This window comes from Physcomitrium patens, chromosome 3, assembly GCF_059467195.1.
Source record: "Physcomitrium patens ecotype Gransden chromosome 3, ASM5946719v1, whole genome shotgun sequence".
Classification (NCBI taxonomy): domain Eukaryota; kingdom Viridiplantae; phylum Streptophyta; class Bryopsida; order Funariales; family Funariaceae; genus Physcomitrium; species Physcomitrium patens.
This window is the reverse complement of record NC_143412.1, coordinates 10,788,136-10,927,931: the sequence shown is the minus strand read 5'-3', so window position 1 is coordinate 10,927,931 and position 139,796 is coordinate 10,788,136. Positions and strand designations below refer to the sequence as shown.

General features: G+C 34.2%; 9 protein-coding genes, 1 long non-coding RNA gene and 2 other non-coding genes across 31 annotated transcripts; 7 read left to right on the top strand and 5 right to left on the bottom strand.

The window, feature by feature from the left end:
* Positions 1-13,377: 13,377 nt before the first annotated feature.
* LOC112280003 (putative gamma-glutamylcyclotransferase At3g02910) lies at positions 13,378-15,039 on the top strand. The gene is made up of 2 exons (XM_024514889.3): positions 13,378-14,041; positions 14,169-15,039. The coding sequence occupies exons 1-2, from the start codon at positions 13,679-13,681 to the stop codon at positions 14,487-14,489; spliced, it is 684 nt and encodes a 227-aa protein (XP_024370657.1). The 5' UTR covers positions 13,378-13,678; the 3' UTR covers positions 14,490-15,039.
* Positions 15,040-40,275: 25,236 nt separating this feature from the next.
* On the bottom strand, positions 40,276-45,183 carry LOC112279480 (uncharacterized). Of its 4 annotated transcripts, none has more exons than XM_024513959.3 (4): positions 43,561-45,183; positions 43,176-43,341; positions 41,934-43,075; positions 40,276-41,804 (listed from the first exon to the last, which is right to left on the bottom strand). In XM_024513959.3, exons 3-4 carry the CDS (start codon positions 42,934-42,936, stop codon positions 40,801-40,803), a joined length of 2,007 nt encoding a protein of 668 aa, XP_024369727.1. In that variant the 5' UTR covers positions 42,937-43,075; positions 43,176-43,341; positions 43,561-45,183; the 3' UTR covers positions 40,276-40,800. The 4 variants fall into 4 exon arrangements, with proteins under 4 accessions (XP_024369727.1, XP_090104859.1, XP_090104860.1 ...); XM_090248733.1 differs by having other exon boundaries at positions 43,226-43,341; XM_090248734.1 differs by having other exon boundaries at positions 43,226-43,334.
* Positions 45,184-54,859: 9,676 nt separating this feature from the next.
* LOC112280265 (uncharacterized) lies at positions 54,860-60,285 on the top strand. Of its 4 annotated transcripts, none has more exons than XM_024515568.3 (14): positions 54,860-55,001; positions 55,379-55,645; positions 56,012-56,148; positions 56,635-56,742; positions 57,003-57,054; positions 57,367-57,429; positions 57,637-57,690; positions 57,819-57,917; positions 58,066-58,134; positions 58,286-58,401; positions 58,587-58,647; positions 58,941-59,095; positions 59,483-59,564; positions 59,984-60,285. In XM_024515568.3, the coding sequence occupies exons 1-14, from the start codon at positions 54,936-54,938 to the stop codon at positions 60,086-60,088; spliced, it is 1,434 nt and encodes a 477-aa protein (XP_024371336.1). In that variant the 5' UTR covers positions 54,860-54,935; the 3' UTR covers positions 60,089-60,285. The 4 variants fall into 4 exon arrangements, with proteins under 4 accessions (XP_024371336.1, XP_090104861.1, XP_024371335.1 ...); XM_090248735.1 differs by having other exon boundaries at positions 59,483-59,589; XM_024515567.2 differs by having other exon boundaries at positions 54,984-55,159.
* A 988-nt stretch (positions 60,286-61,273) lies between these two features.
* LOC112280266 (uncharacterized) lies at positions 61,274-63,243 on the bottom strand. Of its 2 annotated transcripts, none has more exons than XM_024515571.3 (2): positions 62,865-63,243; positions 61,274-62,698 (listed from the first exon to the last, which is right to left on the bottom strand). In XM_024515571.3, exon 2 carries the CDS (start codon positions 62,691-62,693, stop codon positions 61,977-61,979), a length of 717 nt encoding a protein of 238 aa, XP_024371339.1. In that variant the 5' UTR covers positions 62,694-62,698; positions 62,865-63,243; the 3' UTR covers positions 61,274-61,976. The 2 variants fall into 2 exon arrangements, with proteins under 2 accessions (XP_024371339.1, XP_024371338.1); XM_024515570.3 differs by having other exon boundaries at positions 63,015-63,242.
* Positions 63,244-81,892: 18,649 nt separating this feature from the next.
* LOC112280375 (uncharacterized) lies at positions 81,893-87,171 on the top strand. Of its 4 annotated transcripts, none has more exons than XM_024515814.3 (10): positions 81,893-83,116; positions 83,973-84,281; positions 84,478-84,545; positions 84,671-84,782; positions 84,958-85,184; positions 85,324-85,365; positions 85,541-85,699; positions 85,913-86,050; positions 86,269-86,391; positions 86,665-87,171. In XM_024515814.3, the coding sequence occupies exons 1-7, from the start codon at positions 82,898-82,900 to the stop codon at positions 85,653-85,655; spliced, it is 1,092 nt and encodes a 363-aa protein (XP_024371582.1). In that variant the 5' UTR covers positions 81,893-82,897; the 3' UTR covers positions 85,656-85,699; positions 85,913-86,050; positions 86,269-86,391; positions 86,665-87,171. The 4 variants fall into 4 exon arrangements, with proteins under 4 accessions (XP_024371582.1, XP_024371583.1, XP_024371580.1 ...); XM_024515815.3 differs by having other exon boundaries at positions 81,894-83,116; positions 85,541-85,668; XM_024515812.3 differs by having other exon boundaries at positions 81,894-83,116; positions 85,828-86,050.
* Positions 87,172-87,584: 413 nt separating this feature from the next.
* Positions 87,585-89,149, bottom strand: LOC112280377 (uncharacterized). Of its 2 annotated transcripts, XR_012217156.1 has the most exons (3): positions 89,135-89,149; positions 88,236-88,956; positions 87,585-88,037 (listed from the first exon to the last, which is right to left on the bottom strand). It is a non-coding gene; the product is annotated as an uncharacterized LOC112280377 (long non-coding RNA). The 2 variants fall into 2 exon arrangements; XR_002969294.3 differs by lacking the exon at positions 89,135-89,149 and having other exon boundaries at positions 88,236-88,504.
* Positions 89,150-89,244: 95 nt separating this feature from the next.
* Positions 89,245-93,815, top strand: LOC112280376 (uncharacterized). Of its 4 annotated transcripts, none has more exons than XM_024515818.3 (3): positions 89,245-89,523; positions 89,707-91,042; positions 91,335-91,703. In XM_024515818.3, exons 1-2 carry the CDS (start codon positions 89,267-89,269, stop codon positions 89,882-89,884), a joined length of 435 nt encoding a protein of 144 aa, XP_024371586.1. In that variant the 5' UTR covers positions 89,245-89,266; the 3' UTR covers positions 89,885-91,042; positions 91,335-91,703. The 4 variants fall into 4 exon arrangements, with proteins under 4 accessions (XP_024371586.1, XP_024371585.1, XP_090104857.1 ...); XM_024515817.3 differs by having other exon boundaries at positions 89,245-89,535; XM_090248731.1 differs by lacking the exon at positions 89,245-89,523 and adding an exon at positions 93,319-93,815 and having other exon boundaries at positions 90,893-91,042; positions 91,335-93,182.
* Positions 93,816-95,744: 1,929 nt separating this feature from the next.
* On the top strand, positions 95,745-95,825 carry TRNAL-AAG (transfer RNA leucine (anticodon AAG)). The gene has a single exon. It is a non-coding gene; the product is annotated as a tRNA-Leu (tRNA).
* A 43-nt stretch (positions 95,826-95,868) lies between these two features.
* TRNAY-GUA (transfer RNA tyrosine (anticodon GUA)) lies at positions 95,869-95,951 on the top strand. The gene is given in 2 exon segments: positions 95,869-95,905; positions 95,916-95,951. It is a non-coding gene; the product is annotated as a tRNA-Tyr (tRNA).
* A 1,789-nt stretch (positions 95,952-97,740) lies between these two features.
* LOC112280671 (actin-related protein 9) lies at positions 97,741-104,624 on the bottom strand. Of its 4 annotated transcripts, none has more exons than XR_016502079.1 (20): positions 104,332-104,591; positions 103,739-103,811; positions 103,474-103,610; positions 102,926-102,985; positions 102,727-102,771; positions 102,231-102,378; positions 101,768-101,937; positions 101,397-101,517; positions 101,077-101,141; positions 100,820-100,909; positions 100,494-100,544; positions 100,157-100,288; positions 99,925-100,014; positions 99,689-99,759; positions 99,273-99,490; positions 99,046-99,113; positions 98,838-98,887; positions 98,624-98,669; positions 98,432-98,482; positions 97,741-98,315 (listed from the first exon to the last, which is right to left on the bottom strand). XR_016502079.1 is itself a non-coding variant. In XM_024516433.3 (20 exons), the coding sequence occupies exons 1-20, from the start codon at positions 104,392-104,394 to the stop codon at positions 98,166-98,168; spliced, it is 1,875 nt and encodes a 624-aa protein (XP_024372201.1). In that variant the 5' UTR covers positions 104,395-104,624; the 3' UTR covers positions 97,741-98,165. The 4 variants fall into 4 exon arrangements, 2 of the variants coding, with proteins under 2 accessions (XP_024372201.1, XP_024372200.1); XR_002969369.3 differs by having other exon boundaries at positions 102,231-102,384; positions 104,332-104,589; XM_024516433.3 differs by having other exon boundaries at positions 99,070-99,113; positions 104,332-104,624.
* Positions 104,625-106,454: 1,830 nt separating this feature from the next.
* Positions 106,455-109,871, top strand: LOC112279695 (uncharacterized). Of its 3 annotated transcripts, none has more exons than XM_073532589.2 (3): positions 106,455-107,716; positions 108,531-108,852; positions 108,973-109,871. In XM_073532589.2, the coding sequence occupies exons 1-3, from the start codon at positions 107,153-107,155 to the stop codon at positions 109,380-109,382; spliced, it is 1,296 nt and encodes a 431-aa protein (XP_073388690.1). In that variant the 5' UTR covers positions 106,455-107,152; the 3' UTR covers positions 109,383-109,871. The 3 variants fall into 3 exon arrangements, with proteins under 3 accessions (XP_073388690.1, XP_024370140.1, XP_024370139.1); XM_024514372.3 differs by having other exon boundaries at positions 106,459-107,722; positions 108,976-109,871; XM_024514371.3 differs by having other exon boundaries at positions 106,460-107,722.
* Positions 109,872-127,835: 17,964 nt separating this feature from the next.
* LOC112279382 (uncharacterized) lies at positions 127,836-133,260 on the bottom strand. The gene is made up of 9 exons (XM_024513771.3): positions 131,959-133,260; positions 131,450-131,762; positions 130,835-131,326; positions 130,430-130,708; positions 130,062-130,311; positions 129,636-129,885; positions 129,061-129,442; positions 128,686-128,865; positions 127,836-128,519 (listed from the first exon to the last, which is right to left on the bottom strand). Exons 1-9 carry the CDS (start codon positions 132,486-132,488, stop codon positions 128,313-128,315), a joined length of 2,883 nt encoding a protein of 960 aa, XP_024369539.1. The 5' UTR covers positions 132,489-133,260; the 3' UTR covers positions 127,836-128,312.
* Between the last annotated feature and the right edge of the window lie 6,536 nt (positions 133,261-139,796).

Sequence of the window (139,796 nt, the reverse complement as noted above, 5' to 3'; positions counted from 1 at the left end):
GTTAGCTATCCTCCTTTTTAAAATTAAATGTTGATCTTTCAATACTAATTTCTCTTTATAGAATCATTTAATTGCTCAAAAAATTGGATTTTGTGTAGATATTCAAGTCTTAATTGCTCTTTTCAAATTTTTCTTTAATCTAATTAGCAAGTATTGTTAGATCTTAGAATCACTTACTAATCCTAAATCTCAAATTTTTGAGACCATAAGCTAAAAAAATCCTCATATACTTCAATTTAGTTGCTCAATTGGCCTCAAATTTTTCACACACATTTACAACAAGTATAACAACAAACTGCTTAATTTTCACCTATATATATATACTAAAAAACTTACAAAATACTTAAATTTATAAACCTATTTTTATTTTAAAAAATCTAAATCTACCAAATATATTATTAACTTTGAAATCTTTCAAATTTTTAATATTAATCCAAATGATATAAAACTAATATCAAAAAATATTTCTTTAAGTTTTTTTTTTTAAAATTCTATTCTTTGATTTACCAAAGAGCTATGGAATTACCATAGGTACTCAATTTTATGCCTTGAGGTCTGATTTCAACTTTGGTTAATAACTAATCCTCTATGAATATCAATGCTTATCTTCTTGAGGTAGTTTTAACTAAAATTAATACTTAATTTTTTATATATGTCTATATTTTTTATTTTTTTAATCTACTTTATTTTATTTTATTTATGGCTCTAAAAAATAAATAGAACCTATTTTTATAAAAGATAGTTTTGATATTAATAGATTTTACTACCTAATTATCATTTATCTATATTTTTTTACCATATATTTTTAATTAGGCTCTTTCATAATAAAACACTTTCTTTTTTCTTTTATCTTATAGTCGTGTTATTATACAACATAAATCTCCCTTGAACTTGTGCATCCTCCAACATGTACCAATGATTCTTCAATATGTTGATGTAAAATGCTCTTCATCTTGGTCAAATTTTTAGTCTTCAATTTGTTCCTCCACTCCCATTTTAATATCACTTAATAGATTTTATTCTTCACCAAAATATATGCATATACATCTTTATCTGAATAATTTAACTTGCTTCTTTGCTATAGGCATCTTTAAGTTCATTCCATTAAATTTTCCTAATATGTATGTACCATTGTCATAGAATTCTATCACAACATATGGTCTAAATTAATGCTTTCTAATCTTTCATAATATATTATGTTGGTTATTCAAACTATTATCATAGATTAAGATCCAATTACCTTCTTCAATTGATTTAAGATGTAATTGATGTGTTTTATTAAATCTTTCTTTATTCTTTTTTCTTACTTTTTAAATTTTTTTTATTTCTATTTTAATATTTTTAGATATTCTTTGTAACTATTGAATCCATAATGCTAAAAGCTCTTTTCTATTAAGATCATCCTTCTAAAGCAACATTTTTTATGTATGCATTATTTTTTCTATTGGCACAACTGACTTTTGTTTATATATTAACTTAAAAGATATATAACTAGTTACTGTACTATAAGTGGTGTAATTTATCCATAATGCAAATGATAGTAGCTTAAACCACTGATGTACTTTCCTACTACATGCTTTTACTAATGCCTTGATAATAGGTCAATGTCCTCATTCATTCTTCCCATTACCTTTTAAATTATATGTCGTTGTCAAAGAAATTTTAATTGCCATGCTACTAAAGAATTTTCTTGCTTCTTTTACATCCAATTCACCTTTATTTGTAATGATTTTATAATGCAACCATAACAACAAACAATGTCTTCTAAGAAAAATTGACATACACTTTTAGTACTTTTGTTTTTAATGCTCGTCCTTCATCCATATTTGATAAATCTTTATTTGTAAGTATCAAATACTTCATTTGTTCAAATTCCATAGATATTTCTACTAAATCTACTTTCCACTTATAATATAGTGCTAAAAGATAAGTTGGATGTAATCCATCTCAATGCTGAATGTTAGAATAAACTTGCCAAATTTCACATAATCTTATAAAAATTGCCACATCTTTGTACATGCCTTACGACAAACATTTTTCCTTCAATTTAGTAAAATTTATCCAAATTCCTCTATGTCCTATCCATAAATTTTCATAAAGTTCCTTAATAATCTTTTGTTGAATTACTAAACTATATATCACTTGTTGTAGTACTTCTCTTTTCTTCTTTAATTGCTTTTATAAATATCCATTGTGTAAAAAATATCTGTAGGCTTTTTTACAAATTTTCTTAAGTTTTAGATTTATCTAACCTTCTTGTCACTTTAATGTGCTTAAATACTTTCTAACATTTTTTTATTCACCTTCATATAAATCTCTTAAAAATGTTTCTAATGGTGTATTTAAATATAGATCTTCTTTCTTTTATAATGCATTAGTTTTAAATTTTATACCCACATCATCTTCTAAATCAATCATATCTTTTTTATTATAATACTTTAGACTTGATAACATATCTATGATTTTTTTTTTATGTATTATTATTATTTTTTTGAAATGTGCTTAAATTTGGATTCATAGATTTGATGTATATTATCTACTTTTATATAGCAATATTAAGAGTTGAATAACTTATAATCATGTCCAATAAATGTAGATAATTTGTTTTTACGGCTATCAATGCACCAATTAAGTATCTTTTTTTATTTTTCATAGCTATTTCTATGTCCCATATTCTATTATTTGAAAAATAATATAATTTAGTATAGATATTGAAGCAAGTTTAAGAATATCTATATCTTCACTTCTTATCAATCTTCTTATTTTTTATAGTGATAAATTAAATTAATGTATTATAAGCATTAATTCTCTCATTTTCTATTATATTTATATCATTGTACTTTTTATTTTAATAAGATTTTCTATAATAATAGAATAAAAAAATTTCTAATATTATTCAAGATAAGTAGAAAAAAGAACTGAAGAATAAAGAAAATTCTAAAAACTATACTAGTTTAGAAGTAGGTAATTTACAATCTCTAATATGCATATGTTTTATTAAGTAAAAAAGATGATTTACTTTTAATCAAGAAAAGAAAAATCTTTGATATTATAAGTTTAGTCTTGTCAAATTATCAAAGGCAAGAATTTAAAAAATATAAATAAATAAGTAATGTATTTTTCAAAGTAAGATAAAATAAATAAATAAAGATATATTTTCAAAAAACTACTAGAATGTCTATTGTTAAAGACTAAAAAATCAAAAACTAGATAAAAAACAAGAAAGAAATTAACAAGAGAAGAAGACATCACTCTTGTTTCTATACATATTATCTAATTATAAGCTACATGTCCAACTTCTATTAAAAAATCTCAAAAAATATTAAACATCTATTATTATTCTTAAAAACTTCCAATCAATAAAAAATTGAACTTTCTTAGGATCCATCATAAGACCATCATTTGCAATGATGTATTGTAATAAGTCAACTTGAGTTGTATGAAATACACACTTTTTAATTTTGGCATATAGTTTTGTATCTCTAAGATTTTTTAATATATGACAAATATTCAATTTGTATTCTTTTGTGTATTTTTATATGCCACATTGTCTACAATTAATTCTAGCACCACTCCATAATTAAAGTTACATATGTGCAGCAAAGTGGGCTTTTACACATAGGCTTGTTTAAAAATTTATATAGTATATCACTATTAATTTCCAAACATTAACTTTTGATTATATTTTCATCTTATTTTTGTAAATTTTTTTGCATAGCCCTTCAAGCCTTGAAATAGAATTTTTCCTATATTAATCACAGATGTATTCTCAAAGTAAAGATACTTCATATTTTTGTTGTCTATTTCCAATTTTTTGGTGAAATTTTTTAAATTGTGTAGTATTTATAGTAACTATATAAGGTAGTTGTTGAATGAATAAGCTTCATTGGTGATGAGTTTTATTAAAGGTTTAAATAGGATAAATGAAGAAAGTGGTGCTAAGTGCTATCCTTTGTTATGTAGTAAATTGTCATGGAAGTGTAGCATATTGTCATGGACATAGGCATGTAAGCTAGTAATTACATGTATAAATAGGTAGAAGTAAGTAAAAGTAAGTAAAAGTAAGTTAATTCTATAATATTTGCTATGGAAGCTTCTTAGAAGCTTTATAGATGCCACTTTGACTTTATAGGTGTCTTTAATTGACTTTTTGGATTAGAAACGTCGTCAACAAATTGGCCATGTACCACACATGTTGTTAGCTTGAAGACCAAGCTAATTATCTCGCCCACACGTAGAAAAACTTGCCTTGTAAGTCAAAGCATGTGTCCTACAAAGTCAACACATATTGGAGGTCCTATAAAACATTGCCACGTAGCCCCTAGTTAGATAGTATATATAGAGACAAGAATAAAACCTTCTTCACTCTTGTCAACTCTTTTCTTGCTTCCAATTTAGTTTCAAGGGTCTTTAGTTTTCTTGAAATTTGGCAATAGCCATTCCAATTTCTTTCTTAATATACATATTAAGTTATTTCTATTTTGTCATCTTTCTTTGAAAAAAATCTTACTTATTTATTTGTTTTTATCATATTCTTGTCCTTGACAGATTGATAAGAGTACACTTACAATATTAGAGCTTTATCTAATCTTGATTAAGAGTGGATTACCCCTTTTTCTTGATAAGACATAAGCATATTAGAAGTTACGGATTACCCTCTTTTAAACTGATATTGTCCTTAGTATTTTTTTTGTTCTCAAGTCCTCTCTTTTATTTGTCTTGAGCGATATTAGACATCTTTTCTTTTTTGAGTGTTATTATAACAGAACGTACTGAAATGAAGAGTACAATGGTACAAATGTAAGAGTAATTAATGGAGTTAATGCTTCTAATGTTAGAGAACCAAGAATTGCCTTACCCGAGAAGTTTGATGGTACTAGATCAAAGTTTAGAGAATTTATCAATCAAGTACAACTTGTGATTGAACTTCAACCCCAAAGCTATCCAACTCCAAGATTGTAAGTTAGATTTATTGATACGCTTCTTTCAGGTTCAACATTATCATGATTTTCATCTTTTCTTGAACGACAAGATCCAATATTGGATAATCTAGAGGCTTTTTTGGTGGAGTTTCGATCCATGTATGGAGAACATAATACAATTTGTGTTGCAACCAATAAGATCCGTATTTTACGACAAGGCAATCGATGAGTAATATTGTATGCTTCACAATTTTAACAACTTGCAATTAATATCAAGTGAGATGATGCTGCACTTATTAGCCAATTTCTCTATGGATTAAAATACAAGGTAAAAAAAAATTAATACTCAACTTACTTAATCCTCAAACATTGAATCAAGCAATTGACTTTTCTGTGAAGTGCGACAATCATCTTTTTGAATTTCGATCTGAGAACCGTACAAGTGGACCTCAATATTACTATAATTCAATGGCAACACCAACATCTCTTCAATACATAAATTCAAAAGTAGAGGATATGCAAATTGATGCAGTACATTTCAAACCTCTTACTGAGCAAGAAAAGTCTCGTCATTGTTAAGAAGGATTGTACTTATATTGTAGAGAACCTAAGCACACTGCTCAACATTACCCAAAGAAGCGACGCAACTATAAAATGAAGACTACGATAATCAAAGAAAATAGCATGTTGGAAAACAAATTTGTCCAGCTACAATAGAGACCGTGCAGTTGGAACCTTATACAATGCCTAGTGAAGGTCCTATCCTCTCTTCAGAATCCTCTCTATAATTTACGATAAATGTTATTTTAGGACCTAAAAAATACAAAGCCTCTGCCTTGCTAGATTCAAGAGTCTCAACATGTTTCTTAGATGAAGAACTTGCTAAAAGACATAGCATATTTTTAGTAAAGAAAACTAAACTTGTTCATGTAGAAGTCATAGATGGTCGTTCCTTGTCTTCAAAAGATGTTACTCATGAAACCCTTCATATAGAAATAGCAACTAATGGTCATAGTAGCTTTGTAATATTTAATATCATTAGATCTCCTTCTAATCCAATCATTTTAGGTTTATCATGGGTAAAAAAATATAACCCTAAAATAGAATTGGACTTTTCGTAGTCTTGACTTTTTTGAAAGTATAATGAAGAGCATAGTTAATGAAGTAGAAAGTCATAAGTCCAGTATAATTAAACCTATATTTGTAGATAGAAGAGCTTTCTTGCATGCTGCAAAAGAAGGATTACTTTGTGTCATTTATGCCACATTTGTTTCTACTAGTGGAAAGACTTCAAGTGACATTCCAAGCCAATATCAAGATTTTCAAGATGTATTTGAGAAAAAGAATGTAGATACTCTTCCAAAATATTATTCCTATGATTGCTCAATTGACCTTCAAGAAGGAGCACAACTTCTATTTGGACCAATCTATAATTTATCTCAAAATGAGTTGGCTGAACTCAAGGAGTATATTGAAGAAAATCTAACCAAGAACTTCATACACCATTCCAAATCTCTAGTAGGAGCTCCAATTTTATTTATGAAGAAAAAAGATGGATCATTGCAGATGTATGTTGATTATTGAGGACTCAACAAAATCACCATCAAGAAAAAGTACCCGCTATCTTTGATATCTAAACTCCTTGATCAATTGAATCAAGCTAAGATCTATACAAAAATAGATCTATGAGGAGCATACAATCTGATACGTATCAAAGAAGGAGATGAATGGAAGACTGCGTTTTGAACAAGATATGGATATTTTGAATACAACGTCATGCCTTTTGGACTTAAAAATGCACCAACAACATTTGAACATCTAATGAATGATGTCTTTTGGGAGTTTTTAGATGATTTTGTTGTCTGTTACCTAGACAACATCTTAATCTATTCTAAGAATATAGAAGAACATGAACTTCATGTTCATCATGTATTACAAAAACTAAGAGATGGAGGACTTTATGCCAAGCTAAAAAAGTGTATATTTCATACTACTCAAGTTCACTTCTTAGAATATATCATTTCAAATGATGGACTTATGATGGATCCTAAGAAAGTTCAAACTATTATGGATTGAAAGATCCCAAAAACGGTAAGAGATGTCCAATACTTTTTGAGATTTGCCAACTACTATTGGATCTTCATCAAAGACTTCTCTCAATTTGCAACTCTACTTACATGTTTGACTTGTAAAGACAAACTTCAATAGAATTAAGAAGCAGAAGTAGCATTTGAAGTTTTAAAGACAGCCTTTGTTTCTGCACCAATCTTGTATCTCGTTGATTTTTCTAAGCCATTTTTTATGGAAACAGACGCATTAGACTTTGCTTTGGGTGCTTTATTGTGACAAATGGGAATAGATGATAAACTTCATCCAATAGCTTTTCATTCCAAAAAATTTTCAGCAGCCAAGATCAAATATAAAATCCACAACAAAGAACTTCTTGCAATTGTGGATCCATTTCAAAAATGGCGCCATTATCTAGAAGGTGCTTTTAATGCAATCATAGTATATACATATCACAAGAATCTTGAATATTTTATGTCAACATGTGTTTTGAATAGTTGTGAAGTCTGTTGGAGTATGTCTTTGTCAAGATTCGAATTTAAGATCACTTATCGACTAGAAAAATAATAAGATTTATCAAATACACTCTCTAGACGATCTTACATTGTACCAAAGGAAGAAAATACTGCTTTCAATCAACAATGGACAATTCTCATGAAGCAAGAGTATCTTCATTTTTGAGCAATGAAATCAATACTAATTATTGATTCAACTTTCATTAAGCAAGTTCAATCAAGTATGTCTTTTGATCCTCTTATTCATGATATTAAAGAAAATCCTTTAAAGTCTCTTGATACTTTCAAGTTTGAATTCAAGAAGAATGTACTATATTTTGAGAGACACCTATATGTTCCAGAAGGTGAAGCTCAATTACATGTTCTTCAAGCTTGTCATGATTTTTTAGCAGCGGGACATTTTGGATACAATAAAAATTTGGAACTAATATCCAAGGATTTTTGGTGGCCCCAAATGTGGAAAGCAGTCAAAGATTTTGTACAATCTTATGATGTTTGCTCGAGATCAAAAACTCCTCGTCATCGACCTTTTGGACTTCTTCAGCCATTATCAATTCCAGAACAACCATGGTCTTCTGTTTCTATGGATTTCATCACAGATCCTCTAATCTTAGGTTTTTATGACTTTATATTCATGATAGTAGATCTTTTTTCTAAGATAGTTTATTGTGTACCATGTACAAAATCTATCACAGGTGAAGAAACAACTAAGCTCTTTCTTGACAATATCTATCGCTATCATGGATTATCCAAGGATATTATATCAGATAGGGGAACTCAATTTGTATCAAGATTTTGGCAGATTCATTTCAAGATTCTAAAAGTGGATATAAGACTATCTTCGATATTTCATCCTCAAAATGATGGACAAACGGAGCGTATTAATCAAGTTTTAGAGCAATATTTAAGATGTACCATTAATTATCAACAAGATGATTGGACAATTCTTTTGCCATTGGTAGAGTTTGCTTACAATAACACGGTACATTCTTCTACAAAATAAACATCTTTCTTTGCCAATTATGGTTATCATCTACAACTTGATACTTTTGACTTTTCAAAAGTTGATAAGCATGCTACAAAAGATTTGATAATTCATTTGTCAGAGCTACATGCAATGATGAAGGCGCAGTTAAAAGAAGCTCAAGAACAACAAAAGATCAATATAGATGTCTATCGAAAGGAACAACCACCATTCGATATGGGTGATAAAGTATAGTTACTTCGTTGCAATATCAAGACTACTCCTCTTTGTGACAATTTGGACTATCAAAGGCTTGGACCATTTTCTATTTCTGCACAAATCAATCCAGTTGCATATTATTTATACCAACCAGAGTCAATGAAAATCCATCCAATATTCCACATATCTCTTCTTGAACCATACAAGACAGTGGACATATCAAAAAGAAGACAAGCTCCACCTCCTTCCATAGAAGTGGACAATAATGAAGAGTTTGAAGTGTAAGAAGTCTTAGATTCAAGGCGGCGCCAAAATAAATTGGAATATTTTGTCCATTGGCATGGATATGATATTAGTGAACACACATAGAAGCCAGTAAAGAATCTTGTAAATGCAGCAAAGGCGATGGAGGCTTTTCATCGACGACATCCATCAATAATAAGTTAAAAATCTTCCTTATAAAAGAAACAAGTTCTAAGCAAGATAACATTCTACTTTTAATTCTTGTTTGTAGCTTCTTTGTAGTCGTGACATTGAGGAGATAGAGAACCAACAACCAGCAGATTTGACTCAAGAGCCTTCATTTGTTGACCTATCGGATGAGACATTATGATTGTCACAACCTTTAAGACAATGTAATAGAGATGAAGATCTTCAAGAATGACATGTTCTTCTTCAAATAGATGGCGAGATATAACGCATTTGATATCACAACCTTTGAAGGGACTCCCAATATTTGGTGATTTTACTAGAGGTAGGAACAACTCCTGATGGTCTTTCAAATATTTTATTCGAAGGAAGTTATGAAAGCCTCAACAACGATCAAATAACTGGGTGGTCTTCCTGCCCTGGTATGGGACACTATTGATTGTTGAGAGGCCCTATCAATCATCTTTGAAGAGAACAAAGATCAGAGTATGCGGTGAATACAATTCATTGCATCATAGATTTCCTCAATATATGATGACCACTCCTCATGGAACTTGTCCCTAGAAGAGGGAGTAATGTCATGGACATACGCATGTTAGCTAGTAATTACATGTATAAATAAGTAGAAGTAAGTAAAAGTAGGTAAAAATAAGTTAATTCTATAATATTTGCTATAAAAGCTTCTTAGAAGCTCTATAGATGCCACTTTGACTTTATAGGTGTCTTTAACTGACTTTTTGGATTAAAAACGTGGTCAACAAATTGGCCATGTGCCACACATGTTGTTAGCTTGAAGACCAAGCTAATTTATTGGCCCACACATAGAAAAACTTGCCTTATAAGTCAAAGCATGTGTCCTACAAAGTCAACACATATTGGAGGTCCTATAGAACATTGCCACATAGCTCCTAGTTAGATAGTATATATAGAGACAAGAGTAAAGCCTTCTTCACTCTTGTCAACTCTTTTCTTGCTTCCAGTCTAGTTTCAAGGGTCTTTAGTTTTCTTGGAATTTGGCAATAGTCATTCCAATTTCTTTCTTAATATACATATTAAGTTATTTCTATTTTTTCATCTTTTTTTGAGAGAAGTCTCACTTGTTTATTTATTTTTATCATGTTCTTATCCTTGACACATACCTTTCTAAAAGAAATATAAAATTGAATTTGGCTTACAAATCACATACCTTGATATAAATAGTCATGTCAACTTTGTATAATGTTTGTTTTGTATTTACTTGAAGTAGATTAGCAACAATAATAAGACAGTACGCAAGTACATGTGCACAAAAAAAGTTATGATTTTGTTTCTTCTATTTCAAACTAATTCATATAGAAAGTATCACAAATGATAGTATTATGTTATTTGGAAGAAATACCAACTATTTTTATATGTTGAAAAGAAGTATTTTTTTAATAATAAGAAGAATTCTTTATTTCATGATAAGAAATAGTCATCTTTAGATTTATTTTTGCACTCACATTGTGATAAGATATACTTTGTCATTGATGCTTTGATAATCGACCTTTTTATCACTAACTTATTTTATTACTTCAAAGACGAGATTATAGATGGCCATCTAAAGCCTCGCTTGTTAGCCAATGCCTTGAAGTTGTTCAAACTTGATGACCTTGGTTCAAAGTATAATGTGACATTTAAAAAATCTACTTATTTTTAATTGGCAATAAATCTTACTTCATTTGGCTTGTTATTTTTTCAAACGACTAAAATCATTAAGAAAAATTAAAATATATAAAGAATACTAAGCTAATTGAATTAAATAATTATATAATTAGATAATTTATTTATATTATACTTATCATTAATCTTCAACTAATTTCTAATATTCTATCAAGTTTATAAATCTAGGAATTTTCTTTGGCTAATGATGGCACCTATGTTTGTATTTGCATTAATATTAAAAGCTCACTTCACAATATTCATTTAATTATTGTTTTATTTTTTAATTGCCACAGTGCAATTAATATTACAAATTTTATTTACAAGATTTTGGATATTTTGCTTAGTGCATGATGCAACAAATTATTTTCTATGAATTTGATTACAAGAACACAATGACTAAATGACATAACCGCATTATTACATTACTTAAAAATAATACAAAAAAATATATTTTACATATATGGTGTATTCCTTATTTAATAGACTTGATTATCAAATTGGTCACAAATGAATTATTAGATATTACATTCTATCATATGACACATGTCTTTTTTGTTCTCTTACATATTTAGCAAAAATCAATCATTGTAATGAATATAAAGTGCATAAAAGATACAACATATTGGGCATAATTTGGTACTATGATTAGGTGGATGTTAATGCATTGTTACATGTTGCTTGATTACATTACACAAAAGGTGCCAACATTGGCTCTCTTGACTTTAAAGTAGATTATTATTATAGCTATTGCTCCACTCTTTGATATGTATAATATCACAATTACAATCCTTCAATCAAAAGACTTAATATTGTCACAACAAAGTAAGGAGCTAGAAAATCTTGTTGCAAATGTATTTAGGATTGATATTCTTTATGAAATAAAAGATCACTCACACATCAACTTAGAACTAATTAAATTTTTTTTTAACAAAAACACATTTTTAACTCAATTATGATTCAATTGTTGAGCACATCCATAATAAAGGCTCATGATCTTGTAATCTCCTTGTTGCTTTGCCAACTCTTCATCAATCTATGGTATTGTTTGGTGTTATTCAATTTATAATATATATGTTTAATAGAATATTGTAGTTCACATCGAGTATAATAGCAATAAAAAGGATACTAACAAAGTCTTACTTGTAATGTCAAAATAATTTATGGTGCTTCAAACAAACTAATTCATTATTCATGTACTTAATCCACAATGTGCACATCTTATACATTTTTGGATATTAGATGATGTTGAGCAAGTCGAAGACCATTGTCATGGTTACATATTGTTGTACACATACACAGATAAACCTACCTTAATATGCACCATTAATGTATATAATTACATAGTGATATTCAATGATGTATGGAGTTGTTTGAAGGATCAATTCCATCATCTTTGTTGATTCTTTAGAGGGTTGGCATCTACCTTAACAAATACTATAAGATTTGAGTCCAATTCTTTTATCTTAAAATAAGAAAAGAATGATAATTGCCAATCTTTGAGCAATCTTTTATGAGAGGGGATCTTCCAAACCAAATAACACACCTACGTAGCTTTGATTTAAGGGAGATCTTAGGAATTGAAACAAGGGATTTGAAAAAGAGCATTAAGATTACAAATTACATGTTTTGAACAAAGTTCAAATTCAAAATTTTCTTCCATGGGTGTTGCTCCTTGATCTTAGCCACCAATTGGTCAATAAGACCAATACAAAGGGGCGTTGCACCCCCCCCCCTCCTCCCCCAACATCTGTCATCATTGCGTGTGTCTCGTCTATCTACAAATAAATGGGCAACACTCCACAATTAATCTCATTGCAGTATATGTACCATGTTCCACATATTAGGAGGCCAGCCCTATCCACAAACTGTCTTTCAAAAATTTACATGTAATAGAATATTTTTACCTCAATTAAATTTTATGAACCAAGAAAGAATTCTGAATTCAAAACCATTTTTAAAAAATAAAATTAGTGTTGATTGATGTTAGAGAACAAGGGACAGCCGTCACGGAGCGAGCAGCAACGCCAAATTGAACAAGAACAGCCCAGGGGCAGATTTCGACGAAAATCTTTGTTATTTTCCAGGCTGTCCCGAAAGTGATAAGATCCTCCGTCGCTTTTCCGCCACATGCATCCACGACTAGCATGACTCAGCAGAGGCTGCCGCTAGACGCTGCCACTAGACGCTGCGATCAACCACGGCTTGCCGCGCGGCGGCCGCTGAATGGCGGATCAGACTGCTCGCCATCCTGGCCACAACAGGACGATCAGATCGCTCTCTCAACTCCGCATCGAATTATCTATTCTTCGAATTCCGAGTCCTGCTAGATTCAATCGGACCCACAGCTTATCGTGATCCGATGCCCCACTCCCTCTGCCCCACTTTCCGAGCCTTGTGTTTTTTGTTTTTATTCCCGGTCAGATCCGTCGTGCCAGTAATCGGGAGCCAATCGACTCTCCCGATCGACGGCACCGATTCGTGATTCGTGCGTGGCTGCCGCTGCAATATTCCACACGGCATCTTCAAGCCCACATCTTCTTAAAGGTTGAATCGCAAGATCTCTCTGCACACCAATTGTGTCGACGTGAGGTGAGAAGCTTGTTTGCTCGGAGTTGGGGTAGGGGAATAGGATCGCAATTGATGCCACCGTAGTACTATTTGTACTACGTGTGTGTGGTTGCTGATTGATCTTCCCGTTTTCTCCCATCTCCGACAACGTTCTCGCTTCTTGTTCTCACCGATCGGTTGTCGACAATAATCTGTGTATTGTCTGTTGTTGCGATTTTTCTCTCGAAGAGCCTAGTGTGTGCTTCTGTCAATTGATTGATCAGTTGGTGGATTTGCGTCTCGTTTGAGTGTTGGGTATTGAGTGTTGAGCGATGACGGCTTGTCGGGTTATGGCCGCAGCACTTGGCGCTGCAGGTGTGCCTTCCATGCCCTTGCCATCCTTGGCGAAGCCGTCCCCGGCTTCTCATGTCGAGATTGGAGGTCGCCCCGGCGGCGCTATGATGCCTATGCACCTCGCCAATCCGCCTTGCTCTTTGGCGTTCGTTTATGGTACCCTAAAGCAGGGGTTCTCCAATCACTGGTTAATCAAGGATGCAGTTGGGGAGGGTCATGCCCAGTTCATCGGTGTTGCGAAGACGAAACAGCAGTATCCACTTGTCTGCGGTCCGTTTCAAGTCCCGTTCCTGCTTAATATCCCTTCGTCAGGACTTCAAGTGAAGGGTGAGCTGTATGCGGTAAGCAATTCTGGAATCGCTGCATCTCGTTTTTGTAATGCCGCAATTTGAGATACTTGATGCTAATTTCGTACGATTGCGGTTCGCTCTGCCGTCTGTCTCATAGAACTTGTTGGTGACTTTTCAGGTTGATCAAACTGCTCTGGAGTTGCTGGATGAGCTAGAAGGTGTGTCGAAGGGGCATTATGAACGCCGACCTCTTGTCTTGACGAATTTACAATCTCTAGAATATGATTGTAAACCGAATTCTGAAATTTTGGCGGAAGCATACTTTGCCCATCCATCACTGCAACGTGGTCTGTCTAGTGCGCCTCATATCGAGGCATACACAAAGAGGGAAACGGCTACCTACGTTTATAGAAAGGACCGGCCTAAGAATCGCACGTTCTTGGAGCACGTCAATAATTGGATTGACTCTCATGGGCCTCTGTCTTACATTCGCGTGTGAGCACAGTGTATCCGTAGCTTTGATTACGATCGAGACTCAATTTCGAACGTAGTTGATCCGATCCTATTTTGGTCAGTTCAGAGAAAATCCAACAGTGCATATCTCTAAGACTGCTGTTCTATATATATTAAGTTCTTACATTGCCAAACTTACAGCCCAAAGTGTGGAAGCAACAGATTCACTGCGCAACCTCCTGCTGTAGTTTCCGAAGGTAAAGACATTGCCTAATAACAGGTGAAACTAGGACGAGTCGTGTTGGTTCTGAGCCGGTCTGGTGAATCCTTTTCGAACTGGAGCTGCTCGTCTAAAGTTGGTCAAATTTGAAGGTCGAGCAGGAGATAATTCTCAATGGCATAAGTAGGACTGTTGAGATAGCAGGACAGAGAAGAGCATCCATCGGCATAGATTTTGACCAGAGTGAAGGGAACTGGGAGGTTGCAGTGTTCGCTACATTTGCTACTCGGAAGTTCAGAGAATGTACATCTTTTTGTATTATGCCGCATGATACTAACCTGTGACAAACAATGAGAGCCTGAAATCTTTCAAGAAATCATTTGCCACTGTGATGTGCAGTTAATTCAGGGCGTCGTTCCATTTTAATGTTTCTTCACTGCTGTAACTGGCAATATTGACTTTGCACCAAAATGTTAAATTCGAATTCGATGTAGGTTGGACACTTATCTACAGCGGAGGATTGGGTGGGAGCTCTGTAGGTTCTATCCCAGACCAATTCAGCCAAAAAAACAGCCCATTGTCCTGAATCTCTTGATGGTCTCATGATTTAACGACCGCAACCATAGAAGACCAGCCCTCCTTCCCGAGGTGCTGGTACCTGGAAGATCTGCACACCGCTATCTCAAGCCCTTATCTGTAATCATCCTCCTTTGCATTAAGGTGGTTAATCTCCAAAATGGCAATGTAGTCCATGTGTCGTGTATGTTTGGTATCTCAGACAAGTTAGTCGTGTTTCTTCCATTACTCGAAAACTCATGTGAGTTGAAATTATACCAATACCGTTATCTCCCAACCACATGCAGCATATTAGTGTGTGCATTCTATGGGCCGTAAGATCGAAGAATGTAATGTAGGGCATAAAATTATGGCACTACAATTGCCATTTAACGTCGTCTCGGTATAACTTACTGGTGAAATGTTTAGAAGATGGAATGAAGCGAGTAGTACTAGTATGCTTGCAGGCCCCAGGGATCTCACCACTCAATCTTTGAACTGTCGGCACCAACTTGCTGATCATACCCTAACTTCACTGCCCATTCAACTCCACTCTCCAGAAATACCGATTCAAAACTTAGGTTTAAATTGAACCCCATCTCTGTCAGATATTACAAGTTGCTGATTACGATTCACGTCAGAACCGTCATCGACACTGTTAGTATCGTCACCTCAATTGCTTGGAATCTTCAGGAAGGTGAGCCATATGTGAACTCTCCATTAAACAAAATTCACCCCAGAGATTCAACGACTACGTCAGTTGGGCATTATTGATCTCCTGAGGTTGAAAATGGAACTTTTTTTAGTTACACTTTATATTGTTCTTTGATAAGTTTTAAGTTAAAATGAAGGAATTATTAGAAGTTGAAGTAAGCATTTGGAATCTAAGGGCAATAAGTGATTCAATTTATTAGTGGTTGTATTTTGACCTATATCTCAAGCAATTTGATAAGATTTTGGCTCAATTTTTTAAAAAATGTGTATTATTATGCTATTATGCTATATACAAATTTTTGGTTTGTTTGAGATTTGGATTTTTGTAATATGAAGAAAATAGTACTTGGGTGCTTATAAATTGGAATTTAGAGTACTTGCTAGGATTTCTAAGATATCAAATGATTAGCAATAAATTCATGGTTCATTATTTTTGTAGTAAAGCTCAAGAATAAATGCTGAATTATTTAGAAATTTGAATAAAATTGATAAAATGGATCAAAAAATATGAAATTCTAAAGTTTAAAAAAAAATCTTTTGTAGAAAAAAAATATTTTGAAGGGATTTTGCTACAATTTGAGCATTTTATGCAAAGTAAAGGGATTTTTGGAAGCAAAGACTATATATTTTAAAGATAGATATATAAAGCTATGGTAAAATTTTGATATAAAAATGAGTTTTGAAGGAGATTATAGATTTTCTTTGAAATTATTAAAAATCTAACTTATCAGCAAATAATTAGTCATGATTTGATATAGCAAAAGATGTTAGGAAATTTCTAGATGCTCTAAAAAGCTTTATGTATAAAGCTTTTTAAATATAAAATATTTTATTAGTAGAATATCTTTAGATATTATTACATTTACTTATCTTTTATATTAAAAATAAATCACTAATTAGAGCTTGGCTAATAAATTAAAGCTAAACTTTCTATAGCTAAGTATCCAATATATTCTCAAATTGTAAACCACGCTATACAACACTGTGTATATGGATCACAAGAACCTTAAGTATTTCATGTCAATATGCATATTGAATTGTCACCAAGCTTATTTGAGTAGGTCATTATTAAGATTTGATTTTAAGATGAAATAGCAACCTAAAAAATAAAAAGATTTGTCAAACGCACTTTTTAGACATTCTTGTCTTGTACCAAAAAAAAAGACATGTAGCTCTTGATCAATAAAGAACGATTGCCTTGAAACTCAAGCAATTTCATCTTTAAGCAATAAAATCAACATTAACTATTGATTCAACTTTTTTCAAGCAAATTCAACTAAGTATATCCTTTGATTATCTTGTTCATAATATTAAGAATATTTTTTATAAGATTCATGATACTTTGAAGTTTGAATTTGAGAATAATCTATTCTATTTCAAAAGTTGCTTGTATATTCTAGAAGAAGAAGAAGCACATTTATGTATTCTTCAAGCTTGTCATGATTTTTTAATGATATGCTATTTTGGAACCAACAAGATTTTGGAGCTTATATCTAAAGATTTTTTGTAGTTGCAAATATAGAAGGCTGTGAAAGATTTTGTATAGTCATGTGATCTTTGTTCAAGGTCAAAAATCTTTGTTATCAACCTTATGGACTTCTCCAACTATTGTTTATATCAAAACAACTATTGTCTTCTATTTCTATCGATTTTAATATAAATCTTTAAGTTCGAATTTATAGGATTCTATATTTGTGATTGTAGATTATTTCATCAAAATGGCACATTTTGTACTATATATAAAATCTATTTTAAGTGAAGAAACTACTAAAATTTTTCTTGACAAAACCTATGACTATTATAGCTTATTAAATGATATTATATTACATAAAATAATACAATTTATATCAAGATTTTTGAAAATCCATTTTAAGATATTGAAAGTAGATATAAAATTGACTCTAGTCTTTTATCTTTAAGCTAATGGATAAATGAAAGGAGTGAATCAAACTCTAGAGTAGTATTTGAGGTATACCATTAATTGTTAAGAACTGTATACAAGATAAGGATTAAGACCAAGAAATAGAGTTAGCTCGACATTAGAATAATAACTAGATACAAGGTAAGAAGGTGTTGGCTAAACCACAAGAAGTGAGTTATTAAGACTCAGGATTCTCTCAACCTTGACTCCTATATATACTAGGTCCTACAAAACTTCTTTAGAAGTTTTTATGAGGCTTGGAAACAAAGCAAGCCTAAGATCCTTTTTTGACAACTTCTGAAATCATCTAAAGCCTCCTAAAACCTTCTAGAATTTCCTATGACCTTCTAAATCTTTCTTAGAATCTATTAGAACCTTTTGAAACCTTCTTAGAACCTATTGGAAGCTTCTAGAATCTTCTAGAATCAATAAGAACCTTCTTAAAACCTTCTAGAACCTTCTCAAACCTTCTTCAATTGTATGTCCATGACATCACTTCTTCCTTTAGCTTCGAGGTATCTGAGAAGCAAAGTTATTGCAAGTGAGTATCTGTGCAAGAAATTGAAGATGTATCACATGGTGTCCACTATATATTCTAATTTTTTTTTTACAAGGCAAATAGTTTATAGGCCCCTGTAGCCTTCGATAGTACCCCAAGCCTTCTACTTATGACCAAGTATGAACTTCGGTATCTTTATTATGGAATTGTCTTGCAAACACTCCTTTTGGATGTCCTTCATAGGTAAGTTCTACCTCAAACACAATTACTAGCAACCTATTATTGGATATCTTTCGATGTCTTCGTGGTTCAGGCAGCTCTTCATCTCGAGATCGTCTCCACAAGCTACTTGGTTGAGATGGTATGATTGGCAAGGTATCTATCTCTTGACTATCTATGTCACATAAAGTATACAAGATCAAAAGAATATAAATAGACTATGATTTTGAACTTGAACTAGTCACTTATTTTGTTCTAAATATTTGAAAAACTGTCTCTTCAGAGGTTGTCTCCTCTTCTTCTTTATAAGACCAAGAATTAAGAATCTTTATGGTGAAGCCATCTTACTAAGCTACTGTTCTTCATTTTGCCACTTTTGATTTAGATGGATGTCATTGATAGTACTTTTGAACCTTCATTTGTGTATTTATAAGGTTGTCAGCTGGTTTCCACATACGATCATTGATATCATGTCTATACCAATAGATCAGATATTCAAGCCTTCCATCTCTTATCCTTGAATGTAATACCTCTTCTACCTCAAATTCAACATGATTATTGATTACAACTATAAGAGGTGGTGGTTGTCTTAGACTTGATATGTTCAATTCTTTATACCTTTTCAAAGGTGAAATATAAAAGATTAGATGAAGCTTCATGGATGAAGGTAACTCCAAGCGATAAGTTAAGTTATTAATTTATTTTTGAATTACAAATAGTCCCAACCTTCAGTAGTCCAACTTATCATATAGCTTGTTGATTTTTGTATTTAGTTGAAGAAGCCACACTTTGTTATCATCTTAGAATGGAGGATGTTCCTTTCTTAATTCATCTGCCAATAGCTTATAATGTTGTTGAGGCCTTTCTAGGTAAGTCTTCATAGTTGCTTGAAGTTTGGCCATTTTCGTAGCAAACTTTTTTTCTATTGGATTTGACGACTTTGAAGGCTCTAACATATTCAACTTTGGATGATGACTATAGTTTGAATAGAATGGCATTTATTGCATAGATACATGGATTGTGTTATTATATGCAAACTCCACCAATAATAAGTAGGAAGTCCAATCGTCTTGTTAATAATTGATGGTATATCTCAAATATTGCTCAAGAATTTAGTTGATCCACTCCATTTGGTTATCAGTTTGAGGATAGAAGGCAAAAAAAAGGTTGATGTCAACCTTAAGAATCTTAAAGTGTACCTTCTAAAACCTTGATACAAATTGTGGCCCACGATCTTATACAATATTGTCTGACAATCCGTGGTAATAATAGACATTATCAATAAAGAGGCTTACCTTCTCTTCACCAGTAATTAACTTCTTACAACGTATAAAATATGCCATCTTGGTCAATTGATCAATAACTACAAAGATAGTGTCAAATAAGCTTGATGGTGGAAGATCTGTAATGAAATCTATGGAGATAGATGACCATTGTTGTCTTAGAATAAAAAGGGGTTGAAGAAGTCTATATGGCCTTGAACAAGTATTAGATGATAGTACAAATTCCTTAACATATGTCCATATTTTAGGCCACCAAAAGTCTCTAGACAGAAGTTCTAAGGTCTTATTGAATCCAAAATGTTTGGCTATAGGGAAGTCATGGCGTGTTTGAAGAACGTGCAAGCTTGTTGGTCCTTCAAGAATGAATAAACATTCTTCAAAGAACAAGAAGTTGTCTTCATACTTGAATTCAGAAGATTCTTCAAGAAGGTTGTAGCCAAGATGCTTGATATTAAGAACAAGAGGGTCCATATTTGACGCTTTATAAACCTGATAAAAAAATAATAAATCCACAAGTATTAATACATTGATTGCTTGAAGATGAAATTACTCAAGCTTTAATAAGATTTTTTGTTGTTGATCATATGCTCCCTTGCCTTCTTTAGGTTCAAAATAGGAATGTTTTGATGATACTTTTGATAATCTTTGTTGACTCTTAGATCAATATGTGATGCAAAAGTCAAATTGTGATAAAAATATACTCTAATGTACTTGGTGACGGTTCAAGACTTAAGTTGACATGAAATATTCAAGATTCTTGTGATTTGTATATACAATCATGTGATGAGAGGCGCCTTCAAGAAAGTGGTACCATTCTTAGAAAGAATCTACAATGGCAAGCAACTCTTTATCATGGATTTTGTAGTTGATTTTTGTTGCTAAGATTTTTTTAGAATGGCTAGTAATTAGATGAAGTTTGTTATCTTCTCCATATTGTGATAAGACTGTCTTCAATAAAAAGTCTGAGGTATCGGTCTCCACAAAATAAGGTTTATTAAAATTTGAATGTATCAAAATTGGAGCTATTGTGAAAGCATCTTTTAAGCTTTGAAAAGCTTCCTTTCCTTCGAGGCACCAGTTTAATTTATCCCTGCATATCAACCACATAAGTGGAGTAGCAATCTTGGAGTAATTCCTAACAAAAATCCTATAGAAGTTTACAAATCCAAGAAAGCATTAGATATCACATAAATTTTTTGAATTTTTCCAATCAATGATTGCTTATACCTTTTTTGGATCCATAAAAAGGTATTTTTTGGAAATAATATATTCAACAAATTCAACTTGACGTACATAAAATATATACTTCTTTAGTTTTGTATATAGCCTAACACTTCATAGCTTTTCCAACACATGGCAAACATGTTTTTTGTGGTCTTTCAGATTCTTAGAAAAGATTAGAATAACATCCAAATAAATCACAATAAAGTCATCAAGATGCTTGTGAAATTTGTCATTCATTAAGTATTGGAATATGGCTAGTGCATTGGTAAGTCCAAAAGACATAACATTATATTCAAAATGTCTATACTTGGTACAAAATATTGTCTTCCATTCATCTCCTTCCTTAATGTGTATCAAATTATATGCGCCTTGTAGATCAATCTTCATAAAGATCTTTGCTTGGTTAAGTTGGTGAAGAAGTTTGAATATCTAGAGCAATGGATATTAATTTTTTATCTTGATTTTATTAAGACTGCAATAATCAACACACATCCGTAAAGATCCATCTTTTTTCTTCACAAATATTATTGGAGCACCAACTAGTGACTTGGAATGTCAAATAAAATTCTTAGCCAAATTTTCTTCAATATACTCCTTTACAGTTATAAGCTCATTCTAGGATAAATTGTAGATGGATCTAAATGGTAGTTGAGCACCTTCTTGAAGGTCAATCCCACAATTATAAGGGCAATGCTTCAATAGGATGTCCACATTTTTTTTTTCAAATACATCTGTAAAATCCTTTTAAGTCTTTGGAATTATTGTTGTAGCAACCACAAGTTCTTATTATGGATTTGCATAGACAGCAAACGTAGAGCCTTATTTGATTGCCTTTACAAATGCTCTAGCTTCAATAAATAAATATTATTTAAGTTTTGGCTTATCAGATGTTAGAAACTTTTTCATAGATCTAGGAGTTATATGATCTACTAAAGAAAATTTTAACTTTCGAGATACCAAATCTATCTGTGGATTGTATTTTTCAAGCCATGAAAGTCTTAAAATGAATGGATTTGATGATGATCTAATGACGTTGAATACTACTTGGCTGCTATGGTTATCAAAGTTTATTTCTAATAGAATTGTTTCATGAGTGACGTCTCTAGAAGATAAAGGTCGACCATCTATTACTTCTATATGTATAGCTTTGGATTTTTTGACCATACAAATTTTGTGTGATCTAGAAAATTCTTTGCTAATAAAACATGTAGAGGCTCTCGAGTCTAGTAATGCATGATACTCTAGTTTTATGAGTCTTAAGTGTACATGTATAGTAAAAAAATGGGAAGGGCTTGCACAAAGTACAAGACCTTTTTTAATTTGTGATAATAAAGAATGTAGTCACTTAGTTCTTACTGTGGCTAGACGCCTTTATTTTTTTGCAAAGCTTTTGATAATGTGGCCTCATTCTTCATTTGATATGTATGATGGCATATCTTTGAACAATTATTTATCTTGTGGCTAGGTTTTTCATAATATAAGCATAGGCCAAGTTCTCTTTGATGCTTTTTTTCTTGCTTAGAAAGAAATTTGAAGGAAACTGCATCAACTTGTATAACTTTTGTTTCCAAATACTCATTAGAATTGGATGGTGAAGAAGCTACAAAATAATTAATGTATACATGTGAAGTAATTGAAGAATATTTATCTTATTGTCATTGAAATAAATGGTTATCACACTTCATAGCTTAACTAATGGCTTCATTGAGTGTTTGAGGATTTGGCATAGACAACAATAAGTCCTTGACATCATCTCTTAATCCCTAATAAAATTGGCTCATCAACACATCTTCTCTCTAATTTATATCACATGCTAATTGTTGAAAATCTAAAGCATACATTGATGTAGGATACATTCTTTGTCAAAGGCTTTGAATTTTAGTTGTTGAATAATGAACCTTATCATGTTCACCAAATGCTTCTCCAAATGCTGCCAAAAATGCTTCAAAATTATGTAATATAGGAAAATTCTTTTCGAATAATGAAACAAACCAAGATAAAGCTTGACCTGAGAGCAAGATTCCAACCACACCAACATGAGATGCTTCAATGGAATATTATTGAGATTGAAACAAGGTGATTAGTCATACTTGGTTTACAAAGCCATGAAATTTTGAGTGGATGCCATCAAATTTTAGTCATACATATTTCTTCATTTTGCTTCAACAATGTCTTTGTCTTGATACTCAATACTTCAAGAGCATTAATAATAGAATTCAACTTAATTTCTTTAGAATCTATCATATTGACTTTTCCATCTTTTATCATAGAAAATTAGAAGAATAGACACTTTGAAAGGAAAAAACCTGATCTATGGTTCAAAGAAAAAAACCAAAAGAATATTAAGAAAAGAATAATATTATTCTAGAGGAGGATAATCCGCAACCTCTAAAATGCTATAGTACTTCTAAAAAGAGGAGTAATGTACTCTCTGTTAAAAAAGACCAAGCTTCTAATATTGTCTTATGGTAGCTTCGACAAACTATTAGAGACTATATAGAAGATAAGGATTCAAGACCAAGAAATGGAATTAGCTTGATATTAGAACAATAATTGAATACAAGAAAAGAAGGTCTTAACTAGACTACAAGAAGTGAGTTGTCAAGACTAAAGATCCCTTCAGCCTCAACTCTATATATATACTAGGTCTTAAAAAACTTCTTCAGAAGTTTCTATGAGGCTTGGAAACAAAGCAAGCGTAAGATCCTTCTTTGGCAAATTCCTAAATCATCTAAAGCTTCCTAGAATCTTCTAGAATCTCCTGTGACCTTCTAGAATTTTTTTAGAATTTATTAGAATCTTTTAGAACCTTCTTAGAATATATTAGAATCTTTTAGAATCTACAAGAACCTTCTTAAAATCTTCTAAAACCTCTTAGAACCTCTTAGAACCTTTTCAACCCTTCTTTAGTTATATGTCTGTGACATTAATTATCAATTTTTTTTACCATTAGCATAGTTTATATACAGTAATATTGTATGTTCTTCTATTTAACAAACATCTTTTTTTGCCAATTATGATTACCATCCACAATAAGATACCTTTGACTTTTCAAAAGTTGATAAATTTATAGCAAAAGATTTGATAAATCATTTATCAAAGCTATATGCTACAATAAAGGTGCAATTAAAGTAAGTTCAAGAATAATAAATCATCAATGCACATGCCTATTGTAAGAAATAATCATAATTCAATGTGAATAAGAAAATATGGTTATCTTTTTACAAAATCAAGAGTATTTGTCTTTCTTACAAGTTGGATTATTGTAAGCTTAGACCTTTTCTTATTTGTGAATAAATCAATTTAATTCTTTATTTATTATATTTATTGAAGTCAATGAAGATCCATTTCATATTTCACATGTCTCTTTTTAAGCCATATAAGATAATAAATATCCCAAAAAAATAAATAAATACCATTGCCTCCTATAAAAGTGAATAATTATCAAAAATTTGAGATAGAAGAAATCTTAGATTAAAAGCTATACTAAAATAAGTTAAAATATCTTATTCATTGGCATAGTTATAATACTAGTGAATGTACATAGAAGCTAGCAAAGAATATTACAAATATAATAGAAAATATTTAAATTTTTTATCAATGACATTGATCAAAATTAAGATGAAGAATGAAACAATTCCTTGCTCTAAAAGAAAAGATGCTCAATAAAGATTGCATCCCATCTTCTATCTTTTATTGTGAATTCTTTATATTTTAACAATGCCAACAAGATGGAGAATCTACAACCAATAAATTCAATTCTATAGTCATTGTTAGTTGACTTATTAGACAAGATATTATAATTATCATAGCCTTTAAAATGACATTTTTGTGTTGTGGTTTGGCTACAATATAAAAATATTGTGTTTCTATGTTTAATATATGATTTACTAAGTAACATGGTAAGAACTACATTAGTAGATTTTAATTGATTGTAGAATAGAATTAGATTACTTTTCTAAAAGGAGATTATTTAAAAGGATTATTATTAGAATTTATAAAACTTTATTTTCTTTTGATAGTGACTTTGGAAGTTGATCTTATTAGTAGTAACTTTTGAACATTTAGAGTCACCCTTGTTAGACATTGGTGACCCTTAAAGTTTTATTTTGGTTCTTTTATTTGGTCTCTAGGTCATATATTATGTAAATCTTATTAAAAAAAAGGATTGGAGAGGGATCTTGGAAGCAAAAAGAGAAGTTAGGGCATCCATATGGATAAATGGAGATGGATGATGAAAATCTCCATTCCTACTAGCCAAAAATCATGCCCAATGGGCTTCAATGAGGCTGTCCGAAGCCTTATTAGGAATTAGGGTTATTCTTTTGGAGCCATTTGAGCTTTGGAGGTTAGTTTCAGCAAGTTTAGATTTTTGGCTATGGTTTTGGTGTAAATTTTGTATGATTTGGAGTTTATATGAAAGAGATATGGGTGTTCAAAGTTAAGGTGTTGATTTTGTACCTACTGTCACTCTTTTGGACATAACACGTGTGTACAGACAGCAATAAAGAATTGGCGACTAGGATTGGAGAGAATACTATCTTAGCTACACTTTTAACATATTATTTGATGGATTTTAAGTTGGAATAAAGAAGATATTGGAGGTTGAAATCAGCACTTGCAAATCTAAGGGTAGTAAGTATTCCGATTCACTAGTGGTTGTATTTTGAGCTATATCTTGAATAATTTGACAAGATTTTGGCTCAAAATTTTTTAGAATGTGTATATTTATTTTAATAGACTTTATACACAAATTTTGTGGCATTTAAGTTTTGGAATTTTGAGGTATAAAGAAAATAGTATTCAAGATCTTGTAAATTAGGATTTAAAGTATGTGCTACAATTTCTAAGATGCCAAAGATTAGTAGCATTTTTATAGTCAATTTTTTTTATAGTAAAGCTTAAGGATAATAGCTATGTTATATAAAAATTTGAGAGAAATTTAATTTTTGGATCAAAAGTTATAAATTTTTAAAATTTAGAAAGAAAAAATCCTTTGCCAAAAAAAAATATTTTGAGGAGTTTTGCTACAATTTTGGAATTTTATATAAAGTGAAGAGTTTTTAGGAGCCAAGACTTTGCATATAAGTTAAAGATAGAATAAATTATTATTGGATCTTAGCCAATAAGTTAAAACTAAATTTTCTATAGTTAGATATCCCGTCTATTCTCAAATTGTAAATCATGCCATATAAGAACATAATTGAGATGAAGATCATCAACAACAACATGTTATTTCTCAAATAGATGGCAAGATATAATGTATTTGGTAACACTATGTTGGAAGAAAATCTTCATGTTTGATGATTTTATTGGAGATAGAAACAACTCTTGATGATATAATTAATATTTTATTATGAAGGCTTCAACAATAATTAAGTAATAAGATAGTCTTCTTGTCTTAAAATAGAAAATTATCAATGGCTAAGATGACCTATCAAATATCTTTAAAAGAAACAAAGATCAAAATATGTTACAAATATAATTTGCTACATCTTAGACTTCTTTAATATATGATCATCGCTTCTTGTGGAATTCATTTCTAAAAAAAGATAATTTTATGGACATATTTATTTTAATAATTATCAAATTAATATGAATAATTAAAAGTAGATAATAATAGATTAATTTGATGATATCTTATAGAAAAGCTTCGTACGTATATTTTTTTTTAAACATATCTATAGGTGATTGGTATGTTAGAAATTTGGCCAATCAATTAGCCAAGTATTGTATTTTTTAGTAGTTAGTAGAGTAAGCTAACTATGTAGCACACATATAAGAAACTTATCTTATAAGTTAGATACTTGTCTTATAAATTGAACATGTATTAGAAGTTGTATAGAATGTTGCCACATAGTTCTTAGATAAGTATATATAAAAGCAAGAATGAAGCCTTCTTCACTTTTATCAATTTTTCTTTTGCTTCTAGTCTAATTTCAAAAGTCTCTAGCTTCTTAGTCTTTAGTAATAGAAGTTCTAGTTTCTTATTAAATATATTTATTTATTTATTTTTATTTTGTCATCTCTCTTTGAATTATTTTTTACTTATCTTCATTAAATTCTTATCCTTGATATAAGCATACTTAAGACTATAAAATATTATATCTTTTAAAATCTAACACAAATATTACAAGATTTATTGATAAACACTAAACAAATAATATGATTAATAAATAATTTATAATAAGCTTTATTTTTATATTAGGATAAAATTTTAATAATTGGCTTTCAAATAAGTAGTCTATAATGGCCATGAATTCCTCAAAAGTAAAGTACATGGAATTATCTATTACTTCAAAAGAAGCAACTTGGCTTATAAAGCTCACTAGCAATTTTGATAATACTCTAAAAGTCATGTCATGACTCTTTAAGTTCCATCACAATTCTAAGATTTCTATCATGGCCTTGAAAGTTCTATCGCAACTCTAAGCTTTTTGTGACAATCTTGACAGTTCTACCAAAATTCTATACGTCACGTCGCAAACTCGGCGTTAGTGCCACCAAGTTTTAAAGTAGTATTTCAACATCTTTATGTGATGCCTCTTTTGATTGTCACTTAAAATGGAATCACCTTAGAGACAATCTCTTATTCTCAAGTTGATTCTTCTTTTAAATAAAATCAATTCAAAGTCCAAATTTTTCTAAAAAAAGTGACTCTCGGATCTTTTTCAAAAGCATTTAGGATTTATACCGACTATTAACTTATTCTATATCCCATCTTGTGCTCCCCCACAAGATTTATCTTAAGGTGAAGAAGGTAGCCCTTTCAACCTCTGTTAATGCCATGATACCTTTAGTTCTTCCTAGGCAATAAGGACCCTTTGGCTCAAATCTTATTTTTTAAGAAGAAAGTAAAAGGTTGATTCTTTTTGATCCTTATATCCTCTTCTACTTTAAAAAGCCAATATCTCCATTGAAATTTTGAAAAATAAAACCTTTCTAAGACTTAGTTTTAGATAAATAACTTGTATTAAGCATCTCTTTTCACTCTAATTAGCTTAAAGGCTCTTTTCTACCTAAATTCACATTTAATTCTTTTGGATCTTTTCAAAAAGTGAGATTTTCTTATTAATTTCTTGAAATATAATGCTATTTTTTCTTACTTTTATTAGTGTAATATCTTACATTCAGATTTAATTTTTAAAATCCTCTCAATTCTATAAATTTTGAAAGTTCATATTTTTAGATATAAATTATAAAAAATTACATCTTTACTTAGACTTTGCCATGGCTATTAAATTCCTTAACTAAGACCTGCCCTACTTTAGTATCTTTTCCTATCCTATGGAAGTAACTTACAATCATTTAATAAAAAATTCATTTAGGAAAGGCCAATCAATTAGGCCTGATTGCTTAGAGTCTTATATCTGCCTCATACAAGCATTTTAAGGTTTTTCTCTATGATATCCTCTTGAATTGAAATCCTTCCAAATTCTTCATTTCTTGAGAAGCTTTGAAATAATAGTCTTTTAATACTTATGTCTTGAGATTCTTTCCAAGTTACATTTTCTTTCATCTTAATACATATCTATTTGGTGGTTTTTCTTTTAGGAATATTCTATAGTTTTGATTCTTTATTAATTCACTCATTAATCTTATATAAGATTCTTGTGATCCTATTCTACTGTGGAGTGAAGTTGTCCTCATCTTCTTTGTCACTTTTATCTTGATTTCCTTAGCTTTTATCAAAAAATCATCTCAGTGAATCTTCATGTACTTCTTTGTGGTTCTAGATCTTCTATAGACACCCTCTTAGTTATCCTTTTACATGTTTCAAGTTTCTTTCATTAATCCATTAAAATTCATGTGGAAGATAACCTTTGAAAGTATACAAGTATTGAATTCTTTTGACATCCATCTATTTTTTGTCAAGTATTGCTTCTATTTGACCTATGGTTTGATTTCAAACCTCCTCTTCAAATGGAACCTCTGCCTTTTCTTTGTGAAAATCTTTTACATCTTCTAAAAACTTTTTGAGGATACTTATATAGAATAGTAGATGTCATTTCAATCTTTTTAGTATATCAAACACATAGACATTCTTGTGTAACTCTATTTTGATTACATAAGGACTAACCCTTTTTTGGATCTATTTAAAAGTGAAGTATGTTAGGCAAGTGAAGTTGCTAATATTCAATCATACTTTTTCTTCTTTGTCATAATACACATCTCTCTTATATTTATCAATTTGCTTCTTATATCTACTTTAGACTAACTATAATCTAGCTTTGGTAATTTTTAATATCATTTTTCTTTTGGCCAACCACCTTACTCCTTCAATTGAATAAAAACTTATAGTGGTTTCATCAATTTGTATTATTCCTCTCAAATCAATTGACCTAAGTACATCAAAGCCATGAGCCACTTGAAAAGTTATATTTTTTAAGGATTCACTTTGACTAATATTATAATTAAACTTAGCTATAGACAACCACTTGATTCAATCTTTATAGTCACTTGTCACATAGTGCCTTATATATTGAAATAATTCTATTAATTCTTTTAATTTAACCATCTTCTTGTGGATGCAAAGCAATAACAAATATCATTTTTCAATCCAATTTCTTCATAATATGCTGCCAAAATTGAGTTTTGAATCTTATATTTCTATTACTTACAATCAAAGTTAGTATTCTATACAAAAAAATCCATCCATCAAAGAAGAGAACTATTGTCATTTTTAGAGTAGTTTCCAGCTCTTTTTTGAAATTCCTTGAAAATATTGTCATTGATATAAATCTTAGAATTTTACTAAATCTATCTATTATAACCAATATAGAGTTAGTTTTACCATATTTTAATAAGTTAGTTACAAAATCCATGGAAATCTCTTTATAAGATAGATTTTAAATTGATAATAGTTTGAAAAATCCAACTTTTGCTTCTATGGAATGCTTATTTTTTTGACATATCAAAAAACTTCTTACATATTATTTTATAACTTTTCTTATGGAAGGCCAATAATAAGACTTTTTTACATCTTTCAATATAGTCTTTACGCCTCTATGTCCCTCACATGGAAAATCATACACTTCACACATTATTTTTTTTTATTTGCCTTGCAGTATTTAAAGTCTAGTTTGCTTAAATCAAATAAGTCCATCTCTTATAGAGAAGACTTTCATAAGTCTTTTTAGCTTTTTTGTAGTCTTGATTTGAATAAATACTTTTTTATTTTAAATACATCATTATCTTGTTTATAGTCTCTTTTAATGCCTTTGATAAATAGAAAATCGTCACAATATACTATAGTCTTTAGTATCATTGTATCATAGAGCTTTTCTTTCATGAACTCTTTTCTATTTAGTGCATCTGATACCAAGTTATCTTTGCTCAGTTTGTAGATAAATTCAATGTACATTGAAACTATCTCATACTATCTCAACTCTTTAGAAGATACTTTTATCTTTAAAGTAAAATTACTTAAGAGAAATTTTATTAGTATATACTTTGGTTTTTTTACCTCGCAGATTGTGTCTCCAAGTCTTTAAATAATGTACTACTGCAAACAACTCTTTCTCAAGTATTAGCTATCTTTATTAGCATCTGCTTAGTTTTTTATTTTCAAAAGCTATAAGTCTTTTTTCTTACATTAAGAATCATCCTATTGCAAAATCACTTGTATCAATATAGATTTTGAATTCTTTTTCAAATTGAAGATAAAATAAGATTGTACTTGAGACCAAAGCATCTTTGATCTTTTGGAAAGACTTTTCACAATCCTTATCCTATTTTATAGCCTTATTTGTTTTTTTTAAGAGACTTATTATAGGACTAGCAATATTTGAAAAGTTCTTTATGAACTTTCTAAAATAATTTACTTGATCCAAAAACAATCTAATTCTTTTTTGAATTTTTGGTACTTTTTAAGTTTTAATTGCCTTAATTTTCTTAGGATTTAGTATAAATCTTTTTATATTAATAGCATTTCCTAAGAATTCCAAATCTTCTAAGAAGAAAACATTCTTCTCCTTATTAGTATAGAATTAGTTTTTTTTAAGTTTTTTTAAGATAATTTATAAATATAGTTTTTATTCTTTTTTAATTTTAGAAAAAAATAGAATGTCATTAATATAAACCACCATAAATTCATTAATTTTTTTTTATAAATTAATAGAATTTATCAAGATAGTGAAGATGGTTGGAGCATTACACAATTCAAAAGGCATAACTACAAATTCATATGAACCATACTTGATTCTACAAGTAATCTTTTTTATCTCTTCTTGAACAATCTTTATTTGATAGTAACTATTCTTAAGGTCAATCTTTTTAAAACACTTACTATCACTCAATCTATCTTATAAGATATCAACTCTTCAAAGTTGATAGTTGTTTTTGATAGTGATCTTATTTTAAGGCTCTATAATCAATGTTCATTTTTAGCTTACCATCTTTTTTGCTCTCAAAAGAACTAGGGCTCCAAATAGAATTTTTTTTTATCTAATATAGCTTTATTTCAATAATTCATTGAATTATTTCTTGAATTCTTTCAACTCTACTTAATTCAATCTATAAGGTGCTTTATTTGGAGGTTATATTCTTATAATTAAATAAATATTTTGATCTACCAACCTAATAAGTAGAAGTTTTTTTAGCAACTCATTTAATAAAACATCTTCAAACTCCAACATAAGATTTTTCATAAACTTTTTATAATATAGAGTGGTCTTTATCAATTCTTTTTTATTAAAAAAATCATCTATACAATCAAGATCAAAACTAAAATTATTACTTCTGAAGTGTAAGAGTAACTATTTTCCTTCTAACTTACTTTGAGATACTATAGGGATTCTAGGTTTGTATAATATGGAAACGTTTGTAAATGATAAGTATACTACTTTTTCATTCTCTCCAACCATGACTACTCTTAACTTAGGTTTTTATTGGAATTATATAGAAGTCTAAAAATATATTTTGTAATATTACATCTATTCAACTAAGGTTAAAAATTTAAAAGTCTTTTCAAAATCTATTGTTTCTTGACTTGAACTTTACATCTTTCACAACTAAGTTGATTGTCTTCATTCTTTGAGTAAAAGACACCTTCACTTCCTTAGTTGGTTCTTGAGCCAACTCCAATCTCTTGCCACAAATTGGACTCATGAATGATTTGGTTGCCTTTGTGTCAATCAAAGTTGAAACCTTAATATTCTTAATTTTAGAACTTAAATAGATGAGTTTCTTATGTAAACTTATTAAGATAAATTTTTCTTCAAAACCACCTTCTTTCATTGAGATCATCTTATTAAGACTCATGATTTAAAGTCTTTCAACTTCATGAGTTTCAACTAATAAAGAAGTGTTAAAAATTTTACTTACTTTCTTAGGTATTTCTTTATTTTTACAATCATTGGCATAATATTCCTTTTTTTAATACTTAAAATAAGTTACATTAAAGGAATTACCTTTAATCTTCTTAGAGGTACTTCTTTGGCTCTCTTTAGCCTTATATTTAGAGAATTAGGAACTTTTTTCTTCAAATCTCATCTTTGAAAAAAATGATTTCTTATTATTGTAGAAGGGCTTAACAAGTTATACTTCCCTCCTCGAATTTTGGTCATAGTGCTTAATTTACTATGGCCAATGCCTTATTTTTTCATTTCCAATTGAAAAGCCAAAACAAACACATCATTTATATTGGTAGAAATAGTTTTTTTTTTTTCCAATATACTTTTTTTATTACTACTTTCAATCTTTTATAGAAGAAAAATGAAAAACACTTCTCATAATCCAATTAAGTATAAGCAAGCTGATTCTAGAAATCTCTAACATATGTGAAGAATTTTGTCTTTCCAACTTCTTGTCTTGATTTGAAAAGCTACAAACCTTCATTAAAGTTTTGTCATTTACTTTAAAATCTCCTAATGAATCTATTACATACTTCCATCCAAGTAGATTCTTTGGTATAATTAAGATTGGATTTGATCTCACCATGAAACCAATCCAAAGTAATTCCTTTTAATAGAGTTGATAGGATTCTAATTTTATGAGCATCACTTTCAATGTCATTAGTCAAATGCCAATGTTCTACCTTCTTAAGAAATCTCCTTGTGGTTCTTTTCTACTCCGTATTTCTCTACTTTCTTTGTTGATCTATTTTGAATTTTTTGGCTTCCAAATAAGGTTTCTTTTTTCAATTCTTCTTCATTAAGAAGTTTATTAAAGGTTGATTTACTTCCAACTTCTTTTCAAATTCTTTATCATTTTCTTCCGTTAATTTCTTTTTAACTTCATTAATAAAAAAATATTTTATTTTTTTATTCTTAAATTTTTTATTGATTCTTTGAAAGGTTTAGAAGTACCTTGGCTTTGGAATCTTGGATTTCTTCATTCTTGATTACTTTCTTTCTCCTCACTTTAGAGAAGTTGAGTTTCTTTCAAACTTTCAAAAGACTTGTCTTATATCTCGTTTTACTCTTCTTGGATCTCTCCACTTCCTTCTTCTAAAAGCATTGGACAAGTTGAGTTTCTTATAAACTCTCAAGAGACTCTTTTTATACCTCGTTTTACTCTTCTTGGATCTCCTCACTTCCTTCTTCTAAAAGCATTGGACAAATTGAGGGTCTTTCAAAATTTCAAGAAGTTCTTCTTATACCTCTTCTTATTCTTCTTGGATTTCTCCACCTCCTTCTTCTAAAGGCATTGAGATCTCTTCTTCAAGCAAGATTTTATTTTTAACCAAATTCTTTCTTAGCTTAGTTCCTTAACTCACTTATACTTCTTGCAAATTTTCTTCAAAGACCTCTTCATCTTCCAATCATTATGTAAAAGGCTTTGTAGTTTTTACTATTTTTGATTAAACTTCTATTGACTTAGTCAAAAATTTATTAAAAAAATTTTCTTCAAAGCTTTCTATTCCAATTCTAATGTAGCAAGCTTTGATATCACTTCAAACACTTCTCTTTCTTCTAATTCATTTAGAACTTGAAACATTCACAAAAAAGGATATTATTCTACAAGAAAACACAAAACAAATAGTAAAAACAACCTACAGTAGCCCTTGGGATTCTTACTTAGCCAGATTCAAGAATTGTTCCATTCCAAGACTGACTCTAAGACCATCAATTGGCAACCAAAGATCTTGCTTTAATTAGTAGTTGTAGCATGATTTTAAAAATTCCATTGCAACTCTAGGATTTTTACAGCAATTCTATGAGTCATGGCCACCTTTTATGATAACAATGGCAACATTTCTATAGCAATAAATCTTAATATAAATTCGAAGATAAAATACATTAGTATTCATTATTATTTTATAAGATAAAAAATTCAAAGCAATAACATCATATTGAAATATATTCCTTTATTAGAACAAGTAGCTAAAATTTTTATAAAGTTATTGGAAAAAAAGAGTATTTGAAAAACATAGAGTAAATTAAAATTAACTCTAGATTCTAGTAAAGTAATACCTCTTCTATTCTCTCTATGCTTTGGATTCTTATACAAACTTTAAAATTTAAGGAAAACCTCATTAAAATCTTTTGATCTACTACAACAACTCAATCTAATACATAACAACAAGCTATCACAAATTTCCTCAATAAAACATCTAGAAGATTCTCTTAAATATATGATATTACAACTGCTATTGGTGTTTAGTTCCTCTACAATAAAAGATCTAATTATCAACCATAACCACATAGTCTAATATACTAAATCAAAGCATGAATACTTAATGTAGTCTAAGCAATATTGACTTAACATAAAAGGTAATAAAACAATCCAAAACTCATTAAATTCCATTTTTCTAAAAAAATATAGAAAGTACACTTTAATTTAGTCTTTATGCCTTCTTTTTCAATGTACTCAATATTTTAAGTAGAAGTGACCCTTTTCTACGAGACAAGATAGAAAAGGTTGCATCACAAGTGAAGCTTCCTCTTTTGCCACTCAATCATTAAGACAAGACAAAAATAAGCAAAAATACCATATATCTCTCAGCAAAGAGATATAAATATGACTGTGTCATTATTACTAAGAGCAAGTATTTTTTTTTTTCAAACTAATTAAAAACAACAATAAAAACAAATTATTATGTAATAGATTGCATGTCAAAAATATTTTTATGATCAACTTTGGTGGTGTAGGTATTAAAATAAGTAAATAAAAGTAAAAATAGAATAAATTACTTTATAAAAGATATTACCTTCAGTAAATTACTAATAGTTAAAAGATTGATTTTTGGTGGTTAAAAGGAGTATTCTATGGATATAGGATGAGGTTAAGAATCAAGAGTCAAAATCAAGAAGATAAAGTATGAACTAGGAAATATTCAAAGACTAGGTAAGAATAATTAGTATTTGACATAAGATATCTTTGTAATTAATAAGATACGAAAGGATTTTAGAACCATGTGTATAAAAGTCAAAGAGTGGAAGTTGTCTTCTAAAGTAGCAACCAGTACTTATAAATATTGAGTGTTGTAAGTAAGAGACATCTTACTCCATACTCTCTTTGTGTGCAACCTTGTTGATGTTACGAGTTGTGACTTCGTAGTACTTGTTCTTCAATAGGTTATGGGCCGACTCACCTTTTGTTGTGAATTTTGATGTTCTTTGAAGTCTTACTTATTGTGAAGAATAGATCTTTTAGTTGTTGCTGATGTTAAGATTTAGTATCATCTTATTTCATTGTTGCATCTAATTATTAATATAGCCTTGTTCTTAGTTGTTGTTAAGTGCATTGATAATATTGGAGGTTATTTGATACCTTAGAATGATATTTTATAATATTAGTATTTTATTTTTTTCCTGATTTACATCATTTGTGATCTAATATTATGGTTTTATGTGATAAACTTTTCTTGAGATCATCTTATAATGATAAGAAGTGTTTTGTAAGGTTAGAAATATTTCATGAGAGAAGAGAGATGATAAAGAAGTGGCAAAGCTTATACAAGAGGTTTAGATAGAATATAAGACTTATGAGGAGTATTATAAGTGAAGTTGAAAGTGATTAGAGAGTAATATTATTAATATACTCACAAAGAGGGCATTCTAGATTTCTAAGGTAGCAACACCTTCTTATTGATTTTGAGAATTCTTTCTTCTTTTTTTTTATTTTCTTTAATACATCCTTTTCTTAGATATGGCTTCAAGTAAAGGTGAGTATTTGAAAATGATTGAGAAATTTAAGGGTGATAACTTCTACTATTGAAAGAAAAAAATGGAGCTTTTGTTGGCTTCATTGGATCTTTGGGACATTATAGATGAAAGTAAAGAGCCTCCAAAAGATAATGCTAATGTTAAGGTGAAGAAGGAATACAAACATTGTAAAAGTAAGGCTTTTGGCATGATTACATAAAATTTGGATGATGCCAACTTTTCACATGTAATTGCTTACAATGGACCAATAGAAGTATCAAAGACTCTTTGTAACATCTATGAGGATAGAAACCTTATCAATATTCTATGGACAAGGCAAAAGTCCTTAATGGTAAAGAAGGAAGAATGAATTGATTTCATGGCTTATGTCAATAAGATAAAAGTACTTACAAACCAACTAGCAGTTGCTCACAAACTAATTGATGATAAGGACATTGTGTTGACATTGTTAATGAATCCTCTCAAGTCCTACAACTACTTCATTATGATATTGGAGTCTATCAACATGAAGGAGCTTACTATGAATTATGTCTTATCAAGGCTTGCCTATAAAGTAACCAAGAAGAAAGAAAAGAAGCTCTAAAGTGATGATTTATGGCTCTATTTTCAAGACAAGGTAAATGTAGTTATTTATACCAATGTAATCATTTAAAAAGAAACATGAGAAATTGCTACATTTGTGGAAAACCAAGTCACTTTGCTAGAAATTACTACAAAGTCAAGAAAGGATATAGAAAGAATATAAACAATGTTTGTTATAATTTTGATGGAAATGAATATGCTTATATAGCAAGTGAAGGAGCCTTCATAGTTACCATGTCTGAGTGGATTATAGATTTGGGTATTATTAAGTACATGATATCATACAAGTATTCATTTGATACTTATGAAGAAATTTCAACAACCAAAGTTTGGTTGTGAGACAATGGCATAGTATAAGCTATCAAAATTGGATCTATTATTGTGAAAATTATTCTTAAGGACCAAATCAAGAGAATTAAATTAATAAAAGTCTTATATATTCTAAATATAAAGAAGAACCTCCTTTCAATGAATAAACTTATATCACATGGTTGTAAGGTTCAATTTAATAAGAATAGATGTTTTGTGAAGACATTAGGTAGACAATATGTTTTCAAAGGCTTTAAAAATGACAATCTCTACTTTATCAATTATAAGAAAGTGAATAAAGTAGAAGAAGCAGTATTTACTAATTTTTCACAAGATCAAGAAAAGTTTAGAATTTGGCATCAATGACTTAGTCATTTGAATGCCAAAAGCATGAAAGAACTTCAATGCATGATAAGTAGCTTAAATCTTGATCAATTCAACTACAATGCCTTGATACTTGCTTGTGAAGGTTGTATACAAAGCAACCAACAAAAGGCTTCATTTCTTAGAAGAATTGTAACATGTCCTACCAAATTCTTGGAAATTATGCATCATAATGTTTGTGGACTAATGAAGATATCATTAATTGAAAGAACAAGGTACTTTGTCACATTTATTGATAATTTTTCAAAAAAAAATGTGATTTTACATCATTAAAGCTAAGAATGAATATTTCTTAAGATTTAAGGAATTTAAGGCTCTTGTAGAGAAACAATGTGAGTGCAAGCTTAAAGTATTGTACCAAGATAATGAAGGTAAATATATGTAAAAATATTTTGATGATTCAAGGTGTTGTAAGACAATCCTTTATTTTCTACACTCTACAACAAAATATAATTGCTGAAAGAGAAAATTACACTATTGTAGAAATGGCAAGGAATATGCTTCATACAAAAAACCTTAGATATAAATATTAAGCAGAAGCAATAGTAAATACAATCTATACAAGGAATAAGTGCCCAATAAGTATATTCACATCAATGTTTCTACAAGAAGTTTAGAGTCACAAGAAACATTATATTTCATATATAAAGATTTTTGGATGCATTGCCTATGCAGTGGTACTAAATTGTATGAAGTCCAAACTTAATGCAAAAGGTACAAAATGTACGTTTGTTGGATATTGTGAAGGTACCAAAGCATATAAGCTTATGTATTTAAAAAACAAGAAGATCATCAAGAGTTGTGTTGTAGAGCTTTTGGAGCATAAGAATGCTTATGAGCATTTGGAGATGTGTCCAAGTAGGAGTAATGGTGTATTTGTAGACACATCTTCAAATTCACCAAAAGAAGATATTGAAGATGATGATGATGAGAAACAGTAGTAATCTTTGAATATGAGGGAGTAAATTTTAAGAAAGAAAAAGCTTACAAAAAACCTTGAAGTGAAAGAAGGTCAAGCTTTATTGAGTGAAAGGAGATATCCTTTGACAGATAGAAAATAACTTGGTATATGGTGGAAGAATCACATCTTTTCTCAAATAAGTGAAAAACATGCAAATATTATACTCTTTGCTAATTCATTGAGTTTATGTAATGCAATAAAGTCCATGGATGCTATGAAGTAGAAGAATACAATAGAAGAAGTGTATAAATCACTTATGAATAATGGAACATGAGAATTGACTCAACTTCCATCAAATCAATCTTCAATTGGTTGTGAGTGGGTATTTAGAACCAAAAAGGATGTAATAGGTAATATTATTAGATACAAGTCTAGATTGGTTGTCAAAGGCTACTCATAAGTTATTGGTATTGATTTCAACAAGATATTTGCTTTCAAGGCCAAATTTACTACCATTAAAACTATTATTGTAATTAAGGCAACAATGGACTTAGAGATGCATCAAATGGATGTTGAGATGACTTTTTTGAATAAAAATTTAAAAGAAGACATCTACATGGATCAACCTCAAGGATTTGTAGAAAAAAACAAACATCTTATTTGTAAGTTGAAGAAAGCCTTGTATAGACTCAAACAATCTCCAAAGGCATGGTACCAATGTATGAATATATTCTTTGTGAATGAAAGATTTGGAAGAAGGGAATCTGATCATTCTTTATATGTAATGAAATCAAGTGAGCTCATAGTGATTATTATCTTCTATATTGATGACTTGATTATCTTTATCAATACCATGAAGATGATGGATTGATTGAAGGCAAAGTTAAAAAAAAGAATATGAGATAAGTGATTTAGAAGAGCTTCACTATTATTTAAGAATGGAGTCCTTTGGTCCTAGAACCATGTGTATAAAAGTCAAAGAGTGGAAGTTGTCTTCTAGGATAGAAACTACTACCTATAAGTATTGGCTATTAGAAATAAGACACATCTTATTTCATATTCTCTTTGTGCGCAACCTTATTGATGCTAAGAATTGTAACTTCATAGTGTTTGTTCTTCAATAATAAGTGGTGTCTGTAAAGGTAAATATATACATATATAGTTTTACTTCTACTAATCTCTACCAAGTTATGGCATCAGTTTGCATCCTATGGACAGAACTTCTGAGAAGTTATAACTGAATAGGGTTTAACTTAACATTATATAATCATGTTGATTCCATCTTTTTCTCATAATTTTACAAACATCATGACCTAATAAAGGTAATATTATATGTACATATATACACATTTATGTTTAAAGTTTGTATATAAAAATTAATTTAATTATTTTATGTGTTTGTATATATATATAGATATATATATATATATATATATATATATGTGTTGCTACAATTTGCAACCTATAATGTGCCATTAAAAGTTTATGAAGTTAAAGAGTTGGAATAGTAAATGTTATATATTTGGTATAATTTACAGACTAATTTATTAAAATGATGTGAAGTGGTACAGACTTTTGTCTATACTTTTACATTCTAACCAGGTCACGCAGGTTTGACGTGCAGATTGACTCGACGGTCGGAGGTGAACCAACAGAAATCAGGCGAACTGCAGGGGTCTAGCCTTGATGCAGCTACAGTTAATAAAACTTTACAATTGGCGAATGGTATGCCTAAATGATTACTTGCCAAAGCATTATCTTTCACGAAGTAGGTCTTTTCGGGACAGCCCTAGATTTGGAGCAAGGGTACAGTAGTGGTGTTCAGATTTGAGGATAATTTGGCGGAGAAGGGATATTTTGAAGGTTTTAATAGGTGGTTCTCATATCAAGCAGACTGCTTCAGTTGCTCGGTGTGTCGAATCATGGGTAGCGAACTTAGAAGGCTACTCAGTTAAGGATAAGAACTTCGACAGCAAGCGCATCCCGAAAACGAAACCTACCGTCTAGAGGAATCTGTACTGATCAGGTTGGTGCAAGTAATGGACAGAATTCGATAGACAAGCTATGGCAATCAGCCGCACCAGGAATCAGGATGTAGTGATGAACAAACTCTTGAGTTGAAACTAGAACTGCAGGTGAAAGATCCAGGAGGCTATTTTACTTCAACCCACCTTGAATCGAAGTTGCTGTCTAGACCTAATGTCTACAATGAGGTTTTCATTTTAAAAAATCTGAATCCTAAGCGATTGCCTAGAAATCTCCCGCTTCGCTACCATTACCTACATCAGACCGATGTACCACATTATTCTACAAGCCATGAGGCCACAATCATTCAACATCGAACAAAATTTTCGGGAGAGTTAAATGAATCTGTACAGGATCACGAAGACTAGAGAACTTATCGCAGACAGCCCTGGACACCGCCAGAGCATGAGACTATCTCTTGCCGGTGTGCTTTACAGCGCTCTTGGGGCCCTTTTTCGGCTTCAACACGGTGTACGCAGGACGTTGATGCCCAGACTTATCTCTCCCCACTTCCTCCATGTGGCCAAAGCAATCAATGCAGACAGACTTGAAGAAATCTTCAATGAGATCGATGTAGAACGGCGAATTAAGCTTCATGTAACCCGCAATGAACTGCTCAACGTCCATGTTGAGATTCGGCACGTCCACTCCTTCCAGCATCATGCGCGCCACCTCGTTCTGGAACGACGTCACAGCGTCATTGTTGGGGCAAATGATGCTCCGCAGTCTCTGCAGCTCATCCGCAGACAATTTCACCTCATTGTGAAACTCCCTTGTCCCGGGTGGCAGTCCAGCCACTCTGAGTCCCTTCCGGTTACCATATTTTCCCAAGAGGACGGCCACTTTGCCTGCCATCAAGGCCTGGTCAGAACCATCCATGAAGGTATGGAAGTATGACGACATGACATTGTCCTTGCGAGTCAACTTCTTTGTCGTCGGTTGTGGATAGCTTTCTGGATCAGGCTTCTTCTCCTTGCGCCCGCACCGTGAGCATGAAAACTCGACGCTCTTCGGTGTCTCAAGCGGACTCACCTGCTTCTCTGGTGGTTGGGCCTCTTCCAATGTAGCTTCATTGACGTCAGGTGTCTGGTTGGGAGGATCTTCACTTAGTGGAGAGTCTGTTATGTTCGCATCCGATAGTTGCTGGTGTGGTAGAGAGGGCGGGGTAAGATCGTGAGGTGGTGTGGCCTGTAGCTCAGGAAGGTGGAGGTCATGATGTGGCCGGGTGACGTTATGAGGGGGCGTTGTTTGAAGGACGGGAAGGTGGAGATGGTGATGGTTCTTGCTTCGGGTTCGGTGGTGACCTCTCAATCGGTCCAACACCGACGCCGTATCATCGGTTTCAGTGCACCACTCTTGCGAATCTGTGCTGACGCTGTAGTCTTGATCCAAGTCGGACTCTGATACCGTGTCATCTGTCCATCCGTAAAAGTGAGAACATGAGTTATATGTGCATTGGCAGGGAATCATGTATCTTAAACATGCACAAATTACTGGAACTTATAAGAAGTGGGAGGACGAATCAAATGCAGCCGTGCGAGTACCTTCAGGGTGCATGTGTAGTTCCAAATCGTCACATTGAGACGAAGAAATCGACACGGTGTCGTCGATGTCGGGACCTTCCCCACTCTCCTCCAACGACAAATAGCCGATGTCAAGCTCCCCAAACCTATCCGAAAGCCCACTCGCATCACTCTCCCAGTCCTGCACGAAGCTGGATTGCATGCTCGTTCGAGGCACAATGGCAAAGCTGCTCGCGTCGTCGTCGTATGTACTCGACTTGAGCGTGGACCCTCGGTAGGAAACATCAAACGGGGAGCAGAAACTGCCATTCATATTCATCATAGACATCATCGTCGTCTCGGAGACGTTCGTTTCTGTCACATTGAGGCTGATCTCGGAGACCGTATCTAAAGACGATTCGGCAGCCAGCACGGTTGCATTTGAGGGCGTGTCGACAACACTTCCTCGAACATGATGATCCTCATGGTTGAGATTATCTGTCACAGCTATGACATTCGTCCCGCGAGTTGTGAGATTGGAATCCCTGCAAATGGACTCCCGCTGCAAACCCTTCTCGACCTCTCCTTGTGAGGTGCCATAAGTGAGAAGCCTCAACCGCGTCAGCAAGCCTATTCGTTTCCTCCTCGGCTCCGCGGGCTCTTCGGCTGGTTCTGGCAACCCCTGCGGAACTTTTTGCGCTGGTGGTTGGTTTTCTTTCAAATGCAAAGACTCCACACTCAGAGGAGACTCCAACACAAGATAGATATCATCTAGGAGATTTGAGTTCAGCTCCTCAGAATGATCTGAAGTGGGAGTAGGTCGCACGGACGATCTGCGCATAGAAGCAATCGACGTGCGTTGGCTCTCACATAACGGGGAGCAGCACTGGTGAGTCAAGTTCTTGCACGACTTGAAGGGGTTTCGAAAGAGGTAGGATTTTCCCCCCGCCTGAGAAGAACCTGCTGCCTTGCTTGCGGCAGTGGACTCTACAACGGCTTGTTGCTGAAATACAAGCTGCGCTCTCTTCTCACACATGGGACACATCTTGCCGGCAGGGTGCAAATGGGACGTCTACTTCAAATCGACCCTCATCAGGGATCCCTGCTCACTTCCATCCTCCCCCCTAATCCCGAACTCCCCTTCCACATGCACTTCGGCCATGGCTTACCCATTGCAAATGTCCCTGAACATCCCGAAGCCACACGTGAGGCAGGACTTCAGTCAACGGCAATTTCCCTTCAAGCTTCCCATAGTTAACACCAATTGCATGTCCTCTTCATTACCTACGCATTTTAGGCCCATGTTCTCGCGGTCCGCAGGCGGCAGACCTTACCCCGATACCCACCACGGGAAGAAAAGTAGCCACTCGGCCCCGCGAAAAAGCTGAAGTATTACAAAGAGGGTTGCAGTCCGTCACGCTTCTAGCTCGCTGCAGACCACGTCTGTCAACTAATCATGCCGTAAAAATGCATTAAAGGTTGCTCTAAACTGAACCACATTGAAATGCTTGACATGCTAAAACAGTACCCAGGTCTTCAATTTGCTACGGGCTAGTGTCAAATTCACAACTGCGCAACAAAGTGAACATTCACAAACGAATATTTGCACTACCTCACAAGAGCGGAGTCAATCCTCAAGGAATGGCATAAAGTGATTACAGATACTTACCTCACAACGTGTAGACTAGACTCGGATCGCAGCTGGCATGGAACTACCTGGCAGTCACAATGCTACCCGACCATGTTGCGATAGATCCCTTCCCGACAAAGATTTCTCATCAGAGCAAGTCCATTCAACTGCTCCACCCCTTACTGTCATTCCTCTACACACCCAGATTCCAGGTAGCACTTAGCAAAAACATCAAAACTACTGCAGTGCCCTCCTATAGATTCAAGCTCCTGCAAATCAGCTAGATCTACTCCACCAAACGGCTCCAACCTCCCACGCTCCTGAGAATCAGGCTTTCCTTCGTCTCCTCCAGGATCTAACTTGAAAGCTCCCTATTCGATTCTGCATCGATCGGGGTCTGCACATCGAAGACTCATGTGTCCTGAGCAGCTCCACCAGGTCGAACAAACAGAAAACCGGTTTGAGCATGAGAGGGTGAAGGGATCAATAGAGTTGGAGAGCGGAGTGACGAGCGAGCACCGAGCTGACACGAGGAAGGCGGCGCAGCATGAGCGCCGAAGACCACATGTTAGCTTTGACACTCTGGCCCTTTTGCTCAGAGCCTGGAAAATGGCCAGAGATGTATCCTGGAATAAAATTAATACCAAAATTTCCAGCTCTAATGGGGATTTAAGGTTTTGACCTTATAGAATAAGGTATACTACCCTATAATGTAGCCTAGCAATCGCCCGTGTTGCATCGCTGTGTTCGTGGGGCGTTGAGAAAGAGTTGCAACAGGTTGGTTTCGAATCTGGTTGATTTCCTACTGTCTGGTTGTCTGTGCTGTTCGGTGATCACGGTAAGGACATCGTCTTTTCCTTTTGGTAAATTCCCTCACTATATTTAATACCGTAATCAATCTGGAAGCTTCGATGTCGTCGAGGCATTTTCCCGGTGATGGAATCCGAACAAACCCCTTTCGAAATTCAAACGTTCGTCCGTTTTCTTCTTTCCATATTCGGCACAACGAAAGCATCGGCCCAAATCATTTTCCACACGGCAGGAGAAACACATCCCTAGCTAGAGACGGTTGGGAGCGCACGGTGCAATCCGATGCATCGGGATGCGTGCAATACTCAGTAATGTCGCTCCCCCAACACCAATTATGCAAATCTGAGATCAGGATCTGTGCTTTTGCTATTTTTTTTCCACCAAGCAATGGATTGGGCTCATTCAAGTCTCCTGTAATAGGGTTTGAAATTCAAAAACCCAAGTCCATTAGATTCATAACGACAGCCTTTTACCTGGCTTCGGTTGGTGGCATTGCTCGCCTCAACAGGTACACAGCCACCGTAGCACCCGCATGGCTTGGCACCCACCTGGACAATAAGTGTGAGGAGAGTCCAAATGCGTGGGCTGTTGCACGAGCTGGCCTCTTAACACACACCTCCACTTATAAGATCATGCACAGCAGCACCCAGTTTCTCAGACTACAGGGGAAAGATTACACAAGCGCCACCACCACCACAGCCACCACCTGGCGGTACACAACCTCGACGCCGATACAACACAATGCAATACGTTAGCTGCAATGACAACTGCAAGCTTCAGAGTACGAGCGCCGTGGAAAAATATCAGCCTGGTTTTGTTAAGGACAGCAGCCTTAAAACATGAGCAGCATCCAAAGCTCCCCTCACTAATGATAGTATTGTACACGAAGTTGATGATGTGCGGGGCAGTTACAGTAGCAAGAGGAGGAGGAGAAGGACGAAGAAGAATACAGTCTTGGACGACGTCTGCAAGTGAAGAGTTTGTATAATTGTTGATGAAATGGTGAGAAATTAATGAGTGACTAAGTGAATGACTGAATAGGTGGGTAGATGGATGGTTTTAAGAGTTGTTTGGTGGCAAAAGTTATGTCCCCATCCAACACTTGCATGAGTTTGTTGTGTTATTGTTATTGTTTTTATTTCCTTTTGATCTTACTTTTGTTTTATTTTTTTGTTGTTGATTGTTTGTACTGTGGTTTGTGAGGTATATACTTGGAGTACATAAATTCCTTCTAGAGAATACATGTGGCATTATTTTGTTGCAAATGTCCTCCCTCAACCTTGGGCAACAATTTGGCTATTGCAATCCCCACAACATGGCTTCCCCAAGGTCCTGGATAAATGGACATCCCCTTTTACAAGAATTGCAGGGAATGACCTTCCAAATTGCCAAAGGATTGGACTTTCATTAATACTTTCTTTTTGACACCTCTGTAGTTTTCTTTCAAATTCTAAAGCCAAAAGTGGTCTACATGGAATAATTGTGGCAAATCATTTTGAGTGAGTTATGAACAGATGATTAAACAAATAAATAACTTTGTAGCATTCTTTGAAAATACATTTGAAATTATTCTCTTATTTGCACATCTCCAATGTAGTTTAATAATTGCACATATGACAGTGGTTTACAATCCTCCTTATCTAACCAACTTTCACTTTGGTTTATTAAAAACACAGTTTCACTACACTATGCACAGACTCTCTTTCCCTCCCTATCTATACCTTTCCCTAAATCACCCATACATGCACTTTCATTCCCACTCTTTTTCTCTCTCACACACAAATATATGTACATTTTACTATTCTTATTATTTTCTTAATTTTATTCATTTCTTTTGTCACTACCACTCCCAGTCTGTTCTCTCCCACACACATACACATTAATATTCTCTTCTTCATACACATATTATTCATTTTCCCATTTCTTTGCCCTTATTACAAATGGTGGTGTTGTTGTTGTTGTTGCTGCTGTTATTTATTCATTTATTAATTTACTTTTACACACATTTTATCATTCACAACAACAGACAATCTTTCTCACACATGCAATCTTTGTATTTCTTCTTTACATACTCTCTTTTCCCTTCTCTTCTATCTTCAGTTCCTGCAGTCTGTCTTCACCTGTACACACATGCTCATCCACTTCTATTTCTTTGCACTTACACCCTTGCACAATCCTTCACATTTATCTCCCCCCCCCCACACACACACACACTAACAATCACTCACCTGCAATAACAAAGCAAAGCAATAAACCATACATCACCATCAGCAAGCTCAACAATACAACCACTGCAATGTGTACAATTTCCATGGCTTGAAACCCCACACCACCAAATTAACATAAAAAGAAGAACAGAGCACCAGTTGATTGCCCTAATTAACACAAAAAATTACATTTTATTGTGACCAAGGACAGAATACCCACCTTTTCTCACTAGGCACACACACACTCAGCCTGCACTGTCAATGATGGAGATCACATCCCCATGGATTCAGACATTTCCTTGTTCCAGATCCTTCCATTGTACCAGCCCTGGCTTCAATGCATCCCCCACCCATCTCACTGATGCCAACTAACAGTCCTGGCAATAACAACAAAATACATTAAGCTGGGTCTTTGCTCTTTCAGGCATGCACACAATGATAAGTGCATCAGAGTGAATGGAAGTCAGGAATCTGGTTAGTGTTGCAATTTTGGATTGTAGAACAAAAGTGAACTGTTTCCAAAAGTTTGTAGGGGTTTTGGGTGTCTCTTTGTAAGGGAGGTTCATGTGAAGGTAAGAAGGAAAAAAAGGGGGGCTATGAGACCTTTCCACAGATGGGGCGCCTCAGCCAAGTGGAGGGCAGCTTTTATTTTTCTGCCATCCGCCAATGGGATGGCATCAGAAAGGGATTATTTTTGAGGAAATAGGGTTTTTTCAGAGAAGAGATGATGAGGCTAATTTCGTACAGAGGGGAGGCTTTGCAGAGCTGGACGTCCACGTGGATGTCCACCTGGACAGGCGACGTGGCCAGGTCGCGAAACTGTGGGGAAAGTAAAGGAGAATTCAAACTCAAACGGCCAGAGTCTTGTGATTGGAAATGGGCCCTGAAAGGGAGGCTGTTTCATTCCCTGGTTTGGGAAGGAGGAGGCATCATCCAAATAAAAGCTTGATGAATGTTTTGCATGATCATCCACCGAGGTGGCAGCATCTTGAAAGCTCTCTTGGCTTTTTGTCTTGTGTCTTGGTCCCATGTTCATAATATTCAGACTAAGAAATAGACTATTTGTTGATTTCAATGTGAGAATTAATGTAGTAGCACAAGTAATTAGCAAGATAGAGGGGTTTTTTATTTTTATTTTTAACTTGACTAGTGGTTATCCGAAAATGTATGAGAGACTCTGCTATGTAAGCATAATGACACAGATATTATTTCTCATTGATTGTCTCTATCAGATTAAGTTTTTTCCTTTGAAAAGGTTGAATACTACATTTTTGGGCTCATGTGAATATCTAGTTTTAAACTTTCATGTATATTATAGTGCTTGCAAACTTACATTTTTTTTAATATTTTTTTCAGTTTAGAATATTGTTGGAAGTTTGGGGTATTTTGGAGCAAAGATACTATAGTACATATTGTTAATTTTTGAATTTTTGTAGCTAAGTCATGAAATAACTCCAAAACATTATAAATGGGAAATTTTTAGAGATCATGAAATATCATAAAATGACTAATTTTTTTTGTTGAGACTCCACATCAATTTTAATGTACAACTACATTCCAACAACCATTTGATGACTATGTATGAATCTAACTTTGTCATTGCCAGAGTATATAGAATATTCAAATAAATATTCATGTTCATATTCAATGAAAGTTTGGTAGCATAGAAGAGTTCCAACCAAACTTGTCCATTGATTAACATCTCAAATAATCAAATAAATTGCTGTTGACGTAGTTCCCTAAGAACATTTAGTTGAACTACTACCACATGATCTACAGTACACAAAAACTGAACCAAATCTATTACATTCAGATAGTGAAAAAACCATAGGTCTAGAAAAAAAAATATTCAATCTTTCACCACAAGAAAGAAAGAACAATGTGAGGTTTCACAGTACGAGAAACAGTAGAGAAACCAATCAAATTTCCATCAGATATACCAACGTTCAAAATAAAATCAGAAAAATGCTTACAAAAATACTGTTGCATAAAAAATAAACATAATAAAAACCCTACTCAAATTTACTAAAATTATATTATTTGACCTCATGCCAAGTAAAAACATCAATAAATATTGATCATAATAAATATAAATGAACAATTAGGGTAGTCACCATGAGCTAATCACTATGTCGATGGACATATTTGTGTGCCAAAACATGATACACTATGTCGATGGACATATTTGTGTGCCAAAACATGATACACTATGTCGATGGACATATTTGTGTGCCAAAACATTGGCGCTTAAAATGCTTTCTAAAGAAAATTATGTGGATACATTTCGAAACCTGGGATGTACAAGTGTGGATGGGAAGAGAGCTCTGCACAGTTTTGTTCTATTTCTTGTTGCCGAATACCAGAGGAGGTTTAAGTTTGAGGTGAAATCAACTAGTTCCAGCATTCGGAGATCATGTCTCAATACAGTACTGTGTAACTGTAAGTCTTTTGTCACCTCACGAAATACTATTAAACAGCTGTGCAGGTGGGAACGGAAAAAGAAAAAGAAAATCAGGTCCTAATAATGCAAATTGACATGATAACTTTCAACTGTAATTGTTCTTCTTTTTGACTCAGCTACAAAGAAAGAAGCCTATGATGCTGTCATCGGCTCATGATGCGGAGAGTTATGTGTAAACTCCAAACTAGGATTGTGGCAACCCATGACAGATGGAACTGACTGGAAGCCATAACTGCTCCTCTCCCAAGTTTTTTGATGCTCTTCAAGGTATGTTGCTTTCCAATCCGAGTTGCTGTTTACAGCTTCGGCTTCAAAACGAAGACGTTCGGGTTTGTTTGGAATCAGTTGTCAGTTCGGAAGGCAACCTCCGTCCGATCACACTCGTCATTAAACACACTAATACCCCATTTGACGAGTAGAAGTATTGTGCTGAGCAGATGAACTTCAAAGCTAGAAGGTACTTCGCACAACCCAGTTCGCCAAAATGTGGTATGGGCATTCTCAACTAGTTCAGAAACACTTAAAATATCCTCAAGTTGCACACACACACACACACGTGTAAATGTACAAGTAAAGTTTCCTCTATACTCGCTGAAGATAAACAATCTCATTACAGAGGCGAATTCACAGGACAAACACAGAGAGAATGAGATTCTATGAGTTTGCACATAGAAAAGACTCTTTACACACATTTATGCTGAATAGTATACAGCAAGGTGAAATAGGAAACCATCGCTGACCAACGTTGATTGCTTACTCGTTCTGACTTTCTGCTTCCAACAGCTTCAAACTCTAGACCGCCACAGAAGTAGCAGCTGCGTGTATCTTACCGTCTGAGTGTTTGAACCTAAATCAAAACTGCCAAGTATGGTTTCGCATACACACATTCTTGTCCATCCTCACGATGCTCTAAGGACCCGGTCACATGATCTATTCAACCAACCACTTAGTTGGGTGGTGAGCGGCCACATCCACAATAGAGACCATTCTGACACGACCTCAACATAAAAGCTCTGACCAGTAATTTTTTTGTGGAACTGTCTAAGGATTCTAAAGCTTTTGCCACCAGCTTTCTCTTCGTACTTCAAGAGGGTATTTTGAGATTCACTTGGGGTCAGAGATGGCTGTCATCAAAGCTGTCAAAATAGCATCACCTTAGCAAATGAGTCAGATTGTCGGGTCCTTCAAGGTCTCTAGGTATCAAAGTGGAAGTCTCGGTCGCTGTCGCTAATCCAGCTGCAAAGCCCCCTGTTGCTGAGTATGGCTGTTGTTCCGCGGTGCAAAATCTAGTTGCAACGCTTCTTGACAACTCCACACTTCCCTTGAAATCAATGCAACTCCTGCTTGAGAATTCCATGCTGCTCCTATTGAAGAAATCAAACCGGCTCATGTGAACTGATCATATTCTGAATTTTGAGTCATCAAGTTTTTGTGTCCCCAGTGCCATGAAGCCTGTGGTGTCTGATAAAGACGCAAGTATTCTGTTAAGTTTCTTTAGTTTTCTTTAACTTGAGTTCCATTCTGCTTTGATGGTGCTATTTTCTCCAATTATGGGTGCCAATTTGTTGTATACCTTTTATTACTCTAGCAGCTTCGTGAGAGCATACATATTGCATGTTACATCTTTACAAAACCATGCCACCAAGTATCTTCCTTAACTGTGGCATAATTTATATCAAAATATCACTCTAATTATCGTCTATTTATTCTAAATTTGAAACAAAGTCTGTTAGTACTAAGTTTAATAAACCAATTTTAGTGTGACAAAGGGAAAAAAAGTGAAATTATGTTTTTTTATTTAATACTTTTGTTTCACAGATGAATATTAGCAGAGAGAATGATTTGTAGGTAGATTATCTATGAGATGGACAACCAAAACATTAGATTTGTATTTGGTGAAGTTCAATTGAATTACCAAAGATATATATAGCTTAAATATTGGCTGAACTATATGAACAATTGTATTTTCATATCTGGTGTATTTATCATATATTTAATAAATAAACATTCTCTATATGCCACCTGATTATATATATAATTCAAGTTGCAAGATTTAAAAAATTCCAACTCTGTAAAGAACTTATTCTTGTCTAATATTTAACACTTTCTTTAACCTAAATTTATTCTAATTTGATATCCTATTCTTTGTTTAAATAAATAAATAAAATCATAATACGGTATTCCTACTGCCACAACCTGCTATCTACCACAAGACACCCACATCCTTTGTTAATGCAAAATAAATAAATAAATAAATAAATATATATATATATATACATATACATACATAATTTAATACTTTTTAAATATCTATGTATAATTATTCTCAAAACCTTTATTATATATATATATATATATATATATATGAAGATTAATAAAAAATTAATTAAAAAATTAAAATTAAAGAAATATGGTGAGTTGTGGTGGTAGTAACAAAAATTGTGATAGCATTAGCAATACCCTTAAAATCCACTATATATATATATATATACTCAATTGACAAAATATAATTTTAATCTAAAATTACATCTATAATTTATTTCTATGAAGAATTAATGATATGAAATATTCTAATATATTATATTATTTATAGTATTTTCATATATTTATAATAAATTATATATATATATATTTATAATAAATTATATATATATATATTTATAATAAATTATATATATATATATATTTATATTTGTATTTTGTAATTTTGATACTTATTTTGCAAGCATAGTCGTCTTTAAGAAACTTCTACATAGTTTTTTACTAGATAGTATATGTATAGGCAAAATTGAGATAACTGTAAGATTTATTATTTCATTTCTTATAATTTAATTATAATTCACAACTCTTAAGATATTTTGTATTTAATAATAATTATCATAGCTTAATTATATATATATATATATATATATATATATATAGATAAGAAGTTCATAAAGCCTCACCTCAATATTGTTAAAGCTACATCTCCCCTTGCCATGTCATTATTGATTCCATCCATCTCCCATTTCCATCCTCCGTTCTCCATCCTAGTTCCTTAATCTAGCATATACAATTATTTGAGTAAAACAATCCAAAATTTAATTATATTACAATCAATTTCTTATAAGTTCACAATCAAATATAAAATTTAGAATGTACCAAAGTTAATCAATTATTATTTTACTTGTAAGATATTCTTATGAAATGTTTTGATAGAGAAAGAAGAAATTTACAAATATTTAACTTTAGCCACTTTTATAATTTTTTGTATTATTTTAAAAATCATATTTATTTAATTTTTATAAAATTTAAATAATATCACAATAAAAAATAATTCTTTATAAATCTCATAAAATAATTTAAAGTATTTGAAACTTGCATTTAAAATGTCAACGAGCCAAAAAAAAATCTATTATTGATCTTTTTAACTCTTACTTTGAGTGCAGTTTTTATTTTATTTAATTTATTTTTTTACCTTGCAAGTTCTATTGGTCTCATAAAAAATATAAACATTCTTTATTTTTTTGTTACATTATAAATAGAATCGATATGAATTATATATCTTTGTGAATAAATAAATATCTAAGATGATCTTTCTTAATCTCTATAAATTTGAAGTTTTATTTTCTAAAAAAAATAACCATTATATTTTTGAAATACTAAATAAAATTCTAAATTAGCATAATATTTTCTAAAATTAAATAAATTTTCTAAAATATATTATATACTTTTTTAAAATCATAAAGAGTATTATATTAAATTTTTGGATACTTATAAAAATATACATTTAAGAAAACAATCCTTTAACCATTTAAAAAATTATATATTTTTTTAAATATGTGTGTATATATATAGTATGTAAAATTATATTTTTTACAATAGATTAATATTTATTTTATTTTGGTTCCACATTAATGATTTGATTATACATTTGTTGTCAAATGTGTTTTTAATATTGAAAAATCTATGTACAATTTTGAATCTTATATATATGTGTAATATTTTCATAAACTATTTGCATCAATTATAATATCAATCAATCTATTTTTTTTTTTTTTATAATAGAATATATGATATATTTGACATTTATATAAAAAAAAGTCTTTTAGAATAATATTATCAAAAAATATATGTCTCCTTTGTCTATAATTCTTATGCTTTAAAAATATGCCACCAATCTTCAATAAACCATTTTAGAAGTTTTATATTTAATTAATAGTATTGTTAAAGCTGGGAATGAAGACTAGAGAATAAGGGATTGGAGAACAAGAGATTGGAAAATTAGGAGTATAGATTGGGAAAAAGAGGATTGGAGAATAAGGATAGAGGACATGGATGGGAGATTAGGAAATAAAGGACTAGAAAATGGAGACAAGAAACATGAGATTGAAAAATGAGGGACTAGGGAACGAGGAAATGGGACAAAGAATGGTAGACTAGAAAATGAGAGACTGAGAAATGGGAATGGGGAACTGGAAACAAGAGACTAGGAAATAAGAGACAAAGATAAAGAATGGACGGAATCAATGATGAGATGGCTTAAAGCAATGTGGCTTTATCAACTTCTAATCTATATATATATATATATATATATATGTTATCTTGAGAACATTTTGTTGTACTAAGATAAGTCTTATACATATATCTACATATGCTTTAGTATACCATAATAAACAAATTCTCAAACAAATTATATATAGTACAAAAGTTTGGATTAATATTTTTAATATTAATTTTTATATTAAACATTTATAAACAAAGGCAATAAAAAATCTATAGTATTCTTTAGGAGGAAAGAAGAATAAAATTTTTAAAAAAATTAGATGAATACAATCTTAAAGACAAATTTAAATGATTTTTTTATAAATCTTTTAATAAGAATTTTAATTTTTAAATATAATATATATAAAAAATTAATGCATACTATTATTACATACTAATTAAAAATTATAATTATAATATATAATAAAATTTCTAATTATTTATTAGAGTATATATTAAAACAAAAATATTTTTAAATGTTAATTAATTTATAGATATGATAAAAAAAATTAAAGTCATAAAGTTAATGATTTTTTTGTAAATAAGTTATAATTTTTATTATGAATTAAATTAATTGATCCAAATGTAATCTACTTATATTATTATTTTTATAATGTTCAAAAGTATGATATTGTTAATTTACAATACATTTAGGAAATCAATTCTTTGAAATGAAATTTATATATATATATATATATTAATTGCACTTATACAACTTGAAGACTTCAAGCTTGCTTCTTTATTTCGTTTTGATGTGTCACATTGAAACTAAACATAGATTATGAGACCAAGTATTTCTAAAATTTTTAAAAAATGTTATTGTTTTAATATCTCCTCTAACAAATACTTTCATATATATATATATATATATATATATATTGATTTAATTTTATGATGTTTTTTTTTACATTATATACTTTTTTTTGCCAAATTTATTTTAAAAAGCACATATATTTAAAGCTGTATTTTCTAGAAGTGAAATATTTTTAAATGTAACGTTTCTAAAAATATTCATTCTGAGGTAAGCATATTATTTAAAGATCAGGGTGAATTTAAAACTTCAAGCTTACAAATAATAGTTAACATTCATCACCTCAACTGAGAATGTCAAAAAATAATAATAATAACAAATAAATGAAATAATTGAGAACCATCGCAAACATTTGATGAGAGAATAAAGTAAAAGCAAAAGTAATTGGCCGAGTCCATAAAATCAAGCGTATTTCCAAAGTCGGAATAAGACAAGAGGAGGACACGTCGGATGAGGTGGCGGTGACATGGCAGTGCTGACTAGACCATGACATGCCAGGCAGGATGCTCAGATCTACACGTCATCACCAGAGCGTCGCTGGACGCTGTGTGTTTTCGGAGTCTCTGTGCCCATATTCTCATCCAATTGAGCGAGAGAGTCTATGCTCTTGCAATTCAATCTCCCAATTCCAATTCCAATTCCTTGCTTCCCAACTTCATCGCTCATTGTAAGCTCTGCCTGTGCAATTCTCAGGATTATGGCTTCTTGCAGTCTTCAGTAGAGTTCCTGTGATGCATTTTGTGCATGTGGATATGCTTAGAACGGCTGTGTTTTGTTTTTTCACGAGTTTCTAAGGTTTTGTGGTTATGCCGAGTTTTTGATATGGTATGTTTATGTTTTGACTTGATGATGTACTGAGATTTCTACTGTTTTTTTGTTTTTTTGTTTTGTTTTATTTTTTGCGAAGCTTAACCATCCTTCGACTTTTGTATAGATGACGCGTTTCGTGAGGTTTTCTGAATTTGCTGGATTGGGTCGAGGAGCTTGAGAGATTGTTGGGAGTCGATCGGTGCGATGAGTATTGACCTTTGTTGGTTGTTACAGGACATGGGATCATTTCAATTATCTCGAGCGCTTTTGGGTTCGCGGAGGAATTGGGTGGTCAGGTCACAGGCGAGCTTGACTCGTTTCTGTTCGTCCGGTGTAATCAAAGGCGTTTCAGATACCTCATCACCGTCAGTCCATGAGTCCCCGTCCGCGAGTGCGTCGGAGCATGCTGTGGCAAACGCTTCAGAGGCGATCTTGAAATCCAGGACGTGGAACGAACATCAATTGACTGCAGATCAATTGCAATTTCGTTCTCTTGCTTCGGTGCGTGATCATTTCTTCTTTCTGAATACGTTTTGGGTACTTTTTTTAAGGATGGTTAGCTAGTTACAATGAAAGGCCATCATTCTAGATCAAGGTGTACTTTTGAGGTTCCTCTGTGTCAAGATGTTGCTATTTCAACAACGATGAGGGTTAAAGCATGGTCAATGGTCTATTTTTTTGCTAGTGATCAGTGAGATTCGAGTTGGCTCAGATCACCTGAAGGAGTATTGAAGACACTATGCTGCTTCTAATCCCGACTCTGTAAATTTAAATGACTTCGAAAGTTCCGCATGCACATGTTGTAATCGTCTCCCCTATTGATCGTAAGAAAGCCCGTAATACGTGTTATCTCCAACATGCGAGCAGGACTTTGCAGAAAATGAGCTGATGCCATTCGCAGCTCAATGGGATGAGCAAAAGCATTTTCCCGTGGAGGTCTTGCGCAAAGCAGCTGGGCTGGGGTTTGGTGGTCTTTACTGTGGCCACGATGTTGGGGGATCGGGGTACGCATTGTCAGCCCTTTAGTTGCTGAAGTAGGTTATGGGTTTTCAAGAAGCACTAGTCGTGAGGTCCAGGGTTTAGGGTTGAGATGAAATGTTCATGCTCAGCCTAAAGAAAATATGAAACCATCGGTTAATATCTCGGTTCTTACAGTGCAACTATCCCTTGGAATAATTAGCAAAAGTGACCCAAAGCATGACCAAATGATTTCACGTACTGGATGTGTCATAAAATTGATATTGATGTAGCAGCTAGGTTTATCTCCTCCTCTTTATGTGAACTTCCTTATATCAGGTTTCTTCTCTGTAGCCGGCAGCCTTGCACATGCTGAAATGTGTCGCTAAAAATTGTTGACTCACTTCCTCATTGCATTGTCTATCATCTTCGTACCAGGTCCTAAAGTGTACTACTTAGAAAGAAGCTGGAATCTCTGAGTGTTTTTTTACGATGTATAATGATGATGTAATTTGGACTGTTCTGCATTGCAGGTTATCTCGAGCAGATGGAGCTGTTATATTTGAGGCTCTTGCTTATGCCGATGTGAGCACTACGGCTTATCTCACAATTCATAATATGTGTGCCTCCCTTATAGAGCGGTGGGTACTATATTCTATATTCGTCCGCTCTTTAGTTTTGGGTGTGAATCAGCCATCAATTTGAAGCATCCGCGAAATGCTCTTTGAATATGAATCTCTTTGTTTTCTGGCGAGCATTATCGGATTCAGGTGTGATGTTAATTCAATTAATAATTGATCAGTTCAAGACTTGGTCTCATTGAGAGACCGTATCGCTGATCTGGAAATGTTGGTGTTTGTCATCATGTGGGTTATGATACTGTTTGGCGATTGTTTGGCAGATATGGAACAGAGGATCAACGTCAAGATTTTCTTCGTGAGCTTACTTCAATGGTGCTTGATCTCTGATCCCACCTGCGTTTGGACTATTTGATTCCTACAGGCAGTTGATTTTGTTGACCATTACTTCTTCCCGAAATCTGTCCTGCGGTTAGCAATCTCCTGGCATGGACGATGCAGCTGAAGCTTTGCAAGGAATATTTTTAGAAATTTGTACAGCGTGGTGGAGTACTCGTGTTCTGTTTGCTGCAAGTGGTAGGACAGAAGCCAAATTCATGCATGGTTTTCTAGATAAGGTAGCCATTATAGAGCAATCGAGTCTTGCGAAACCAGTATTTGTGAGTGCTTTTCTCCAATTTTGTGCAGGATTTACTGGCATCCTATTGTTTGACAGAACCCAATAGCGGGAGTGACGCGGCTTCTCTTCAGGTTTCTGCACGCATTATTAAAGTTTTGTTGCTTTCAATTTGCTATTCAGTTACGAATATGGATTTTCTCATGAACAAAAGTAATGATGTTTTTTGACGTGGTGCTTGTGTTATCTTGTAATTTCAGCATCAAGGTTGAGACTTTCCATGTAGCTCTTGTACTTGTGACAATTGAGAATGGAATGGTAATGAGCCTCCTATTTTGCAGACCACAGCACGAAGGCAGGCGGGAAGTACGGATTACATACTTAATGGAGAAAAAGTAAGTTTTTAGTCATGTCCAATTATTTTATTACTTTAAGTTGATAGGAGATCTGCCAGATATGTTATGCTAGACTCTGTGTAGCACTTAATTTTTTAAATTTATTGTCGTTTATTCTTGATCAACAGGCATTCATAAGTGGTGGCGGTGCTGCCGATGTGTATTTGGTAATGGCTCGTACAGGCGAGGCAGGTCCTAAAGGCATTTCATGTTTTTATGTTGATAAGGTGTGCATCAGCTACTTCTTACCATGTTTGGACTTTTGTGCTTCTTTGATGTTAGGTTTTATGGTTGGAACCTTGATATTAAACAGTGCATCAGCAGAATCTTGATGTTGAAGTTCAAGTAGGAACATTGCTGTGTTGCTGCATGTAGGACAGTAAAGGCTTATCTTTTGGCCGCCAAGAAGACAAGCTTGGGTGGCGTTCTCAACCTACTTCATCGGTGCGTCCCGTTTTCTTCCACCTTTTGGTCCTGATATTAGTTCAAAAGCTCCAGATCAATTACTCATGTTTCTCCTGATTTTTCTCTTCCTTTCCTCATTCAACAAGGGTGTGTTTTCATGTGGACTGAAGCAATGTTTGAAGAGTCTTAGGTGATCCTTGACGATGTCCGAGTACCTGAGAGATGTTTGATCGGAAAGGAAGGAGAAGGATTTACTATCGCAATGTCAGCATTGGACGGGGGTCGCATCAATATCGCTACATGCAGGTGACAATCTTCTGTTTTACGACTTATTTGTTATTATTGTAGTGGCAATCAAGGTATACACCTTGAGATCCCTCAGGTCCCACTTCCAAAACCTAAAAACCCCTTTAAGCAATTCTAATATTTCGTTTTATGACTTAATTTGAGCAGTGCTTCTGCTAAGCAAAGTCTTTTGTATCTTGTTGCAGTGTTGGGGGTGCCCAATTTTGTGTGGATGCTGCACAAGGCTATGTCTCGACCCGCAAACAAGTAAATGGTGGATTTTTGTTCGAGTCTACGTACCTTTATAAGAAGACTTTCATTTTACACCTCGAGTGTTTATCGTGTTTACCATTGTTTCTCGATGTCTTCTCTAGCAATGGGTGTCAATTTCTCTCAGAATGTCAATGGATATTGTGCTGGAAGTTGACCACTCGAAATTACACTTCTGAACCGCTGTTTACTTAATGTCTGTTCGTTCTCAACTGTCGATGTTGCCTTATGTAGTTGTGTAGTTTGGGCTGAACATGAGAGTATTCTAATCTTTGATTGTTGGGTTGCAGTTTGGCAAAGCCATCATTGACTTTCAAAACACCCAATTCAAGCTAGCAGATATGCTAACTAAAGTTCAAGCATCTCGCTGCTTAGTTCTTAACGCAGCGACAGCTCTTGATTCAAAGGCTCCCTGGGCTTCAGCTTCAGCTGCCATGGCGAAGAGGTGAGTAATAATGTGACATGGCGACTTTTAGGGATTACCTTGCCACTAAAAAGGCAGTAACATCTTTAAATGCAGTAGAATCTTCCTGGGAAGAACTTTGTGGAGAATCTTTATGGTCTAATTTTAAAGATGATTATGGACTTGGAGATTAACGAACCCGTAAGGCTGATTTTTGGGGTTTGAACTTTCTTTCTTTGTGTTCATTGAAAAAATTCAAATCAAATTGCTTATGATGCTAATTGATTATAAGTTTTGTATTGAGAACAGGAACATCAGAATTGAAATTTTCTCAACATCAGTTTTGTGGGTTGAAATTGCATGGCATGGGTAACATTGCTGCTAATAGTTACTGTGTATCTGCAATTTTTCGTCTGCGTGTTTGTGCAGGTTTGCTACTGATGAATGCTACAATGTAGCCAATGATGCCCTGCAACTTCACGGTGGCTATGGTTACTTGAAGGATTATGCAGTTTGTGAACTAAGCCCTTTCTGAGGTCTTTCTAAATAGCAAACGTGCCACATCTTTTTTACATCTTTTTTGGAAGATAGGTCACCTAAAAGCTTGTAAATAGTTCAGTTCTATTGGTTTCTCTTTCTTTTTTTTCTCATTTGCATTGTCAACACAAGGTTGCTTGGTAGTGAAGAATGCGTTGCAGTATAATTTGGTCACTGGTCTCTTGTTCTGCGATGGGTCAAAACTTGTGTGTGGCTATCTTCATGCAAAATATAATTTAGATCATAGTCTTGGGATGTTGTGACATGATGTCCACGATGTTCATGTTGTCACTCTTTATTGCTTCTGAAAGAAATGTCGAGAAGAGATATGAATTGAAGTGAGTAATAATGCATTGTAATTGATGTTGAAGTTCTTGTTTGTTTCCATTGCAGGTGGAAAGATATGTAAGAGATCTTCGTGTTCACACAATCTTGGAGGGAACTAACGAGATTATGCGTGTTGTGATGGCTCGCCACATGATCAAGTCTCAGGCGTAGCTCACCCTATAGCACCTGTACAGACCATTTACAGATGTATGTTATAAGATCAACACAACTTGGATCATCTTGTGATTGATGACCACCCTGACGACACAGCGGGAACTTAAATTATGACAGTTACAGCTCTTTATAAATTTACTGCGCAATAAACTTGTTCCCTTTGCAAGGGCTAACAAGCACTCTTTCATTCGTCATTCTTGTCTGTTTGCGACCCAATAGTTGCTAATTTTACTTGCAACTACTTCCTGAATTCGAGAAGCAGTTGAGTTGCTTGTTTTACCGTCAATTCAGGATATTAAATGCTTGATTTAGCATGTATCTTTGTCTCAGCAGGTTTTGTATTAATTGTTAAATATGTTGAGCATTCTAAATAGGTTGCAACAGGTATGTCTGCTTCCTACAATGTTCCTTTACTTCGGTTTGATCTGGCCAATCTTGTCAAGACTTTCTACTGGTCTCCTGTAGAAGGTCAGATAAGTTCTATTGGAAGTGATATGTTGTGTGCAGTTATTAAATGTTGGTTTTAACGTGATGTAAATTAATTGTTTTATTTTGAAAAAATGAGTGTAACAAAAGATTCTGTATTCACAACTTCATGTATGGCAGATCTCTCGCAGCATAATTGTGCTTAATAGATACTTATTTCATGTGTTCACCTCTGCCACATATTTTTATTTTTATTCCTTAGATAATAAAGTTATAGTATAATTTCATTTAAATTATTATGAAGATGACTTATTATTTATAAAAATGTTGTACGAAATTTCTTGGAATTAGATATTCTCTATGCAGCACAAGAGTAGCTTTTAGTACTGTGGAGTAATCTTAGTATGACTTGTAACCATAGGAGCCATCAAGAACACACCACCACTGTTAAAAGAGTATTACAGGACTTTCAAAACCATTGCACCGTTTCATAGAAATGAAAATGGAAGCCAATCTCCTCTTGAAATGTATATTCTTTTTGCAAAATATGTTAAATTTTTCCACCGCTTAAAACCAAATTAATTTCCAAGCATGATTTTTGTTTTCTTTAATGGCCAATCCAATTTATCTCAGAATGCTCTTAAATCCTCCTATGACCATTTTTTTTTCTAGCAAGTGAAGGTTATGATGTTGGGAGCAGCAGCAACTGATCACAAACAAGCAACTCAACACACCCCATGCATGCGCACAACCATGTACAGGTATTCACATCTACGAACTGCATACAAATGGGTACGAATTTACAATAAGAAACGCAATACCTGCTCAGAAATATCTACCACACGACGCACCACTACACTGATCGCTCCGAGGTACCTCTCATCGACGGGAATGCGTGGTGACCACCAGGTTCGATGAATTATGCATCGAAGGGGAACTCTAACAGATGATAACGATCCTCTAATACCCCAGTCTTAGCAATTCCAAAGCAGTTTCATCGTTCCAAAGAAGATCTGTATCAGCCATCTATCTAATCTGCCACTGATGCCTATTTGTGCTGCCGTTACAACCTGCGGTGCGATATGGAATGGGAAGTTTAAGCCCTCACTGCAGAAAACTATGTACTAAAACAACAGTACAAATGCCCGTATTCGATATGGTGGCACCTCTCATGGTCACCCAGTAGTGATGTGACTGCATAAGGAACTCCTATAACCTGTGACGTATCATCCAGGCGTGCAACCCAAACTATAAATCACTACAAACGCTGCTTGAACGAGCTTAAATATCGAACACTGTGTCAATTCTGTATAATCTAGTGGAGAAACTCAAGTCATTCGAGAGTTGTCTGCCATCAAAAATTGAACCGAGAAGCAAGAGAAGCAAAACATTACCAAGGAATTCTTCACGCACCATAGATGATGACAGCAACTATCGTTGCCGCGGCATGCACAAGCGTCTAGTATGTGGTTGGGGGAGTGGTGGTCGGGGTGTTGGCATGCTTTCCTCGCGGAGGGTGCAGCTTGTCCATGATCTTCGACACAAACCCTTCCTTCTTCTCACTGTCATCGCGGGGACCTTCATGTACATTCCCGTGGTGATCCGTAATCACAGCTCCTCCCTCGGGGTTCGTAACCCCGGTCGGATTCGTGGGATGCGGTCCGCCGTACCCGCTTCCAACCTGATTTGGGTTGGTGGAAAGTTCACCGAACCCGCTTCCGACCTGATTTGGGTTTGTGGGATATGGCCATCCGCCGTGCACAGCCGCACTGGAATTGATGTTCATCCCGCCATTGTGATCCGGGCTATAAGGCGTGTCGGCGTGACTATATCCCGTGCCAACAGGATCCATGGCGTGGCCTGTCGCTGCACGGTTGGCTCGAGTCTGCTCGGGCGCGAGTCCATGGCCAACGCCTGTTTTAGCCTTGAGCTTGTCCAGGCACCCCACTTGTGTAGACTGGGCAGTTCCCGTCGAGGCTGTTGCATCGCCATACACTCCAGGCTGGTGATTCGCATGAGCGTCCGACGTCTTGTGGCCGTGTCCTCCCAAAAGCCCCTTCACTTTGTCCGCTATCCCCTTCTTCTCGTCTCTAGGAGCTGCGCCTACCATGTTCGGGTCACCTGGGTAGTGATTGTGCGCTGGTTGCGTCGTGGTTACATAATCCCGACTGTCCATGATCCCTGCTCTCAGCAAAATCAAAACCAACTTACAAGAAAACAATACAACAGTTCTAGATCACACACGGAAGAGAACTAACTCCAACTTGCAGAAACTAACAACAATTGTTCATGCGATGCAATTCGACACAGAAAATGGCGATGTCTTTAAACAATAGCTGAATTGTACCAGGTCCATTCGGGGGATACTTAGAAGCAAATCAGCAGCAGTCCCTCTGAATCGGACAAGTGTCCCAACAGACTGGATTCCAGCCATAAGACGACCTTAAATATTTCGACATGTAGCTAGAATCTGCGGAGTCAGATGCTGGGAAAAAACCTGGCCCATCAAGATCGACTGTCATCGGAGACGACCGATTCATGAGCCATAACTCCGTGACGTTGATTTGTAGCTAACCTCAATTGTCAAGCGAGATTTAACCATTTTTGTTTTTTAACTAAGAATCGACTATCTATTCTGAAAGCTTTAGAAAGACCTCTCTAGGCAGATTGGGTGCGGACGCCGGAGTAATCTTTTTTGTCACGAGAAGTACTGAGTAGTGCGAGTTGCGGTCGAGGTGTGAAGCCCAACTGTATGCAGCTATTTAGTATTTCTGCACAAAAAGCAAAGTGTGCTGCAAGGGAGACACGGGGCCCATTGGGTGCTCAACAGTTGGAGTTTCTAAAGTAACAGAATCAATCTTGTCGTCCAGGGTGTGAAAAAGTGCTCCATTTCCGTTGTTTATATTTGCAGACTCCACTGCGTCCGTATAGTTGTGTTTGGGGTCCTTTCTGAGGTCTGTCTATCTGTGGGTGTTTTTATCAGTTCTTTGTTTGCTAGGAGGGAGTGTGTCCACCGCCTCATGTCATCCCTCATTCCACTGCAATGCCAATGTTCTGATTCTTTTCTTTTGACTTTGGCCATTACTTGAAGCTTTCTACTCTGTTCAGATTGGAAATCAACTTTCTTTTCACCTAGACCTGTTTACATGTGTGTCTATATATATATATATATATATATATATTAGAAATTGAAGAGGGAAGTACAAAAAATATATCCTCAAAGAATTGAATTTGTGGTATAAACTAGAGAGAAGATGGGTTAAAATTTGGTCTTTTAGTAGTTTAGTTTACATAGGATTATGATTCTTAAAAGTAATTACATCTACTTTTATCAAGGACATGAATCTCAAAGAATTAAAAGATCAATATATTTTTATGTGATTTTTAAAAAACTAAAAAATCACTCAAAAATGGTATAATATTAAATTAAAATAGCTCTTGTCAAAGAGAAAAAAACTAGAAAGTTTTGAAACAAGACGAAGGACTAGAAAGGCATTTATAAGAATGAAGAAGGCTTCATTCTTGCCTCTATGTATACTAACTAATTAAGAGCTATGTGAGGATGTTCTATAAGACCTCCAATATGTGTCTTAACTTTAAAGGTGTTATGGATGTACATATTTACTTAAATAAGAAATATTAGAGACAAGATAAATGTAGATAGATTTGATATTATCTTGTAGCAAAGATTCTTACAAGCCTCAATATACTTGTGAGTTACTCAAAAGAACTAAAAAATCACTCAAAGATGATATAACATTAAGCTAGAATGGCTGTTATCAAAGATAAAAAGACTAAAAAGTCTTAAAATAAGACTAGGGATTAAAAAGGCAGTGATAAGAGTGAAGAATTCTTCACTCTTATCTCTATATATATTCTTTACTAAGAGCTACATGATGATGTCTTATATGACCTCCAAAATGTATTGACTTTGCAAGACATGTATCTTAACTTACAAGGCAAGTTTTCTATATGTACGCCACATAGTTAGCTTGTTCATCAAGCTACTAACTCTTGGTTAACTTGTTGACCAAGTTTTTAGCCTATCAATCAACTACAAACATATTCAAAATTAAAGCATTATCTTTTAGAAAATATTATGAAATAAATCTATTTTTACCTATTTTTATTTAATCATATAAATAAATATTAGAATAAGTATGTATGTCCATGATAAGACCTTCTTAAGATCTATCATAAGACCATCATTTGAAATGATATGTTTTAAGAAGTCAACTTGAGTAATGTAAAATATACACTTTTCTATCTTGGCACATAATCTTACATCTTTTAATTTTTGTAATACATGATAAATATAAAGTTTATACTATTTTATATTTTTAGAATGGATTAAGATATTGTCCAAGTTATAGATAATAAAGTCATCAATAAATTCACAAAAGTCATCATTCATTTGGTGTTGAAAAGCAAGTAGTGCATTTTTGAGTTCAATAGGCATAACATTATATTTAAAATGCCATATCTAGTTTGAAATGTAGTTTTTAATTCATCTCTTTTTTGATGCATATTAGATTATATGCTCTTTATAGATCTATTTTAATATAGATCTTAATTAAATTGAATTGATGAAAAAGTCTTGAAATCAAAGATAGAGGGTATTTATTCTTGAAGGTGATCTTCTTAAATCCTTAATAATGTCATGGACATACAAATTTAGTCTAATAATTATCTATATGATTAAATAAAAATATATAATAATAGATTAATTTCATAATATTTGTAAGAATAGATTCTTAAAAACTCCGTTGATACTACTTTGGCTTTACATATGGTTACATTACATATTGTCTTATTTGACAATGCAGTGTGCACCTACTTAAGAAATGTGAAGTTGTGTTTCACAAGTATCCAAGAAATCTTAATACGTTTCATCCATATAGAAAGAATATAATCCAAATTTCAATTCAAAAATAATAAAAAAACACTCTTCTTAGTGGCTTCACTCATATTTAAACCCCAATTACTTTTTTACTTTCATATTTAAGTAATTTAGATTTTTCTTATAAGCTCTAATCCTAATCAGTGAGCTTTGATAAGCTGCAACTTATAATTTGGCCGTCTACTTGATGTGAAATTTTGCATGCAATTGTCAATATAAGTCTTCTATATGCTCAAGAAATTTCAACCCAATCTAATATACAAATTGTGAAAAAATCTCCAAAAAAGTTGCATTAATGTCAATTGGCCACCAACTTGAAAGGTAATGTAGAAGTTCCAGCATTAATTTATCCTTTTTCAATCATTAACTTCAATTCAAAATTTTTGTATAGCTTTATCTTCAAGTCTTCCAATACCATGCCAAATTTTACCTTGATTCAATTAGTAGATCTTCAGATATCATAGAAATCCAATCCAACTCTGAACTCCCAACTTCCAGTATGTTTTTGTAGGAAAACCCAATTATCTATCAATTACATCGTTGGATTATCACAAAATTTTGTGTACACTTGGCACACCTAACAATTCGGACAGTACCAAATTTTGAACTATAGATGTTATATCAATTGCACAAATTAGCCAAAAATGCTAGCCTTAATTATATTACATAAAATCCAAATCACCTTTACAAACTCTAATTTTGAACAACAATTGCCCAAACTTCACAAATCCTACAAAAACAAGCCTTATGCTTCTAAAAAGAGATTGAAGCTAACTCTCTAATCTTCATCTCTGATCTTTGAATGAATCCCTATTTTGTCCTAGGCAGTCGTTTTAGTCGCCATAGGTGTAATTTCAACCCTCTCTTACAAACGGTTGATCCCCAAGTATCAATCTAACCTATCCTAAGGATTTTTTAGCCCAACCCTATCTTCAACTTAATCTTAGTATCAATGATATTAATTATTTATCTCTTTTAACTTGATTTTATCAATTTATGGTCTTTCTAAAGTAGTAAAAGAGTTTCTATAGCCTAGAAGGTAAAAGTACTAAGCAACCTTCAACCTACTAATTATTAAGGTAAGAAAATAATCTAAGAGGCTTTTATAAAAGCCATGTTTAGATACCTTGAATTATTATTGAACCAAGATAATTAGATATTAATTAGAAATTTAATTTTGATTATAATTTCACTATATAGTTGTATTACATCATGACAACGTATTTATAGTTAATTGATAAGTTACAAACTTAGTCACAAAGTTAGCCATGCATCACACATCTTAATAGCTTGTAGAACAAGTTGACTATATGGTGCACATATAGATAACTTTTCTTGTAAGTTAAGATATGTATATAGCAAAGTCAATACTTATTGGAAGTCATGTAGAATATTGCTATGTAGCTTTTAGTTAAAAATATATATATATAGGGATAAGAGTGAAGCTTTCTTCACTCTTATTAATGCCTTTTCAATCTTTAGTCTTGTTTCAAGACTCTTTAGTCTTCTTGTCTTTGGCAATAGACATTCCAATTAAATATATTACTATCTTTGAGTGATTTCCTAGTCTTTTTGAATGATACAAGAGTATATTGAAGATTTTATTTTTCAAGATTTATGTCCTTGATAATTTGAGAAGAATGCTAAGTTATTATTTTTGTATTATTTTTGAAGTGAGTGGATTATATTACTTCTATTTTTGTATTTTGAAGATTGTAGATTACTCACCTTTCAATAAAAAATTTAATTTTCTAACATAGATTTTTTTTTCTTAAAGAAAGTAGATTATCCTTTTTTGTAAAATTTTTTATTTGATATTAGAGGTTGCAAATTATCCTTCTTTAATTTAACTTTTTGAATTTATATGAATTCTCTATTGAAGAAAAGATTATAGATGCTATTCTCAATAAAAAAAAGAATAGATTTGTAACTATTCTAAATCTTTATGAATTTATCAATATTCTAAGAATAGAAATCTCACATATTTTTAATATGAAAGATGAAAGCACTATTCCTACACATATAAAAAAAAACCTAAAATCTATGCCAAAAAGTTGTGCAATTGAAGAAAGCAAGTAAATCAGCTTTACAACAAAATTTAGAAAGTCTTGCTTTTACAAGCACAAGAAAAGAAAGAATTAGTATGCCTAAAAATTTTAATGGAACAAGATCAAAAACTTTGAAGATTTCTTCAATAAGCTATGCTTAAAATAAAGTTACATCTCTTCTAATATTTCAATGGATTTATTCCACTCTGATTTATAAAAGTACTTCTCTCAAAAAGTATTCTCTCTTGTTTTATACCTTTGATGAAAAAAGATTCATAACTATACTATGATTTGAATTATTCTTGAAAGTATTAATGACTAAATTTGAAAAAAATGATCAAGAAAGAGTAGCAAAAATCAAGCTTATATCACTACAACAAGAATCACATTCAACCACCATACATATATTGTGGAATTCTAAAATCTCTTTTGCAACATGAATTGAAATGACAAAATCCTTATTAATCAATTTTGATATGGATTAAAAAATCATATCAAGGATTTATTATTGACAATATTGAGAGCAAATTTACTAGAGCAATTTATTTTTCAAGCCATTCTATACAACAATTAATTCTTTAAAAGATGTAAAGAATAAAGATTTGGTTGAAGAAATATAAGTTAAGCCATAGTGACACGTTCTAAGTTTTTGGAAGCTTACATGTGGAAGCTAGAGTCTATGCAAATTGACATGGTACAATTTAAATCTCTTATTAGGTAAAAAAAGACTTATTAACATCAAAAAGGTTTGTGTGTATATTATGGAGAATCCAAGCATATTACTTAATATTTTCCAAAAGAACAATTCAATTAAAAATTGAAAAGCATGGTTGCTAAAGAAGATGATATGTTAGAAAATAAGTTTTTCTAGCTATAATAGGAACTATGCAATTAGAATCTTGCATAACTGTCACGGACATAATCATGTAAGCTAATAATTACATATACAAATAGGTAGAAGTAAGTAAAAGTAGGTAAAAGTAAGTTAATTCTATAGTATTTAATATAAAAGCTTCCTAGAAGCTTCATAGACACTGCTTTGACTTCATAGGTATCTTTAATTGACTTTTTGGATTAGAAACGTGGTCAACAAGTTGGCCATGTGCCACACATGTTGTTAGCTTGAAGATCAAGCTAACTATGTGGCCCACACGTAGAAGAACTTGCCTTGTAAGTCAAGGCATGTATCCTACAAAGTCAACATATATTGGAGGTCCTATAGAACGTTGCCACGTAGCCCCTAGTTAGATAGTATATATAGAGACAAGAGTGAAGGCTGCTTCACTCTTGTCAACTCTTTTCTTGCTTCTAGTCTAGTTTCAAGGGTCTCTAGTTTTCTTGTCTTTTGGCAATAGCCATTCCAGTTTCTCTTTCAATATATATCCTTGTTTATATATATTTTTTTACCTCTCTTTGAGTGAAGGCTCACTTGTCTGAATTATTTTTTCATTGAGTTCTTGTCCTTGAAAGATTGACAAGAGTACACCTACAATATCAGATCTTTGTCTAATCTTAATTAAGAGTGGATTACCCCTTTTTCTTGATAAGATATAAGCATATTAGAAGTTGCGGATTACCCTCTTCTAAACTGATATTGTCCTTTGTATTTTCTTTGTTCTCAAGTCCTCTCTTCTATTTGTCTTGAGCGATATTAGACATCTTCTCTCTTCTAAGTGTTATCATGGCAGAACTTATTGAAATGAAGAGTGCAATGGCACAAATGCAAGAACAATTGAGATAGTTATTGCTTGCAATGCATCAACTCAATTTACCACCACAAGGAGCAACAAGATTGGCAGGAAGTGAAGATATAGAAATGGTTGGAGCTGCTTTAACATCTGCACCAAACCATATCCTTTCTCCTATCGTGGAACGCCCTTCAAATGTTAGAGAACCAAGAATTGCCCTACTCGAGAAGTTTGATGGCACCAGATCCAAGTTTCGAGGATTTATCAATCAAGTATAACTTGTGATTGAACTTCAACCCCAAAGCTATCCAACTCCAGGATCGCAAGTTAGATTCATTGGTACGCTTCTTTCAGGTTCAGCACTATCGTAGTTTTTATCTTTTTTTGAATGACGAGATCCAATATTGGATAATCTAGAGGCTTTTTTTGCAAAGTTTTGATCCATGTATGGAGAACATGATGCAATTCGTGTTGCAACCAATAAGATCCGTATTTTACGACAAGGCAATCGATCAGTAACATTATATGCTTCACAATTTCGACAACTTACAACTGATATCAAGTGGGATGATGCTGCATTTATTAGCCAATTTCTCTACAGATTACGATATGAAGTAAAAAAATTAATGCTCAACTTACCTGATCCTCAAACATTGAGTCAAGCAATTGACTTCGCTGTGAAGTGTAACAATCGCCTTTTTGAATTTCAATCTGAGAATCGCACAAGTAGACCTCAACGTTACTATAATTCAATGGCAACACCAACACCTCTTCAACACATACATTGGAAAGTAGAGGATATGCAAATTGATGTAGTACGTTTCAAACCTCTTACTGAGCAAGAAAAGACTCATTGTCGTCAAGAAGGATTATGTTTATATTGTGGAGAACTAAAGCACACTGCTCACCATTGTCCAAAGAAACGACGCAATCACAAAATAAGGAGTATGGCTCTGAAAGAAGATAATATGTCGGAAAACGAGTTTGTCCAGCTACAATAGGGACCGTGCGGCTAGAATCTTGCACAACATCTAGTAAAGGTCCTATTCTCTCCTTGTTTTATATTAAATGTTATTTTAGGACCTAAATATTACAAAGTCTCTGTCTTGTTAGATTTAGGAGCCTCAGCATGTTTTTTAGATGAAGAATTTACTAAAAGATATAGCATATCTTTAGTAAAGAAAACTAAACCTCTTCATGTAGAAGTCATAGATGGTCGTCCATTATCTTCTGGAGATATTACTCACAAAATCCTTCCTATAGAAGTAATAATCAATGGTCATAATAGTTTTGTAGTATTTAATATCATTAGATCTCCCTCTAATCCAATCATTTTAGATTTATCGTGGTTAGAAAAATTCAACCCTCAAATAGATTGGATTTCCCGAACTCTTACTTTCTCTAAAAGTATAACTAACAGTGTAGTTAATCAAGTAGAGAGTTATAAGTCCAGTTCAATTAAACCCGTATTTATAGGTACAAAAGCTTTCTTCCATGCTGCTATGAAAGAATCACCATATATTATTTATGCCACACCCGTTTCTACTGGTGAAAAGACTTCAAGTGGCATTCTAAGCCAATATCAAGAATTTCAAGATGTATTTGAAAAAAAGAATGCGGATACACTCCTGGAACATCGTCCCTATAATTGCTCAATTGACCTTCAAGAAAGAGCACAACTGCCATTCGGACCAATCTATAGTTTATCACAAAATGAGTTGACTGAACTCAAGGAATATACTGAAGAAAATCTAGCCAAGAATTTCATATGCCATTCTAAATCTCTGACAGGAGCTCCAATTCTATTTGTGAAGAAAAAAGATGGATCATTGCAGATGTGTGTTGATTATCGAGGACTCAACAAGATTACCATCAAGAACAGGTATCCACTACCTTTAATATCTGGACTTCTTGATCAGCTGAATCAAGCTAAGATCTATACAAAAATAGATCGCCGAGGAGCATACAATCTAGTACACATCAAAGAAAAAGATGAATGGAAGACTGCATTTCGAACTAGGTATGGACATTTTGAATACAATGTCATGCCTTTTGGACTTACAAATGCACTAGCAGATTTTCAACATCTAATGAATGATGTTTTTCAAGAGTATTTGGACGATTTTGTGGTCTGTTATCTAGACGACATCTTGATCTATTTTAAGAATCCAGAAGAACATGAACTTCATGATCATTAAGTGTTACAAAAATTAAGAGATGCAAGACTCTATGCCAAGATAGAAAAGTGTTTGTTCTACACTACTCAAGTCGATTTCTTAGGTTACATCATTTCAAATGATGGACTTATGATGGATCTTAAGAAAGTTCAAACTATTATAAGCTGAAAGATCTCAAAAACGGTAAGAGATGTCCAATGTTTTTTGGGATTTGCCAACTACTATTGGATCTTCATCAAAGACTTCTCTCGAATTGCAGCTCTACTTACACGTTTGACTTGTAAAGACAAACTCCAATGGAATCAAGAAGCGGAAGTTGCTTTTAAATCTTTGAAGACATCGTTTGTTTCTACACCAATCTTATATAGTGTTGATTTTTCCAAAGCATTCTTTATGGAAACAGATGCATCGGACTTTGCTCTGGGTGCGATTTTATCACAAATGGGAACAGATGACAAACTTCATCCAGTAGCCTTTCATTCAAGAAAATTCTCAGTAGCAGAAATCAATTATGAGATCCACAACAAAGAACTTCTTGCAATTGTGGATTCTTTTCAAGAATGGCGTCATTATCTAGAAGGCGCTTCCAGTCCAGTCATTATGTATATGAATCACAAGAACCTCGAATATTTTATGTCAACACGTGTATTAAATCATCTCCAAGCTCGTTGGAGCATGTCCTTATGAAGATTCGAGTTCATCATTACTTATCGCCCAGGAAAACAACAAGGTTTGTTCGATGCCTTGTCTAAATGTTCTTATCTTACACCAAAAGAAGGAAATGCAGCTTTTGAGCAACAAAGAACGGTTCTCTTGAAGCTGGAGCAATTTCATCTTCGAGCAATAAAATCAACATTGACTGTTGATTTAACTTTTCTTAAGTAAGTCCAGTTAAGTATGTCTTTAGACCCTCTTGTTCATGATATCAAGAATAATTCTTCTAAATCTCATGATCCCTCTAAATTTGAATTCAAGAACAACCTACTCTATTTCGAAGGACGCCTATATGTTCCAGAAGGAGAAGCATGTTTACGTGTTCTTCAAGCTCATCACGACTTCCCAGCAGTAGGACATTTTGGATATAATAAGACTTTAGAGCTGATATCTAAGGATTTTTGGTGGCCTCAAATGTGGAAGGCAGTTAAAGATTTTGTACAATCATGTGATGTTTGCTCAAGATCGAAAACTCCTCATCATCGACCTTTTGAACTTCTTTAGCCATTACCCATTCCAGAACAACCATGGTCTTCTGTTTCTATGGACTTCATCACGGATCTTCCAATCTCACGTTCTTATGACTCTATATTCATGATAGTAGATCATTTTACCAAGATGGCACATTTTGTACCATGTACAAAATCTATCACAGGTGAAGAAAGAGCTAAGCTCTTTCTTGACAATATCTATCGCTATCATGGATTACCCAAGGATATTATATCAGATAGAAGAACTCAATTTGTATCAAGATTTTGCGGACTCTTTTCAAGATTCTTAAAGTGGATATAAAACTATCTTCGGCATTCCATCCTCAAACTGATGGACAAACGAAGTGTGTTAATCAAGTTTTGGAGCAATATTTAAGATGTACCATTAATTACCAACAAGATAATTGAACAACTCTTTTGCCATTGGCAGAGTTTGCTTACAATAACACGTTACATTCTTCTACAAAACAAACACCTTTCTTTGCTAATTATGGTTATCATCCATGACTTGATACTTTTGACTTTTCAAAAGTTGATAATCCTGCTGCGAAAGATTTAACAATTCATTTATTAGAGCTACATGCAACGATGAAGGCGCAATTTAAAGAGGCTCAAGAACAACAAAAGGTCAATGCGGATGTCTATCGAAAGGAACAACCATCATTCATCTTGGGTAATAAGGTATGGCTACTTCATCGCAATATCAAGACCACTCGTCCTTGTGATAAGCTGGACTATCGAAGGCTGAGACCATTTTCTATTTCTGCACAAATCAATCTACTTGCATATCGTTTACATCTATCGGAGTCAATGAAAATCCATCCAGTATTCCACGTGTCTCTTCTTGAACCATACAAGACAGTGGACATACTAAGAAGACGACAAGCTCCACCTCCTTCCATAGAAGTGGACAATAATGAAGAGTTTGAAGTAGAAGAAGTCTTAGATTCAAGGCGGCGCTAAAATAAATTAGAATATCTTGTCCATTGGCGTGGATATGGTATTAGTGAACATACATGGGAGCCAATAAAAAATCTTATAAATGTGATAATCGACTTTTTGAAATCTTATAAAATGTGATAATCGACTTTTTGAATTTCGATCTGAGAATCATTCACGGGAACCTCAACATTATTACTCAATGGCAACATCAACATCTTTGCCAAACGTACATTCGGAAGTAGAAGACATGCAAATTGACGCGGTACGTTTTAAACCCCTAACTGAGCAAGAAAAGATTTGTCGTCGTCAAGAAGGATTATGTTTATATTGCAGAGAACCTAAGCACACTGCTCAACATTGTCCAAAGAAACGACGCAACTATAAAATGAGGGGTACGACGATCAAAGAAGACAACATGTCGGAAAACGGATTCGTCCAACTACAATAGGGACCGTGCAGCTGGAACCTTGTACAATTCCTAATGAAGGTCCTATCCTCTCCTCAGAACCGTCTCCTTGTTTTATAATAGACTTATATTTAGGACCTAAGAATTACAAAGCCTCTGCTTTATTAGATTCGGGAGCCTCAGCATGTTTTTTAGATGAACAATTTGTTAAAAGTCGTAAAATACCCTTTATACAGAAACCTAAACCAGTACATGTAGAAGTCATAGATGGTCGTCCCTTGTCTTCTGGAGATGTCACTCATGAAACTCATCCTATAAAAGTAACAATAGACGGTCATGATAGCTACATAGCTTTTAACATAATTAAATCCCCGTCCAATCCACTTATTTTAGGTTTATCCTGGCTAGAAAAATATAACCCTCGAATAGATTGGAATTTGCGTAAACTTGACTTTTCCCAGAGCATTATTAATAGCTCTACCAACCAAGTAAAAAATTATAAGTCTAGTATAGTAAAACCCGTACTGATAGGTGCAAAAGCATTTATACACGCAGCAAAAGAAGGATCAACTTTTGCTATTTATGCTGCACCTATTTCTGAAAACGTAAAGACTTCAAGTGGCATTCCAAGTCAATATCAGGAGTATCAAGACGTTTTTGAAAAAAAGAATGCAGATATTCTTCCTAAGCATCGTCCATATGATTGTTCAATCGACCTCAAGGAAGGAACTCAGCCACCATTTGGACCAATTTACAGTTTATCGCAAGATGAGATGGCTGAACTCAAGACATATATTGACGAGAATTTAGCGAAGAATTTCATACGCCATTCAAAATCTCGAGCAGGAGCTCCAATTCTATTCGTAAAGAAAAAAGATGGATCTTTACGAATGTGTGTTGATTATCGAGGACTCAACAAGATCACAATCAAAAACAGGTATCCATTACCTTTGATATCAGGACTCCTTGACCAGTTGAATCAAGCTAAGATCTATACAAAAATAGATCTAAGAGGAGCATATAATCTATTACGGATCAAAGAAGGAGATGAATGGAAGACTGCGTTTCGAACCAGGTATGGACATTTCGAATATAATGTCATGCCCTTTGGACTCACGAATGCACCAGCTGCTTTTCAACATCTCATGAATGATGTATTTCATGAATTCTTAGATAATTTTGTCGTTTGCTATCTAGACGATATCCTGATCTATTCTAAGAACGTCGAAGAACATGAAATACATGTTCGTCAAATATTACAAAAACTTAGAGATGTAGGATTGTACGCCAAGATGGAAAAGTGTGTATTTCACACTACTCAAGTTGACTTTTTAGGATACATCATTTCAAATAATGGTCTCATGATGGATCCTAAGAAAGTCCAAACAATCATAGATTGGAAGATTCCAAGGATAGTAAGAGATGTCCAATGTTTCTTGGGATTTGCCAATTACTATCGGATCTTCATCAAAGATTTCTCACGAGTTGCAGCTCCACTTACACGCTTGACTAGTAAAGATAAATTCCAATGGAATCAAGAAGCGGAAGCAGCATTTGAAGCCTTGAAGACATCGTTTGTCTCTGCGCCAGTCTTATATCGTGTTGACTTTTCTAAGGCATTTTTTATGGAAACAGATGCATCAGATTTTGCCTTCGGTGCAGTTTTATCACAAATGGGAACAGATGACAAACTTCATCCGATAGCTTTTCATTCAAGAAAATTCTCAGCAGCCGAGATCAATTATGAGATCCACGATAAAGAACTTCTTGCGATCATGGATTCCTTTCAAGAATGGCGTCATTATCTAGAAGGCGCTTCTAGTCCAGTCACTGTGTATACAGATCACAAGAACCTCGAGTATTTCATGTCAGCAGGCGTGTTGAATCGTCGTCAAGCTCGTTGGAGTATGTCTTTGTCAAGATTCGAATTCATTATCACTTATCGGCCAGGAAAACAACAAGGTTTGTCTGATGCCCTATCTAGACGTTCTTATTTTGCACCAGAAGAAGGAGATGTAGCTTTTGAGCAACAAAGAACGGTCTTCTTGAAACCGGAGCAATTTCATCTCCGAGCAATGAAATCAACATTGACTGTTGATTCAACTTTTCTCAAGCAAATCCAGTCCAGTATGTCCTCAGACCCTCTTGTTTATGATATCGAGAATAATTCTTCGAAGTCTCATGATCCTTCTAAGTTCGAGTTCAAGAATAATCTATTATATTTTGAAGGACGCCTATATGTTCCAGAAGGAGAAGCACGTTTACGTCTTCTTCAAGTACGTCATGACTTTCCAACAGTAGGGCACTTTGGATATAATAAGACTTTGAAACTCATATCAAGAGATTTTTGGTGGCCACAAATGTGGAAGTCAGTCAAAGACTTTGTACAATCATGTGATATTTGTTCAAGATCAAAAATTCCTCGTCATCGACCTTACGGACTTCTTCAGCCATTACCTATACCAGAACAACCATGGTCTTTTGTTTCTATGGATTTCATCACAGATCTTCCAAGCTCAAGATCTTATGATTCTATATTTGTGATAGTAGATCGTTTCACCAAGATGGCACATTTTGTGCCATGTACAAAATCTATCACAGGTGAAGAAACAGCTAAGCTTTTCATTGATAATATCTATCGCTATTATGGATTATCTAAAGATATCATATCAGATAGGGGAACTCAATTTGTGTCAAGATTTTGGAGGACACTTTTCAAGATTTTAAAAGTGGACATAAAACTATCTTCGGCTTTCCATCCTCAAACTGATGGACAAACAGAGCGCGTAAACCAAGTCTTGGAGCAATATTTAAGGTGTACTATCAACTACCAACAAGATGATTGGACAACCCTTCTGCCATTGGCAGAGTTTGCTTATAATAATACGGTACATTCTTCCACGCAACAAACACCTTTCTTTGCCAATTATGGCTATCATCCACGACTTGATACTTTTGATTTTTCAAAAGTTGATAATCCTGCAGCAGAAGATATGGCAAATCGGTTGTCAGAGTTACATGCAATAATGAAGACGCAATTGAAGGAAGCTCAAGAACGACAAAAGATAAATGCAGATCTATATCGTAAGGAGCAACCACAACTCAACGTGGGTGATAAGGTATGGCTACTTCGTCGCAATATCAAGACTACTCGACCTTGTGACAAGTTGGACTATCGTAGGCTTGGCCCCTTTTCTGTTTCTAAATAGATCAACCCAGTTGCATATCGGTTATATCTACCGGAGTCAATGAAGATCCATCTTGTATTCCACGTGTCTCTTCTTGAACCATATAACACAGTGGATATACAAGGAAGAAGACAAATGCCACCGCCTCCTATAGAAGTAGATGATAATGAAGAATTTGAGGTGGAAGAGATATTAGACTCAAGGCGGCGCCGAAATAAGCTGGAATATCTTGTTCATTGGCGCGGATATGACATTAGTGAACGCTCATGGGAGCCATCCAGGAATCTAGCAAATGCATCAGCTAAAGTCAAAGTTTTTCATCAACGACATCCATCAAAACCAAGATGAAAATCTCTCTTATAAAAGAGACAAGATTGAGGCAAGATAACATTCAATTTCCTATCCTTGTTTGTAACTTCTTCGCATTTGTGACGCTAATTAGATGGAGAGCCAACAACCAGCGGATTCAACTCAAGAACCTTCGTTTGCTGACCTGCCGAACGAGACATTACGATTGTCACAACCTTCAAGATGACGCAATCGAGATGAAGATCTTCAAGAATGACATGTTCTTCCTCGAATAGATGGTGAGATACAACGCGTTTGGTATCACGATTTGGGAAGGGACTCTCGATGTTTAGTAATTTTGTTAGAGGTAGGAACAACTCTTGATGGTGTTCCGAATATTCTATTCGAAGGAAGTTACGAAGGCCTCAACAATGATCAAATAACTGGGTGGTCTTCCCGCCCTGGTATGGGACACTACCGATGGTTGAGAGGCCCTATCAATCATCTTCGAAGAGAACAGAGATCAGAGTATGTGGCAAATACAATTCGTCGCATCATAGATTTCCTCAACATATGATGACCGCTCCTCGTGGAACTCGTCTCTAGAAGGGGGGGTAATGTCACGGCCATAATCATGTAAGCTAATAATTACATATAGAAATAGGTAGAAGTAAGTAAAAGTAGATTAAAGTAAGTTAATTCTATAATATTTAATATAGAAGCTTCCTAGAAACTTTCTAGATGCTGCTTTGACTTCATAGGTATCTTTAATTGACTTTTTGGATTAGAAACATGGTCAACAAGTTGGCCATGTGCCACACATGTTGTTAGCTTGAAGATCAAGCTAACTATGTAGCCCACACGTAGAAAAACTTGCCTTGTAAGTCAAGGCATGTGTCCTACAAAGTCAAGACATATTGAAGGTCCTATAGAACGTCGCCACGTAGCCCCTAGTTAGATAGTATATATAGAGACAAGAGTGAAGGCTTCTTCACTCTTGTCAACTCCTTTCTTGCTTCTAGTCTAGTTTCAAGGGTCTCTAGTTTTCTTGTCTTTTGGCAATAGCCATTCTAGTTTCTCTTTTCAATATACATACTTATTATTCATATTTTGTTACTTTTCTTTGAGTGAAGGCTTACTTGTCTGAACTGTTTTTTCATCGAGTTCTTGTCCTTGACAATAACAACTTTGAAATAAAAAAACTCTTATTTTTAATTCAACTATTATTAAGTTTTTAAAATAAATAAATAATATATATATATATATATATATATATAGATTCATACTTTAAAAATATATATTTAATTTTACATTTTTATTACAAAAGATTTTATCAAGTACTTATAAAATTGTCACTATTATTTAATTGTGTTATCAATTTGTGCCATGAAAGACTACATCATATTATTAGATCTAAAATTTCTATTAAAAAATATATAGTTATTATTAACCATATATATGATTATTTTTTGAAAAAAAAAATCATATTTTAAAATTATTTTATTTGAAGTCAAGAACATAAGAAGAACTTTTTGATAGATAGTTAGTTTAGATGGTATTAATGTTAGTCATGTATTGTTTCTAACTTCTTCTTATATTAGTAAAAAACTATTACTTATAGAAGATAGTATATTTTATTTTGGAAAGCAAAAACAACAAATTCTATTAATTAAAAGATATATTTATTTTTTTTAGATGATAGTAGTAATCTTTTTATATAAAAAAAAGCCATATTAATTCAATAATTATTATTTTTAAGTATTGAATAATTTTTTCTTATTTATATTTTAAAATAAAAAATATATTTAAGTTTTTTGAAGTTTTAGTTGAAAAATTATAAATAGAATATACGGAATAATAACGACATTCTACTAATTCATATAAAAACTACAAAAGGCATAATCTAACTTCAAATCATTTTTTGAAAAATATTTCTCAAATTTGATAATTATTGATTATTCTTTTAATATACATAATTTATATTAAAATAAAATTTATTATTTATTTAAAAATAATATGTATTTTTATAATTTTAAATGTATTTATTTAGAACTAAATCATAATATCATTTTAATTATATAAGCATAGTTTCTTGACGTGTTTATAATATTAGGATTAAATATTGAATTAAGATTAAAATTTGAATCTTATTTATTTCTCAATTGTAATTTTTTCTAACTCCAAGAAAAATGGTTTTGTTGTAAGAGATTTTTTTTCTTGGTTTACAAATCATCAGATTAGGATTATATAACCAATAAGAATGTTTCGAGTCAAATTTTCAGTAAAATTGGTGGTGAATTATTGTAACTTTAATCATAGATAAAGTTTTTTTATTAGCCTCAAATAAGCTATTAAATGTCTAAGTATTTAGTGTTTAAAAAGCTTAAAACTGAAAACTTTATACATTATTGAAAATTATTATTTATGTTTTTTTTTTTTTTTTTATATATGTATATACAAGTATATATATATATATATATATATTTTTAAATTATAATAAAATAAAATAAATTGTCTTTTTCTGCTTCAATCTTGTAATTGTATTATGCTATAATCTATTAACTATAATCTATTAACTATAATCTATTAACAACAATTTTATGAATAGTAAATGTGTCAAAATTTTAAAATGAATATTTTTTTTAATTTAGTTCAGTTTTATTCAGTATTAAAAAGTAATAGCCTATACAAGAAGTTCAACAATTTTAGAGCTTTTCATGGCATATTGTAAAAAAAATTGATGAAAATTATAATTTATTAAAAAAAGTTATAATATGTTTTAAAAGAATTTTCTTAAAAGATGAAAATATTATAGATTAAGAAATCAAATATTTTAAAAAAATTCATTCAAATTTATTGGACCTAAAGTATGATAGTGTTGCTGTCTAAATGTTTGCAATTATAGAAAGTTAATTGAACTTATATAAGATCAAACTATGTAAAATTCTAAATGTGTGCATATATATATATATATATATATACGGGTATATAGGTAATAATTGAACATGGATGATATATGTTTATATCAGCACAGTTAACATATTATTAAACTTTAAAATTATTGAATTAAATATGATAATTTTGTGTCACTTAATAGAAAATAAAAAAACTATATAAATTACTTTACATAGAAAGCTTATAAGGATTATGTGTTCATTGTACCGTGCCAAAAAAACAAATGAAAATGAAAATGAAAATGAAAACATTAATGATTTTTTTGAGGAAAATAAATTATTATAATATATTCTACGTATCAATAGAATATAAATTAAATATTTGTTGAATTCTTGGAGCAACCATAGGAAGCAAAAACATGCTGCTTTTTTATTTTATAATCTGTTTGGCTATATTGGATTTTATATATATATATATATATATTTACATATATGAAATTTTTATTGTACAGAACGAATTTTAAAATGTTACCAAAAAATGCATGGTTGTGTTTGAATTAGTTTGTGTCTGAGAATTATAATAGCATATAAGAAAAAATATTCAAGCTTACTAAGTTAATTGAAATATGTTTATTCTTGAGTTAATATATCTTATATATATATATATATATAGATAGTGAGATATGTTTTTAACAGTATTTTATTAATGATTAGCTGATATAGTTGGTGCTAATTTGATAATATACAACAAAAGACATTAAACTTACAACTTATTGGTTTATTTTTACTTTTTTGTTTTTTTTTGTTTTGTTTGTGTGTGTAGGAGATGGACTTGCCAAAATATATAACAGTAGAAGATATGTTGTGAAGATTTTGTGAAGGATTGCAAAGAAGTTTTTGAAAATATATACTAAGATGGAACTCTGTGAGAAAATAGATTAAATTATTGTCCTGCAGCACACAGATGATTTTTTCAAAATGAAGTTGGAAAAGAGAAGGACAAAAAGATCATTAGAAGAATACTTGTTTAAAACCTGATAAATATGAGATAAACTATCATTAATCGGATTCAGTTAAGAATAAAAGAACGAAGGTGCTCTTGAAAAGAATACAGATACAAAATTGTACCTAAAGCCACATTGTGATTTGATTGTACAAATGTAAAACAATGAAGTGTTTTTTTATTTCAATGTTTTCAAAACGTGTTGATTTTAAATACAAGATTTTGAAATGATCCCATAGAATCCATACATGTAAGTTTTTATTGGTCAAAAAAATAAGATGTGAATTTCTAGCATACAGTATTAGGAAAGTAATGATTTTAATCCTATTGATTCAAGAGGACAGTAAGGAAAAGAGACAAAAAATAAAAACATAAAACAAATAATAATAATAATAATAAGGGAATGGGAGGGAGGTATAATCAATGCTCTGACACCAACGATGAAAGAGATTCATTTATTGGGTTAGTTGACAATAGATCACACCTACGCAAGATGAGTTTACAAAGGATAATACAACGTTTTAAGAAGGCTATAGATGATTTGAAAAAAAAAAAAAAAAAAAAAAAAAAAAAAAACTATTCACAAACCATAGTCACAATATTCAAAACCACACCATTCATCCATTTCCCTTGGTTTGGAGCGCAGCGTTGTATGAAAAGGGCGGCAACCACCGGACGGGGCACACTAACGAGGGGTCTTATTTAGGTTTCGAGCTATAGTCTCAACAAAGGGAAGTTTCCGTTTCAGCCACAATGGCCCTTCAAAAGATTCACTCCCACCCGTAATTAGTGAGAGCATATTAGTGCACAATAGCCTAGTTTATCCCTCCGCCCTTTAGCCTTGCCTTATATTAATCGTAATTAGTAACCCCAAAGTTGGCATTCGACCGTTGTCCGCGCCATGTGACCGTTGGACGGAGCTCAAGTGCTGGTTTTGTTTGTTTGCTAGTTGGTTCCTTTGCTGCGCTGCGTGACGTAGTTCCTTGCTCAGGGACTTGGCCCAGTTGATCAATTCCGTGTTAGAACAACTGTGCGGTGATTGAAGGATCCGGCATTCGGTTATGAACGTTGTCACGATTCTATGTATTTTATTTGTTATTGTTGAGTTCTAAGCCTGTTTAGCTCGGTGGAAGGAAGAGTTCGGAGATCTCTTCCTCGCAGCTTGGAGTGTGAGTGTGTGTGTGTGTGTGTGTGTGTGTGTTCGGAATCGGAAGGCGGAGAGGGGGGATACACGCTGCGTTTTGCTGGAGATTTCGGTTTCTGCGGGGATTTCTGATCGGGGAGTGTGTTTTAACGCGTTAACTAAACACTGGAGTGATTCCTTGACGCGGGAGACCAATTACTTGCATGTGCTTTGTGGATGTGGGGAGAAGTCTGCGGGGTTCGGAGTCTTGTGTGTCGAGCAGGTAGACTTTGTTTTTATCAGCATTTGGCTCTATCGGTGTAGAGCTCTTGGCGCTGGTTTTACCACAGCGTGCATGCCAATGGAGGAGACGGTTTGCCAATTCTCGCATCGAGCAGAAGTGGAGTTAAGGTGCACGTGAAAGAGAAGCGGAGAGGTCTGCATTCTGCAATCTGCAGATCTCTATCGTCCGTGGTAACCTCATTAGTTTCATACTGTGAAATCTTCAGGGAACGAATATGTACAGGCGCGACGAGGGCGCTACAATGGTTATGCCGGCGGAGCTGGATAAGCATGTACAGTTAACTGTCTCCCACATGATCAATCCATGTCCTTGCCAGGACTATTGGGAGGGGAAGCTCGCTGAAGCGGTAGATTCTCAGAGGCTACTCCAGGAACAAGTTCACGTGCTGCTTCGCCGGCTTGAGCAGGCAGATTTGAGATGTGCGAAAACTAGGGTACTTCACTGCCCTCATACGCTCCAATCTGCCTCTCTTTCACCAACGCTAACCCTCTGCATAACTTGAAGGCTGAAATTTATGCCCGATATGTATGGACCTGCTAGGCCCACATTCATAAAATTGTAATCCCTGCATCGGTTTTTCTTGACGACTCGTTTGGTCTCCATCCTTCCCTTGCCTGTACGTGTATCATGGCTGCGTAATACTCGGGATCTGAACTTGTTTAACGTATGAGATCTCTAGTCGGAAGAATTCATTTGAGGTTACAACCGCGTATCGATGATATCATCGACTAACCAGGAAGAGTAGCGACTGTCAGCCGAATCACCAACATCCCTGTGATGTCTCTAACTCTCAACCGCTACCCGGGATCCTTCATAAATGGTAGAACTAGGTGATCTCTTCTTTTCGGGGCACTCATGTGGTGAAGACCATATGATGGGTAGAATCTTATTTCAAGGATCGACCTGTGAGTATTTTAATTCAAGTTGATATTTTTTTCGACAGTGACTGCTTAAGTCGTTTCCACAGAGATTATCTTAAAGTCAGTCGAAGTAATGGAGTGGTTGCATTGCTGAAGCCTGAGTTTCGTGCGCCGTCCTCTCACTTCATTGGGTTATAGAGATGTCGTGTTGATTCTTTATTGCCATAGCTGAATGAGAGGCGAATAGTTGGTGGAGAGGTCGCTGCCCATGACGATTATCTACGCCAAAATCATTAATTGTTCAGTGCGCAATTTTATGTCGGATGCACAAGCTGTTTACGCCTCAGCTGTTGCACTTTTAGAAAACTAATTTTCAATATTAATGGCCGCCGGGTTAAGTCTGAACTAATCTTACGTCGAATACTGCAGGATGAGGCAGCTCGTAATGCGCAAGCGTTGAAGAGACAAGTATCTGAGACTCAAAGACTTGGGGCTGAATGTAAATCGCTGACCCTAGATTGCGAGGCGTTGACCGTGGAATGTAGGCGCTTAGAGCATGAGTGCAACCTGTATCACAATGACCGGGAAGTGTTCATGGAAGTTGCTGACGAGGCCGAAGAACGGGCTGCCCAAGCCGAGGATAGGGCCAATGAGGCTAATCGAAGGGTTGATGAATTACTGCAAGAACTCGAAAGTATCAGGGGGTGTACACTATTAGTGCATCCCTTATCAGCAGAGGTCCACTTCGACATCTCAGTCTTAGAGGTCTTGTGTGTCCTAGGGAACCAACAATCTCTAAGTCAGTAATTCTCTTGCATATTTTAGTTTATTTAGGTGGACATGTAGTGGAGCTCAATGCTCATTTGTGTCGTATTTCTTAACTGGGAAAATACAGGCGAGATTAAGAGAAAATTAACACCACTGTTGCTTTCAGAGACTAGCCGAAGAGGATGTAACTGCCCTCAGGTTGAAGCATGCAGAGTTGCTAACGCGACTACATAAGTGAGTGGAACTCAACAAGTGTACTCTGTGCAAGTCTCCTTGTATTGATATTGAGCGCGTTGTATCGGTTATCGTAACTGGAATATGGATTGACTAAACGTGAAAAGTGCTATTTTAAATTGCAGATCTCAAGAGGAGGTGGCCAACTCTGGTGTTCATGCTGAGAACCACATAGCCTCCAACCTTGCAGGGGATCAGTATCGAAATCTTGATATCTTGCTTGATGAAGCCAACCAGGTTTGATTATTACATGTCGAAGTTTTCCGTCTTAAGAGTGAATGAAACTTATTATACCTGATTTCAATGTTGATATGATCCTGTTCAGCAACGCTCGCTGGTTGTAATCTGTGTCTTCGACAGCTTCTGAATTAGGAAGTTAATGTTATTGTTTATTTGGGTCATGGTCATACAGCGGTACGAAGAAAATTCCATAGAGCTCCGAAGAATACAGGAAGCTTATTTGGAAATGGAAAAGGCTAGAGATGAGAACGTTGTTTCCAATATGGTGCTGTCTGCCATCTCGGCTGGGGTGGTGAAAGCACTCGAACAAGAGAGAGACGAAGCCATATCATCACTCAACCTCCAGTTCAAGGCCATTCTGAAACGTATGCAAGGGGAGTTTCGATCAAGTCGTGAGAGGTAAGTCCTGTAACTTCGCCATATTCTGCATCCCTCATATTCTTTGCTTAGAGACTTCTCAGTAAGCATCATTTTTGCTCTAGAAGATAGTCAGGCTTCTGAATTGCCTTGCTAATCTCATGGTTGTATCTGTCACCAGACTCTTGAAGAAATGGACAGAAGGTGAAGGTGGTCGTGAGAGGTATGCAGCCATCATTCTATGAGTAGCCTTTTATTGGGATTGAACTGAGAATTTTGCCCTACCTTAGCACTATTTTTCACTTCTCCTTTCCACCGATCGAGTCTCACCGACCATGGGTTTTAGAATTTCATGTGTCTCCTTCCATTCCTGTTCCTTATAACTGTTTGTCGATCAGGTTATCGAAACCTTGGACTCAGGATGAAGGTGGTCGAGGAAGGCGTGAAACCGTTGCATATGGAGGAAGACGTCTCGAGGCAAGGAATAGCGGTTTTGAAGATCAGTATTTCTGAATACCGGGAACAGGTGCTTCTTCATGTTACGGTGGAATTGGTTTGTAAGCACATGGTACTATGCACTTGTGTCGACGCATCCAATAGCTCGTTCGATGTTAAGAAGTTCCTCTAATTGTCACCGATTTGCCATGTTATTGTCCTCTAAAATGCGTGTGGCTTCTGTCTGCAGTGATAGGAGATTCTTGTTGCCCAGTACGGAATATGAGATTGGCTCAAGTTTGTGTTATGTGTCGTGTCGGTAATGCTGTTAGCAGAAGTGAGTGAGGAGATCCGACTGTTGCTACACATCAAATACAACCCGTCTTTGAAATGTAGAGATTCTCTCCTCTTTTCTAGAGGAGTAATCGCTTACAACCACTGTGCGTGCATGGCATAAGTGTGCTGAACCTTTGGTATGTGCTCTTCGCAAGTTCCTCTTCCTCCTTTCTGTGGTCGTGAATTTCATTGGGTTTTCCAGCACGTCAAAGCTTATAGTCTCTCGCGGTCACGTGGCTCTGACTTTCGGACAATGAACCGTTCTTGTATCTAGGTAGTTAGTTTCTTTGACCTTTCGTTGCTCTTACACTGAAGTATAATGGGCAGGATAAGATTATGACATTTGTATTTTCAGGAGCCGGGCGAATAATAAACACTAGGAATCGCAGGAGCTTCTCGGAGCACTATCACTGTGCTATGTATTAACCTATACTAGATCTCATTGTAAAAAGACAGTAACCTGCAAGAAGTTCCTAAGGTACGTAATTTCCCTTTCAAATCCTTAGAATAACTTAATCACAGAAACGCAAGTATTATAGCATTCCATTTCAGAGAAAAAAGACAGCCGCTATGTTTCAAAAGTGACCCCGAAATACCATTGATTTTCTGAAGTTGTATTTTTTATTTCTTCGATTATTACGTGTTTGCTATTGCCCATGTGGTCGTGGCATCTAACAGCTAACTTGATTTTAATGAACTGTGTACATCTCAAACGGGGGTCTGAGAAGTGTATTTGGCTGCTATTCTTCAGGTCATTCTGCTATCAAACATGGTTCGTCATGAAGACGCCGACTGTGGGGCTAACGTTCAGCTAGCATCATGTTGCATTATGCAAGACCATTTCCTGTCGACTAGGCCTTAACGTGAAGGACATTTCCAAGGTTTCGAACAATGGAGCTGCTTTCATGTGTGACCAAGCTATTTTCTGGTAAAAATCGCACGTGCGTCAAGTACTAAATAATCCTGACAAGGGAATTGGCTCGCGGAAGTTTCACCTGTTATCTTCGACGTTGTGCCACAATACCGTAGTAGTGAGTAACAGCTAATACGAAATACCAGAGTGGATTTGTAATTGCCTGCTGAATTGTACTCTGCATTTAGGTCGACATCCAATATCATTTGATTTGTAGCCATCAACTGTTGTAATGAAGCATAATATTGTGGACATAGAATGGAATAGTTGTTCTATCTTGTACTCTAGTTACTGTCATCTGTTTAATATCCTTCTCTGCAACTAATGAAAAGCAACTTTTTGTAACTGGCTATTTGCATCAATATCCCGTTAAATGAGCTTTTCCCTTACTTGTTCTGACACATAAATGAACACTGAACGTTATCAATTTATAAAGTGACGGTTAAACTGAAGGCGTGCGTCTAAGGAAAACAATCAATTTTATCCAAATTGTCACGTCAAGTTGCATTACTTGTACTGTGTTTTAAGACAAGCATCAGAAGAAATCCCCAATTCTAAACTGTCCGACTTTATCTTCTGTAGATGACTTAAGGCAGAGATCAACACATGATTTTTATTTCCTCATCCCCTCAACAGAGCATGCGCCAGGATAAGATATCATTTTGATTTGGAACTTTGCGCTGACCCCTACACAATCGAAAGAAATACCGCATAACCGATTATCCAAACAAAGTATCGGTCAAAATCGACGCTTCAGATGTCTCAAAATCGGACACATTTAATTGAAGTAGTCTTAGCTGACCATCTTCGTGCACATTTCTACACAGAAAAAAGTAACCTTCTGCAGGTTCACTAACTGCAGTCACTTCACTACCTAGTACCAGATACGTACAAAAAGATGTACAATGAGCAACTAACATAACCACTACTCTTTGTGTCGTCGCAGACCATTTCTGCATCTCCACACGAAAGAAAACTCACGGACCCGTAGTGAGACTTAATAATAGGTGGTAGTTGAGTGATGCCTTCGGCCAATGTGGGTGAGATTGTATGTGATACGGCGGATGTAATACAAAGGATTCATGTAATTCAACCTGCTGTGAACTCTAGCTTTCTGGAACTTAACTGGATGGGTAGTTTTGTACTTGGCCACCCGGAATCTGTTGAAAGGGTTTTTGCGGCTGAGTTTCCACCTCAACCTTGGGTTAAATCTGCATTCAACAAAAACCCGATTCCATAATTACCAAGTGGAGCAAGTTTCATACAAAAATCTGAGACTTTTCCAGAAGTGATCTTTTAATCGTGAAATGCAGTGTCTGCTCATTGAGCTGAGTCATACTGTGCGTTAAAATAACTTGGAACACAGAAGAGCGAAAGAGAACGTGAGTGAAAACATTAGGATGTGGTACCTGTTGATATGACCTCTAACTCGAACACCAGGGTGAGTCGCTGCGTATACTTTCGCATCTGCGCGCCTCAACTCGTCCATCTCAACTGGGAGCTTTCTGAGCAAACTATGCTGCTTTCAATCCCAAGTCTCCTAACTGACAGGCTCGCGATCGCCTTCGCTGTACAACAGCCAATACCTATACTTGCAAAAAAATACAACCGCCGCAATTGAACTGTGGTCGGCACTAATTGGGACACTTCGATACACGTTGCTGAAATTGGAGACTGCACATCACACTGATGAGTACTATCAACGGATCTCAGGTCTCTTGTATCTGAAATTTTCGAGCATCTTCTTACCGAACGCGTTCGATTTCGAAACGTGGACGGTGCCGATAGACCCAAAAAAGAAAAGCATATCAATCCTTGCATAAAAATATTCATGTCTGACGCCCATTTGAAGCGCTCCCATTAGCTTACGTGGGAAACAGGTGGAAGGCTCAGAAGAGCTTTGGTGCCGGAAGCGATTATTCCCAGTCTTCGAGGTTGCAAGACACTAAACACGTGGGACCCAAGGTGGTCATGTGGGACCCTATGTGATCGTGTGTGGCTGCAAATGGACAGCGAGCTGGCACCCAATGTATCCGGTTCATCTGGACGCTCGAGATTGAATGCGCTCCATGCATGAGTCGTGTAACCTTCTCCACACAAGCTTACGCACTAATCACTTCATGGCATAGCCTGTATTATACCGTTCCGGGAAATATAAGTCACTTGCAGCATTGAAAGCACATGCGTCACAACTCCATCTGAAAATGTCCCAACCCACTAAAACAAAACGTGTCGCATTGGCACGCAGTGTCATCAAGGAGGTTGAAGTAGAAACCACGCCCCATCTTGAGAATAATGCGGATCTTACGTGGCGAAGAGACCGATCCCCGATGCCACACGTCTTTCGCAGTGGAGTCGCTTCGTCTTGAACCGCGCTCAGTTCAACCACTACCTACCCTCAAAAATCTGCTGCAAAGCTTGGAACCCGGAAAAAATTAAAATGAAACCCATGTTGTTACTCCTATCGGTTCTAGGGTTTTGCATCGCTGCCAAAGGATTCGATGAATTTACCCAGACATTCGTGAAGCCACACGCGAGCTTGTCGCACATAGCCCAATGCATGAGACTCTTGAAGCTGGGATTGAATGCTGGGAGCTCTCGGGAAGGTGTGGACGATCACCGACTGGCTGACGCAAACCTCGGTGCTTCCTGTGTTCCTCCCCTCAAACTGAATTCGAAGTGGCGCCTCAGCGGCAGGTACAATAACTCGTAAGGTCACTGCGACGCCATCAGTTCATGTCATAGTTCGGATGGTGATCAACGGTGAGTCGGTGTTGGTACAGATCTTTCTCGTTTCATCTTCCTTTCGACAAATCTTCAGTTTCTGCGATAAGAAAAGTTTTGAATTGTGATAGAAAGTGGGCGTGGCAACTGGTGCAGGTTCAGCCTCATGGTGAAATCACGATGGATGGTGAACAAAGCCAGTGCGAACACCGCCGATCACAAGGTGAAGGCTAAGAGGAAATCGAGCTACGTGAATCTGATGCATTGCATTCGCTGCTCGAAGCACAGGGCCACCGACAAGGCACGCCGAACTACTGTAACCCTAAACTTGTAGCGCGGTCTGAACGGAGGTTTATCTGAGCCCATTTCCGTATTGCGCTTTTTCCTCTTCTTCTTTTACTTTTACTTTTTGGGGACAGGGGGGAAAAGTAGAAAGGAGCAAGAAGGAGGAGAAGAAGAAAAGGGAGATACTGAAGAAGTGTATATATGGAATTTCATCAATACAAAAGAAAAAAAAAAAAAAACAGAAGTCAGAAAAGAAAAAAAAAACATAAAAATATGCATTTAAAATATTTAGAAATTTTCCTACACAAATTTTAAGATAGTTTATTCGTATGATTTTTTTTATAAATTTACATTCAAATAAATCAAACCATGTAAAATCATGCTTGCACATATGCCTTTTGGATAGTCAAGCAGTAAATAAATTACTATGTAAAATTTATCCCATGTCAAAATTTTATAGAAAGCTGTATATATACCAAAATTGACACTAAAATAGGATACTATAAGAGATATTAAAAACTTCTTTTAGCAGAATAATTTACAAAAAATATTTTTTTTCTGTCATCTATCAAATGCACAACTTTCAGTTTGTTTAAATATATATTTTTTCTTGTCTAGTGTCTATAATTTATTTTAGAAATTTATTTACGTACACAATTTTGTAATAAATGTGATCATTCTAATTTGAATGATTTTCTCTCTTTCTATCCCTCAACAAGTAGAAAAAAGATAGAGACAAAGAAAAAGATACATTTTATCTCAACATTTTTGAAAATCCCATGTTCGTGATATCACTCATGCAAGTAAAATTAACAGAAAAAATTATAATATTAAATTGCACAAATGAAATGGACTGCGACCACCGACAGACACCGACCTACACATGGTTCGGATTCTCCGAACCTAGTTATAAAAACGAGGATGAATGAGACCTCGACGGAGACACAAGAACGGATGAATATTGGATGAACGCGTTCTTCGACCAGCACCACAGAGCAGTGCTCTCCGAAGTATGCATGTGTGAGTGGGGGGTGGGAATGGCGATGGATTGATCGATCGATAGTTCGCAATGGCAGGCGCCGCAGCAGCCACCAAGGTACCGAAGCAGGTGACCAAGAGCCCCAGCATGGCGCTTTCTTACTTGGTGTCTGTCGCGTCTCTCCTCACTGGTGCTTCCGTTGTGCACAACGTTTTCAAACCCGATTTGGTACGTTGCGAGACTGGCTCTTGCTTTCTTTCTCTCCACTCCTTGAAGCAATTTTTGTTTGTGGGTACCGGTCTTCGCACTTCATCATGTTGAGTAGATAGGAAGGTATCTTTTTCTGCCAATTTTCGACATCGGTGCTGTTTTGTTTTTATTGAGCTTGAGTTTGAGTCGGTTAGCGTCTCCCGGAATTGACACTGGCCGCGTTAACTTCTCACCCTAAAGTATTCTAGATGGAAATGTGTGCTATAGCGCATCCGTGATTTCGCTGTATTGCTCTTGGCTGTGCGTGCAGACAATTCCGGACGTCAGCTCCAAGGGCATTGAAGTTGCGGACACCAGCAACACCACCAATTGAGAGGGGCATCAATAGGGGGCGCTAATTGGCGTTCAAAAGTAAAGCTGATGTGCAGTTTCGCGCTATGGCAACAGTCGGCAGTTCCAATCGATTGTGGCGCTGTGTTAGTGGGATGTCTCCGTGAAGGTCCTCCCCCGCTTTTGCTGAAGAACTGCGTGAGTTGCTTTCGTAGATTCTCTCGAAATAGTCTTCATTGAGGTGTTATGCAGTGTTTGTACTTTCACCTCGTTTAATGTGAGCCTCTTCAAAAACAAACACACAAACACATATCTATCTATCTATATAACTTCAATTTTCTACACAGTTTATCAGTTCCAGGCAGCCATCTCGTTTGCAACACAGATTGCAAGTGTTGCTTTCACGTCATTCGCATACGCGCTACTTTCTTTTTCCAAATTTATTCAAGTGCGTTTATTATGATGGACAATGTAAACTTTGGGTCAGAGAGTTCTAGTTCATTTTCTACTTTGGAGACATGTCATGCGTGATTTTCATGTCGAGTTTATATATATATATATATATAAAAGACAGCTTAGGAGACAAAAAACGCTCTCTGATTGGCCGCATGCTTCATCGTTTTCGTCAAAAGTGAAGCAATGTTAACTCAACCTTCTACCAAAAATCAAGCACAGTGCGTTTACTGGGCGTTTTTGACACCTGTGCCAGATACTCTTGCAAAGGAATAGTTTCAAAAACTGTTTCAATGTGTTGTCAGTCTCTGGTTCTTTGTGTTCTAGCTCTAAGCGACACAACCCTCTGGTTCACAAACTGTCTATTTGAAATTGTGCATTGTATGCATTGTGTGCATTGTGTGCATTATGTGCATTGTAAATTTTATATATACAACCTCCTCCCTGCGAGCTATGATGAGCGCACGTCTTCTCTCGGTTGTGCTGTGCCGGTTTCTCAAAGCTATAAGCTCGCAGGTTGGATTTCTTGCAGGTGGGGATTTTCATGCATTTGTTTGTTTCTGTTTTGTATCTTTCTCTTCCGGTCAAATCATACCGTTGAAGCGGCTTGGCAATCATCCTGTCGAAGCGGCTCCGCAACAAGATCGCCGGATTCACCACTCACCTGATGAAGCGCATCCAGAGAGGGCCAGTGCGCGGAACCTCTCTGAAGCTGCAGGAGGAGCGCGAGAGGCGCAGGGACTTCGTGCCGGAGGAGTCAGCGATCAAGACTGTCGTGATCAAGGTGGATAGGGAGACGATCGAGCTGTTGGCTCACCTGAACATACCTCAGCTGCCGGGAGAGGTGCAGTAGGCAGCCCCTACCGCAGGAGGAGGGTTCTTCAAGCCCCAGGGGGAAGGATACCAAGGCAACAGGAACATGAATTAGATGATAGCGAGAGGTTTGATCATGTAGCCAGGTTCTGTGCATGCTGGATGCAGCTCCTTTTTCATTGTTTGAAGACCATGTAGTTTACCCCCCTACATCATTCAACTTGGCCCTGGGCAGAAAATTCCCATTTGCCTGACTGCTTCACCGAAATGATGTTGCATGCTTAACAACATGTAGTGTTTGACAAAGTGATTAACAAAAGTGAACCAAAACTATGGCTTAATAGCAGTCCATCCACGGAGTCTTTCAAGTATGCCGGATATCCAATGTTGCTGAACGAGATCACAGTAAATCGGGATGAGACTGTAGAGGGGATGGGGAGCCACTCATATTGAATAACATACTAGGATCAGAAGATGCATGAAGATGGCAGCGATGGAGAACACAAATGAGAATGGGTTTTCTTCAAAACACAGCGAGTGGGAAAAGCACTGTGGTATTTCGGTGAGTACAAGAAATTCAGTCTTCAGAATTATCACTCCGAAGACTCGATTGACAGAGCTGTGCTTTTGTCGTCTTTTCTTCGCCTTACTCCCTGACATCGTGTTGTTTGCTGCACTTGTGGGTGGTTTTCATGAAGAGTTTCGGGTTGTAGTTTGGATCGAGAGCTTTGGCATCGGCGAGGGGATTTAGCCGCAAGGGAATGGACACGTTGCGAGGCATTAAACGGGAGTTCGGTTATGGAGTCGAGCGATTATGGAGTCGGTGACGTCCTCGGTGAAGACGGTCAGCTTCTCCACCCATGCCTCCACATCCGCCCGCTCAGAAAAATGCTGCACGATTGAACAAATGGGTGTTCAGAGTAATTATTCTTTTTGTTTCAATCAACTACTAGAACAGGACATCGATATGAAATTTGTTAATCTCTTGTGTAAAACAGCTCAAGACAAAAAAAGTACACGAGATAAAAACGTAGCCAATGGCATGGGTTTCCACTAGTGTATGTATATATTTACACACTCTAGCATTAGGGTCTCGGTTGGATTCAAGAGCATGGTTAATCCAAAATATTGATGTATTATATACATTCGTAATTACCAAAGAAATCTATAAAATTAAAAGACAATTAAAATACAACTATACAAATCTTTTGGTTTGTGGTGTGGATTTAGATTTGTATGTTGGAAATAAAAATTCACAAATTTATGATATTGTGCACAAAAGATTATTCATGAAGCATTTTATATTATGTTAAAAAAATTAAATATTATACTATGTATGATAGTACAAAAAAAAATTAAATTTTAAAAATGTAAGAATTTTTATAACAACTATTAAATAAGAACTTACATTTGTATAGTTCAAAAATAAGATTTCATCAATTCCTTGGCCAAACTAATACATAGAAACATTTGCATGTTTCTATCATCTTATATTGATTGTATATATTATAATGATGTACAAATCAATGTGCTTAATTTTATAATAAATAACACACACATATGTGTGTGTGTATATATATATATATATATATATATATATATAATTGAATAAAAAAAACTATCATGACACAAGATAGTAATAAGGCTAAATTGGGGCACAAGTCTATGTGCTTGTAGCAACAATTTTAGTTCCATCAAGAATTTTTGGAGACACCATGTATTAAATAGTCACTCCTTTTAATTGATAATTCTATTAAAATTATTTACTTTTGGGAATAAGATGTGAGGTATTAACTTTAAAATGTCTGATTTATTGAAGTCATGAAGCTTCCTTAAGTTGGCTATAGATTTAGAAAAATAAGTCCTAAGGCCTTGAGAAGGAAAAATGACATGCCATGCAATTTTTTCCTACATGATATGAGTAGTGTTGTTCTTTGGAATTTTTCTAGTCCCCCTTTCTTAGAGGAAGTTTTTGAAAAAAAATCAAGAAGTAGGGTCAAAAAATGCTTTGAATAAAAAATCTGAAATCAAGTTTTTAATACTTCTCACTACTATTCAACTCTATATATATACAGAGAGAGACATATATAAACTTGTAATAAAAGAATAATTTGATCTATTTCATAACTTCTTTTCACTTTGTACTATATCCAAAGGAAAAGGCTTCCCAAAAACTTTCTTCACCAAATAATAAACCTTAATAAAACTTTTGAACTAATGCCTTTTCATGCAGACTTCCAAGTATAAAGTATTCCTAAAATTAGCACAACTAAATCAAACAAATAATTTATTAGCAAATACACCAAAGGAGAGTAGATGGCGCATGGTGAGAAATTGCAATGAACGACAAGGAGAATATTCTCAAAGACCTCATTTGGGTGGTGTGGAAAGATGTGCACAGAGACAAAGAACTGAAGACAAAGGCGACGGTGCAGAGTGTTTGTTTTTGTGCTGGGACTTAAAAGCGAGGCCCGAGCCTGCGCTTGTGCCCCGCAACCTAGCCGCTGCCGATTGCGATCACTCGCAGCGTGACATACGAGCGCCGCGATCACCCCCGCAGCGACATCGCTACTGTGCTCCCGCTTTCCTGCTGGTGCACTCACGCACACTCCGATTGCGTTCACTCTCTCTCTCTCTCTCTCTCCCCCTTGTTTCCGCTTTTGCCCTCGCCACGGGAGACTTTGGCGGCGCGTGCATGCTGAAGAATGCGTTGGGTCCGCCGGGCCGCACGAAGGCGCAATACCGCGCCACGGTGCAGTAGCTGAAACTAGTGCATCTTACCTGCTCGCTTTCTTATCATCGTCCTCTCTTCATCCATTGTTCAGGTAGGTCTCCGTTTTCAATTTCAGTTCTCGCTCGTTGCACGAGCTATGAGAGGGTGTGGGTGGTGAGCAAGATAGGATGTGCTTGGTGGAGTAAATGCGAGGCGATTCTGAGGAAGAGCGGAAGAACGTGTGTTGGGGGACGGCGAAGGTGTGAAGGGGCTCCAGCCACAGACGGAGCAGATGCAGGCCTGTTGTGGTCTGTGAGGATGCGAGGCGACGGTTTTGTACCGTATTTGAGTGCCAGAGAGGTTTACGGTTATAAATAGTGAAGATGGAACACTTGAGACATCTAGCAGCTTGTTCATATGGCCGAGTTGGTCTAAGGCGCCAGATTAAGGTTCTGGTCCGAAAGGGCGTGGGTTCGAATCCCACTGTGAACATGTGTAGGCGCCGCACTCCTGTCGCCCTTCCGGAGTGCGAGACCCGACCATAGCTCAGTTGGTAGAGCGGAGGACTGTAGAGTTGCAGGTATCCTTAGGTCACTGGTTCGAATCCGGTTGGTCGGAGGCTCTTTTTGCAAGATTGGATATGCTAAGCACCATCCTCCCCAAAAGCATTCCCATGGTTTTGGAGTGAGTGGGTACTGGTTGTCACAGTCCGCAACTTCAACTCAATCTTTGCTCACTCTTCGGGATTCCTGTTAAATTTGATAGTAAATTCGCTAAACAAAAACTGTTTGACTGAAGATAAGTACAAGAAAAAGTACAACCAACAAGCAAAGTAAAGAGCATAAAACAATCAGGCCCTGAATAAAGATCATTTTTTATTTAGCTGTAATTCACCTGCCACCTTTTTACCATAAAACCCATAATTTAAAATACGAAAATTTGGAATATAAAAAAAGGAAAGGTTATATATAAATGCGCATACACATATATATATATAAAACTTACAATTACACATATATTATCAAATCATAGATAATTTTTTAATTTTATTAGTAATTTATTTCTGTACACCTTAAAAATGTAATTGAATCTTAAAAACATGTTATTATGTAGAATAATATTAACTGAAATCAACTATTATTGTTTAAGTTTCTTCAAAACATTGAATCTAAAATTTCACATACATCAAAATTACAAGTAAATTCACCATAACCATCATTTTGGTACCAAATCATTTTTGAAATTATTAAGAAATTCCAACTTGTATTCTATGATCGATGTCTTGGTAGAATGTGATACTTCTAACAAATGTACAAAAAATAAAATAAAAAAAATTACTACCTGTATAATCTAACATTATCATTGTGTCTTCAGCATGTAATAAAAAAAGAAGATGTAGCAGCAACTTATCAAGATAAAATTAGTTGAATTCGTACCAGGGGTAATTCAGATAATACCTTTAATTTGAAATTCCTTAAATACTCAAAGAATGAGTAATTTACATGTTTTGAAGCAGCATTTATAGCTCGTAAAGTAATATGGATTATTGTAGATGCCAAAAAAACTGATGATTTAGTGTCCTTCACAAGGTCAATTATCCGCAGAAGAAAGCTGAATGGCAATTATTTTACTCGTGTTTTAAATTAGAAATTCTGATATAAATAAGTAGGTATGAATGAGATGTTTTTGCCAAAAGTGTCAGTATAAACTATTCATAGCACTTTGGTGATGAATCAAAGCTAGTTTAAAGTTGTATGTCGGTTAACAATACACGAATATACTGCTACGGTTGTCTAAACTGTTTGCAGTCCTTTCAGAAATATGACGAACACATGTTCCATTTAGACAACCTGTATTATAATGTTCGACTTAATAAGCATCAAACTGATGCTTCATGTCTTCTACAGTTATTTGGAGTAAAGGAATGAAAAGATCATTAAATTTTGCGTATATGCACAATAATTCCACAATTACTTATGAATTGGTATCAATCAAGAATTCAATCAAAAGTTAGTGAATCAATTAAGAGAACCGTTCGATGGACACCCCCGTATCATGCACCCCCCCATATATGCATTAAAACTCTTATTTACAATAAATAAATATAGTGAAAATTTATAGATTTTTTTATATTTTATTTGCAATGGTGATTTGTACATTTATTTAGTTTTGTTTCAAAAAAAAATTAAATCTAACAAAATTTCATGACATATTCAATGTAAATCTTTTGTTCACTTTATAAAGCTCAATAATTTCACTTAAATTTGTATATCAAATTTACAGACAGATTCTCTAACATTATTTATTTTGTTATTAAATAATAACTTTATTGTGTGTAAGTGGAGTGCATGTCGCAGAGTGTCCACACAATAATGGAGGGGTAACCACCTTGTATAGTTATTCATCAGAGAGGGAAATCGTCATTTTACTGATAAATATATCATATTTTCAGCGTTACTTGTATCTACACTGTAGATCCCCACTAGCGTAATATGATCAGTTTACTGCTCATGTCCAGAGACATCGTAATAACTAGCACCGTTTTTTCTACCGCACCAACCGCTAAGTCGGTCACAGGGTATGTTCAGTCTCAAGACGATCAAGACTTCAAAGAAGACTGGAAAACATAATGTTGGCAGAATGATCACGTTTTAGTACAATTTTCGGCAGAGCATAGTCATAATGTGGACTAGCAAGGTCAAAAGTTTTCAAGCTAACCGAGCACGCAGTAGAGCACTTTATCTAAGAAGAGTGTATACTATACAACTGTCTGCAATTTCGAACAAATCTCTAAATAAGGGGCCAGCCCAATCACATCATCGTAAATTTTATTCAATCTAACATGGCATTGTACCAGAATGCTTGAGCCTGGAGGGTATTTGAATCCCTATATTTTCGGCCACTTCCAACCATAACCATCCCATCTAACCAATCCTCGTACTGCACCCAAGAGTCACGTCCAAAGTCCAAGACGGCAAGAACCTAGGCCAAAATTCAACATCATTAAGTCAGAAAATATAACTGCAGCAGAATCATTGGTTACGTAACTGTAACCATGCGTAAGACACTGAAAAATTATAATGACTTAAAATACTCACCGCACCACCTTTCCACATGGTGTCCATTGGGGCCATTCGATTTGGAAGTACCTGCCAAATAAAGGAGGGGATAAACATGTTTCAAAAACTAAAGATACATACGTACCTTAAGGGAACGATCTGAACGCAATCAAACTGGTGATTTTAACTGCGAACCATCAGACTTAATGAAAAGTATCAGCAATGACATACCTCCACAGTGTCCACAGCTTCATCCACTGGTATGGCATGCAAAACCCTGAAAATATTCCCATATACCCCGAAAATTAGCCAATAGACGAACTAATCCAGGTTTCAGTAAACATTTCCAATGAACACATTATGCAGAATGGACAATAAACAACGTTTATAGACCAAGGACAAAGTAGTCCAATGTCAACTTGCATAAACTGAATGACAAATTTACCTTTCCTCAACGGCATCCACCAGCCCTTTCGTTAACCCAACGCCACCAACCTAACAGGAGTAAAAGTGAGCTCAACAGAATAGAAGAGAATAGACAAAAATTCATACGTGTAGCTCGTACTGTTAAGAACTCTGGCCGACTGCAGGATAAATTTGAAGTAAAAAAAATATGACGATATTCTTAATCAAAATCAAGCCATGAAAATTACTGTAATGTTTCAAGCTACACCAACCAGCTGAATACTTGCGAACAGCTTCTTCTGAAGATCCACACGTCCTGTAGTTCCAGAAAAACAAAAGTTAATGAAAAAAGTTGGGTAACAGTTCACTAAGCAACTATCCTCTGGAACAAAGTGTCGAATACTACCAACATAAATTTTCAGTAAAAAATACAACACAGTTTAAACAAAGTACAAGGTTCACCAAAAATACTCACCTAACGACAGAATACTCTTAACAATAGCTTGAGGAAGACCACTAGAAACTTCCTCCACCTCTTTCTTCTCCTTATCTTCAAAATCATATGGATCAGAATCCTGATTTATAGAGGTCCCATTAAGGCTCCCGTTAGCTAGCCCCGTCTCATTTGTTTCAAAACGACGGCCAGCTTCAAGAAAAGTGTCGTCTGCAGTATCTTCGTGATCTATGTGATACCTGCAACACGCCACCATCTTCTGAGGGGTAAAGCTTTTGAAGACGCTATTTAAGCAGTTCAGAATCCGATTGAAAACTTGTAACTACTACTTGCTCGATTAACTTGACGGATAACAAATTCAGAAGGACTAATGTAAACAGATAGCAACACGTAAAAGTTCTGTGTGTAGAAAAGGCGGATGAAGAAAAGAGACGAACCAAGGTCGAGGAAGGGAAGAAAACTGTTCCAGAGCAAGAAGAGAAGGGTAAAATAACCCCATGGGTGGAACCTGGAATACAACACCAACAAGGATGACCAATCATTCACAAATAAAATCGCGAACTACGATTATGTAGAGAAAAGAGCCAAGACTTGACAAATTAGAATCTGTTACAGTGACGTGCATATCCCTATTACAAAAGCAAAGATCAGGAGAGAAATGTTTTGTACACACGTTTAAAGAAGACAGTAAGACAGTGTACACCCGAGTAGGCTCGCCTGCCATGCGGCACTTCACATCAACTGTAGTATGCTGCTCACCTTCCTGGAAAAAGACAAAAAAATCCAGGAGGATTCTGAGATCGTAATGATAAATTTACTTTAATAAAATATCAAAGTAACAAGCATAAAACGTCCTTTGTCCCAGCGCTACTACAAACGAGGCAAATAAGCTTTCATACGCTTACCATAAGTATGCAGTGAGTCTCCTTCAACTTTTCAAGAGTTTTAAAGTCGAGTGAATCACGCAAAAGATCAGTGCCAGTGATGGGCCATGTTTTCTTACGCTGTTGGACCCAGAATAAACACCTAGTGATATCCTGCATTCAACAGAATGGTATGAAATCATCACCTCCCAAAACCTGTATTTGCTAATACAAGTACCTGCACAGCTTCCATCAGGAAAAACTAATATATATATATATATATATATATATATATATAATGCACATTGAGGATGGACAAATATGAATCTAAAATAGCGTCTTGTCATGCTATAGTCTTAGGAGAACGAAAAACCCGTACATCTCCACCATAAGGCAGCACAAAACGTGTTGATGGAATCGCAACCCCTTCCTGCACAACATATGATTTGGACTTCATTAGCTGACATCACCAATCGAAGCATCGAAGTCAATTCAGTGAGTATCTTATTTAGAAAATTGTTAGAAGCGTTCATATTAGCAACACGCGTTATCCTTCTTCCAATGAAAACCTTATTAATCCGCACAGAAAATGTACTGATCGATCCTTTGTTCATGATGGAACATTCTGAAATTGAGGACTTAAAACAGGTGCCATAACCAGACAATGAGATAGAGCATGTACTTGATGCTTCGAGACCATCGTACCTCAACACACATGCCTGTGATAACTTGTGCACCCATATTTACGATGCACCCTGATGAGAATCCATTGCCGAAAGTAGTCGCTACACATTCCTAAAATACAAATGCAATTACTCTTTAACACGTCAAGCATGCTCCATAACAGCACTAAACATCGACTCAACGTTAGAGCAGTATCTTAAAAGCTCCCTTAAACACATTCGATCCGGCTGAAAAAATAAAAAACACAGTGGTTCGAGAATTTCTGAACAGAAGCATACCTGGATTACAACTGCAGAGTGGAACTGGAGGTCCCGTAGAACTACTGACAGCAACTCTTTTACCTCTGCAGTTAAGTAAGCTGAAATTAAATAAAGAAAGTCACAGCTTGTTCTTATTCCTTAAATTAGCTGCATGACTTTGAAATTCGTTCATACATGAAAAAAATGTCGGCCAAGTTAATTATCCTGCTTTCTTCGCATTAAGATGAAAATAAAAATAAAAACAAAACCTTGCAATACCCTCGCACCCGCGCCATTATTCTTGTCCAAACTGAGGTTTCACATATCTGTTCCTCTTAATACAAAGAACGCAATCTCACCTCGGTTGTCAAGGGTATCAGGAACAACCAAAACCGCCGAAAACCTTGGTCGCATCTTGGAGCCAATGTGGCACTTCTCTGTTAGAACATAATCCCATATTCTGTAGATGTCATCGCAAACCTGGCCATACGCAATTTTAGACAGAGTTCGTAAAAGCGGAAACGCAAAATTTGTGCTGCTCAAATAGGTTACACAACAGACCAATTTCTTTCAAGCATCCAGACAATGAAACAAGCTTTTTCATGAAGTAGGCAATCACTCCGAAATCCAGATTTGAGGGAGGTCATAAAATCTGAAAATGCAGCTTTAGAATAATGAAGCATCACGAAAGAAAGCCAAAGACTGAACAGGCTAGCAACACCTATCGTACCTGTTGCATAGAGTATTTACTAGATATATTAAGGCGACCCCGACACATAGGCCGATATAGAGTGTACGGCTTGCTTGCAGGAATCTTTAGCGCTTCCTCCCCACAGATATACTTACGATAAGTTTTAGACCTTTCAGGCTTGAATCCACCGTCCTTAACGTCGTCTGGATCTGCCATACACTTCCGGCTGCTGTTATCAAAATTCTTTCGGTAATCTGAATGAGTTTATAATAGAAGAATGAACTCTGAGAATTAATCGGCTAAAAAAGTCTACGTAAATAATACTATAAACAAAAGTGCAACACGGACTGACAAATTCAACAAGAATGAAGTAGACCTGTTGTTCGGCCTAAGTAATTCGAACATTATACACTCTGAAACGAATACAGGCCTTGAAAATAAACGTCTATCGTTCCATGATGACCAGTATCATACATGAACAAGTTATGAAATCCAAATATACCGTCAGGTCTGGACTTGGAAGTTGACGATTGATGGACCCTTGATGTTACACGTGCAGTAGAGCTAATATCCTCTACATTGGTCCATTCAAAGCCTGTATCCCGCTCTTTTGAAAGAAATTCGCAGCTGTTCGAATCCCCCCCACCTGCCTGGCCCTTCAATCTCTGAGTTACTGCCCGAATTCAACTACAACCTTAAAGTTGTATCGAGTCAACCTCAAATAAATCTTTAAAAACATGTCTTCTCAGCAGACCACAATGTACCTATCCCAAAATCGAAATCTTGATCGAATCGACAGAAACAAACAACTTCGCAGACATTCATTCTTGAATTTGCATATTTTGAGAAAATTTCCTTTATCCTCTCTGTACGTACTACTGCAGCGTCAAAGAAATGCATAGTTCGTATGTACCAAAGTTTCATGCTACAATAAAGTTACAACAACGGGCGCATTAAGTGACATACTGGTTAAAACAGTAGTAGATAATCCATCTCACCTTTACTTCTGAGTAAAATGACCTGATCTTGAGCTGTGAAACCACCTGCCATTAAGATTTCAACAAAATAATTATTTACAGTACAATATTTTTCAAAGAACGCAATAAGGATCATTTGACATATTCCTAAATGATTAAGTTGCAAAATGGACGACAGCTGAAACCATTGAATACGCGGTACACTGTTTCAACGCCATACCAGCTCAAGAGCTTCTTCTCTTTCATCCGCCCTTGCTGCTGATAACACTGATGTCCCAAACTGCCATGATCATGATAAGCTCGTAAATAAACATTGCACAAGAACTCAGATCTTCAACCTCAAGTGTGTCAGTAACATCCTAGAACCGATTAAGAAAGTTCAAAAAACATCCATTGCTGCTCAGCATGTGGGTCAGTAGTCAATAAAACTATCTACCATAAATTGATCAGCATCAATTGTACACTACTCACTGTACCATTGATTTGTAATGTGTTCCATACGCAGCTGGTTTACCACAGCCATGGATAGCATACTTCCTTTTTTGTAATAAAAATTTCTTGGAAAGAAAAAATATTTGATAATCTATGCACCGAATTAAAAGACCAGGAAGATTATATGCCCAGAAAATCATTCCTTTCAGTAGAAATATTAATATAAGAGCAGGGCGTGAGTGAGGTACACACAGATGCTGCACCTCGAGCTTCATTAGACCTACTCTCATTAATGCAGTTAATTAACAACCAACCGAGCAAGGTAGCAATCAATACCCAACCCTCGCCAACTGCTCCTTTTTTTGGCAATTCAGCTGCATCTTCCCCACTGACTCGCAACAGGTGTGCTATACAATGTGGCACACTCACAGGGGCCTTCGCAGATGCAAGCCCGATTCGAACATTTGCTGAGCCTGCTCACCGAAGATCGACATTACAGACTGAAAATAATACAAAACGTGCAGTCAAACCAAGAGGAAAACAAATATCTCTGATACAACTCCCTTTGTAAATGCTTTGTACGCTCATTCACTAGACGTACCAGGATTTATTACAACTATTTCTTCACCACGCTCAGCAAGCAGCTGGGAAGGTACCAACGACTTGTAATAATCCTGTATTCACACATTACCACACCACAAAAGCCAACCTTTAATCCACTCTCAAATTTCAAAACAACAATTAACACGCTCAATCACTATAAAAACAACTTCGACAGCAGCCACCGTATTCAACAATGTTCTCACAAAATACTAAAAAGCCTCACATTAAAGTGAGGATATGTAGATCATTAATAAGCAACAGCAATAACAACAACAACAACAAAAACTAAAAACAAAAACACGAATATACTATGAATCAATCAAACAACCGATCCTGTCGGAGTTCTGAACAGCAGAAGAAAAAAAAAATGGGAGGTAAGAAAAGCAGTTCCTCAATGAAAACCACAAAAATCAGCTACCTCCACCATAATCTATCCACAATCGCTTGGCTTCCAAAACCGCATCAATGCGATCAAAAAAAAAAAAAAAAAAAAAAAAAACTTTCCCAGAATACACTATACACGAATTAACCAACCATACAAATTGCATCACAACTACTGATTCCGTAATCGATTTCCAGGCATGGAAAAACCTGCTGCGACGTAGGCTGCGCCACTGCACCGCGCGGTACTGCTCCGCTACCTACATTGGCCATATTGCACTCCAATCTCGTTCAAAATCCTCCCGTTCAAAATCCCTTCCTGTCAACAGCTTCAGATTCTCTCAATTATTAGCATCAGAGAAATTGTGGACAGGGAGCAAAAAGGGTGCGTTCGGATGACGGATCAATCGTCCCAGACGCGATTGAATTGGAGCTTGGCCAGCTCCGTAAAACGCAGTTTGAGAATAGAAAGCCTTGTTTTCTTCTTCATTCATGGCTCGTCCACCACCAAACCCTAGCGAAGAACACCCCAGCCCAGCACTTCTCTCATGCCCGCACAAGGTCGGTTCATACCTCCGTGTAGGCGGATATATGTATATACACAGATATCAGCTTAATATCGGTGTAACAATATCTAGCGTATTTACCTTCGTGTCCTTATTTACCGCGCGTAATTTTTTACATTATTTTAATATGTATTACGTTTATTCATTGATGAGATGCATTTCATAAAATAATAAATTATTTTTAATAAAATATGTAAAAATGCAGTTGTGAATATTTTATTAAGAATATGTTATTATTTTATGACATATCAAAAATTACATAACACCAAGTATGTGTGTGTGTATATATATATATATATATATATATAGATACATAAAATTTGTTAAGAGTTACATATTTTAAAATACAGTTAGAATTTTCAGGTAACTATGTATGTATGTACATATTAAATATACCCAAATCAATTCACCCATCCTAACCATCATGGAAAAAAATTATAATTTTTGGATTTATTTTTCCATTATTAGATTTGCAACCAATAAAAACCACCCACATTCATCATGATTACCATATATATATATATATATATATAAATAATTTTTTTTTAATCAAGGGTGGGTTTTTTTAGTAAAATTATGGGTCTATTTAACATTCTTCTAGTAATAATAATATAAAATCATAGTAAAATAATTTTGAAATTTCAAAATGTCTTCTATAAGACCTCTAAAACCTTACAAACCTGCATTTTATGTTTTGTTATTTTTGTGACAATTTATTGCATTGGTTGATGTTGAGGTGAGAACAACGTCTGCGCCGTGGATGGTGGGTCGCTTAGTTTGGAGAATGACTTTCAAGGATTTAAACTTAAAACCTCAAGATAATGCCCATTTCTGAGGATGGGTCTTGCCATTGTAGAAGTAGCACGTGATTTCCACAACATATCAAGAGACAATTAGCCTTGCATTCTGCGATGTTGAAGAGAATCCCTCACAGGATCACAATAAACCTTTCCGGTCGAGTGGAACATATTGCAGCAGCTTGGTCATGATAATCGGTGGACCAACCTTCAAAATCCCACGTTCACCATCACATCAGCTCAATAAATGAAACTGGAAGTGTTCAACTATTCCCCATTGAACTCACAAACCAAGTCTGACGTGTGGTGTTATCGACGAAGCTGGAAGTTTTCGAAGACTGCAAAGAAACGGCCATACAAGCTCGACATCGCATCCTACCAAACTGACGTATAAACTGGCACCAATGTCAATGAAAGGTAAGAACAAATCAGGAGAGCAAAATGGATACCAAAGGCGGTGTAAACCGAAAGGAGATCGTCACCAATATCGTCTTCAAATGTCAATGTTTGCCAGACATTTCGCAAAGGGCAGGAAGGAGATGAATGGCGGGGGATATGCTCTTCCGAAGCTCTTCGTGAAGGGAAGGATTTCCATCTATGGATATGGCAAGTGAAGTCTTGGTGTCGTTGGCTAGACGTCACAAAAGTCACCAGTGTCGGTGGATCCGAACCGATGGCTGCAACATCTCGACTCTTGGAAGTTCGGATTGACGTCCACAAACCTCCAAGACATGATACATTTTCAGCCAGCGTGGTTCATGTTTCTAGTTCCATGCGACTCTTGAGCTGTGGGCTTTGTGAAATATGGTGTGTGTATGTGTGTGTTTGTGTGAGTGTGAAAAGAGGCTTGGTAAATCACCAGTGCCGTTTCGAAACCTGAGTTCAGCTGACCCAGCTTTACTATGCAAACCCACCTAGTAGCCGGTGCTTTGCTGTCAAAGGGATGGGTCCCTTGATCATCGGAGAGGTGATGAGGCGGTTTCAGCATTCCTACCTCCAAAGCCTCCCCTCCCTGTCTCCCCTCACCCTCTAAGAACTGCCTGAAACAGTGGCTGCATCTTCGCCAGCATCCACTGCCAGTGGTGAAGCGATTGTTTGCTCTTGGGTCTTCACGGCAGATGGGACATTTTGTGGTAGTTACTTATTCCAATTTGATGAATGGGAAGAGCATACTGGGGGTGAAGTACACACTTCGTGACTTCATCTCAAACGTTGGTTATGGGGTGATACTGCATGAGGGGGACAGGCAAGGATGGATTCAAAATATCTCTGGAGTGGAGATTTGCGGCTGTAAACCGCTCTGATTGTTCACATTTCAGCCGAAAGCTAGATACATCTTCAACTAGGACAAGTGCCAGTCGTTCAATAAATCTGATATTCTTGTAGAGAAAGTGAAGCACACAACGGAGTTGACTTTCTACCTTCACGTCACGTATGCGAAGATTTACGGGCAAATACGGGGAATTGAATTGTTAGAGGTTAACTACTTAATCTTCAACCTTGAAATATGTTACTGCCGAAGAATCGAGGGGTATGTCATAACGTCTCCAGGGATCCTTTCATGCCGCCGGAGGCTGCATGCAACGAAGGTCATAACCAAATCGCCACAAGAGCTTAATCATCACGCTTAACTAACCAGCAGTGGACGTACTTTTAATTTTGACCGTCATGGGATGTGGGGCATCCAAAGATGGCGTTGCAGAACCCCAGCCCATGCAGATTCGTGGTTATGATACGGAATTCCGACTGAAAGGCGAAGATGCCTTAAAATCCAATATCCAAGTGATCAGCGATATTAACTCTGCATGCGTATCTTCATTATCCATCTCTTCATCTGTACTCAACAATCCTCCTTCAGCCTTCTTCTACATGGACAATTTCGATGAGGACACGTTTAGTGATGAGGAAGACTCTGACTTGGACCCCAGCTTCACACTTCCCTTCAAACGAATTATCGAAGAGGTTGACGACGATGCATTCATCACAACAGCTTTAACTGCTTTAAGCGGTGGTAAGGAAGCTAAAACAGACAAAAAGGACAAAACGAATATTGACGATGTCGAAAAGCGAATTGAGGTTAACGTAGTCGCCCATAATGAAGTATTGAGCGCAGAAAGTGGTGAAGATTATTTGACTTGTCCACTGTATATGGTGCCCAGGGCGACAAGTTTCCAAGCCCTGATGAGTACCAGCCCTGTGCTCACACAGCAACATCTTGGTGGTGACATAATGGCAAGGGTACTCTTTACCACCAATCTTATCAGGTGTTAGAAATTAAAATTTGAGTTGTATGAGTTTGTTTTATCATGCTATGAAATTGTGTAGGAGCCTGAGCTAGTGGACCTCTACAATTTGATCACTGATCAGTGCGATTTATCTCTAACAAAGTCTGCCATTTTGGGATTGGCAGAATCCATTCAGTAATCTAGGGTTGGTTGTGTAGTAGCTTTCAATTCTTATCGTGGACAATGATCCTATTTTTATCGCGGCAAAGGTCATTGAAGACTCTAGGTGACATCTTGGATAAGTGCAGAATAGTTTTCCTGTAGCAGTGATTTCATGGCCGAAACCCATCCGTTGATAGATCCCTCAAAATAATGCGGACATATCATCGAAATGGACGCAAGGTGGTCTTTTATAGTAATATCATCGTTGAGAGTTGTGCGCCAGGTTCAGCACCCATTCATTTCATGGGATTAAATTGCAAGCAAATCTCAGTGAATGCACACATGCAGAGAAACTGTACTTCTAGGTTACCTCCATTCTTTCATATGCCACACGGGAGTACAATTTTCTCGTTAGCGATCTTCACACATCTCTTGTTGGGGGAGTTTCATCTACCAACCCACTGAAAGTTTAGAGGTTGATTTGTAATAAGGAAAGGATGCTTTGCAGCTCTAATAGGGCTGTCACACATGCCCTGCATTTCTATGGCACGTTCGAAACCAACCTGTCTACGAGAAGCGCAACAAGCTCATCATGGAAAAGATAGCCTTTCCTACTCGACAAAGCGTGAATGATAATGATTTCTGAGTATGTCTCACAGGAAGAAACAGATACTGAAGAACTGCTCGTTCCAGAGAGGACCCATACAGTGCACGAGGACCGACGTGATCAGCTAGAGGAACCAGAAGAATTTAAGAGACCAGCTAACCCAGCTGTTCCTGATCATGAAATGAATCACTTTGGTGAAGATTCCGCTTCAGCTTTGATAGAGAATCTCAAGCAAGAGCATCACCAAAAGCAAGTGCAGCCTAAACAAGAAAATCTTAAACCCAACAACAAAATGAATACGAACGAGACCTCGTCAGACAATCAAGATAAGATTGTACCAAAGATGCCTCCTCTCACCATGGTCTCTCCAATACGTAAGATAACTCCCCACTGCACTCCCCAAAGCATAGTCACCCTGCTCTTACTTTGCAAGGTTAATCCCATGGCCTACGTGTGCAAGATATTGAAGCCAGTGATGTGCGGCATTTTGGCAGCAGCCGAACTTCCAGCACACTTATCCAAGAAGGCAGCACTCCCTACGGTCACCCTGAAAGGGAATGTACCCATAATTCACCAAGACGAGCTTGTGACGGCACAAGGACCAGTGGACTCAGCAACAAGACCATGCAGCTGTGGGGACAATCTGGAGCTGAGCAGATGGTCTCCAATGACAGAGAATTTAGAAGAGACCCCAACTCCTGCAACGAAGAGTCCTGCTGGAAGTGAGTGGAGGAGCCCGAGTCGGGAGATGCTAGACCCTGACATAGAGGACATTGTGCTCCTAGAATCACCTCCACCACCACCGGAGCTGCACACACTGCCGCTGCCAGCTATGCTAGACTGCCATGGCATTCATATGGACAACCGAGACTTTATCAGCCCCTGCCTGCGTTTCATCTCTTGAGGACTTTTGTTGCCATCTTTATTTCTGTCTTTCTGTCCTTCTTGCTTGCTTGCTTTCTTCTTCCCCACAGCCCCACCTCTTCATCTCCGTGTCTGGATACTTTCGGAATCACCACACTTGCTCACCGATGTCGATATTGTTTGATCATCTCCGGTTTTGCGTTTCTCTCGTTTGATGAACAACCTCTCCTCGGTGATCGGTGACTCTAGCTCTTCTTCCCACAACATCTCAACATCTCATTTCTGATACCTTTGAATATGTTTGCTGCTCCGCCACTGAGATGAGTCATTTCTCTACTTATTAATATGGGTAGCGACAGGAATACTGTAAGATACGATTACCGAGTGTTTTTTGGAAGGAAGAGATGAATAATAATACTCTCCTAAGGTGGAAAAAAGGATAAAAGAATGAACGTTGAGTATATCATCTATAATTGTGTTTTGAGTTTTTTGAGGCAGGTCTTTCAATAAAAATGGAAGTTATCTGTTATGTTTTTTGTTTTAAAAGAAAACATATCTTTAGAGTAAAGAGAATGAGAATGTATAAAGAGAATGAATGAGATCTTTAAATCATAGTTGATATTTGGATTTTATTAAAATTTCAAATAGGTAATTTTTGTCAACTCAAATATATAATATTAATGGCCTTTTTATATGGAGATGTTAGAAAGATGTTATGATTCAAACAACAATTTTTTTAAAAATAAAATAAAAAATAGTAATTTTGAATAATTTGGTAATATATTTATTTTATAGATCTAATTTTTTTGGTCAAGTTATAGATTTATAGAAGTTATATGTATATATATATATATATATATATATATATATTTCTATCTATTGTATAAAATAACTTCGATATAAGATAAAGAGACAAAAATATATATATTTTGATTGGATGTTGAGAAAGAAACTTTGAAAACTTGAAGAATACAAGAACATAGGAAGTGATTGGAACTGTGAAGATTTCTAAGAACTAAGTGGTTAAAACGTTAAAGACTTTTTATTAACTATTTTTGTCCTACTTTTATTTTCTTTTTCATTGTCATTAGTTAGATTGCTTACTATCTTTATTCTTCTACTTTCTCATTCCTTCTTCAATCATACTTTGCTTTTTTGATCAATGTCTTTTTACAGAGGAGCTTCTTTGCTATGGAACAAAATTAAAAAAGAAGATCACAAGATGAAAAAATTGTATTGGATTAGTACAAAGAAATGCAATTATAGATGATATTCTTTGTAGAGAAATCAAAGAGAAAGAATAGAAGCAAAATAGAGGAGTAGAAATATACTCTAAAAATACTAAAAATAGATATTCTAGCTAATTGGATTAGTTGTTGCTTTCATTCATCTTCTTTCTCATCATTCCTATCTAAGTTGTACTTTGCTTTTTTGATCAATGTATTTTTGTAGATGAGTTTCTTTGGTATGTTTACTAATATTGCAACTACTACATTTATAGGTTGTAAGCTATATTAGCTAGGCAATTCTCTCAGCAATGATGTATCTTTCAAATGTAAAGGTGAAAGAGGTAGGTGTGGAGTTGATGATGAGTATAAAAAATAAGAACTTGTTGATGAAATCAAGAGTGATTTTAATGATATTTAAGGTGCAATTTGATGGATATCTATAAGATTTGATTAATATAGAAGCTAGAATGGTAATTAATATATTATTGACATAGATAAAAGAAAAGAAACAAGAGTTGAAATCCAATATGATTTGAGGTACTTACCTTGGCTATTTTGTTCTTATAAGTGTGAACTTTTATTGAATGTGCTAAAAAAAGAAAAAAGTGATTGGTGCTATATTATACAATGTCTTTAAAGTTGCTATTTGAAATATGCCATGGATTCAAAAAAAATTGACAAGTTACTTAAAATACTATACAAAGAAGTATTGAAGAATTGTACTATTGATTTTACTTTAATAAATTGGACATCAAAAGATCCACCAACCTTCTCTATTATATTATGGAGATGCAATTGTAAGTAAAGCAAATTATTAAGTAAGCTAATAATTCACACCACTTGCAAAAAGAGAATGCTACAAAAATCAAGTATACATTCATGAATGTATTATGCAATCTTGTTTATTATTTTGCTTACTTATTTTACAAACAATGAGATTGAAAAAGAGTTTGTTATTTGAGTGCTGGTAATTGATGTTAATGTAGTTATTAATATCATGTTTTATATTGCAAAGTATAGTAGCAAGTTGAGAATATGCATACATTCTATTATTTCAAATTGTTTTGCAGTAGTTGGACAATGATTTTGTCTATTGAATTAATTTCCTTATCAATCAAAGGCAAGCTAAGCCAATGCCATGGCCAATAATAATGACAACTTTAGAGAGCTTAGTGAAGATATATTTCTTTTTTGGACATGCAATCTTATTTACCTATTATAATTTTATTTCTTATAAAAATAATGCTTACAAAATAAGGTAATTTTGTTATAAAATAAAAACAAAGTGATCAAATCAACAATGTACCAATTCAACCATGGTATAAGAATTAGATGGAGTGGAACTAGTATATGTTATTCCAACAACAACAAGAAGAGATGAGAGAGGGAGGGGACTAATAATGCACATGTATACATGAATGAACATTGCAATTTCTATTTGCTGCAAAAAAAAACTTCTACAAGTAATTGTGAGGTGATGAAAATTAAAGAAGAGAAGAGAGAGCTATAGAAGTAAGAAGAACCAATACATCACTAAGACAAAGCACATAGAGAAGAATAAATAGAAAATGGTTGCAAGCAATTGATTAAAAATCTATTGTGATTGATTTAAATTTTATATTTGAGTTTGTACATGAGATGAGTTATTTACAAAGTTTCTTATTTGGAGGAATAGATGCTTTGCCACCCTTGCTTTAGTTGATACTTTATTAAATGATAAGAGTCTTTTATTTGATAATATTTTCTTGATTGAGGAAGTGAGATAGAATTCAGCCCAATGGTTGATAAGAAAATTGATGCAAAAATTACAACTAGGTTGTTTAGAAATTAGTTCTTATGAGAATAACTTTTTGTTTTGACATTCTATTTTATGTCCTGCTTACATAACATTCCATGAATTATATTCATAATATTTTCTTATTGTGTATTCAAATCTTTTTATAAATATTAAATAAGTTGGTAATATCAATCTAATTATTTTCAAATAGTTCTATTGACAACTAGATTTTAATGATAGTATGATTTTGAGAAATTTTTCCAAGCTTTGTTATGAAAATACATGCACATGTCAATATTTTGAAAGATATTATACCAAAATATAATAAACATTATCAAATTAGAAGAAAAAATTTCCTTAAATGATTGAACTTGAATACAAGCAAAATAATTCATGACTAAATATGATAGCACAAATCTATTTAAAAAAATTTGATTGTTGTAGAAAGATGAAATAATTGATTTTGTATTATTAGAATAATCAAAATCTTATATAATACTTGGTATAATCCAATATGTTACAATAAATAATTAAAATTTTATATAGTATCTTTGTCTCATATACTCAATTAAAATTTATCCAAATTAATCTACTTGATACATTAAAGAATAAAAATAAATATTTAAACATACAAATTATAATGACCAATGTTGAATTTTTTTTATAGTTTATATCAATAAACTATAAAACAAATAATTTAATCAACAAAACTTAATCATCATTGTTTGTTCTTTGATGCTTTAAAATACTATATTCATCTTTAGATTTTGAGAGCTACAATGTACTTAGAGAGACAAAAAAAATACATTAGACTAAGTTTAGGGAGGCAAAAATAACACACTAGACCAAGTGAATTGTCAGATGTCTTATTATGTTGTTGCAAAATATTATTCAACATCAAGGACTTTGTAATGGATCATGTTTGGTCATTATGCAATTGACTGATGAAGTTATAAATGCATGATTATTACTTAGAGACTATAGGGGGAAATTATCTTTTCTTTCAAATATAACATTATGTCTTTGTCAAGGATATGAATCTTGAAGAAAGAAATCCCCAATATAATCTTTTATTACTAAAAAGAACTAAAAATTCACTCAAAGATGATATAATATTGAACTAGAATGGCTATTGCCAAAAATAAGAAAATTAGAAAGTCTTGAAATAAGAATAAGGATTAGAAAATTATTGACAAGAGTGAAGAAGGCTTCACTCTTGCCTTCATATATTCTCTTAATTAGGAGTTATATGGCAATGTCCTATAGAACTTCCAAAATATGTTGGCTTTGTAAGACACATATTTTAACTTGTAAGGTAAGTTTTTTATATATGTGCCATATAGATAGCTTGTTCTACAAGCTATCAACATAAAGGTTCACTTATTTACCAAGTTTCTAACCTATTAATCAATTACAAATACATGTAAAGTCAAAACAACATCTATAAAGCTTCTAAGAAGCTTTTTTAGAAGGTAATATGAAATTAATTTATTTTTTATTTTTACTTACTTTTACTTAATTATATAGATATTTATTAGAATATGTATGTATATCCATAATTTTATCCTTCTTTTTAGAGATGAATTCCATCAGAAGCACTCATCATATATTGATGAAATCTAAGATGCCACAAATTATATTTGCTACATACTCTGATCTTTATTCTCTTTGAAGATGGTTGATAGGTTCTCTCAACCATTAATAGTGTTCCATACTATAAGGAGAAGACCACCTTATTATTTGATCATTGTTGAAGCCTTCATAACTTTCTTCAAATAAAACATTTAAAACATTATCAAGAGTTGTTCATATGTCTAATAAAATCATTAAACATTGGGAGTCTCTTTTAAGGTCGTGATACCTAACACATTATGTCTTGCCATCTATTTAAGGAAGGACATGTTCTTGAAGATTTTTATCTTAATTATGTAGTCTAGAAGGTTGTGACAATTACAATATCTCATCTGATAAGTTAGTAAGCTCTTGAATTGAATCTACTAGAAATTAGTGTTCCATCTCTTTAGTATTACAAATATACAATAGCTACCAAAAAAAGATAGAAAATAGAATGTTATCTTTCTTGGATCTTGTTTCTTTTATAGTAGAGATTTGTTATTCTTCATCTTGATTTTGATAGATGTCATCAATGAAAAGTCTCAATTCTCTTTGTTGTACTTTCAAGATTCTTTATTATCTCCTATGTGTGTTCATTTATATCATATTTGTGCAATGAATAACATATTCTAATCTATTTTGGTACCACCTTGAATTTAAGACTCCTTCTACCTCAAACTTTTAATTATTTTTTACTTCTATAAGAGGAGATGATATTTGTCTTCTTTTTGAGATATTCACTATGTTATATTGCTCAAGAAGAGATACATTGTCATGTGGCATGATTTACAATTTGAGAATACACATGATATCTACTTGTAGACAGTTTAATTTTAATATATTAGCTAAGCTTCAATTAAGTGATTTATTCCAATTTTAACTTATATACAAAGTTTTGGCTCTCAAAACCAAATAAAATACAAAATGGCCCAATTGTAGCAAAACCTCTTAAAAAATATTTTTTCTGCAAGGAATTTCTTTTTTTCAAATTTTAGAAATTCATATCTCTTGATTCAACCATTCAATTTCTTTCAAATTTTTTTATATAATCTAGCTATTATTTTTAATCCATAATATAAAAATAATAAACTATAAAATTACTACTAATCTTCTTGCATCTTAGAAATCCTAGCAGATATTTTAAATCCTAATTTATAAGCACCTAAGTACTATTTTTTTCATATCTCAAAAATTCAAAACTCAAATGCCACAAAAATTATATATAAAGTTTATTAACATGACTATAAATATTTCTAGAAATTTTGAGCCAAAATATTATCAAATTGCTCAAGATATAGCTCAAAATACAATCACTAGTGAATCAGATCATATACTATCTTTAAATTTGTAAGTGATGATTTCAACCTCTAATATCTCCTTTATTCCAACTTAAAATCCATCAAATAATATTCCAAAAGTGTAGCCAAAAAAATGCTCTCTCCAACTCCAGTTGCTAATTCTTTATTACTTTTTGTACACGTGCATTATGTCCAAAAGAGTGACAATAGGTACAAAATCAATACCTTAACTTTGAGCGTTGTCGTATTACATGCTATCTTGCTTGAGAACACGCCGAGCATTTGGTTGTAGGAGGTAGTATGGTGTTTTGCTAGTATTCAAGCAGTCTATTAGGTTCTTGACTACCCAAATACAATCTATATCGGATTGCAATGTAAAAGCTTAATTCCAATATAAAATGCCTAGAGATCCTATATAACTTCAATTTCTTTTGTTATTTTTATTTTATTTTATTTATTTTATGTTTTTTATTTTATCTTTATCGTTAATTACCTTAATCCTAGACCGTGAACTTTGACAAGCTGTGATCCTCAATCTGTCCTTCCAACTTATTGTGAAATATCTATCGCTAGTGTCTCTGCAAGCCCTTTTGAATGCTCAAGAAGTTCCAGTTTAACCCCGCTTACAAATTGTGAGGCTATGCTGCAATCCGCACCGATGTCCCTTGGCCGCTCGCCGATGTTCCTCTTATCCCTATCGGTAGGTCCCCAGTTATGATAGAAACCCTAAACAACCCCCAATTTGCCAACTCCCAATACCTCTTTAAACTGTTGGCAAATATCCTCTATCCGTATAGTCAGATTAATACAACCACACATGCATTTAGTATACTCAACCTTCTAGACAACTCTGAATTTCAACCACAGAAGTATCTCCCATTCCATCAACAATCAAGAATACCAGCCTTTCCTCTCTTATCAAAAAATCCAGTTCACCAATATAACACTGACTTTCAGCAATCCTCGTCTCAGTCTCTCCAAAACCCTATATATAAAAAAAATTCCAATTCTCCATCTTTTTTCAAAAGCATGAAGCTAGCTCTCCGATCTAAAGCCCCAATTCTCGAAAAAAAATCCATTTCTTAACCTACCCTCTTCTTTTACCTTGAGAAGATCCTATTCTTCTGCCTTGGACTCCCTGAATTGGAACAGCCGACCCCCCGCTTTCTCCCCCATTTTCACCTTTTAGAGATCTTTTTACAGAAAAGACGTTCCCAGAACAGCACAAAGAATGGAACAGCCTGAAACGAAATCGAAGCCCCGTAATTGGACCGCATTGGATTGCCCGACCAAGTCAGGTCTCATACTAGGTAAGAGGCCCATAATAGGACCTGGATTAGATGTCTTCTGAAATTGGATCCAATTGATTCTCCGAACCAAGCTCACCCAACATTGAATTGGTCCTTTTCCTTCCTGTTGACTCCCATTACTAGAATCGAATGGAGCATTTCATTATTAGTGAGTATGTCCTAGTTGGCTGTAATGGGGTGACTGAACCTGGCCTCTCAATATTTGCATTGAAATTGGCCGTCGCTTCTAACATCCAAGGTGACTAAATATTAATAAATCTTCTTCATTTATATTTTCATCATATAAACGTGTTACAACATGACAGTGTTTATATCTCTTTCATATAAACTCCAAATTATACTAAATTTTTACCAAAACTATAGCCAAAAATCTAAATTTGTTGATCTTAGTCTTCAAAGCTCAAATGACCTTAATAAAATAACCTTAATCTCTAATAAGACTTCAGGCAACTTCCTTGAAGTCCATTGGGTATGATTTTTGGCCAATATGAATAGAGATTTTCATCATCCATCTCCATTCATCCATATAGATGCCCTAATTTCTCTTTTTGTTACCAAGATTCTTTTCCAATTCTTTTTCTAATATGATTTATATAATATATGTTCTAAATACCAAATAAAAGAAACAAAATAAGACTTCAAAGGTCATCAATGTCTAATAAAAGTAACTTTAAATATGTAAAAGTTATTATCAACCAAAATTAATCTTAAAAGCCACTATCAAAAGAAAATAAAATTATATAAATTCTAATAGTAATTCTTTTAAACAACCTTCTTTTAAAGTAGTAATCTAATTATATCTTATTACCAATTAAAATCCACTAACATGACTCTTATCATGTTATTTAGTAAATTATTTATCAAACATGTAAACACAATATTTTTACATGATAGCTTAATCACAACTTGACAACAAGAAATGTGGAGTGGATTTTTATAGACTACGGTAGATATAATTGATAAGCAACAGGATTGATATATTTACTAATAAGAAAAGGACCAAGCTTACAATAGTCTTATTTGTCACAAAGACAAGTAGTCTTGATATTACAACAAAGTAACCATACTTTATCACGCATGTTGAATTCTGATTTTTTTTTTTACAATAGCCATATGCATTAATCTTTTGTCATTCTTGAGCTCTCTTTAACTAGGCCTTTATTATTGTATATAGCTCTAACAAACGATTTGTCAAATCTTTTGCCGTAGGATTATCAACTTTTAAAAAGTCAAAAGTATTAAGTTATGGATGATAACCATAATTGATAAAAAAAAGTTTTTTTTGGATAGAAAAATGTACCTAATTATTATATCTAAACTCTACCAATGATAAAAAAGAGTTTTTGAATTATCTTAATGATAATTGATGGTACATCTTAAGTACTACTTCTAAATTTGATTTACTTGTTCTATTTGCCCATAAGTTTGAGGATGAAAAGCTAAAGAGAGCTTTATATCCATCTTTAAAATCTTAAAGAGGATTTTCTAAAATCTTGATATAAATTGAGTCTCTCTATTCAATATAATGTCTTTATGTAATCTGTGATAGTAATAGATATTTTTTTAAAAAAAACTTAGCTATTTTTTTACTTTTGATAGATTTTATACACAATAAAAAATGTATTATTTTGGTAAAATGATCTATTATTATAAATATAAAATCATATAAATTTGAGATTGGAAGATCCATGATAAAAGCTATAGAAACAAAAGACCATGGATGTTGTAGAACAGATAACGACTAAAGAAGTTCATAAGGTCGATAGCAAGGAGATTTGAATCTTGAACAAATATCACATGATTATACAAAGTCTTTGACTGCCTTTTATATTTGAGGCTATCAAAAATTTATTGAAATTTACTCTAAAGTCTTATTATATCAAAAATATCTGGCTACTAAAAAGTCATGACAAGTTTGAAGAACATGTAATTGTGACCTATCTTCTAAAATGTATAATTGTTCCTTAAAATAGAGTAGATTGTTCTTAAACTTAAACTTGGAAGTACCATGAGACTTAAAAGAATTATTCTCAATATTATGGATAACAAGATCAGAGGACATACTTGATTGAATTTGCTTAATAAAGGTTGAATCAACAGTTAATGTTGATTTTATTGTTTGAAGATAAAAATGCTTTGATTTTAAGAAAATTATTCTTTCTCAATCAAAAGATGCATCTTCTTCTTTTGATAGAAGATAAGAATGTCTTGAAAGGTCATTTAACAAATCTTATTATTTTTTGGATTGATAAGTGATTTTAAAATCAAATCTTGATAAAAACATGCTTCAACAAGCTTGGCGACAATTCAAAACATGTATCAATATAAAATAGTAAAGATTCTTATAATCTAAATATATATTAACTAGACTCAAGGTACTTTCTAAATAATGATGCTATTTTCAAAATGAATCCACAATTACAAAGAGTTCTTTGTTATGGATCTCATAATTAATTTTAATTATTGAATTTTTTTTAGAATGGAAAGCTATTAGATGGAGTTTGTAATCTGCTCCTATTTTTGATAATACTATACCTAAGGCAAAGTTTGATGTATTTGTTTCTATGAAAAATACCTTAGAAAAGTCAACATAATATAAGATTGGTGCAAAAGTACACTTCTTTTTTTTAAAGCATCAAACAATGCTTTAGTTTCTTTACTCCATTTAAGTTTGTCTTTACAAGTTAAATGTATAAGTGAAGCTGCAACTTGAAAAAAAGTCTTGATGAAATTTTAATAGTAATTGACAAAGTCCAAAAAGCATTATGCATCTCTTATTATTCTTAGAATCTTCAAATCCATGATAGTCTAGACCTTCTTCGGATCCATCATTAGCCCTTCATTACAAATGATATATCTTAGAAAGTCAACTTAAGTAATGTAGAATATACAATTTTTTTAACTTGACATATAATCCTACATCTCTAAATTTTTGTAATACATGACAAATATGAACTTCATATCTTTCTATGTTTTTAAAGTAGATTAAGATATCATCCAAATAATAGATGATAAAATCATCAAGAAACTCATAAAAGGTATTATTCATTAGATGTTGAAAAGTAGCTGGTGCATTCATAAGTCCAAAAGATATGATATTATATTCAAAATATCCATACCTAATTCAACACACAATTTTTCATTCATCTCTTTCTTTAATACATATCAGATTATATGCTCTTTGTAGATCTATTTTTGTATAGATCTTTGCTTAATTGAGTTGTTCAAAAAGTCATAAAATCAAAGATAGAAGATACTTATTTTTGATGATTATCTTATTGAATCTTTCATAGTCTATACACATCTACAAAGATCTATCTTTTTTATTTTTTACAAATAAGATAAGAGCCATAGTTAGAGATTTAAAATGGTGTATGAAAGTTTTAGCCAAATTCTCATCTATGTATTCTTTAAGTGCGACCAACTCATTTTGCGATAGGTTACATATTGGTTTAAATAATAATTGAGCTCTTTCATGAAGATCAATGGAACAATCATAAGAATGATGCTTTGGAAGAATATCTACATTCTTTATTTCAAAAATGCCCTAAAAATCTTAATATTAGATAAGAATACTACTTGACGTCTTCTTACCATCAAAAATAGGCATGGTACATATAGCAAAAGATAACCCTTCTTTTGTGGCATGCATGAAAGCTCATGCATCTACTAATAAGGATTTGGATGTATTAAACTTATATATTTTTACTTGTTTGATGAGATTTTGAATTAAACTATGAAAAAAATTAAGATTATAAAAAATCCAATTTATTTGAGGATTATATTTTTTTAACCAAAATAATCATAAAATAATTGGATTAGACAAAGATCTTATTATATTAAATATTACTATACTATTATGATCTTTAATTTGCTACATCTAAAGAAATAATTTCATACATAACATCTTTAAAAGATAGCAAATAACCATCTATGACTTCTATATGTATAAGTTTAGTTTTCTTAAATAATAATATCTCTTATTTTTTGACAAAATCTTCATCTATAAAATAGGTTGAGGCTCTTGAATCTAAATAAACTTCTATTATAAAACAAAGTAAGATATCTGAGAAGAAAATAGGATCTTTATTAGAAGTTATGCAAGATTTTAGTTGCATTGTTCTATCAAGGATATGAATCTTAAAGAAAGAAATTCTTCAACACACTCTTGTATCATTGAAAGGAACTAAAAAGTCACTCAAAGATGATATAATATTCAATTAGAATGGTTATTGCCAAAAATAAGAAGATTAAGAAGTCTTGAAATAAAATTAAAGACTAAAAAGGCATTGACAAAAGTGAAGAAGGCTTCACTCTTGCCTCCATATATACTCTTAACTAAGAGCTACGTGGCAATGTCCTATAGGACCTCTAAAGCGTATTAACTTTGTAAGACATATATCTTAACTTGAAAAGCAAGTTTTTTATATATGCACTACATTATTAGCTTATTCTATAAGCTATCAATATGTGATTAACTTATTGACCAATTTTCTAACCTATCAATCAACTACAAATACATATAAAGTCAAAACAATGTCCATGAAGCTTCTAAGAGGCTTCTCTAAAAGATCTAATGAAATTAACCTACTTTTATCTATTTTTACATATTCCTATTTAATCATATAGGTATTTACTAGAATACCTATATATGTTTGTGACATTACCTCGTCTTCTAGAAACAAGTTCCACAACGAGCAATCTTTATATGTTGAGGAAATCTAAGATGTGGCAAATTGTATTTTCTACATATTTCGATCTTTGTTCTCTTTGAAGATGGTTGATATGCCATCTCAGCCATTGATAATGTTCCATATCAGGGCAAGAAGACCACCCTATTATTTGGTTGTTGTTGAGGCCTTTGTAACTTCTTTGAAATAAAAAATTTGAAATATCGTCAGAAATTATTCCTACATCTAATAAAATCACCAAATATTGGGAGTTTCTTCCAAGGTCGTGATACTAAACATGTTGAATCTCGCCATCTATTTGAAGAAGGACATGTTATTCTTGAGGATCTTCATTTCAATTTTGTCGTCTTGAAGGTTGTAACAATTACAATATCTCATTTAGTAAGTTCATAAATGAAAGCTCTTGAATTGAATCTGTTAGTTATTGATTCTCTTAGTTATTGATTCTCTATCTCTTTAACTACATAGAAGCTACAAAGTAAGATAGAAGATAGAATGTTATCTTCTATTGGTCTTGTTTCTTTTATAGCAAAGATTTGCTATTCTTCATCTTGATTTTGATAGATGTCATTGATGAAAAGTTTCAACTCTCTTTGCTACATTTATAAGATTTTTTGTTGACTCCCATATGCATTCATTAATATCATATCCATACCAATGAACAAGATATTCTAATCTATTTCGGTGCCCTCTTGAGTCTAAGACTTCTTTGACCTTAAACTCTTGATTATTATCTATTTCTATAGGAAGAGGTGACATTTAAATTCTTCCCAAGATATTCAATATCTTATACGGCTCAAGAAAGGACACATGAAATATAAGGTGGATCTTCATAGACTTTGGTAGATGTAATTGATAAGTGACATGATTGATTTTTTCACAAATAGAAAAGATCTCAACCTATGATAGTCTAACTTATCACAAAGACGAGTAGTCTTTATATTGCAATGTAGTAATTATATCTTGTCACCTATATTGAATTGTAGTTGCTCCTTACAATAGGCATCCATGTTGGTCTTTTGTCATTCTTGAACTTCCTTTAATTGTGTCTTCATTGTTGTATGTAGCTTTGATAAGGATTTGGTAATAATTGATAAAGTCCAAAAAGCATTGCATATCTCTTACTATTCATGGAATCTTCTAATCTATGATAGTTTGGACTTCCTTTGAATCCATCATAAGGCCTTTATTGGAAATGATATATTCCAAAAAGTCAACTTGATTAGTATGGAATACATACTTTTCCATCTTTGCATAAAATCTTGCATCTCTTAGTTTTTGTAATACATGACAAACATGAACTTCATGCTCTTTTGTGTTCTTAGAATAGATTAAAATATTGTCTAAATAACAAATGATAAAATTATTAAAAAATTCATGAAAGAAATCATTCATTAGATGTTGAAAAGTAGCTGGTATATTTGTGAGTCCAAAAGGCATGACATTATATTCAAAATGTCCATACCTAATTCAAAAAGCAGTCTTTAATTCATCTTTTTTTTTTATGTGAACTAGATTATATGCTCATTATAGAGCTATTTTTATATAAATCTTTGTTTGATTTAGTTTATCAAGAAGTCTTAAAATCAAACGTAGACGATACCTATTCTTGGTGGTGATCTTGTTAAATCCTCAATAATCTACACACATCCACAAAGATCCATCTTTTTTCTTGACAAATAAGATATGAGCATCAGTTAGAGATTTAAAATGGCATATAAAGTTCTTAGCCGAGTTCTTATCAATGAACTCTTTGAGTACATGCAACTCATTTTGTGATAGGCTATAGATTGATCTAAATGGTGGTTGAATTTCTTCTTGAAGATTGATGGTATAATTATAAGGATGATGCTTCGAAAGAATATCTGCATTCTTCTTTTCAAAAACATCTTAGAAATCTTGATACTGGCTAGAAATATCACTTCATATCTTCTCACCATCAACAATGGACATGGCATATATAACAAAAGATGGCCCTTCATTTGCAGCATGCATGAAAGCTCTTGTACCTATCAATAAGGGTTTGAATATACTAGACTTATGGATTTATACTTACCTAGAAGAACCTTGAGCTAAACTATGGGAGAAATCAAGATTACAAGAAATCCAATGTATGTGAGGGTTATATCTTTCTAACCACGATAATCTTAAAATGATTTGATTAGGCTCTTTCTAACCAAATTAGAAGTAATTTCAAATGATAGTCTATTATTTTTTTTAAATGTTTCAAAAAAGTCAAATTATTTTTTAAAATATTGAAATTAAAGATATAATACATCAAAATAATATAAAGCCACATGTATATTATATTTTATTTTCTTTTCTATTTTTTCTTTTTATATTTATAAATATATTTTAATTTTGATAAATCAATAAAAATAAAATAATTATTAAAAAAAAAACCAATTTAAAGAGTTATCATTACCAATGAAAAATAGAATAGAAGTATAATTAATAATATTTTATTAGTAGAATATAATAAATCTATTTTAATAATTTAAATATTAATTTTTTACTAAAAATATTTTTAAAATATTAAAACTTATTATTTAGGTAAAAAATAATTTAATATAAAATTCTAATTATTAATAATTTTTAAAATTTAATTTTCTAATTAATATACTCTTTCTTTTAGTTTTTTATCCAATTTATTAAAAAAATAAGTGTAGAATTCTAGATATTTTTAAGATTTTAAAATAGTATTGCATTATTGAAGGTCTATTTGTCTTTATTGATCTTTTCTTTTTAAAACTATTTATAATATATATATATATATATATATATATATATATATATGTATAATAATATATTATATTTTTTAAAAATTATAGATTTTTAAAGCATACATAGAATTTTCTGTAAAATTAAATAATAATTTTGTTATAAAATATAAACAAGAGAATTTTAAAACTCGTCTTACTTGTGATGTATCTTTTTAACAACATTTTAAAGATAACTTATTTTATCTTAATTTAATTAAATTAATTACATGATCAAAATCTTTATGAATACTTACATATTATGTAATCATATACATATATTTTATATTTTTATTTATATATGTTCTATTAAAAGTATATCATATATAATTAATATTATTTTAAGTTTTAATGTATTAAATTAAATAGATTGTTTTTGAATTATTAAAGTTATTCTAATATCTATATTTGTTATAGGTTTAAATATTGTTAAATTTCATAGTGATAACAATTTAATTACTCTTACACTTTAATTTACTAAAATTCTTAAAAGCTTAGTCATGATTTTAGGTTTATTATCATGTGTTAATATTAATCTATATTTTAAAATATTGCACGACATTTAATGCTATCTAACAGAATTAATATATTTCTAATTAAGTTTTTAAATATATTTTACATCTACTTCTTAAATTTATTTTTAATTAAATACTAATTTTTTTACTTTTAAAAATATCTATAATTAAATATAAAGTTTTCAAAAGTGGCATGTAATGGATAGTAATATTTTTTAATTAATATAGGTAATTGAATTATAAGATGTATTATTATTAATATTATTATTATAATATTTTCTAATTTATAATCTTAAATTGATTAGCTATCAATTTTTTTTACTTAAAATTTAAAGATATGTTAATTTTAACTTATATAATTGAAGTTTTCACAAAACATTAATTTTGGGTATGTATAAAATAATTTGAATTGGTAATTTTTTAAAAGATTAAATATAAATTTTCTTTCTAATAGATATGAAAAAACTATTATGCAATTATATATTATTATAATATTTAATATATTATATTCAATATTTAGTTTTTATTTTAAAATTATATATAATTAGGTATAATAATTTTTTAGATCAATAAAATTAACATAAAGTCTTTATTTTTTAGTAATAAATATTATATATACTTTTTTAAATTATATAATTAATTAAACTTAAAAAACATCAACAGCAAAAGACGTTGAAAAGACAAGAAATAACTAACATTTTAGTCATAATAATATTAGTATTAGTTTATCTTTATTTTATTTTTAGAAAAAATATTCAAATTTTAAATATCTATTATATTATAATAATTTTATTTTATTATAGATAAAAAATCTAAATTTAGATTTATAATATAGAATCTTATATATATTTAAAATATCATATAAATAATCTAAAATATTTCTTCTATAATAAAAAAAGAAAAATGTTAAATATACCAAAGTATTTATTAAAATTATCCATCCATCATAATTATCACGAAAAAAATACAAAAAATTTTGGATTCATTTTTCCATTACTTGATCTATAACTAATAAAAGCCAACCACATTCATCATGATTATCATATTCTTCAACAAAGGTGGGTCTCTTTAGTAAAAACATGGATCTATTTTACATTTTCTTAAAGAAAAAGATTGATGCTTACCATAATATATAATAAAGCAAAAAGAGAATACACTAAAAATATATATATATATATGTCAAAAAATTGCTACAAACACAATAAACATCACACATGCAAACAATAAGAAATATAGTATGATTTCCCAATCCAAAAGAAGAAGAAGCCAACTTTTTGAATAATATTTGGATTTTTTTATTTTTTATTTTTTTTAATAAGAACCATAGCTAAAGACACTTGTTGATTACTTTCAGAATCATAATTTTAGAATCCTCCAAAAGTGAATAAAAAGAGACATCAATGGAAAAAAGTTCCCCTCTTTTATCAAGGCATTCTCCTCATCTAATGCTTTCTAATATTAGATCCCAAATGCAATGACGGAATGTTGCTCCTCTAATCCTCTCGATTCTATTCTTAGGTTCCAAATGCAAAGAAGGAGAAAACTTGGAAGAAAGAGAGAGGGTAAGCAATGAATTAGACATGGGAGGTGGGGGTGGGGCTTTGCATTGGCGTTGCCGTGGTGGGCTTCCCTTTCCTTTCTTTCCTTGTTGAGATTTCGAAGCATCGATAGGAAGGGAGCTTGGCGATGTCATGGAAAAGGTCACTAGGGCCCATGACGAAGACGACGACATGACCAAGACATGGCAACTTGCAGCACCGATCAAAACTAGCAGCCCACGATGTCGACAAAATTAGCACCCACCACGTAGAGAAAAATGTTTGAGTTTTGTGCTGTCTTTTGGCTTGAGTTCTTCTTCTTCTTCTGCTTATCCTTCCCGTTTCTTATTTTACCATTGTTGCACTCGGCTCCCATAACCATGTAAAGACGCTTCGGAAACTCTGCTGCCACGTTGACGATAGGTCGGCAAAGTGGAACTCCAAAGAATCAAAAGGCGTTTCATGAACAAGTCCATGGTGTTGACTCGATGTAAGAAAGCTTCTCGGGGTCAAGGATGCTGGGTGATGGTGTTAGTTGGCCTCGGTCATGAGGACATGCAATTACTTGGTTACGAGGACATGTAAGTACAAGTTCGGAGTTGGTGGGAAATTTTTGGAGTCTCATAGTTTTGGTCAAATCGTGCAGAAACGAATGACTTAGACCCAATTCTGTGGGTCCAGAACGACGACGACCGATATGTGGGTCTCCTGAACATGCAATTCACTGATAGATTCACTAACGTATAACTGAAAAACGTAATATAGACATGGCCTCTCCGTAAATTATATTGACGGTCCTAAACGCGATGGCGACCTTAAAAAATAATATGCAATGTTATAACTTCTGTTCAATCGTGAAACTGTTAGATGATTGATGCTGACCGCATACACTGAAGGTCCTTTCAGCGCTAAAATATTAAGTCTTGGACTGATGAAGACAAGATGCACAGCGCAGGTGATCCCATTTGTGGAATCCAGTCTCGTTGCCCATTGGTTCGAGATCAGGATGCCTTGCAGGGTAGAGGTTGCCTCGATCGGAACTCTTTGCCCCAATTACTTACTCGCAGGATAACACTTCTGACCGCATGTCATGTCGACAGCATTGATGCGCCTTGTCACAATCTTCTCGAACATCCGCTTCAGGCTCCCCAACCACAGCCAACATCCAGGAGTCGTCGACATGCGTAGATTCCTCGAATCGCTGAATGCACAAAAAGTGTGACTGATTATTCGCATTTGTTCGCTCCGGAGACGGAGATTCCAGAAGGTACTGATACAATCACTAAATCGTGAACAATTCCTTCTATCAAACTGCTTCTCCGGCAGATCCATGGGACCCCTGGATGCATGACGAGACATGCTCGGATTAATATAGCTTTGTCCAGCTCGCTCCATGTATCTTGATGAGAGGACGTTGCAGACACTGTTGGTTCTCTTAGTGAAGTAAGGCACTGTCTACACTAGCTATCTTCAACCAAGTTGTATCACACAAACCCAAATCAGAGCATCAGAGCTTTGGGACTTTTTCGTACAGGTTTTTTAGAGACACATTCAGTTCTGAAGCCCCGAATGAAATTAGTTAGTAATTGCAGGAACTTATTAGCCTCAAGTGTTGGCATATCTTGGTCAAATTTGTTACACTGCACAGAAAATGTATATCCCAATGAAAGCTATAATGCGTGTATAACAGTTAGGCCTAAAAATTTAAGAAATCAATTGACCACCATTTCACTTACAAACTGAGAACTCAAGAACAAGAAAATAACTCAGGAATCGGTCGCCTTTACTGGAGAGTGAACACAGATCCAACTGAAGCGAAGGGTTTAAGAAGGCGAGTGTATCACCGCACTTTCATCTAATACAATGCATCAAGCCCTTTCTGCAACACCGAGTTGATCTATCCCGGAGTGTCCCCTACCTCATCCGGAGAGTGTAAGAAATAGCGACTTCTTTAGCAAGAATACCTAGCAAAGCCGCACACCTCGACACCTCAGTCACTACAGCTCCCTGACGGAGATCTCTTACTCTTCTTGTTGACATCCTATAGTCTTCGTTGGAAAATAAATGTCAATATCAATAGTAGTTGGGAAGCAATGTGTGAAGGTTAATTCAATGCTGTACATCGATAGGAGAAGGCACGCTACAGCGTCAAAACGACGAACTTGCCCACAAATTGTCGACGTCAAAACTGCGCTCCTGGGTCGGGTGGAGATAAAGGTTGTTGGAATTATCCAAGATATTAAAATGTACGACAATTTAGGGGCTCCCCAGTCTTGTCGTCAGCCATTACAACCTCAGTCACTTTGCACTCTAACACGTCTTGCCCAAGCTTTGCCCCTGCAGCTTTGAGACCACGTAGGGAGGCAGCTTGGTTGAAAAGATTGATGACAGGCAATTTTGAAGCTGGGGGCAACTTCGAGTTCGGTAGCAAGGGGAAGAAATCCTCCTGATCAAGCATTGGTAATATGTCGAAGTCAGACTCAGAATTTCTCATTCAGGAAACAATGAAGGTTGCAACAAGTTGAAAATGACGACGGCAGACAATTAGATTCCAGGTTGATGGAATAGCACCAAGCCTGAGGTTTCACGGATGAGATGACCGAAGCTCAAACCTGCAAGAGAGGGACGATGAAGTCCATCGGGTCGTGCTTGAGGTTATTAGTGGCAGCACCAATGTGGGCGCCGCGCTCCATGTGGTTTGTGCTGAAACTTGTCTGGTTGGGAAAGTTGGGGTACAACGTAACATATCCCCGCAGGTACATCATATCGATCAGGAACTTCTTCCACGATGCCTGTCAGTTCAGGAGCAACCATTTCAATCCACAAATAGTTGGAAAATCCACCAAGAATTGGGAGTTTCTACAACTAAGTGCATCCTGATAACCCCCCACCCAACAACCTTGTTGATGACTGACAATAACGCTAACGTGACATGATTGGGAATGTTTGTCTTGATAAAAGCTGTAAAAAATGTCCCAAGAACTGACCTGCCATCCGTTAGTCCGGGACTTTGGAATCTGGACAGGGTTGGCCTTAGCATCCTCTGTGAAACGCATGCCCATGTACTTATAGAATTCACGCCACCTCTTAGGCATGAACAAGGCTCCCCAGCTGCAAGGCAATTGATGCAAGTATGGTGTGTTCGGATGAACTGCGCTGAAGAAATCGGTAGCATTCCAATGTGGCCTCTCCTTCACAACCTCAACAACGCGTGGGGTATAAAGAGCAATGGCGTTGAGTTCCGGAAGGTGAACATTGGGGTTGTAATAATATTGCAGGGTGGCGTACTTGAGCCACATGTAGTAATACGGCGAGACTTCAATATCGTCCTCGAGTAGCAAACCAAAATCGTTGTCTGAGGCAGGATACCTGCAAATACAATGGAGTGTAGAAACCGTTGATCAGTGTCCGACCAGATAAAGTAACAATTATGGATACTCAAACAAACAGAAAAAAGAATCAGAGAAAAAAAAGGAAAAAAAGGAAAAGAAAGGGTAACGGTCACATCTGTTAAGGACTGTCAACGAATATGAGATTGGAAAAGTGTCGGCATGTCAATTACCAGCTCTCGCTGACAGCTCTAATAAGACCTCCTCGGATAATGCGCCGCCTCACAATTTTCTGGCCATGAGGCCAGTTGAACGAATCAATTACGTAAAGAGTGCGGCTGTCTACAGCAACGTCCATGTTGAAGGAAATATCAATTGTGTCTCCAACGTAGTGTGCATTAGTCAAAGATTGCAGCAAGCGCTGAAGAGAATCGGCTCTGTTCTGGGTAATAATGTTAATTTGAATCCGCATTTCTCTCCAAACTGTTCAACAACCACAGCACACGTCAGCTTCTCTCAAAGGTAAAGTAGTTTTTCTTAAATACATGTCCGTGTTTGTTGCTATTATAGCAGTATTATTCCTCAAAAATTCCTGATGTGGAGATTCATCGATAACGAGTTAAAAGGAATGAAGTCAACCATACACTCGGATTTCTTACATGAGAGTGAAGCAGGTGGAACTGTCGCAATCCACAGCGAGTGTTTGAACGAGGACGGAGGAATCTGTACAAGCGTAGTGTTGGTGCCTGCTTGGCTCCTGGCCAATTTCAAGGCATCCGCAACGGCAGACGGCAAATTGCTGACAGTAATCAGGAGAGAGGGTGAGTGTATCTTCATCAAACCACGCATTGAAGCAGAAACTTCCTGAACGATTGGTGTTTCGGAGAAGCCCTTGTGAATAGTACCCACCTGCGCAGGTACACAGTTAGACCCTCAATTTCACATAATTACGAATTTGTAAAAAGTTTCAGTGGTGGGAACCCTAACAACGCCTTAAAACTGATTCAGGTCCCTTTAGTGTCTTTACCTCGAGATCAAACACTTTGAATCTGCGATCTTTGCATTGCGATGGGTTCCAACCTAGAGCTTCAGCGGCTTTCTCACAAGGGCTAAACTGCCCTCCACTAACAACTAAGTAGGCCTTCCTTCCGAATGTACTACGGAACTTCAGCAGCAAAGGCGCCATTACTTTAACGTCGCCGATGCTGTGCGCGTACAAAAATGCGTCGCAGCGTTGAGGATTCATTTCCGCCCACTGGGTTATATAACCCCTCGAGAAGGTTCGCCACCATTGATTGTCCCGGACCTGCAATTGCACCAACAGAATAAGAGACTAGCCATTGCAGGGTAAGACTGTCACTGCGCGGGAGACCTGAAGCAGTATTCTGCAAAATTAGGATCATTCATCACAATGGCAACGAATCTCCCTTACCTCCACAACATGTTTGTGAATGACAGTGGTCTCGTTGACTTGAGCGAGACGATGCTCCCTGTCTCCCCAAGTATCCTCGTCGTTGGGGTCAATAGGGACAATGTAAGAGCCGTGACCATGATATTTTTGAAGCTGGTAACTGAGGTGGAGATCCTCGCCAGTAGAGAAAGTTGGGGGTGTCTCAATGAAGATGGTTTTTACCAATTCCGCAGACAGAAACCAACCGCTTGACAAGAAATCGACCTTCACGATCCTATCGATGACGATGTCGTAGGCAGGGTCCGGCAAGTAAAGACCTGCCTCTTTCGCCCCTGCCTTGCGGTAACTAGGAAAACTGAAATCCTTCTGTCTAAATGGCAGGATTCGGCCAATGCTACCCAGCACTGAATTGCGATACTTGTCAGTTCCTGCAATGTGAGCAAAGATTTCGAGCACTTTTCTCCCGGGAATCATGTCATCATCCACCAAGTAGACAAAATCCGCTCCATTCGCCTGCAGAGCAACCAAACCAGTTCCAATTGAGAGCTGCAAAAATATATGCATTATGATCTAATGATAGGCAGGTGTCTCATGGAACCAAAAAGCTAGTTGGTTCCCATCTCTTCTAAACTGTACCTGCAAAGCTAGCTGAAACCTTCCATAGTATCTGTAATCATATTTCGACTCGATGATGTTGATCCGAGTGTCGTTGTAAGCTTCCACGATCGTCCGTAGAGTGTCTGTCTGAGGGCTCCCGAAAGCCACGACCCAGACTTCGTGAAAGGGAAGTGTTTGACCAAGCAATGCGTCCAGCTGGGCACACAACGTTTTCCGTTGGAAATGGTTCAGAATTACTGTAACTTTAGCATCGCGGCCGGTCGATGGCATGCTCATGAGCTCTGCTAAATCCTCGCACCCTCGCTTTTTCTGTTGAAACTCCATGATCTCCCTGCAACCATTTTGAGAAACAAATCAAGGCAGGGTCGGTGACAAAAGTACAAGTTTGAAGCAGCCGTTAGCTGATGATAAAATGTCACCGCCTCCCTTCACGTGACGAGGGAAGTCAACGGAAATGCAATCAAATTTATCATATGCAAAAGAGGATCTCCACATTCTGAACAAGACGGATTTGGAGTTGTCCTGACCTGAACAGGCCAGTCTTGATTTCGATCATCTTGGTGTTGTTCGACTTCATTTGCGGAAATGCAATCTCCTCTGACTCGCACACCACCGACTTCGGCCGCTGCCGTACTTCAAAGACAGTGGTGCGCTGAACCTCCAAACCAGGATTCTCCAAGACTAATCGAGAGCCTTTGTGTGACGTTGTCGGAAAGATTTTCCCAAACTGGTCAGTCCAGAAGGACGTGTCCGGCTGCATTTTTAAATCAGGCACGCTAGGACTCATCCAGTACAGCAAAAAGGTGGCGTACATGGCGAAGGTGAATTGCAGAACAGTGAGCAGAAATGCGAGGCGCATGGTGCCGTTGCTTCTCCAGGAGGACCTTCCCGCTAGACTTGGCCGTCCCGTCAGAGGAAACTCGGAAGGATCCGAGAAGAGCTTCCCGGGCGTCGTAGCGGTGTCTATGAACGGGGACTTCATTATGATGTGGGAACTGTCTTCAGAATCGGAGGATTGTCGCTGAGAGGAAATAGGCATTCTAGAAATAGGAATCATCCAACATGCGCTACTGCTCCTGCTAGATGTTCTCAAGAGTTAGAATAATGGCTGAATTTCCATGAGAGAGCCCTCGTTGTCTCAGGAGAATTCACTAACTACCACTCCGTCCTGTGGACAAGATGGACTCTCTACTCTTAAATCCCGTAGATCGAAAGTAGCAACAAAAACTTGCTGTTGTTCACTGAACTGTCTGGTCTCTGTGTGGGAAATTTGGAGCAACTTCAGCATAATTCGAAGGTCTGTAATCTCCTACATGCTATACGAATGTGACAGCCGCCGCAGCAATCAGACTCGGGCCACAATAGAAAAAGTAGCTAGAGTTTGACCTACGCAAAGTGATAATGCTTTACTCCAGAAGCCCATGGTTTATAGAAGCTAGAGAGGGGTGGTACACTTCTAGAAAGATTCACACATTGCATAGCATTGGTGGGCAAATGCTGCAAGTACGAGAAATCGGACTCCTCCCACTCACAGGCTCGCCAAATTCCACACAAACTTCAACTTCGGCGTTAGGATCAGACATGTAAAGATGGCGCAGCCAGCACTGCCCACGAACGAACACCACAATCCGACAATGCGATGCCAAAAACAGTACAATGCGGCTTCAGTACTCTTATTGTGTGCACCCTTCTCACGATTCCGACCGTAATATGAGCTTCGTCGACATTTTGGCAAACCTCCTACTAAGAATGGAGAAGTAAGCTACAACCCACCCACATCAAGTACTCAACCCGGCACCCGATACAGAGTTGCCTGGAGGTCGAATGTAGCGACCAACAGCTCACAAATAGATCCTGGTGCGCATTATCAGTACCCCCTCAATCTAGTCAGTAAACTGCAGGAGTAAAAGTAACTAGGAGCAGCGGTGAAATGAGTGGCTTCATGACAAGTAGCACCACGCACTGATCCATGGTCCATCGATCTACTCAACTACTCCCTCCTGGACTTCGATTCTGATGGAGACGCCGTCAGTTTCGCCGTCGACTATGTAAAGTACCAGTCGCATCTAACTACGTAGACGCCGCTCGTACCCAGATCTATACTGTTGCGACTGAAAGGCAATTAACTTTCAGTCCCCAGAGATTTGCTCAAATCCCATCCGTCCATAGCTCTGGAATAAAGCGTTGCATGGTAAATAACAACTTTGCAAACTTGGAACGCTAGCACAGTAAAACAACGTGCATGTATCAATTCTGGACAAGACTTCGTGACATCTCTGGCTTCGACCTCAACTCGAGTTGCTTTTATTAGGACCTGAGGGAAGGCCTCAGTTGTACTCATGAGGGAAATAGTAAACTAGACGGACCTTGTGCACATAAACAAGCAATTTTCGTCCACCCACGCGCCTGACGCAACACTCTGTCTGCTCGACACAACATGCTTGTTCTACATTTAGAAACTTCTCAAATTAGTGCTCCTATCTCAGTTACAGAGTCTGGAGTTTTTTTAACACCAGACATCCTACCGACGACTTTCGGGGAACAGTGATTCGCTTATTTATTATTACTATCACTACGATCGACTTTTTCTTGAATGCATTTTCACTCTGACTCTGAAAATTTACGCGAGTCCACTGCAGAAACCACCCGCTAGTAGTAGTGACTCACGGCCTAAATCGTTTTCACTCGTGAAGCGAAAACAAACTGAGCAATAAACAAAACCAAATTATCTATTTCTGCATTAATCGGTACATCAGTTGACCCTCCGCTGTTGAGCGGATCAAGACTTGTCAACTCCTTTTAAATTGTCTGACTTACTACTTGTAGTGGTTCGTGTCGCATTATGAAAATTTCCCTCCAGGCTGTTCGTTTCGCAAATGCCCGAAGGGCTTAAATATATATATCAAAATGTCACTAAATTCAAATTCAAAAATTGTACTAATTAAAATCAAATTCAAATTCAAAAATTGTACTAATTAAATTCAAATTCAAATTCAAAAATTGTAGTAATTAGATTCAAATTCAAATTCAAACAAATTACTAATTAAATTTAAATTCAAATTCAAATTTACTGACATAATTAAATTCAAAAAATAAAAATAAAAATAAAAATAAACACACACAAGTACATGACAAAAAAAAAGGAACAAAGATTGAAAGATGAAATAAATGATTTATTTCTTGGCTTTTCCAATAGTGATGGTAATTATATAAGAACTTGCATAAAAATGCTTTTGAAGTCATAAATTGCAAATTTGTTAGAGTGATTTAAAAAATTTAAATCAAACAAGTGTATTATTTAATTTTCATAAGTGATTTAAAAAATTTAATGAAAATTAAAATATTAATTATAGTTTATTCTAAATCTTATAGATTATATAATCATGACTTTTATATTGCATCAAATATTAGCTTGGAGTAAAATACGTTATTTTATTTAAAATTTTAATTATTAGGTCTAAAATGATACTAACATTGATTTTAAGAAATTATTAGTCTAATATAGATAAAATTTAGACATCTTTTATTATGTCAAGGATTTTTTTAATATTTGAAGTCATTTCAAAAAAAATAAATATTATTATAACATATTGTTCTTATGTAAATAATATAGATAATATTTCAACATTAAAAAATAATATTTAAGAAAGTCACTAATTTAAAGCAAGAATATAATATGTCAAAGTCATGCATTAACAAAAACCAAAGACTCTTAAAACAAAGCTAAGAACAAAAAAAAAAATAAATAAATAAATAAAATTAGAAGTCTAAAAAATGCCTCATTATTTCTTCTATATATAATATCTAAGTAGGAATTATGTGTTGATGTTTTATAGGACCTTAGACATCTATCTAACTTGTGATACGTATGTTTAATTTACAAGGCAAGTTTATACATGTGTACTACATGACCAACTTGTATTATAGGTCACCAATATGTGTGACAAATGGCCAAGTTGTTCGCCAAGTTTTTAATTTATCAATCACCTACAAATACATAAAAAAATCAAATTTGTATCTACAAAGCTTTCAAGTAATTCTTCTAGATATTATTAATTTTTTTTTATTTTTACTTATTTCTATCAAATTCCTGGAATCTAAGTAAATATGTATGTTATATATATATATATATATATATATATATATATTTAGAATAGTTCTATAAAGAATAATAATCAAATATTAAAGAAGTCTAAGATACAAAAAATTATATTTGTTACATACTATGCTTGTTATTTTTTTTGTGGAAATTTGTTACAAATCTTGAGATATTATCAAAATCCTACTAATAGTTTCAAATCCTTGCTTACATACACCCATGTGCAATTTTTTTCATATCTCACAAATTAAATATTCAAATACCATAAAATTTTGTTATATAGCTTCTTGACCTAATAACACACACTTTTGGATATTTTGATTCAAAAATTCATCTAGAAACTCAAAATATGGCTCCAACCATTACTATCAACAAAATAACTTACTTATTGCCTTTGAATTACATATGTTGTCTTCAATGCTCTATAATTCCTTCATTAAAACTCCAAATGTATAAATTCTTTCACAAAAGATATAGATCTTAAAATCATCCTTATGATCGCACTTCTTTATTTTCAAAATTTGTCATAAAACTCCTTGTATCCTCAAAAGAGCAACAATATATCTTAAAAAGACACCTTAATTTCAAACGGCTATAACTTCATCACCATAATTCTAAATCCTCTAAAATTTTCACACAAATTGTAGTCCAAATCCTAAACCTTACAATTCTTTCTTTTGATTATCAAATTTTTCTTTAAAAGTCATCAAATTCCTTATTATGGTCACAGATAGCCTCTTGAGAACCTATTAGGCATGATTTATGACCAATAGGAATAAAAAACTTTACCTTTTTCCATCATCCAATCATACCTTGCTTTCATCCTTCCAAATAAGTTTCTTAGAAGTTTGAATCTTCATCTTTGAGCCCCAATCTTTTCTTTAAGTTTTAAATATCTAAATCTTATATAATTTAAACACTATAATCAAAATAGGTAAACCTCAAAATAAATTTTTTTACATAAAATCTCTTTAAATTAATCTATTAATCACTCTAATTCACATCAACACTTATAAATATATTATATATTTTAGTTAATTTTTATCTACTATAAAAAATTATAATATAATAGTAGCATTATTTACTATATGACAAATTAGATTTACTAGTTTATTAATTACAAGTACTTGCCATTGGATGCAATATAGCTCGTCAAAACTCCAATAGGACATTCTTATTATGTAATAGGTACAAGAGATATTCAAATTCTTGTACAACTACCTAATAGAATTAAAATTTATTTATTCACACATGTTTTATATATCTTGGATTTGAAAGAAATCTATTCAACCTCATCAAAATTATTCAAAAATATAAAATATTTATACTTTATAAAGAAAATACTTATGAGCTTTTTCAAAAAAAAATCTCATCATAAATAAAAAGATGCTTCACAATTCCTATCTTCTTAACTTCATCGTCTTACTTCCTTCCGCAATAACCTCTTACGTAGCATCTTTTGGAAATTAGTCTTCTTCTAAAGAACTTTTAAGTTATTCAAACCTAGCACCTTCAGATATACCACCTACATCATGATATGATATAAAAAATGGCCATTAATGGCTCTGCAAATGGACTAAAATTAAAGACAACAAAACTTTCTACCTTATGTTCTAGTTGTGCATTCAGTAAATCACACTATACTTATTTTCCTAAGAATATCAATAGAATCAAAGCAACACATACTTGAATGTTGTTTCATTGTAATATATATAGACCAATGAGCATCTCTTTCCATGGTAGATCATTCTATTACATAATTTTCTAAAATGATCATATATGTAACAAATTTTTCTTTTCTAATTCTAAGAAATTTGATGCTCTAAAATATTTTTACTAAATATGCAAGGCTATTCTTTGAAATACTAGTCATCATGTATTCACTCTAAGAATCAATAATATTGGTGAATTTTTCGATATAAAATTTATTGATTTTTTTTATTCACAAGAAATCAAATATGAACTCACTATTTTCTATATTCTAAAATAGAATGTTATCTCTGAATAAGATAATAGAATGATTATAGAGATACTTTGGAATATGATCTATTATACAAAAATTGAGCCTTCATTCTAAACAAAGATAATAAATAATATTGTATATACATTGAATTATACTTCTTCACAATTAAATTCATATATGATACTATTTGAGGCTTATACAAGAACAAAGCTATGTCTAGCTCATATGAGGCCATTTGATTGTAAAATATATACTCATATGCTTCATCACTTATACAAAAAACTAGATCCTAAGAGCCACACTTAATTCTTTTTTAGTTATTTAGATACTTCTAAAGAATATTGGATTTAAAACTTATAAAATCAATAAGTTATTATTAATAGGGACATAATTTGTGATAAATATAACTATACAAAAGATGTATTATTTTTACAAAATACATCTTCTAATACTATTATTATCAAGAATAATAGTATTTTTTAATTTTTCATCTAATCATTATCATACAAATCACCTTGACCATCTTGTAAATTACTTAAAAAGACATGTACATCAAGAAATTCAATATTAAAACCACTTTTTTATATTATCAATTTAATCAAGAAATATTTATGAAATAAGCTTCTAAGATTCAAAATCATCAATTTCCAAACAAAATCTATCATTTGAAGAAAATTATATATGATTTATGTCAAGCTATTACAACATGGTATGATAGAATTAACAAGTTTTTGGTTACTTACAAACTCAAGCAAAATTTTGCCGACTCATGTGTATACCATTCTAAACTAGAAAACTAACTCATCATTCTTATTTTTGTCAATAATGGCTTATATTGCTACTATTATACAAGACATATCAATTATGTTCTACACACTATGAATGATCTCTTTGAATCTTGAGTTAATAACCTAAATATCTATATTCGATTACAAATTGAAAGGAATAGTAAATCAAGACTGATTTTTCTTCATGAGCAAGCATATTTAGAAAGAGTTCTCCATAAATATGGCTTTGAACACTCTTCTTTCATCTCAATTCTAGCAAATTCTATCTCAACACTTTGTATTGCTGATTCTTTAAATATAGATAATAATAATATTTTTTATTTAATTACACAATTGATAGTCTCCAATTTACTTCTATGAAAACTTATCCCAATATCTCTTACTCAGTCAATAATGTTACATGTTTCAAGTCCAAGTTTACATATGTTTATTACAATATTGTTCAAAGGATTTTTTTAATATCTATGTACAATTCTAGATTTTAAGTTAGTTTATAGTAGTACTACCTTTCCAATCCTATTTACCACATATGCAATTGTTGATTATGCAGCAAATGTTGATGATACAAAGTCTCATAATGGATACATTCTTTTCTTGAATAGATGTCCAATCAATTAGGGGTCAAAAAAAGCAAGCCTGCCTTATTGATAGTACAATATTTTTTGAATATGTTGCTTGTTATATGGCTACAAAAGAAATCATATGGTTTCAAAGGCTCCTTGTTGATCTAGGATTTTCTCAAGATATAGTTACAACCATATATTCTAACTCTCAGAGTACTATCAGGCTTGCACTTAACCCTTAAATTACATTCACAAACTAAGTACGTGGATATAAATTATCATATGATCAGAGAACAAATTCAAAATGGACATCTATAAATCAACTACATCTCTACTAATGGCAATGTTGCCAATATATTCACAAAACCATTAACTCTAGAAAAGTTCAAGAGAATGCGTGCTCTTCTCACCATACATCCAAGATGATATTCAACTTCTCTATTGAAGTGGGAGAATTACTTCATGTAATCTTGACAGTGAAGTTATCCTTTTAGTGGGAGTTTAGTAACTAGTGATTTACTAATTAAAAGTATAAGTTCTCTTCTAGATATAGTGAATCAAAATTCAAAATTCTGTGAATTTTGACAATAAAGTGATTCATTACACCCTGATATATGCGTGTTGAGTGATGAGTTCTGCCTGTTGAAACAAAATAATAATTGTGTCACTGTTCGATAGATCAGGGGCATACAGATCCGAGATATACTCGTTCCTGTAAACAGTATTTATTGTCCTCACTTTCACTCATTTAATGAACTTGTGGTTCCCTCCACTCATGTCGTGTAGAGTTTCCATCACTTTATCATTATAGTGTTTAAAACAGCCCCCCTTTTTTCTAATTTTCCTATTTCCAGATGCTAGAGTTTCCACATTCTCTCGTACGCTTGGATGCACGCAAACAGCTATGGCTATTGCAGTAAATTGAACACTATCGGAGCTGCAGCAGCGACGG

Coding starts and splice junctions, on each gene's coding strand:
- LOC112280003 (XM_024514889.3), top strand. CDS start 13,679: ATGACGGCTTGTCGGGTTATGGCCGCAGCACTTGGCGCTGCAGGTGTG. Junction 14,042..14,168: donor TGAAGGGTGAGCTGTATGCG/GTAAGCAATTCT, acceptor GTGACTTTTCAG/GTTGATCAAACTGCTCTGGA.
- LOC112279480 (XM_090248732.1), bottom strand. CDS start 42,936: ATGTGTCCCATGTGTGAGAAGAGAGCGCAGCTTGTATTTCAGCAACAA. Junction 41,805..41,933: donor ACTACACATGCACCCTGAAG/GTACTCGCACGG, acceptor ACGGATGGACAG/ATGACACGGTATCAGAGTCC.
- LOC112280265 (XM_024515567.2), top strand. CDS start 55,079: ATGTGGATATGCTTAGAACGGCTGTGTTTTGTTTTTTCACGAGTTTCT. Junction 57,430..57,636: donor GTGACGCGGCTTCTCTTCAG/GTTTCTGCACGC, acceptor CCTATTTTGCAG/ACCACAGCACGAAGGCAGGC. Junction 57,918..58,065: donor CATGTTTTTATGTTGATAAG/GTGTGCATCAGC, acceptor TGCTGCATGTAG/GACAGTAAAGGCTTATCTTT.
- LOC112280266 (XM_024515570.3), bottom strand. CDS start 63,057: ATGAATCGGTCGTCTCCGATGACAGTCGATCTTGATGGGCCAG. Junction 62,699..63,014: donor AGTCGATCTTGATGGGCCAG/GTTTTTTCCCAG, acceptor TGCTGAGAGCAG/GGATCATGGACAGTCGGGAT.
- LOC112280375 (XM_024515814.3), top strand. CDS start 82,898: ATGTACAGGCGCGACGAGGGCGCTACAATGGTTATGCCGGCGGAGCTG. Junction 84,546..84,670: donor TTGCTAACGCGACTACATAA/GTGAGTGGAACT, acceptor TTTAAATTGCAG/ATCTCAAGAGGAGGTGGCCA. Junction 85,366..85,540: donor GGTGAAGGTGGTCGTGAGAG/GTATGCAGCCAT, acceptor TTTGTCGATCAG/GTTATCGAAACCTTGGACTC.
- LOC112280376 (XM_024515817.3), top strand. CDS start 89,267: ATGAAACCCATGTTGTTACTCCTATCGGTTCTAGGGTTTTGCATCGCT. Junction 89,536..89,706: donor AGCGGCAGGTACAATAACTC/GTAAGGTCACTG, acceptor CAACTGGTGCAG/GTTCAGCCTCATGGTGAAAT.
- LOC112280671 (XM_024516432.3), bottom strand. CDS start 104,394: ATGGCCAATGTAGGTAGCGGAGCAGTACCGCGCGGTGCAGTGGCGCAG. Junction 100,015..100,156: donor AGACTCACTGCATACTTATG/GTAAGCGTATGA, acceptor GTCTTTTTCCAG/GAAGGTGAGCAGCATACTAC. Junction 98,483..98,623: donor AAGCTGTGGACACTGTGGAG/GTATGTCATTGC, acceptor TTTATTTGGCAG/GTACTTCCAAATCGAATGGC.
- LOC112279695 (XM_024514371.3), top strand. CDS start 107,153: ATGGGATGTGGGGCATCCAAAGATGGCGTTGCAGAACCCCAGCCCATG. Junction 107,723..108,530: donor GTGGTGACATAATGGCAAGG/GTACTCTTTACC, acceptor TATGTCTCACAG/GAAGAAACAGATACTGAAGA. Junction 108,853..108,972: donor CACCATGGTCTCTCCAATAC/GTAAGATAACTC, acceptor GCATTTTGGCAG/CAGCCGAACTTCCAGCACAC.
- LOC112279382 (XM_024513771.3), bottom strand. CDS start 132,488: ATGATTCCTATTTCTAGAATGCCTATTTCCTCTCAGCGACAATCCTCC. Junction 130,709..130,834: donor TTCACAAACATGTTGTGGAG/GTAAGGGAGATT, acceptor GTGCAATTGCAG/GTCCGGGACAATCAATGGTG. Junction 128,520..128,685: donor TCATCGTCCCTCTCTTGCAG/GTTTGAGCTTCG, acceptor ATGCTTGATCAG/GAGGATTTCTTCCCCTTGCT.